Here is a 144,179-nt window from a genome sequence, read left to right on the forward strand (position 1 = left end):
CTTTCTCACTGGACCTGTTTGCGTCCCGCTTGGACCATCAGCTTCCGAGGTTCTTCAGTTGGAGACCGGACCCGCTGGCAGAAGCCACGGACGCGTTTCTCCAGGACTGGAGCAAGGAGAAGTCCTTTGCGTTTCCACCTTTTTCGATGGTGATGCGAACGGCGGCGCAGGTTCGCCGGCAGGGAGTGGAGCTGGTGTTGGTGACGCCGCTCTGGAGGTACCAAGTCTGGTTTCCAGTTCTTCTGGAACTTTCCTGGGATTCTCCAATCCTACTCCCCCGGTTTCCTCACCTAATCCTCAACCCGGATCTGGATCCGCATCCTCTCATCGTTCAGGGCTCTCTCCACCTCATGGCATGGAGGCTTTCAGGAGACGTTGGTCGCTCCCGGGCCTTTCGAGATCAGCTGAGGGTCTGTTATCCAAGGCCTGGGCTGTCAGTACGTCGAAGCGCTACAAATCCGCTTGGTCTAAGTGGGTGCGTTGGTGTCTTCGACGGAGTTTGGATCCCTTGGTCGCGGGACTCGTACCCGTGTTGAATTATTTGGCGGAATTGGCCGTGGGTGGCTTTGCCTACCGCACGATTAATGCTGTGCGTTCGGCTATTTCTGCGGCACACCACCCAGTTGACGGTGCTCCGATCGGAGTACACCCTTTTGTTTGCCGACTTTTGCGGGGCGTCCGGTTGGCGTTACCACCAGAGCCCCGGTACTCAGTCCTTTGGGACGTCAATTTGGTTTTGAACCTTTTCCTGTCCTGGCAGCCAAACAGGTACCTATCGGTCAAGGAACTCTCGGCGAAGCTAGCAATGCTTCTATGCTTGGTGTCCTGCCGGAGAGTGTCGGATGTGCGTGCTCTGGATGTTTCGGCACGCGTATTTTCACCAGATGGTGTCACCTTCACGATTGGTCGCCGCACTAAGTCGGCATCTAGGACGATCTCGTATCCGGCTTTTGTGGATGTCCCGAAACTGTGTGTTGTGCAGTGTCTGAAAGCTTATGAGGAAATGACTTGGGACGTTCGCCCTCCGGGCGAGAGACAATTGTTAATTGCCTTGCGAAAACCACACCATGCGGTCTCTTCCCCTACCATAGCCAGGTGGGTGCGTTGGGTCATGCAAGAGGCAGGCATTGATACCAAACGTTTCGGAGCTCACTCTGCCAGAGGGGCCATAGCCTCTAAGGCTTTTTCTGCGGGAGCTCGTCTAGAGGATTTGATGCGGGCCGCGGATTGGTCCTCCGATTCCACCTTTAAGAGGTTTTACTTTAAGCCGGTGGTGGATATTGCAAGTTTGGTGGTAAGTAAGCTTTGAACTAGCATAATCTGAGCCTCCGGTCCTGCCATAGAATCGAAATTTGCCTAGCATTTGTAACGGTAAGTTTCAATTCTATTAAGGACACGGAGGCGAGGATTATCCCACCCGGTATGTCGTCGAGCGACACCCCCCCGTATGGCAGTAAGTAATCAGGTTTTGAAATTTTCCTCATGTTTGTATATGAACCTTGAATAGTTAATCCAATTGTAAGATCCTGTGTTTTCCGTTACGGCGCTGACGCAGTTCTATTTCTTCTATTAGGAAATGATGGTTCCAAACCAGACCAATGAACTGATGGCGTAATTTGCGCGAAGAAAGAGGAGGAATATGGAGGAAGGACTGCCTATCTATGGATTGTGGACATAGAGGAAGGACTCCGTTTCAGACTGTTGTTTATCGTGATGGGAGTTGTAGTCCCAGAGACATTGTTTTTCATGAGTTATGTGTCTAAAATGCTTTATGGTTGTTTTTAAGCATTTTTCTGCGTTATGGGCTTTTCTAAGGCTGCTGTGTTTTTTCAATTATAATAAATGCGAAGAAAGAAAAGCATAATCCTCGCCTCCGTGTCCTTAATAGAATTGAAACTTACCGTTACAAATGCTAGGCAAATTTCGATTCATGCCCTAATGTTACGGTTTAGGAACAGTGATATATAGTGGGTGATGTTAACCTTTACTACTGCATTTTGGTTTCATGCCCTAGTGTTTTCCGGATATGGGCACTTTATAGGTATTTGCTTTTTTGTCCTAACGGGATGTTAGGCCTAATATTTTATTATGATGTTTCCTTTATATGCAACTAGAGGTATTTGGGTTGTTGCCCCAACCGTGAGGTTGGGCATAATGTGTTTGTATGACCTGGGCATTATATAGGTCGGTATGTTATTGCCCTAACTGTGATATTATGAGATGTGCAAGTTATGAGTATTTACCTCAGTGCACTAAATGTGATGATATGACGATGGCCTTATTGTAGAGTGATTTATGATCTAAGTGATGTCATGACAATCCCCTCGTTGGCCAAGTGATTGTGATTTGTGGTCTTATGTGTTTTATGTATAAATACAAAGAATATTTTTATATAACCTTCTGTGGATTATCTTTTTGTGGTGTGCCTGGTGTGTCACTGGTGTGTGTGTTGCGCAAACACTTTACACATTGCCTCTGGGATAAGCCTGACTGCTCTGCCAAGCTATCAAGGGGATGCGCAGGGGTTATTTTGTGTGTGTAACACCCTTAGCCTGATTAGAGGGGTGGGTTATGCCTGGTTTAGGTGTACACTCTAGCCAACCAGAAACTCTAGTTCTAACAATAGCCTCTCACTTTAGGGAGACTGACTGACATGCACACATCATGTCTGGTTCCACAGCAGCTCTTTGAGTACTTTCCTGGTACTTTGGAGTACTTTGCTTGGTCTCTTTTTCCTGGTCAAGAACCTGGGGCAGAAACAAAGTGGGGTGCTTAAAATCCAATTTCTGTACACTTCTCACTTAGAACAACAAATACTTCATCCCCTTCTTCAACCCCACCATCTACCAAATAGCATTGCTCAGTAAGAATTAATCAGCTGACCGTTAGTAACTAGACCCTCATGGCATTTTTAAGGTTAGCCCTGTCGTTATCCTCCTCCCTGTTGTGGCTGGGGCCCCACCCTCCAGCCTCAGGAATGCATGCAAACAACTTCGGCCTGAAGCAAGAACTGTTAATTAAGTTGTGCATTTCAACCCCATGGGGCTGAACAGTGAATTAATCTTCACTTGTGAATAATTCATGCATCAGTTACACAATATGGGGGACTGTAACTTCTAGGGTTATATAAATTATTAAAAAATATTAAAGCATAAGGGTACAGCACACTGAGCAGGCAAACTGTATTGTCTAACCTAAATGCATGGTGTAGGATTTAGTAGATAAATTATTGTACATGTTGGTTATTTGTTAAATTTAATCCCTCGACCCCTACACTACCTCCTTGAGAACCCTTGGATTGCTTGTCCTCACTACCCTTGGTCGAGCGCAGAAAAGGTTGCATTTTGGCTGCGTTTACAGAGCTATATTAGGATGGAGCCCAGGACAACAGTGGCAAAGGAACGTAACCAGTGTGGTTGAGGCCCAGTAGCCCTTGTAGGCCCTGAGACCCTCGAGCATATTAAGCTATGGAGTCACAGGGCATATGTATTAAGGTTATAGAACCAGACTTTTCCCCCAGTCTGGCCTTTGTCTTGACCACATCTTGGTGGGGCAACTGGATAGTGCAGGTGAGGATGCGGTGAGGTGAGAACTTGCTTTGTAATCAGTGGTGCTGGATCAATATTCAGAGTTGGTGAGGGGGTTGCTGCCATCGTTGTTAAATCACTGAAGTCAAAGAGATTGTGAAAAATATGATGTTTTCACAAATACCAAGTATAGCAATGAGCCACGCTTGTTCAGCAAGAGAGTGATATATGTGCGGTATGTAGCCAGTAGCGTATTTTGGAGCACACTGTTACACATATATTACTAAAACATGTGTCGTTTACAGACCGCACCTCTTAAACTGAAATGGCACCAAAATTTGCACTGACATGCGATTTTATTGATACAAATATATAGCACATATACTATTATGTGTGGAAACCATATTAAGGGAAGAGGGGGCGCCAAGTATGTGTGAAAAAGGCTTCTTTATTGAAACAGGTGCAAATTACAACGTAACCTGGGCATTTGCCTTAAAAAATTATAACCTCACTATACTTATATACTTAAGAGAACCTACTCCGACCCGTGAAATATCCCTCCCCTCACACAACCTAAATGGTCAATAGAATACTTGCACCAGAGCTGGTCAACTGTAACGGGGACCTTTAAAATCTGTTCCCTTTTTTTCTCTCTCTATTAATCTTTGAACTCTGCTAAATATAAGATAGCTACAAAGCAAGGTCTGGGTACCCTTGCAAAGCTTTTCTTTTTTTGTAGTATAGTATTGTTTAATTAGTGTGCCTTGCCTACTGGATCTGGCAATTATTTGGAAGTCAGATGAAGACAGATGAGCATAGATTAGTGCCAAGCATTAGGGCTTGTGTTTATTAGTTGCACAATCTATTTTATCTTTGTATTCTATGCAGCAGTTGTCCTGCATTCTCTTTTATGGAGCATTTTCCATCTTGTGCCGAAAGAACAAGTTGAACTAGTTATTTTGTCTAGATGCACCACAGTAGCATGCATAAAGCAGTCAGCTAAAGCTAGATGAGGTGAGTTTTGCTTCCAAAATTACAGAGATGGGAAGTTGGAAGTAGGTCCTGGAAGTCTAGGGGACAGCGTAAACTCCGAGGAGGACATGCGGGGAGCATCCTTCATAGAAGCATGCCTAGAGACAGGGCTACATTTATACTGCTTTGACAGCACAGTGCACCGAAGTAGTATAAGTTTAGCAAAATTCATTGTTTTTCAGTTTACTTAGAAAAGCAAATATCTGCTTCAGTGGTGTTTTATTGGTTATAAACAGTTTTAACCGAAAACTATGAATCCTAACTCCGGAAAATAGTCACCTTATCCGTCCTGACCTCTCTGAACTGTTCAGGTGGCTCAGCCCCATGCACCTACTCGGTTCTCATTTGACTATTTCATTTATCTGATTCTTAGATGTCTATAAGGTTTGTTGTTAAACACTTTTGTGTTCATGTACATCATGTTGACATTGCCCCCAGTGTATGTAAACCTGTATGAATACAATATTTAGACCTTTTTAAATGATTAACTATATGGATCTGAAATGCTTTGTAACAGAGGAGGTTACTGTAACTAGTCAAGGTCAGGAGTGCTCAGGCCAACCACAGATTACGGGTCCCAATTGTGTCAACTGCGGTCTTTTGTCCTGTGCCCCTCCCCCTTTCTGCCGTCACACACCCGAGCCAATTAGGCACATATAGTCCCAGAGGTTATGCATGCATGTATGCCCACAATTTGCTGTGTTACGGGGAGTTGCACTATGTTATAATCTTATATAACATGCAGCAGTTGTTTTTAATTCAAGTATATTTTCATTTGAGTTCGCAAAGTCAGCACGGTTGTAGAGAATACAATGTTTAGCAAACATTAGTAATGGGATGTAATGAAGTGCCAATGTTTGTTTGCTGCTGGTATGCTCTGCACTTTGCAAAGTGTCGGATTCAAATCGGAAAACCTGGGAAGTGGCCCCGATGCGATTAGCTGTCATGAACTGAGCAGCTCTGGTTTGTGTTTGTAGGTTTGGCAGTGTTGGAGAGTAAAGCTGAATATACATAATTATACTGCTTGTTGCACTCGCCATATTCCTGTGCTATTATTATTTGATGAGTAGTTTGCTTCTTGTTGGAATACTTTCTTTAGAATTCATAAATAAATAATCATAAAAATCACAGTGGGGCTGGACATTTTGTGCTGTGTTCAAGAGCAGGGAAATGACTGACTGGGCAATGCAATGTATCTTTTTTATTCTTCAAATCTTGAAGTAACACCGGTACGTTAAAAAAAACTGATGCTTGTCAGCTTGACTGATACTAACAGCTAGACCTGTATGGCAAGAACATGTTTGGAATAATAGACATTCTCTTTATACGAACAGACAGGCACATGCATCAATGTTGGCTTTTGCGATTCCTTAATTGCGAATTTTAAGGAATCGTGGTTAAGGAATCGCAAAAGCCTATGCATGTAGAAATCGCTTAAAAAATTGCGATTTCTAAACATTCCTTAATTGCGACTCGCAAATTGCGAATTGCAATTGAGGAATACCTCCCAATTCATTCCTATGGGCCTAGAGGCCCATAGGAATGAATGGGAAGACATTCTCAATTTGCGATTCTCAATTAGAGAATCGCAAATTGCTCATGCAATTTCAAGGGTGCCAGGGTGTCAAAAGGACACTCTGTTGCACCCCTGAAATTGATCTGAGCACATATGTTGCGCACACACATGCCCAAAGGACATGTGTGTGCGCAACATGAAACTTTGAAAAATGTACAAAAGCGCATTTTTCAAAGTTTTTGCAAATTACCATGAAGTTCAACTTCATGGTAATTTGCTACTCCTATTAGCGATATCGCAATTTTTTTTACTTTGATGCATTGCATTTAAGGAATCTCAATTTGGGATTCCTTAATGCAATCGCAATTTAAGGAATCTCAATGTAGAGATTCCTTAAATTGCGATTTTTGCATTTGGAATGATGCATCCCAAATGCAAAAATACTGGTCGCAAAGGGGCAGATTCTGAGAATCTGCCCGTTAGCAACCGGTTTTTAGCTTGATGTATGTGGCTGAGAATCAATAGACCATGTTGTGTATATGAAGTGAGGTTGGTGCAGCTATGAGCCAATAGTGTTGTGATCTGCATTCTTGCACCACGACCTGTTTAGATAATGTTCTGTGTTAACCACAACATGAGCGTCTATGAGTGTTGACATTATTAGTTCACCTTTGTTTAGCCTGTTGCATCTACTTGCTTGAACGTCAGTTCACCAGCGGAAGTGGAATTGACGTCACACGGCATTTGACCTTTACATTCACACATACATGCTTACACATACACAATCACACATACACACATTCTCACATAAACACACTCACCTGCACGCTTGCACACAATATACATTTTAAAGCATTTTTTACTTACCTCTGCTGCCAGGGAGGTGAATAGTCCAGCTAATGGTACTCCATCCATTTTTATTACACTAATAGTGAATAATATATCGTAATTCACTATCAGTGTCATTTTAAAAATGCCAAAAAACAAGGAGATTGGAGCCCTAACTGATGTCCATAAGGAGAAGCTGCCCTTGTGTACCGACCACTGATTTTGCTACCTCTGAGGCCTCGGGTCGAAAATGCAAAGCCAGTGGTCGCAACTGCCGACCCCTAAGTGATGTCATTGTCTAATTGCATTGCCTCGTGGCTCGCAACCTTGCCAGGTTTGTTACAGGCGGGGGCAGCATCTGTGGTTGGAAGAGTGAATGGGCGCATGAGGGCCTTTGAGGAAAGTGTTTAGCATCATGCGTGAGTATTTGAGCGTGTCACGGAATCTTGCACCGTCACGCTGCGCTCGGGCGCGTATATGTGCTTGAATGATTGCTCGGGAACAGTAGTTCATTCATAGAGACCTTAATCCAGATTTAATGGTCTGCTTCCACATAATCTTTATCAGTTTATAAAAAATGTTTTAGGCTCTCCCAAAAAGTATGGTGGTGAGTCGGGTGCATCTGGTTTGCTTGGTGGACTTTGTTTCAAAGATATAAGGATGACATAGACGTACAAAAGCAAAATGTTAGGAACACGTGTTTAATGTCAGCAGTCGAACAGTTCGAGTATTGCTGGACGGACGTGTCCTCGGAAGTTGTAGCCCAAGAGGTTTCAAAACTCGAGGGTCTGGGCATTGCATTTTCTAATGCTGACCGTAACATTACTTCAATTGTTTTTCTCTTATTTTCTGACATGAGTACACAATAATTTTAAATATTTTTAATACACATCTTTTGTCTAGATTTGATAGTATCTGGCCTCTGTCCAGCTGGGCACGGCATGTACCCAACCCTACTGGGCTCTGGGTGCAGAGAATACTACTGCCCTCAGAACCCACTTCAGGGTGGATGGGCCCTGTGGGCAATGGTTGCAAGGCATTGCTTTTGCCTACCTTCATTGCCCAGCGCCCCTGCCCCCAGTGGTCGCAGGGCATAGTCCTTGAATGAATGAATGAATGAATGATTTGTAAAGCGCATGGCTGCCCATGGGCTTCCCAGCGCTGCGCAACCAGATACTGAAATTAGACAGTAGAACCTAAGGGTATGCATGTTTTTATCTTTTTTCGGAATTGTAGCTCCTTGGGCATTCCCAGCAGGCTGCAGTAATTCCAAGCACTGGCAACCCGTCTCTTGCATGGTTTAAAATCTGTTGCAGAGATGCAGTACCACTTCCCAGATGTAAATGGCCTCGCTCTCGATACACTATCAGCAAAGAAGTGGATTAGAGCAGGGCTTTGTATTCGTTCCTCGGGGCAGCCCCAGCAGAGCTTGGTCTGTTGTCCTAGGGTGATCTGAGCATGGAGCAGAATAGGCCAGAGGACATCATGGGGGTATAACACTGATCCATGGCAGGCTACTGGATATTCGATGAGCGGCATGTGCCCACTCATCAAGGGCTCGGCAGTTCATTATGTATCGGTGTGATGCCTGTGGCAGGCTGGACGTGTGCTAACCTGACCTCCCGATGTCAGTAAGAGACTCCTAGACTTGGGATATTACAGGAAGCCTCCAGATGATCTGTGGGGCCTCCTCAACATCTCCAATCTATGTGCCCAGGTCCCATTGCACCAAAGGTTTCAAGGAATGGCATCCAGCAGTGCCCACATGACAGTGGGCACAGAGCATGCTCTTTGGGCCCTCTCTGCCTTCACTCCTCCCCCTGCCAGAACGAGTTGGAATGAAGCCAGTATCAAGAACAGATGTGAGACAGAGCAGTCCTTTCAGCACCAGTTATGTCCTTGCTGATGAACCGTCAATAGTGCTGAATTTGATGGTGTTATTTATCATGTCTGTCATCTTTGAATAGAGATGCTACAATTGTGCAACATAAAGAAATCTTAATGTTAAAAAAAGTATATTGGTGCAGTTTTCTGAAAAACAAACGTTTGGCAAATAGACTCCTTTCATTTACATTCTCTGGCAGATTATGATGCAATTAACACTTGGAAACACACAAAAAGATAACTCGTTGAAAGCATAAGACAGCGTCGAGGTCTGTTTTGTTTGTGTAGTAAGAGTGCATCATAAGCTGTTTCACTGGAATACTAAGAGAGAGGGGAGCCTGGGAGAAGCACAGACAGCACCATTAGATCCTGGGGCTGATGAAAAAAGGCTGCTCTTTGATGTCCCCGGGGTTATCCATCATCAGGGGTTACTGAAGTCTGCCTCGTGGCCCTATTGTACCGCGGTTCAGATACAGGCTGCCTCGGAGGACTCTGAGGGGGTTGCATCACGGGCACTTGGACAGGCATGAACTCCTGCCGCCCGGGTCCGTCTGTAGGAGTACAGCATGTTCCTTGTCTGTAGATCATAGTGGCTTAACTACTCATTTATTGTACAGCAAGTGTATATCCATGTTTGGGATCCGTGAAAGCAGAGGTTAGGCACAGGAAACTAGATTGTGGGTGACATGCGCATGAAGTTCTTGGGTGTGCGCATGAGAGACACTTTATGGACTGCACAGTTCCTCTCTTTTTGTTAACTTGAAAATTAAAGTTACAGATTAATGATTACCCTTAAGGATGACTATCACCTGTAGACTCGGCTTGATTATCTATTACACTTTTTTATTTTCATTTATGCTTCTGCATTTTGAAAGATTAAACTGTTTTTTGGCTTTCTTTACATGCGTTTTAGTGCATTATTGCTTAAATTTACGTTTGAACAAGGGCTGTATTACAGTAAGCGCCCGGCAAGTGCAACGGGCGTGTGGTTCCTTTATGCAGCCTCAGGGCACTTTGGTATTACAGAATGAGCCTAAGATGCCTGCGCCACCCCTTTCTGAAATACAAATCACACCAATACTGCATGTACACCAGTGTGATCTCAAGGGGCATAAACTCTTTGGCATGGGGTATTTCATGCAATTTCCATGTAATTGAGGAAAAACTATCCCCTGTGCCACATAACATTACAGATTTTGCACAAAGGCAAAGGACCTTTCAGGGGGTTCACTTACTGTCTGCCGCAAACTGGCGGCACACAGTGTCCATCTGGAGGGCTCCTGTTAAAATGGTGGCACTAGAGTCCTGTGGACCAACCAGACATCATTCTGCATGCGGGTGAAGTCCCTCACTGCGTTGTTGCTTGCAATGAAAGGCTGACCAGGAGCTTTAAGTAGCCAGCCAATTGCATGCACGCTCACTTGCAAGAAGTATTGTTTAGAAAGAAGGGCTTGGAGCCCCCCCATTGTTTACCTTTCATTGGCATCATTGTTACTTTTCTTTGTGTGTCATAATTCACCAGTGCATGCTAAGCTTCACTTCCTTTCTGTGGAAAATTTAGTTTTTGGTTGATGAGGGGGAAGACCCTTCTCAAGCATCCACCACATTACCTATCAGGGTGAACTACAAAAGTCACTAAATCAACCTGTGCATAACTCTCTGGTAGCTTTGCACGAAAACAGTCAGGCTGTACTTAGAGGCATTGTGCAAATTATTTGTGCAACACACAAACAGTAATTAAGTGAAAACAAAACACAAGAAAAATCCCATACCATTTTACAAAAATAGAGTAAAATGTAATAATAATTCGAGAGCAAAACAACACAAATCTAATCAGTAGAACCGTAGATATTCAGGTTAAAAGATTTAGGTAAGTAGAACGATTAAAACACAAGCATCACTCCTAGTCATCTGGTCCTGCTAGACTGGGGGAAAGTCACAAGTTCAGGCTCACCACAATGGAGCACAGTCTGGGTACAGGGACTAGATTAATCCTGCTGAAAAAGTTAACTTCTCAAAGTCCGGAACAAAAAGGTCAGTTCGTAGTGGAGGAGCTTGTGAGGAGCGAGGAAAGTGTCATGGATGGTCATCGCGGTAGCGCGAAGATCCTCTTTGTGGTTTCGGATGGTCGTTACTGGAGCTTTGCACTTGCTGTCATCTTTGTAGCGCGGAGTGCTGCTCTCGCATTTCAGGCTGTCGCTGGCGGTCACTGTAGCATGAGTAGTCTGGCTCACCGGGCCTATACGTTGGCAGTCGTTTAAGATGGCAAGATTTCAGTGTGAACATTCCTGTTCACAAAGAGCCCAAAACTTCTGGATGAATTCTCCCTTTTCCTTAGAGAAGTACACTTTGATGCCAGCAAGACTCAAGGACCTTGAGAGGCACCTCTATGGAATCAGGTTCTCCCTCTTATCAGAGGTCAGCAGGGCTCAGGTAGCTCCAGTTGCAAGTCCAGAAAGGTCCAGCTGCAGCAGGTCAGCTGGGCAGTGGCAGGGAAGCCTCTGGAGCTTGTTGTGTTCCTGTAGCTCAAAACAGTAGGTCAGCCGACTGACATTGGAGTCACTCAGGTTAGCCTGGGATGAAGGAAGGAGGTCCGGTCTTCCTTCTGAGAGAGCAAGGCAGGCTTCAAGCAGCGGGGCAGTCCAGGAGTGTACTAAATAGTTGGTCTGAGGGTGTAATATTTATACTCTGTGCCAGCTTTGAAGTGGGAGAAATTGCCAGATTCCCCCCCCCCCCAACATCTGGTTCTAGAATTATCTTCCCTACCTTGCTCAGCCCCCAAGGGGTTTTTAGTGACAATGGCTGGTGTCAAGTTCATTGTGAGTGTGCTGGAGGCAGCCATTTTGAAATGTAATTGAGGCACCCCTTTCTTCATCTCAGTATGCCCATCCTGCCAACACCTGGTCCCCCTTTGTCTCACTGTCTAGGAAGAATACACAAAGGCCACCTGTCAACTACACCCAGTCATGTGACACAGGATACAGGCTGACAGCACCAAATGGCTAGGACAAGAAAATGCCAACTTTCTAAAAGTGGTACTATCAGAATTGTGACTTAAAATCTGACTTTACTGTTAAAACAAGTTTTACATTATTATTAATTTGTGTAAACATGACATTCCTACCTGCTTCCAATCAAAAGTTATTACTTATTAAATGGAATAAGGTAACCCAATGTTATCCTACGGAAGAGGTAGGCCTCATAGTATTAAAAAAATAATTTAAGAGTTTTTCAATATCAGGACATGTAAAACTCAAAATGACATGTCTAACATTTTAAATACAGTGCACCCTGCCCTATAGACTGTTTATGGCTTAAATTAGGGGTGACTCATAGGGATTAAAAAGGGGGATTTAAATCTCACAAAAGTTTTTTTTTTTGCCAGGTCGAAATGGCATTTTAAAATTGCCCTACAGGCTGCCATGGCAGGCCTGAGACATGTTTTAAAGGGCTAGTTAGGTGGATGGCACAATACCTGCTGCAAGCCGACCAGTAAGATTTAATTTATAGGCCCTTGGTACATGTTGTACCACTTTACCTGAGACTTATAGTTACAATTAAATGAAATGTGCTTATCTGTTGTAGAACAATTTCTCCATGCTTTAAGAAGTGAGCACAAGCACCTTAGTACTGGTTAGCAGTGGTAAAGTGCACTGAGCCTGAAAGCCAAAATTAACCAATTTCTGCAACAGGAGGTGAGTAGGCAAAAGGTTTGGGGGAAGACCACCCTAAGGGCTGTCAGGTCTAACGCTTCACTTTCTGGGGAGCATTGAACAAGCACAGATTAATTCATCTTAGTCAATTTCCATCCGCTGCTCGCTATACTAGGTCTACTTTTCCCCACTCCCTCGTGTGTAGTGCTTCTTTCCCCTCCTAAACAGCTCTTCTCCCTGTTGCTGCCCCCGTCTGGTACTCCCTCCCTCCCCCCGCATCTTCCTTGTTTTGCTGTCCTCACACCCCTCCTCCTGCTGTCCGTTATTGCTGCTCCCTCCCCTGTAACTTTCTTGTGTTGCTTTCACTCCTCATGTTGTTGCTGCTCCCACCCTCCTCTCCTGTGACTTCCTCTTGTTGCTTCCCCACCTGCTGTCCATTGTTACTGCTCCCTCCCTCCTCCTCTGCATCGCCTTTGAGTATCTTGCCCCACCCCTTTGCGATTTTTAAAATGTTGGACAGCAGCAGCTGCTGTGCAACATGGCTAAAAAAAAGTACTTTGACGCACTCAACACTGGCTGCATCATAGCGCTTTTTTTCTTGACTTTAGCCATGCTGCTGAGCAAAATGTCTAAAAAAAACATTGACAAAGTCACTACATCTCCTATAGGCGAAGTATATTGTCTTTGCCACTGATTGTTCACTCATGCAATGTTCTCAGTACCAGAATGAGTTCTCCCCTGCACTGTGAACAATGCATTTCTTGTGATATAGAGAACTCTCTCACTCTGCACCTGGCATACACCGTTAATCATGCGTTGCAGTGCATAGTGGGACAGTCAGCTGTATCCATGATGCAGCCCCAGATGTTTAAGTCATTCAAGTAAGCCTTGGAAATGCTCTTATTTTGCTGATTCTCCCAAGCCATCGTGAGCGCTTATGTGCCTTTATGGGATTAAGGCACTTTTTGAATAACGATGATGACTGGCAAATCCGGTGCTAGTTGAACAAAAGCTAGTGCAGACTTGTAGTTCCTTCCAGGGGTTTAAATATCTGTCACCAGGCAGACTTGCTTCTGTGTTGTTATAGGTGCTTCGCAATCATAAAGTGCAGCTCTTTCAACTACAGAAATTACTAATGTATGCAAAGTCTTTCGGGCCATATGCTCTCTGAAGGCTTCCTTTTTACAGGTTTAGAAAACTAACATCTGTTATTTGTGGTACCATTTGCCATCTGGTACCAGGACCCAGAGTGTGTAATCCCTTCTCCAGCAAATGTATTCATGTACTCGGTTGCTAATTTTCTGAGCAGTCAGAGCCTTGTTGCCTTTCACTATTGATCAGTCTTTTGGCTTTTGGAATAGATGGGTTTTTTCTGGAGAGCTGAAGTAGTCAAATTAAATTTTGGGATAACTGATGAGCTGTTCTTGGGGATCCAGACCTGCTCTTGGTTTATCTTTTTGGGAATTTAAGCGTGAGTTTGCTTAAGATAATTTGAAACTACTTTGAGCCTGTAAATTCCAAAGATTTAAAAGGGGATAATAAATAATGTGTTTCTTCTTTATATAAGATTTGCCGGACGAGGTCAGTATTCCTTCACACGAGTGTGGCCATCATTATGAGTATATCAGTGGAGTGGGAATTATGTAATGCATTAGATAAAATCTCACACCCTGGGGACCAGAATTTATCAGTTGCTATCAATGGCACCATTTCCAGATTTTTGGGGAAAAAGATGAGGATTTTGGTGCTTACTGAAACAAAATGTCCAGATTACCGCAAGTACCATATTATGTTCCCCTGTTAAAATGCAGTAAGTTTGACCTGCTGAAATTTAACAAAGGTTGACTTGAGGCATATAATCAACCCGTGTGGTAAAAGACACACAATTTAGATGTAAATCACACACTTGGAATTCCGACCCTAGCAAACAGGGTTTGCACTGTGATCAGAAAACACAAATACATGCTTAATCATGGCCTATGATTCAACTCTTAACGATCTCCAAAGCAGTAGAAAATGTTGAAATTCTCAAGAAAATATATTTGAAAGTTACATTTTGAACATTAATTTCTGACACTACTCACGAACTCCACCAAATACTCTCCAGATTTCAAAACTATACTTGTCTTAACTGGAAGCAATAATTATTTAGTATATGATTACAATGGAGGACTATGCCACTGCCTGAAAATATCTTGAAATAAAATGTTAGGTTTGTTTGGATGCTCTCCCATTCACTCTGAGCTTCTTCTCACAGATATTTTCTCATTATTTGACACAAGCCAGAGGTACTAGGCAAAGGAAAACAAGGATTTCAGAGAAGAGCAAGTTAGTAGGCCGTACATTGCAGGTATCACTAAACCTATTAAGAAAGTCATGTACACAATCGATCTTTGCATAGCTGCGGTATTGGTTCCAACAGCCCTATCAGTCCAGGAAAAGAGAAATGTAGTCGGTGACTGCGATAAGGGCGGTCTCAGTGCTGTGGTTGGCTCGAAATCCGGACTGTGATGGGTCGAGGGATCCATTGGCCTCGAGCAATGCGGTCAGCTGTTTGTTGACTATCTTCTCGATAACTTTTGCAGGGATGGGAAAAAGAGAGATGGGGCAGAAGTTTTTGAGGTCTTTAAGGTCTGCTGTGGGTTTCTTCAGTAGGGCTTTGATCTCTGCGTGCTTCCAGCTCTCTGGGAAGGTGGCGGACGTGAGGGAGTTGTTTATTGTTTATGATGTTCCGTAGGTGGGGAGCAATGATGGTGTCGGCTTTGTTGAAGATGTGGTGAGGGCATGGGTCGGAGGGAGAGCCGGAGTGGATGGTGTTCTTAGCGTTGGCGGTGTCATTTGGTGCTGATGGGAGTCCAAGTGCTGAGGGTGGTTGTAGGGGGCGTTGGTTCGGTGGCAGGGGGTGGAGACTGGGCGCCGAAGCTGTTGTGGATGTCGGCGATCTTGTGGTGAAAGAACGTGGCGAGGGAGTTGCAGATGTCTTGCGATGGTGTGATGTCGTTGCTGCTGGCGCTGGGATTGGAGAGCTCTTTTACGATGCTGAAGAGTTCTTTGCTGTTGTGTGTGTTGTTGTCCAGCCGTTCTTTGAATTATGTCTTTATGGTGGTGCGGATCAGCTGGTGGTGTTTGCGGGTGGCGTTCTTGAGGGCTGTCATGTTTTCTGTCGTCTGTAAGCGGCACCAGGTTTTCTCGAGGATTCCGCAGGATTTCTTCGATTCTTTGAGGTAGTCGGTGAACCATGTTGTTTTCCTGTTGCCGGGCTTGCCTGGAGGGTTCATCAGTGGTGCAAGGGCGTCGGCGCAGTTGACGATCCACTGTGTGAGGTCGTGGGCTGCGTCGTTGGTGTCAGTAGTGTTGATTGGTATTAAGGGCACAAGATGGTGGCAAAGAAAAACCACAACAGTAACAAAAAGTAAATCAAAAACAGAGGAGAGCAGTACAGGTCGGACTCAGGCAGCGATCCTGGTCACAGCGGGTGGTGACAGCGGGACAGCAGCACAGGAGGACCGTGTGACGGCTGAGGGGGGCGACCTACCTGGTGACAGGGCTGGAATATAGAGCAATTATCCTACACTGCAGCCGATTTCAAGCTGTGCCACAAATAATTGAGTGAGCAACCCAAGTGAAAAGTTCTGAAGCGATTCAGATTTATAACTCTTGCACCTACAGCCGTGTATGGGTTCAGTATTAAGGGCTCACAAGATCTCACAAGACACTCCACAGCCATCTACCGGCACAGACCGTATGTCATTCAGCTTGCACTAACCTGTAGGCAGGGTGAAGCCAAAACATGAATTTTACGAAACTGCTCCCCCTGAACCCTGCATGGCAGCCTGTGATGCCAAGCGTACATTTCCCCTCCCTCGCACCAATGAGTTTTCTGTTGCAGCGAAAACCACATGACTGGAATTCTTGGAGGAGGTGCAGCATGAGCCCTGCCTTTCTGGTGCCCCTCTGGCAGCTGTTATCTGGCTAGAGTGCATAGGCACGAATGAAGGCAGGTATATAGCAGGCAGCCACCCACCCTGGACAAACCCTACACTTACCCACTCGGAAATCAATGACACTGAAAAAAATACAAACTCAGCTGTTGTTAGCAAAGATTGCTGTGTTGCTGCTAAGCTGCGCTTTGCGTGCTTGGAAGCGGGTGGCGGCAGCTGGACAGTGGCACAGGAGGACCGTGTGGCGGCTGAGGGGGGCGGCCTACCTGGTGACAGGGTCATGGGTCGCCACTCCCTCACCTTCCTTTTAGGACCCTCCATGTGCGGTCCAACTGAGTTCTAAGCTTGGCTTGTTTACATACAGGAGGTGGTGGGGGCAGACAGTGTTTTTTAATAGGCTTGGGGTGGGTCTGGGGGGAGACGGAGGGCCTCACATGTTAAGAAGGAAGGACAAGGAGTAATGCCATTATCAGTAAGTAATGGACGCATATGACCCCTTTCCATTCATTAGATCAATCCCTATTTGACTTAAGGTATCTCCACAGACTTAACACCTTCGGTGCTCATGACAGCTCCCGGCCGTAATGAGTCACAGTAGACGTGTGCTCGTGGCGGCCGGAAGCTGTCAGAACGTTGCCACTCCGCCCACGTGCCGTTAATTCCCTGCCTATGCTGGAGAATTTATCAGTGGGTGGGCTTCTGTCGGCTCCCGGCCGTCATGTGCACACACCCACCGTGATTCATGATGGCCGGGAGGCGTCATAAGTACTTGAGTGCCACGCCCAACCCCACCCCCCCCTCGCACCATAGCGAAATTCGCGCCGCGACAAAGGTATTAACACAGAGCAGCAGACACCTATGTATTCTATATCTCTTTGCCTCACTTGCAAATTTCAGTAGTTGTCAGGGCCTGGGACAACAGCCTGTAGAAGTGGGCGGTCTTGCGGGTAGGCATGAGCTGCCAGAACTCTACCGTATTCTTCACCAAAAATGTAAACTTTGTGTGGAAAGAAAGTGTTTCTGCCAACCATCACTGGAGCATGCCATTTGCTATTCTCGGAATGATGTGTGACCTCGAACATGTTTTATTGATGAAAAAATAAAACTATGCAAATAAGTGGGCTCACATCCTCCAAACAGGAATATATTGAGATATGGGTCCAATTTATTTGAAGCAAATGAGCATCTTACAAAAAAAAACACTGTAACACATTTTTATGGATTGCACTTTTCTTGGTTTGAACATGTTAAAAATGTATGTGGCTTTTTTTTATCAGCATAGGCCTCTTTGTGTAGAGCATTGTGATCACAGGGAAGGTTTATGTGATGCAAAAACGAAATTGGTGCACTGACAGTAGTAAAATCGGCCTCAAATTGGTTTGTGGAATTTTTATTGGCAGTGGAAGCCATCACTGGGATGTATCCCTTTATATTAGCTCAGAATGTAAAAAAAAAAAAACCTTTAGGCAAATATTTTGTCACAACAAAAAAAAAGTGCAAATTACATTTTTGTCACTTCCTAAAGTATTCTGGTAGCACCTGGCCACGGGCTATTCTATAAATCCCGCCTGGGAGCAGCCGAAATACTGCATGTATGTACTGGGGAATGGGAGAGAGGGGCTCCTGTCAGAATCCGCTGATTGCCGCAGCTTGCCCAGAGCGAAACTCATTGTAATAAAAACTCCTCGGCTGGAACCTGGTGCCGTTTATGCCGCTCGCCTCCCGAGTTGTTTTTGTAGTATATAAAACCCAGAGCAAACAGCTGTCAGTTTGAAACCCTCTGAAGAGCCCTGTCGCCAGGCATTGCTGAGCTGCAGCGCCTCAATTCTTTGAAGAACATGTCAGCCGGGCCCTGGCAACTAGCAGTGAACGCGTTGGATTAGAACGGCTTACATCTTTTGACTTTGTACCGGATCATTGGCCAGAAATCACTTTGATACTTGCTTTTTTCGGGATTTTCTGTTTGTGTTGGTCCATAGAATTATATCCCACATTTCCTCTCGTTAAGTGTAGTTTTTTTCACCCTGTAGGTGATTTCTAAAAGGTTATTAATGCGTGTAACCTGCATTTAAGATGTGGGTGTTAATTAAAAGACGGGGTGGGTGCGACGTGCAACCACAGTGTCCTTTTAGAAATAAAGCTAAGGGGTAGCAGGGAAGGGTAGGGAATCAAAAGCTGTCCTGGGAGATGTGGTAATTCCAGCCACATATTGCACCAAGCCAGTGTAGTGACCGATTATCCCGATTGGTTGTTGGCAGTAGGGATTCCTTTCGGAGGCCAATTACTTAAAAAACAATGTAGGATGTAGCCTATCGGCTAGGGCAGTCGACTTCAAATCTGGGGAACCAGGTTCGAGTCTCGGCATTGACGCTCAACATCCTGTGATTCTGAGCAAATCACTTAATCTTCCCCTGCCTCACAAAAAATGAGTGTGTCCTCATGTAACGCAACTGGTGCTCATGAAAAGCGCTCTGATACCCGATTTCGAGCCAAGTTTGCGCTGTATAAAACTTCAGGGGAAAGAAATCCTTGGTAAGCCAAGGTTGGATTCTAATCTTTTGGATTGGATAATGCCTGGTTTTGTTTTGTGGGGGATTTTCAAATCTTGATTGTTGGGGAAGCTTTTGGGCCCTCATCAAGCTTAAAAAAATAACTACACAGGCTAAAAGCAAAAAAAAATTGTTTCAGTATTAAAAGCATACATTGCATAATAAATCCTGGTACTTAAGAAAACTAGTTGGTGTGTAAGAGCAGAATGCCGTCACACACACATTGAAGTTAACCTATAGCTGGGGGGCGCTAGAGGGCGCACAAGCGGAATGGCTGCTTAGTCTCGCAGCTCCCGCTCCTTGGGACATTATCCTTCTAATATCCTCTGCCAAAGGGATCCATATCGGCCTGAATTCCCGACGAGTTGTAGCACGACACCTGTCCCTACACTCGGTCCAAGTCTGGTGACGCTGGGAGACTCCGGGCCGGAGCGGTGCCGCTTTGAACTTTTGCCGACAGCTGCCACGGTGCGGAGGAGTGCGTGAGTCCGGCCGCGCAGGGCTACTTCAGGCCGGGGATTGCCACGAGGGACTGGGCCTCTCCCCTGGGCGACTGGCGGACCCCTGGACGGATCTTCACCGGCGTACCCGCGGTTGAGGTGAGAGGCGGCCTGCTCGGCGGCGCAGGGACCCCCCCGCCCCTTCCCACTGCTCTCGCCGCCCCCGCTGGTGGAACTGCCACTGCCCTCTGTGATACGGGCTGCCAAGAAGCGGACGTCGAACGGCCTGCCCGATCCCCGGAGAGTGCCGGACCCGCTCGGTATGAGACGGCACGGATCAGTGCACTACCCGGCGGGAGGGCTGACCGTTGGACCTGGGCCCTCCAGCTTGCTGCCGCTCCTGCTTCGGGCCTTGGCCGGCCCTGACCATCTGCATTGTGCCTGGAATAGGGATGCTGTCCCCTCGCTGCTGAGAGACTGCACCTTCCACGCGGGGGGGCTGGGACCCACCTCGCTCCCCATTCATCTGCCTGGCATTCCTCCTCCATACTACTAACTGTACTGTACGGGGCGGCCTCGTTGTGGCTTACCCAGATTGACCACCACACCTGCATGGCACACCCCCGCTGAGGTCCAGCTGCCCTGCCTCCCACGCACGCCTGGGCCTGTCGTGCCGCCACCCTACACAGCGGCGTTGGTGGGCTGGGCCCCCCCACCATTGCCATTAGGGCTTCGCCGCCCCCCTCCCAGCCGCCGGGCCGCGCAGGGCCTGCACGATCTCACCAGGTCCCCGTGCTTTCACCGCCTGGATCCTTGTTGCACTTTTAAGATGTTGCCCTGCCTCACTCTCGCTGTGGCCCTGCATGCTGGAGATAATATCCTAGCCGGACAGCCCGTAGTGCCACTGCTCCTCACGCTCCTGGGGTGTCGTACCCCGGCGCCATCATGGTGCGTCCAGAGAACCGCCAGACCAAGCTCAGCTTTGATACTGCGAGGAAAGGCGCGAAGTCGACGCAGCTGGACCCGGACCCTGGCACGTCGTCCCCGAAGGCCACCGTCCCCTCAGCTAAGGACACCGACCTGTCCAGCCTGATACAAGAGATGCGACAGGGCTTCGCCACTGTTGTAGAGAAAGTCGATGGGGTCACCGCACGGCTGGACGCACTGGTGCACAAGGTGGACCGTCACGAGGAACGCATTACGGCTGCGGAGCAACGTATCTCTGATACCTCGGATGTGGCCACATCTCACACCATTCAACTGTCCAGGATGGACAACCTCCTCCGGATCATAGCGGCAAAAAATGAGGATTTGGAAGCCCGTAGTCGCCGAAACATCATACGGGTCACCAATGTGCCGGAATCCACAGATACGGGCAGAATGGAGCTGTACGTTGAGAAACTGCTCAAGGGGGCCATCGGTGAGGACTCTTTCTCGCCTCAGTTTATCGTCGAGAGGGCGCACTGCTCCTTGGCGCCTATGCCCAAACCTGGCCTTCCACCGCGCCCCATCATTGCTCGGCTGCTAAACTACCGCGACCGGGACACTGCCCTCCGAGCCGCCCGGTCTCAAAGATCGCTACAGTATAATGGAGTCACCTTCTCCATCTACCCAGACTTCACGCCAATGGTGCAGGAGGAGCGGCGCAAGTTCCTCCCGGTGAAGAAAAAGCTACGCGAGGCTCAGATCGACTATGGGCTTCTATACCCTGCAAAGCTGCGAATCACCCACCAGGGCAAGCAACGGTTCTTCACCAATCCACAGAAGGTGGAAGACTTTCTCAAATCGCTCCGGAGAGCACGTAGAGAGGACCGGGATGCGGAGGAGGATCGTGACGATGCAGACTTGCCCCCGGCGCCACACGAAGACTGACTATTGCTCTTTGCTACGTTGCACACCCTGCCTGCGTCGGCTTGTGATCATCCCGAACATTGACGCACAGACACAAGAGACCGTATGGTCAGGGACGCTGCATGGACTCTTCATCCCTGTGGTAATGTAACCCAAGGACCACTTTCCTGGCCCTAGTCTCCACCGAGGGCGGCACAGTTACGGAGCTGGGGTCTAGGAGGTGGCTGTACGTACTCTGTGTCTTACCCCCACTGGGAGATCCCCTTTGGCTTGCTGGAGTTCCAGCTGTTCTTGTTGCTTGAGTTGGGGAAGGGGGGAGGGGGGTGGGTTGCTGGGTGGGAGTACTTGGCTGCTGGCATGATTGGGATGCTGGGGTGGGTGGTGGGGAGGGGTGTTCCTTTCTTTTTTTTCTCTTCGAGGCAATCATTTCTTGGACTGTATGCTTGGACTTTATCTTGGTGTGGGCACCGATGCTGTGGTGCGGAGGTGGTTTATCCGTGCTGCCTATGCCGGCGATGTTATGGTTCTTGTTGTGCTATCCATGGCCACTCCAGCAGTTAACACGCAATTAACTTGTTTATCCTGGAACATAAGAGGGTTGAATAATGCCAGAAAGTGCCGTGATGTCATAGCCTATCTTGATAGAAGTCACGTACAAGTCGCTATGTTACAGGAAACGCATCTGTCACCACAGGGCGGGACATCATTCGCGAGTAGGTGGGCCGGAGAACGTGTTTTCTCCTCCTATTCCACCTATTCGAGGGGAGTCGCTATCCTCATTGCCCGCAGGGTACCCTTTCAGAAGTATGGAGACTTACTCGACGGGGAGGGCAGATATGCGCTATTATGGGGCAGGATAGGCCAAGACACCTTCACATTTGTAACCATGTACGCGCCTAATGTTGACACACCAGCTTTTTTCACTACTCTCTGGGGCAAGATCCTCTCCATTGCATCAAGACACGTAGTTTGGGGAGGGGACTTTAATCTGGCGATGCAACCACAGTAGGATAGAGCGGATGGGGTCTGCACCTACAAGCCCAGAGCACGGGAGGCACTAGAGGGTATCGTTGAGGAGGGTGGACTGTTGGACGCCTGGCGGCACTTGCACCCCCTGGGGCGGGAGGGCACACACTTTACATCATATACCGGGACCTGGGCACGACTAGACTATTTCCTCATCACGAGGGATGTCGCTGTCGAACTGGTGGGGGTTCGTCACCTGCCGAGGACGTACTCTGATCACAGCCCTGTCTTGCTCCACTTTTGTACACCAGGCTGGGACAGCCCTCGACCGCAATGGAGACTTCGCCCTGATATCCTCCTTGATAACCTGTTCCACACTGAACTAGGGGAAGAGATCGCAGATTTCTTCACTAGGAATAAGGGATCAGTAGACTCTGTTGAGCATATATGGGAGGCATTCAAGGTCCCAATCAGGGGGTATTGTATTTCCAAAGGCCATGGTGTACTACGTGCTATCCTCGCATCCCTTAGCACATTGGAGAAAGAGCTGCGGGATCTAAAACTAAGAATGGTGTCCGACCCCAGCCCTGACCTGCAGGCCACTTTTAGGGAGACACTGTCATGATATGAGGAGGAGGCTGCGCGGGAAGCAAAGTTTAGGGGAAAACACTGGCAGGCCCGTAAATATTGCGAAGGGGACAGACCCGGAAAGGCACTAGCTGTGATTACACAACCACCACGAGCTCGTAACACCATATTAGAGCTCACCGACACCTCTGGCACTGCTATTAGGGACTCAGATGCGATCCTCGATACCTTTGTGGCGCATTACCAGTCACTCTACACCTCCACGGTGGGGCCCGATGTATCCTATGCTGACTACCTCAGCGACGTCGCACTGTGTTGGCTTAGCGACGGCGATAGAGAGTTCCTCGCTGCTCCGTTCGAGCAAGAAGAGATACGCGAGGCCATTATGTCCCTCAAGAATGGCAAAGCCCCAGGGCTCGATGGCATACCAGCCGAATTCTACAAAGCTTACATTGACATCATGGCCCCGGTACTCAGCGAGGTCTTCTCGGAATCCTTATGTGATGGAGTACTCCCCTGTTCCATGCGCGAGGTGGTGATTACCTCCCTCCTGAAACCCGATAAGGACCCCAAATCCTGTAACTCCTATCGTCCGCTCTCCCTCCTAAATTGCGACGTCAAAGTACTTGCTAAGGTCTTGGCCACCCGGCTGTCGCTGTTAATGACCAGACTCGTGCTGCCCGACCAATCAGGATTTGTGGCGGGTAGGTCTACCTCCCACAACCTCCGCACGCTCTTCTCCCTGCTCCGCACAGTGCACCCTGGCACACCCGTGGCGGCCATTTTCCTAGACGCAACCAAGGCGTTCGACTCTGTCGAATGGCCGTACCTGTTCTCTGTGCTGGCTAATATGGGATTTCCTAAATTATTTATATCCTGGGTCCACCTGCTGTATACTCGCCCTATGGCAAGAGTACTGATCAACGGTCATCTATCTCAGCCCATCGCACTAACCAGGGGTACGAGACAGGGGTGCCCTCTCTCTCTGCTGCGCGCTCACCTCTCGCATCTCTGCCAGCAGCAGATTAAAGATCATTCATTATAAATACTTGCAGCGAGTATACTACACGCCGGTGAGGAAGCGGCGATTCGGCCTGGCGGATGATGACCGCTGTGAACGCTGCCATGTCGCTGGTGCCGACTTTCTTCACTTGGCGTGGGCGTGCCCTTAGGTGGCGGTCTTCTGGCACCAAGTGTTGAATGCTCTTGCGGAGATGGTTGAGGAACCCATGCCCTCTGACCCACTGGTGGCCCTACTTGGGGACTCTGTACGTTTTCCTAGATCCTGCTGGAAATTTGTTGACACTGAGCTCCTGCTGGCCAAGAGACGCGTGGCGTGCCGATGGGGACGGGGCAGAGCGCCCAAATTTAAGGATTTATTTATTTATTTATTTTAAACATTTATAAAGCGCAACATATACCCGTGGGTGTCTTGGCGCTGTGACTTAAGCTAGCGGTCTCTGGTTAATCACGGTATCTACCTTAGGGAAAGTTTGTGCTGGACGGTTATTGGTCAAATAGCCACGTTTTTACAAGTTTTCTGAATTGAAGTAATGAGGGTGCCGATTTTAGTTCCATTGGAAGCATGTTCCAAAGTTTGGCTGCGGAGTTAATGAAGCATCGGTCGCCCCATTTAACAGTCCTAGTTCGTGGCACAACCAGAAGAAGTCTCTGTTCCGATCGAAGAGATCTTTTCGGGAGGTAGTGGCATAGTTTCTGTTTAAGAAACGCTGGGCCCTGACCCTTGAGAGCTTTAAAGGTGAGACACAAGGTCTTGAATCTGATGCGATTTCTCACCGTTAACCAGTGGAAGTTTCTTATTGCTTGTTTGGTGGACTGAAATCTGGGGATGCCTGCTAGCAGCCTTGCAGCAGCATTTTGAATAAGCTGCAGTTTGGCCACCACCCTTGCCTGCGCGTTTACAAAGAGTCCATTACAATAATCAAGAGATGAGAGTACTAAGGAGCTCACCACTGTTTTCCTTGTACTTTCGGGTAAATATGGCAGGATTTTTCTAATGATCTTGAGCTTGTAGAAGGCAGAAGACGCGACCTGGTTGGCATGGTTAGCGAAACTGAGATTGTCGTCAAAGACAATTCCCAGATTCCTAACTTTATGCACCGGTTCTGGGGGGGCTCCAAGCGAAGTTGGCCACCATGTTTTGGACCATTGTGGGGATAATTTTCCGAAGATCATTACCTCCGTTTTATCTGAATTGAGGCGCAAGCAGTTCTCAGCCATCCAATCCTTAATAGCCACCATACCTTCCTGGAAACTGGCAGCTACTTCTTCACCGTCGTTCTTAATCGCGATCACCAATTGGGTGGGCGATTTAACTTACTGCCAAGATCCACATGCAACATTTGCTGAACGGTTGCCCATTTCGAGTTGCCCCTGCGACAGTTGGGACCCACTGGTGCATATCTAATCGCACGCTCAGATGATGCGAACTCGGCGGGTGATCAACCCATCATAGATTAGCACACTGCTCCAATACTGGACCTGACTGGGGATCCTGTTTCTACGCGCATGCCTCCTCCTTGTACTATCCAAGTGGGGTCCCCCCCTAGATTCGACCACTGCACACTTGTCGGCTCCCCCCCCCCCCCCCCCCCCCCAGACTCCATGCTCCGCCCGCACCATGGCTCTACTCCCTTGGCTTACCACCACTCTCCCTTACTCTCACGCAGTCTCATCTGTGCCCTGCCGGCAATATGTCGCGACACCCACTGATGGCTGACTCTCTAGGGCTCCGCACCTGACCTAGCCTCTGGCTACTAGAGGCCGTCTTGCTGGATCGCTTGTGACTTGCACACACTTATGCACACCTCCGCTCACATAGTATGCCACACTTACTCACTGCTGCTTAACTTACCATGATGCATGATTTGCCTCATAGTTACCACACTGTTGGGTTATGTTGTTAAGTTGTTTTTTTAAACACCATAAACGGAGAGGGAAGAGCTTTCTTTTTTCTCCAATAGAAAACGCTGTTCTGCTGCTGCTCATCCTCTTTTACTATGCCACATCCGTGGAGCACCCCCACTTCATTCCTCCCATGTGATGCCGCCGGGCCTCTGGGATGCCGGCAACAAGGCTGTGTACATTTCCTTTTCTTATTGCTGCCAGCCTCCGGGTTGTAGGCATGACAAGCTGTGTGACATGTCTCCAAATACACAATAAAGCAGAGTTGAACTCCAAAAAAATAAATAAGTTAACCTATAGCTGAAGTTGGTTGACCCACCGCCCTATACAGTATGCTGAAGTGGGTGGAAGAAAAATGTGAATGACACAACAACAGACCAATGGATGAAGAGGGGTGGTTGAATGCCCCTAAAAGTAATAATATTTTACACATAATTTTAGTAAAATCAAAAGGTCTTTGCTAAAGCAACTGGATAAAAAAAAAAGCCAAAACTCTGAAATGTTACTCCAGTGACTGCCACAATTCTGTTGATGATCATTCTGCTATAGTAGCAAAACCAGCCCACATTATAGCAACTCAACACCTTCTCATGTGTGGTCTGACTCTAAGGGGTAGAGAAGAAAGCAGGTGGGTGATCTTTGTCTTCAGTCATGAATCATTTTCATGAAGCATATTTTAAATCAAAATCGTAATTAAACAAAGAGTTGTAACCTGAATATTTCTAAATGTAGGATTAGAATTCTTAATAGCTTGGTAAAGTGGTATTGGATCTGTTCCACCTCCGGTATCCAGGCCCTCTCCTCTAACAGGAAGTGCGTTACCCAATCACGCTTGATGAAGACGTCAGCTATAAATCACCCAGAAAAATGTAGGAGATGATGGGGAAAATTTTAATTAGGTGATCAATTTAATTAATTGCTAAGAATGTGAGCAGTTTCCGCAAACCCGATGCCCGTGGGATTTCATGACAGCATTGTGCACAGTTTTCTGCTTGCATATTTTTTCAGCTGTCACTGGGACAGTGGTTTGATGAGTTTTGCTTATTTAGAATAATTGCACATATAATTAACCAAGGAATGTAGTATATTGTTGGGCCTGTTATTTTCCGACTTAAGCGCAATAAGCATTTTTGTGTTATCTGTATCATTATAAGAGTGACTGCTGCAAGACTACAGGTATGCTGTGGCTGTTCATTTGAATTCTGCAACTAGCACCGGCTATGGCATTTGCTTTAGTATTGGCTGACAGTCTTTTGCGTTTGTCAATATTTTGTAATTTTTTGTAAAATTATGTTGTTGGGGGAGCTGCTGGGTCTTTTCCAACAAAAAATAAAAACATTGGCTAAAAGTAAAAAAAATGTGTCCAAGAAAGCACACATTGCCATAGTAGTTCTTTGCGCTGCTCTTTGTGAAAAAACAAAAATCCATCACTCACAGTGAAGTTAGCCAATGGCTGAAGTGGGCTGATCCACTACCACATGCTGTAGTTGGTGGAAAAGAACATTAAATAACAAAAAAGTGGATGAAGAAATTAAGAAGACTGTCAGAAAGCCCCTATATGTAAGTATAGTATATGTAGAATTTTAGTAGAATCAAAAGGTCTTGGCTAGCACCAGACCCAAAATGAATGAAATGGTGGAATTTGATTCTGTTAATTCTCAGCAAAGAGTCCCAACTTGTTTGGAATAGTTCGCCTTCATACTAGGGCTCGTCTTTCTATCCACTTTGAAAAGTGTGTCCTAGGTGGGTGCAGGATTCGTTGTCCGTCACACGACACACCTGCATGCCGCTGTTAAAAGTCCCTATATTTTAGTAAGGATTCATGTCCTCTTTCTGGACGCACAATGAAGACCTGGAACTAACCACACTAACATAAAGTGCCCAATAGTTACCAACAACTTAGTCTTTCCAGAATAGTCTTGCAGTTTTAGTTCCTTATTTGAGTTTATTTTTTACAAAACCAACACAGATCGAAGTAATTCGGTGACGTTTTTTTTATCCACAAACCCCACAAATATACGTCGATATAATAAAAATGCTAGCGTTGACAATGCAGAATGGAGAGATTCTGGAAAATCACTGTAATCTACATTTGCAGCACAATACACATTGTATAAGAAACACATTCTGTAAATGTTTGGCATTGATCAGTAGTACAGAATCCTAGATGGGACAGATAGTGCTCTGAGACTTTCCCTACTGTAATACAGCACTTTGCAAATATGTTAAATAAAATAGTGCAACCGGGCTAAAAGAACGGTAAGACACAGCTTGCTATAGATAAACCAGTCCTATTTGGCAAGGTTTAATGAAAAAGTTAATTTGTGATGCTTTGGCAGCAAGTGATGCAATAATGGAAAGATGTAATATGATGAAATATTGCCAAAATGTGATCTCTCAGGATTTAAAGATACTGGTATCGCTGAGCAATTGTTCTCCATTCTGTGGATAGATGGTTGCTAAATGAGTATTGAACGTCAGAGTTAAAAGCACTGGATGCTTGGATTATCCATCTGAGGCTCTGATTATTTGCAAGAGAGAGATGTGCGCACACCATCCTCATGGGTCTCATTGCTGTATTTATAGTAAAAGGAGCTGCTCTGCACTGTGCCACTCCCCTGAAGTGACACTTGATCATAGGTGGATGCAATGGGCTGAGATATGATTGCAATGCGTCTCAAATAAGGGTCACTTCAAGTGGATGCATGCTTGTGTTACAATACTAACACAAAATGGCTGAACATCTCTGCCCACAAATTCATTTACCACCGAGTGACTTTTTCAGGTAAGTTCAAGTAGGCAAAGCAGATCCTGGGCCACACCGGCACTGCTCCTCTAGACCCTGATGCTTGGCATTACTCATGCCCCTATGAATGTATGCTGTTCACTTCTAAAAATAGATTATGTGAAAAACGTTTCCATTATGGTTACTTAAGGTATTACGGACTGTAAAATTACTATTCTGGAATTTGTGCCTGCATACTCCAAAGTTTAGGATTACTAGTTATATACCAATATTACATTATTTGTAGAATGTAGCCTGCGAGTGTATGGCAGAATAGGGAATAAACATGTTTGACAGTTGTGCTCTGCTATTAAGTGTAAGAGATTGTGTGATAGAAATCTGGATAGAAGAAAAAGACTATGATGTCCAACATTATGAATAAAGTCCGATATATGGTAGAGTTACTAATAATTCAAAAACATTGGGTGGCTATATAACATGCGAGCTCAACGTATATATACTAGAAGGCTGAATCCATGCCGTATTTTCAGGATAAGCCCCTGTTATGTAAAGATCTTCATTTAAATTCATAGGGCCCTACTCACGGACGTAAATTCAGGTGTAAACGTACGTTTATGACATAATCACATTTTCGCACCTGTCAGATACCCAAAATGGGTACTCCTCATGGGTTTAAATGCATTTACTACCACAAACTTCTCTGCCAAGTTTGCGGAAAAATCTGCTGCAGTGAATCCCACTCCAGAGGTAGGAAATGTGTGTTAAAAAGTGTGGTTTGCTTGGACATTTGAGGACGTTTGTGGGTAATTCCAAAGTTCTGCCCGTCCCCTTTCCACCCTGGAAGTGGTCGGGGAGCTACTACAGCCAAGGCTTGGAGTAACTTCCTTTTCTGGACGGAGAGGAGGAAACTTGCTGGTGGTGTAGTGGAAGGACTTTCTCCACAGAGAAAACCATTTTGCCCACAAAGAACAAAGTGCATTTGTGTGGATGCACAATTAATTCTATGCAGTTTTTACTGCTTTGGAGAACTTCGCACAGATCGAATAAAAGCCTTTGGGAAAGGTCACACCGCATTCGCAAAAGTACACATGGAAACCTTATTGCATCTTCCGCAGCTCTCTAGGCGATCTCCTGGGAATGTTAGAGAATCCCCCAAAAAACAAAAGTATGTTCGAACTGAGTTCTAAATCTAAACCTGTACTTTTACCTTTCTAGGTCGAGCCTGGGCAGTGCATGCGCTGCTCTGCCAGGCATGCTGTGTTCAGGTAGGGACTTGAAGTTTCTCCCTTGTACTTATTTTCATTGGCTTGCGTCATTGTCCACTATAAACTGTGGCTGTTCATTGGTCAATAGGCTTAGCAGTCCCTCCTTAGTACTGCCTTGTATAATTTTGTACCGTCCCGTGGCGACACCCCATTATGTGTGTTGTTACTTGGTAGTCTTTAATTACAGCCTTCAAGCACTATTTTCTCAAATAGTTTTGTCCTGCCTGTTGCAAGGCAGGACGTGCTCTCTCCTAGCGCTTTTTTTTAATAGCACAAATGCATTTGCAATGCATTAGGTCTCGCATTTATATTGGCAAATGACAATGACTTTTATTTATCTGTTTTAAACACAGCACAGAAATAAAAGGCATTGTCATTTACAATGCCAATAGCTCAAACTCTCGTGAATGCGAGATCTATTGCATTGCAAATGCTTGTTATGTTAGTTGATCAGACCAACTGTATGTACAGATCTCTGAAGCTGATATGTTAAATACCTGGCATGGATGAGGCCCCCTCGGTCAATTTAGGACACCAGAATTCTGAATTGTTGAGGGATTAAAGAGGTAAATAGGTGGAGGTGAGATTCTTTAAAGTGTAGTGTTCAGTATGTTTTCATTTAACGGTCCTTGGTACAGACCTTGGGAGCAGCTGTAGTTATATATCGGACCAGACTAAATAAACTATCGGGAAAAAATGATAGTGTTTTACTAAATCAGATTGTTTAAAAACGATTTGCTTTGTGCTGGCCTTTAGGCATTAAAGCTTGAAAATAATTTTCTTTCTGCTCAGATTTTGATAGAGTTTCTCTTTGAGGCTACAGCAGGCTAATTGTTTGCATTCTCCTGGTTGATTGTGTTCGCTGCATGTTCGAGTGAAGTACCAGAACTAATTTACACTTACCAGCTATGTTTATTTTCGAAATGTGGGATTTTGACAACTAAAGGAAGAAAATGCAAGACAGTGATAAACATATTCATGTATACAGTTTGAATCATAGTAATTGAAGATGCTTTGACACTGCATACAAAAACAGTCTGCATCTACTTTAAAGGCACATTTCTGAAATATTTTATAATAGATGTAATTGTATTTTTGTACGTGAGCTATTACTTTTTTGACGTGCAGGTGTGTGGCATTGAATTGTGCTCTATGCACCTTTCTACAAAAACTACTTTATAAAGAAACGATCTACTTAAACATTTTATTGTGATTAAAGTTAGAGCTCTCATCCTTGACCTTCAATCTCTAAAACCGACTTGCACTGAGCAAAACACTAAAATGGGCATCTTTGTTTCAGATAGTTTCGTTTACAAGAAATGTGACTGCTAACAAAACTGATATCCTGGAACTCTAAAGAAATATTATTTTTTACAATAATGAAAGGACTTGTTTTTGTATAGCGCTTAATATCACAGTTCTGCTGTAATTCTGCACTGGCTGGAGGGTTTTTAGATTGATGCAATCAAGTTGGGCTCTATATTTTGTGTAATATTCTGTTTAATTACATCAAAATTAAGTATTCTTACAACTAAAAATAGAAAAAATAGTGCCTCAAACTTCGTCAACAAAAAAAATTTGCCCTTTAATGATTTCAAGCCAAGCATAACTGAACTGATTACCAAACCTTATATGGCTTTACAAGTTACCACGTATGTTAAATACACATATCTCATTGCACCAAGTGTAGTTACTTGCTTGTCACCACCCGCCCTCCCGGTTTCCGCGTTCCTTGTTCCCACCCGCCCTCCCGGTTTCCGCGTTCCTTGTTCCCACCCGCCCTCCCGTTTCTGAGTTGCTTATTCCCACCCGCCCTCCCGGTTTCCGAGTTGCTTATTCCCACCCGCCCTCCCGGTTTCCGAGTTGCTTATTCCCACCCGCCCTCCCGGTTTCCGAGTTGCTTATTCCCACCCGCCCTCCCGGTTTCCGAGTTGCTTATTCCCACCCGCCCTCCCGGTTTCCGAGTTGCTTATTCCCACCCGCCCTCCCGGTTTCCGAGTTGCTTATTCCCACCCGCCCTCCCGGTTTCCGAGTTGCTTATTCCCACCCGCCCTCCCGGTTTCCGAGTTGCTTATTCCCACCCGCCCTCCCGGTTTCCGAGTTGCTTATTCCCACCCGCCCTCCCGGTTTCCGAGTTGCTTGTTCCCATCCGCCCTCCCGGTTTCCGAGTTGCTTGTTCCCACCCGCCCTCCCGGTTTCCGAGTTGCTTGTTCCCACCCGCCCTCCCGGTTTCCGAGTTGCTTGTTCCCACCCGCCCTCCCGGTTTCCAAATTGCTTGTTCCCACCCGCCCTCCCGGTTTCCGAGTTGCTTGTTCCCACCCGCCCTCCCGGTTTCCGAGTTGCTTGTTTCCATCCGCCCTCCTGGTTTCCGCGTTGCTTGTTCGCACCCGCCCTCCGGTATCCGCTTTGCTTGTTGTGTGTCCCTGTTGCTAGTTGTGTGTTCCTGTTGCTTGTTGTGTGTCCTGTTGCTTGTTGGGTGTTACTGTTGCTTGTTGGGTGTCACTGTTGCTTGCTGGGTGTCACCGTTGCTTCTAGGATAGCCCCATTGCTTCTCTGGTGTCCCTGTTGCCTTTTTCCTCCTGTCCTCGCGTTGTCTACGTTGCTTATGACCTGGTTACTTATTCCCTCCCCTTGTCTGGACTGCTTGTTCCCTCCCATTATCTAGGTTGCTTGTTCCCTCCCCTTGTCCAGTTGTATTGTTCCCTCCCATTGTCTTGATTGCTTGGAATCTCCCGCCCTCCCGTTGTTTGAGTTGCTTGTTAGTTTTTTGCATTGCTTGTTCCTCCGGCTTCTTGTCCTGGTTGCTTGTTAGGCGTCCAGGTTGCTTGTCCACTCCTGCCCAACCCTTGTCCTGGTTGCTTGTTAGTTGCCCGTGTTGCCTGTATGTTGTCCGCGTTGCCTGTTCCCTCCCGTTGTTCGTGTTCCCTGTTCCCTCCCTCCCACCCGTTGTTCGTGTTGCCCGTTCCCTCCCTCCCACCCTTTGTTCATGTTGCCTGTTCCCTCCCTCCCACCCTTTGTTCATGTTGCCTGTTCCCACCCTCCCACCCGTTGTCTGTGTTGCCTGTTCCCACCCGTTGTCTGTGTTGCCTGTTCCCACCCTCCCACCCGTTGTCTGTGTTGCCTGTTCCCACCCTCCCACCCGTTGTCTGTGTTGCCTGTTCCCACCCTCCCACCCGTTGTCTGTGTTGCCTGTTCCCACCCTCCCACCCGTTGTCTGTGTTGCCTGTTCCCACCCGTTGTCCGTGGTGCCTGACCCCACCCTCCCACCTTTGTCCGTGGTGCCTGTTTGTCCGTGTTGCCCGTTCCCACCCTCCCCCCTGTTGTCCGTGTTGCCTGTTCCCACCCTCCCATCCGTAGTCTGTGTTGCCTGTTCCCACCCTCCCACTTGTTGTCCGTGTTGCCTGTTCCCACCTGTTGTCTGTGTTGCCCGTTCCCACCCTCCCACCCGTTGTCCGTGTTGCCTGTTCCCACCCTCCCACCCGTTGTCCGTGTTGCCTGTTCCCACCCTCCCACCCGTTGTCCGTGTTGCCTGTTCCCACCCGTTGTCCGTGTTGCCTGTTCCCACCCGTTGTCCGTGTTGCCTGTTCCCACCCGTTGTCTGTGTTGCCTGTTCCTACCCTCCCACCCGTTATCTGTGTTGCCTGTTCCCACCCTCCCACCCGTTGTCTGTGTTGCCTGTTCCCACCCGTTGTCTGTGTTGCCTGTTCCCACCCTCCCACCCGTTGTCTGTGTTGCCTGTTCCCACCCTCCCACCCGTTGTCTGTGTTGCCTGTTCCCTCTCTACCACCTGTTTTCCGTGTTGCCTGTTCCCACCCGCTGTCCGTGGTGCCTGTTCCCACCCTCCCACCTTTGTCCGTGGTGCCTGTTTGTCCGTGTTGCTTGTTCCCACCCTCCCACCTGTTGTCAGTGTTGCCTTTTCCCACCCTCCCACCTGTTGTCTGTGTTGTCTGTTACCCCCCCTCCCACCCGTTGTCCGTGTTGCCTGACCCCACCCTCCCACCTTTGTCCGTGGTGCCTGTTTGTCCGTGTTGCCTGTTCCCACCCTCCCATCCGTAGTGTGTGTTGCCTGTTCCCACCCTCCCACTCGTCCGTGTTGTCTGTTGCCTGTTCCCACCCGTTGTCTGTTGCCTGTTCCCACTCGTTGTCTGTTGCCTGTTCCCACCCGTTGTCTGTGTTGCCTGTTCCCACCCTCCCACCCGTTGTCTGTGTTGCCTGTTCCCACCCTCCCACCCGTTGTCTGTGTTGCCTGTTCCCACCCTCCCACCCGTTGTCTGTGTTGCCTGTTCCCACCCTCCCACCCGTTGTCTGTGTTGCCTGTTCCCACCCTCCCACCCGTTGTCTGTGTTGCCTGTTCTTACCCTCCCACCCCGTTGTCTGTGTTGCCTGTTCTTACCCTCCCACCCGTTGTCTGTGTTGCCTGTTCCCACCCTCCCACCCGTTGTCTGTGTTTCCTCCTCCCACCCGTTGTCTGTTCCCACCCTCCCACCCATTGTCTGTGTTGCCTGTTCCCACCCATTGTCTGTGTTGCCTGTTCCCACCCTCCCACCTATTGTCTGTGTTGCCTGTTCCCACCCTCACACCCATTGTCTGTGTTGCCTGTTCCCACCCTCCCACCCGTTGTCTGTGTTGCCTGTTCCCACCCTCCCACCCGTTGTCTGTGTTGCCTGTTCCCACCCTCCCACCTGTTGTCTGTGTTGCCTGTTCCCACCCTCCCACCGGTTGTCTGTTCCCACCCGTTGTCGTTGTCTGTTGCCTGTTCCCACCCTCCCACCCGTTGTCTGTTCCCACCCTCCCACCCCGTTGTCTGTTCCCACCCTCCCACCCCGTTGTCTGTTCCCACCCTCCCACCCCGTTGTCTGTTCCCACCCTCCCACCCCGTTGTCTGTGTTGCCTGTTCTTACCCTCCCACCCGTTGTCTGTGTTGCCTGTTCCCACCCTCCCACCCGTTGTCTGTGTTGCCTCCTCCCACCCGTTGTCTGTTCCCACCCTCCCACCCATTGTCTGTGTTGCCTGTTCCCACCCTCCCACCCATTGTCTGTGTTGCCTGTTCCCACCCTCCCACCTATTGTCTGTGTTGCCTGTTCCCACCCTCACACCCATTGTCTGTGTTGCCTGTTCCCACCCTCCCACCCGTTGTCTGTGTTGCCTGTTCCCACCCTCCCACCCGTTGTCTGTGTTGCCTGTTCCCACCCTCCCACCCGTTGTCTGTGTTGCCTGTTCCCACCCTCCCACCCGTTGTCTGTGTTGCCTGTTCCCACCCTCCCACCCGTTGTCTGTTCCCACCCTCCCACCCGTTGTCGTTGTCTGTTGCCTGTTCCCACCCTCCCACCCGTTGTCGTTGTCTGTTGCCTGTTCCCACCCTCCCACCCGTTGTCGTTGTCTGTTGCCTGTTCCCACCCTCCCACCCGTTGTCTGTTCCCACCCTCCCACCCCGTTGTCTGTGTTGCCTGTTCTTACCCTCCCACCCGTTGTCTGTGTTGCCTGTTCCCACCCTCCCACCCGTTGTCTGTGTTGCCTCCTTCCACCCTCCCACCCGTTGTCTGTGTTGCCTCCTACCACCCTCCCACGCGTTGTCTGTGTTGCCTCCTCCCACCCGTTGTCTGTTTGTCTGTGTTGCCTGTTACCACCCTCCCACCCATTGTCTGTGTTGCCTGTTCCCACCCTCCCACCTATTGTCTGTGTTGCCTGTTCCCACCCTCACACCCGTTGTCTGTGTTGCCTGTTTACACCCTCCCACCCGTTGTCTGTGTTGCCTGTTCCCACCCTCCCACCCGTTGTCTGTGTTGCCTGTTCCCACTTTCCCACCCGTTGTCTGTGTTGCCTGTTCCCACCCTCCCACCCGTTGTCTGTTCCCACCCTCCCACCCGTTGTCGTTGTCTGTTGCCTGTTCCCACCCTCCCACCCGTTGTCTGTTCCCACCCTCCCACCTGTTGTCTGTGTTGCCTGTTCCCACCCTCCCACCCGTTGTCTGTGTTGCCTGTTCCCACCCTCCCACCCGTTGTCTGTGTTGCCTGTTCCCACCCTCCCACCCGTTGTCTGTGTTGCCTGTTCCCACCCTCCCACCCGTTGTCTGTGGTGCCTGTTCCCACCCTCCCACCTTTGTCCGTGGTGCCTGTTTGTCCGTGTTGCCTGTTCCCACCCTCCCACCCGTTGTCTGTGTTGCCTGTTCCCACCCTCCCACCCGTTGTCTGTGTTGCCTGTTCCCACCCTCCCACCCGTTGTCTGTGTTGCCTGTTCCCACCCTCCCACCCGTTGTCTGTGTTGCCTGTTCCTACCCTCCCACCCGTTGTCTGTGTTGCCTGTTCCCACCCTCCCACCCGTTGTCTGTGTTGCCTGTTCCCACCCTCCCACCCGTTGTCTGTGTTGCCTGTTCCCACCCTCCCACCCGTTGTCTGTTGCCTGTTCCCACCCTCCCACCCGTTGTCTGTGTTACCTGTTCCCACCCTCCCACCCATTGTCTGTGTTGCCTGTTCCCACCCTCCCACCCATTGTCTGTGTTGCCTGTTCCCACCCTCCCACCCATTGTCTGTGTTGCCTGTTCCCACCCTCCCACCCATTCTGTGTTGCCTGTTCCCACCCTCGTCCGTGTTGCCTGTTCCCACCCGTTGTCCGTGTTGCCTGTTCCCACCCGTTGTCCGTGTTGCCTGTTCCCACCCGTTGTCCGTGTTGCCTGTTCCCACCCGTTGTCTGTGTTGCCTGTTCCCACCCTCCCACCCGTTGTCTGTGTTGCCTGTTCCCACCCTCCCACCCGTTGTCTGTGTTGCCTGTTCCCACCCTCCCACCCGTTGTCTGTGTTGCCTGTTCCCACCCTCCCACCCGTTGTCTGTGTTGCCTGTTCCCTCTCTACCACCTGTTTTCCGTGTTGCCTGTTCCCACCCGCTGTCCGTGGTGCCTGTTCCCACCCTCCCACCTTTGGCGGTGGTGCCTGTTTGTCCGTGTTGCTTGTTCCCACCCTCCCACCTGTTGTCAGTGTTGCCTTTTCCCACCTGTTGTCTGTGTTGCCTGTTCCCCCCCCCTCCCACCCGTTGTCTGTGTTGCCTGACCCCACCCTCCCACCTTTGTCCGTGGTGCCTGTTTGTCCGTGTTGCCTGTTCCCACCCTCCCATCCGTAGTCCGTGTTGCCTGTTCCCACCCTCCCACTCGTCCGTGTTGCCTGTTCCCACCCGTTGTCTGTTGCCTGTTCCCACCCGTTGTCTGTGTTGCCTGTTCCCACCCTCCCACCCGTTGTCTGTGTTGCCTGTTCCCACCCTCCCACCCGTTGTCTGTGTTGCCTGTTCCCACCCTCCCACCCGTTGTCTGTGTTGCCTGTTCCCACCCTCCCACCCGTTGTCTGTGTTGCCTGTTCCCACCCTCCCACCCGTTGTCTGTGTTGCCTGTTCCCACCCTCCCACCCGTTGTCTGTGTTGCCTGTTATTACCCTCCCACCCGTTGTCTGTGTTGCCTTTTCCCACCCTCCCACCCGTTGTCTGTGTTGCCTGTTCCCACCCTCCCACCCATTGTCTGTGTTGCCTGTTCCCACCCTCCCACCCATTGTCTGTGTTGCCTGTTCCCACCCTCCCACCCATTGTCTGTGTTGCCTGTTCCCACCCTCCCACCCATTGTCTGTGTTGCCTGTTCCCACCCTCCCACCCATTGTCTGTGTTGCCTGTTCCCACCCTCCCACCCATTGTCTGTGTGGCCTGTTACCACCCTCCCACCCATTGTCTGTGTGGCCTGTTCCCACCCTCCCACCCATTGTCTGTGTTGCCTGTTCCCACCCTCCCACCCATTGTCTGTGTTGCCTGTTCCCACCCTCCCACCCATTGTCTGTGTTGCCTGTTCCCACCCTCCCACCCATTGTCTGTGTTGCCTGTTCCCACCCTCCCACCTTTGTCCGTGGTGCCTGTTTGTACGTGTTGCCTGTTCCCACCCTCCCACCTGTTGTCTGTGTTGCATGTTCCCACCCTCCCACCCTTGTCCGTGTTGCATGTTCCCACCCTCCCACCCTTGTCCGTGTTGCATGTTCCCACCCTCCCACCCTTGTCCGTGTTGCCTGTTCCCACCCTCCCACCCTTGTCCGTGTTGCATGTTCCCACCCTCCCACCCTTGTCCGTGTTGCATGTTCCCACCCTCCCACCCTTGTCCGTGTTGCCTGTTCCCACCCTCCCACCCTTGTCCGTGTTGCCTGTTACCACCCTCCCACCCTTGTCCGTGTTGCATGTTCCCACCCTCCCACCCTTGTCCGTGTTGCATGTTCCCACCCTCCCACCCTTGTCCGTGTTGCATGTTTCCACCCTCCCACCCTTGTCCGTGTTGCCTGTTCCCACCCTCCCACCCTTGTCCGTGTTGCCTGTTACCACCCTCCCACCCTTGTCCGTGTTGCCTGTTATTGTCCGTCTTGCCTGTTCCCGCCCTCCCACCCTTGTCCGTCTTGCCTGTTCCCGCCCTCCCACCCTTGTCCGTCTTGCCTGTTCCCGCCCTCCCACCCTTGTCCGTCTTGCCTGTTCCCGCCCTCCCACCCTTGTCCGTCTTGCCTGTTCCCACCCTCCCACCCTTGTCCGTCTTGCCTGTTCCCACCCTCCCACCCTTGTCCGTTCCCGCCCTCCCACCCTTGTCCGTCTTGCCTGTTCCCGCCCTCCCACCCTTGTCCGTCTTGCCTGTTCCCGCCCTCCCACCCTTGTCCGTCTTGCCTGTTCCCGCCCTCCCACCCTTGTCCGTCTTGCCTGTTCCCACCCTCCCACCCTTGTCCGTCTTGCCTGTTCCCACCCTCCCACCCTTGTCCGTCTTGCCTGTTCCCGCCCTCCCACCCTTGTCCGTCTTGCCTGTTCCCGCCCTCCCACCCTTGTCCGTCTTGCCTGTTCCCGCCCTCCCACCCTTGTCCGTCTTGCCTGTTCCCGCCCTCCCACCCTTGTCCGTCTTGCCTGTTCCCGCCCTCCCACCCTTGTCCGTCTTGCCTGTTCGCGCCCTCACACCCTTGTCCGTGTTGCCTGTTCGCGCCCTCCCACCCTTGTCCGTGTTGCCTGTTCGCACCCTCCCACCTTTGTCCGTGTTGCCTGTTCCCCCCTCCCATTCGTCCGTATTGACTGCTAACGCCCTCCCATTGTCCAAGTTGACTGTTATCACCCTCCCACCCGTTGTCTGTGTTGCTTGTTTCCACCCTTCCACCCGTTGTCCGTGGTGCCTGATCCCACCCGTTGTCCGTATTGCCTGTTCCGACCCTCCCACCCTTGGTCCGTATTGCCTTTTACCACCCTCCCACCCTTGGTCCGTATTGCCTTTTACCACCCTCCCACCCTTGGTCCGTATTGCCTTTTACCACCCTCGGTCCGTATTGCCTGTTACCACCCTCCAACCTGTTGTCCGTGTTGCCTGTTCCGACCCTTCCACTCGTCCGTATTGCCTGTTAGCTGATTTTGTTCTGTGTTTTACCCATCCCTTCGTGCTCCTCACCTGTGAAATTATTAATTATGTGTTAGACCGTATTTTATTTAGGCAGCCATTTTTCTGTAATATAGCCCAGGCAGTGCTTTATTAAGTACAGTTTACTTAGGTTTTCTAGAGCAAGTTGATTTCTACTTTGATGAACCAGTTCTTGTTGGTAAATGGAAACAAGTATTGTATTTGATAGTGTGACACAGTATGATATGCTTACAGATATGTTTCCGTCATCACATCCTAAGAGGCGCGATTTGCGTTGCTACCAGTATATAGAGGAGCGAGCATCGTGGACAATAAATAGTTTGTATCCTCTCTTATTGTGCTGCAGCGAAAAAAAGACTACTTTTCACCCACTGGTAATGGAATGTTTGGAGAGTGGTAATCTCTAAAGTGCAGTGGTGGGCTTGTACATACTAAAGCAAGTGTGAACTTAAGTTCCAGGCGGAGTTGGAGTGATTGATCCGAACCCTTAACGCTGGAACCCTGAGTCTTCCCTTGATAAATGTTTGTGGGAAACTGAGCCAAATGGGGACTTCTATGCAGTTTCTAAAGAATGTAGCTTAAACCCCATAGGTTTTTCAGGCAGTTACAAAGAGGCACTAGTGAAATATCCCAATACTTAATTAACCGTATGCCAAGGGAGTCAACTCTCTGCAGTCTTCCCCTAAGAAAAGAGATCAACAGTGCTCTTCACACAGCGATCGATTAAGAGCCAAGTTGAACGATTCTAATTGTTTGGCATGGTCTCCCAGTATTACTAACTGTAGGAAGCTTCTATGTTCACTGCCACACCTTCTTCTAACATATCCTGTCCTGTGCATGCAAAAAAGGAGAGGTGTGACAGTGAAATATTGCAAAGCTCCCGCAGTCTTAGACCCTAGGCGGCAGAGCTATTTCTTAGTTTAGTCACATTTTACATGATTACACAGGGCAGCTACTTGTGCTTGTCTTATAGGGCCAGTTCTCAGGCAGAACAAAGTGTCATGAGATGCCTCCACATGAGTTATACAATGAATGAGATAGGAAAATGGCCCCTCAGAATACAAATATAATGCCTTAGCATCAGCAGCAAATGTTCTCAAATTACTAAGAAGTAACAATACTTCGGTATCAGCTGTAAATATTGTGTAAATGTACTGACTTACTTCCCAAACGACTGCTTCTTTTTTTTCTTAAACATATTGTCCTCCAAATGCTAGTTAGCTTTTTTATTCTTAGTTATGAAACTAATTCTTTCGATATAAATCAGCTTTTCATTTTCAGTGACAAAACTCATGTGTTACCAGATATCAGCTTGTTATTGTGCCAGTCAAAGCTATCATGTTTTGAACTTAATTAATAAATGTGTATCTAAAAATAAAGCTATGGTTTAAAAAGCAAAAAAAAAGCTATCATGTTTGCAGTGACCCCACAGTATGGCAGTTCTTGTCGTCTTAGGCTTATGTCATTTATCACAAATGCTCAAATGCTTGCCAGTCCAAAGATGCTTGCTGTCCCAAACCAGCTCTTATGAGACCATCAGCCGGGCTTCTGAAATGTACAGGCATTCCTTCGATCCTCTCAGCTGGTCCTTGGCGAGTCTCAGCTGGCCCGTAGACCGCACGGTCCACTCTCAGGAGACCGCCAGCCAGTTCCAGGACACAGTCAGCTGTCCCTAAATGTTGTAGGTCATCCCTCACACTTCATCAACTGGGCATCAGTCTGTTCTCAGCTAGCCCCGAGACCTCTAATTTGCCTCTTGGGACTCCACCAGCTGGACCGCAGACACACTCACCTGGCTCTAAAACCCTCAGACGGGCATGACATTCACTCAGCTGGTTCTCAGAGAAGCTATGCTGGACCTCCGACAGTTTCCAACTGTACACTCCCAGGTTGCCCTCAGACACACTCTTTGGTCCACGGAGAGTACACGTACCATTTTAGGTAGCCCAAAGGCACCCTAAATAGAGTCTCAACCGTATCAGAGACCAGTCAGAGCACCCCATTTGACACAAAGACGTACTCCCTTCCTATTTGGAGAAAAATTAGTGCAACTCCCAGACAAACCCACACACTGCAAAGAAGCTACTCTGAACGTCATTATTACTGAAGCCAAGCACATGCTAGTTGAGGAACTTATTACAATTGACAAGTAGAATCAATACTTAATCTCCTTCAAAACTGACATACCAATAATCACCATAAAACGTAAGTGAAACCAAAACGTGTATTGGTATGGGACACAAAAGACATCTCCTTAAAAAACTAAACTAATTGATCAGTGCAGTTGCCACCCCAAATGCTGAACAATGTAAAAAATGCACCCCCAGTGTTTTTTTGCTCACCATGCCATTCCAGTTTGGACCCAGCCATACGCAAATCAGCCTCAACCCTGCTCCCCATGGGAACAGTCCAGCCTGAAATGCCAGGCCAGGTCCTCCCTGGACCGGAAACAAGCATGCTGGGACTGGTTTTGGGGTATCACTCCTCATTAGCCAGGCTAGCTTGACATCAAGTGGCATACTTAGGGCAACAAATGCAAAAAGAACACTTGATGGATAGAATGCTGAACACTCTCAAACATTCAACCCCAGTACAGATATCTGGGCCTAAATCCATTGTTTTTTTGCTCACCATGCCACTCCAGTTTGAACCCATCAATATGCAAATCAGTCTCGACCCTGCTCCCCATGGGAACAGTCCAGCCCGAACTGCCAGCCCAGGTCCTCCCTAGACCAGAAACAAGCATCCTAGGACCGGTTTCGGCGTATAACTCCTCATCAGACAGGCTAGCTTGACCCAGTGGCATGTAGAGCACAGGATCCACGTCTGGTCATACCCATCCCACTTAGGGCAACAAATGCTACAATAACAAATCCCAATCTAGCATATGTACCCGCCCTAGTGGAACATTTTATCATTGGTGGAAAAGTCTTGGAGAAGTGCACAACCAAACAGGGCAATAAAGTCATCCAAGATAAAAAAAAAAATAATCTTTTAATCAAATATCAATCGGGTATTCAGCCAGGGTATAGTACAGAAATAGCTACAAAAATATCTTTGAAAATGCTTACCCAATGCTGGACCGAAGAAAAACTTGTTTACTCGTCTAACATGACTTGAGAATGGCATTCTATATTGTTCACAACAACATTCTACTGAACACCCTCTCCTCTTGTTTTGCATGTATCATGGGCAAAGAGTAGCTTGAGGGACCCAAATCCACCAAAACTGTATTCGATGTTTGGATATGGGTACCTAAGGAGAAAACTTTGTTTTTCTTTTTAAATACCCGAGTGGGGAAACCTTCAGTTGGTCACCATAGTATTTATAAAATGCGCTCTAAACAACTTAGATAGTTTTGGCACTAGGAGCAGTTTGGCTATGGGAGATAACACAGCCAGCTGGATAAGCACCTCAATACTGACCGCAACACATACCACAAAGCCAATGTAGTGCCAGTCCTGAACAGCAATACTCATTGTCATCCCAACTCTTATCCTAATGCAGCTCTTCCAGTGCATCTAAAATTTGATCTACAAAACTCCCTACTACTACAGTAATGAAGTCCACTCCCAGCTCTGCCTCCGTGTTCCTAAAGATCAGACAGCTACACACAGCTTTGCACCCAGATGCAATTCAGTTCACAGGTGTCCTATAAATTTTCTCTCTCACTCCATTAGAGACCTCCTGAACTGAAGAACCCCTGTTATTCCTGCGGACATTACACACGGCTCTAGCGCTGCACTTTGATCCTCGCCTTCAGCACTATGCCGTTACATACAGGTCTGCCCATACACCTCAACGCAGTAACCCGAACTGTTCCATAACTGGTTGGGGTGCAACACACGGCTTGTCCAGGGCGCCCCATTTAAAGAATACGGTAAGCAGTATTTAAAGTTTGATGTCTAGCCTGCGCATATGAAGCTTGCTTGACTTACCCCCAAAACAGGGTTGCCAGCAAGCTATTATACAAAAATTGCATTAACAAATGCATTAACGCCATACCCTCATACCCTATACATCTCCGCTCCAGTTATTTGGGGGGGCGAAGACAGAAACTCCTGGTAAGGGGTCTTTAATGTTCCAGCATAAGTTCCTGCTACCACCCTTGGACTGGTTAGATCAACAGACTATCACCAAGATTTGTCATCTTGCGTTAGGTTTAAGCTGAGGGGGGAGTACAGTCTATTATAGCACTGATGGTTCCTCCCAAGGAAAGGAACAATGAGCATTGTTATCTTTGAATGTATTTCATGATGGTGCATGAGCGGTCACATGTTACATTCCTCCCTCTCCCCATCACCAGGACAGGGGCATTCTGGCTACCCATCAAACGCATGCTGAAATGTAAAGATAATGCAAACAGCTACTGCCTTCATCCATTTGGGCTATGAAAGGAAACAAAATACCACTGGTGGTCAGTGATCCTGGAAGTGCTGTCAAGGCAGGGCCTTGACTTCCACCACTTTCCCTGATTCAGGTTCGTGTCTCTCCAGATCCCGGTCTTCCTCTCAGAGATTCTTCTCCTCCCTCCTGGCTTGTAACCAATGTTGTGTTGGTGTTTATTGTAGTTACCAGGGCTACTGATACCAACCCACTGGTAGTTTTTAGCTGCAGTTCAAGCCCGGCTGATTCACATGTGAAAAGCGGGGGTTCACACATGCACAATTGAACACGGACAAAATGCTTTTGCAATCTAAGCAGATCAGCAGCACTGGGATGGTTCAGAATTTCCTCATGGGCCTCACTGACTGAATGGGTTCAATAAGGGATCTCCCAGGTACTCTGGGAAGTTGGTGAAAGCGAGTAGATTTGATGGGCTGCCCTCTGGACACTTATTCAGTTTTTGCCAGGTGCCAAAAGCTTTCCTTTCTGGGTATTAAAAAACACATATGCTCCAGGGAAAGAAACATCTGGACTTCTGTAACCATCTAAAGGTATGGCTATGTAAGCTGCCTCTATCTTTATGAAGATGGCATGCTTGCTTTAATGTAAACATCTACAACTAGTGTTTACTGAAACACCATGGGCCTGGGGCATAATTCCTCCATTGGCCCACTTGTGACAAACCCAGTACTGCGTCTCAACGCCCATAACAGGCCAGCCACCATTTTACAATAGTAAGACGATGCTCTCAGAAATAGTTGGACCCCTGTGCATTTTAAGAAAATCGTTCGCCCCATTCATACCAGTAAATATATGTATTAGAATATTCATAGGACAGTATAAAAATGCAGGTGCACCACAGTTGATGATAGATGCAATAATAAAATTAATATTAGAGTAGAAAGAACAAATATATTAAAAAGCATTAGCTAACGTAACCTATGAAGTTCACAGTGAGCAGCAAAACAACATAGGAAGAGTCAATATTACAACACTAAACTACAGTCATCAGTTGAGATAAAGCAAATGATTACAGTAAGCACCACATCAAGGCCTCTATGAATGGACTCCACTAGAAGTCACAGAATTAAAAACAGTTGTACTAGTAAGTGAGGGCCTATAGAAAGGTCTGCATAGGAGGTGGGAATAAACGAAGCATACACCACCACAATATACCGAGGTAATACGGCGGGCATTAGCAGAAAAAACTAAAACCACAATGAAGTAAAATAGTAACAAGTTACCAGTATGTTTTTCTAGAAATGCTCAGAATGTGTTATTCTCCTAAGGAAGGATTTCATGCGTGCAATTTAAAGCTCTTCTGGGTCCAGGGTGTGTATATGTCATATAGCCAGTTCCGTTTATCAAAAAGGGATCTAATAGACCGAAATAGTCGAATTCTTCAGTCAACTTGTTCCTGCGCAGATACATGGCCTGCAGCAAAATAGGCCCCCTTATTACAGAGTGATTGCACAGCTATACGCAATTGACAGAGTTAAGAGATTAAAGAATCCACACAGCAATGCACTGAAATGTGTTAAAGTCTTTGAAGAACCCTTAGGAAAAGTTAAGTAAATCGGGTGCTTCCTCTGTAAAATATTAAGTGCCAGGGCTCTGACCAGGAGGCTACGGCAGCTTGCACCACACATTGCCCTTGTCATTACTGCCAAAACAACTAGTAATCATCTCTCTTGCATGTAAATTTGAAAGTTCAGATTATTCCAGGTCCCCAAAGCTAAAGGAATGGCTGGGGAGGCAGGTCTTTGCAATTTTAATGTAAATGGTATTCCTAAACAACCATTGTTCTGCTCATCTCTAAATTAGATGAGCAGCGCCACCTTGTGGTAGACTGTTATAGTATATGCTGTTGACAATGGTGTTGACAATTAGGTACTGGTGCCGAGCATCAGAAACCAATTAAATGCCTGTACTGAGCACTGGAAAGCACCGGCTCAAATTAAGCACTGGGTAAATCAAAGCCTGTGTGGGATTTAAAAAAAAGAGGAGGACACTCGTTGGTCAGGAGGAGGACAAGTATTTCGATTTGCTGACTGGGACATTATTATATTGGTCGATAACCAGCGTAGGGATTGTGTGTCTGAAGAAAAAAGTATGATACAGTCAGATGTTGGACTGAACGTCTTTGGGCAAACCGGTACCAGTTTACATGCAGGGAAGATGTGTCTGTATCTGATGGCATGCAAGAATACATATATTTTTAACTGAGTTATGTGTAGCTAGTTATTAAAAAACACCGCATAACATTTCCAGTACAATATGCTAGTCATTAAATAAGGGCAACGAACAGGCCAGCTCTAGTGCTGATGGCGCCCATAGCGACACTCTGTCTTAGCGCCCCTCCCCCCAAAACCTCCTTTTCCAAAAATTCCCTCACTACCACCCTCCACCAATGCCCCCGTCTCTCCATAGCCTCTCTCAGATGCATTTCACTTGTTTTATAACGCTTCTCAGACCAGTGTAGGGTGTCGGAGCACGTTACATCACACACATTATACAGAGCCAATTAAACATACGTGTGTAAATCAGTCCATGGGAAATGTTACATAGGACAATAAGCTTTACAAGGTGTAGGAGTCACATGTCACTGATATTAGTTGGCAGAATATTTTAAGAGTATTTTGTCTGGAGACGCACAGACTCAGGATTTATAATGTGCCACAGTGATTGAATTTACTAATAAGAAAATGTTTCTGCCAAAATGAACACCTTTTAGCAACATTAGGATAATGAAAGACTGTTGGGGGTTAGGGGGGATATAACGTTCTAACCTATGCCATGCAGCTCTTTGATGACGCTTCATAGCTCAATGTGCTATATCACAGTTGTAGCTTACGAACTGTAAGGAACAAAAGGATCTCGGTGACAAAAGCAGTATTAACCTACCGAGTGATCCACATAAAATACAGTACGGTGATTTGCAAGGAACACGTCCTTAGCAACCGGCATATTAACCCTCTGCGCTACTTTATGAGTCAGAACTCGATCTTTCTCAAGCAGGAACATATGTTGGCGCCAGGGGCAACTGCATCAGTCGCACTACCCTAGAGCCGGCCCTAGCCACACAATAGGCAGGGAATGGTGGACATTTATCCGCATGTCCAAGGCATGCTAGATGACATGTCAATTAACGGGTGACGTCATGAAAACCTTGGTGTTATCTAGTCGGTATCCTTAAATGTTCGGTTTTAAATCATGAAATATTTGAATAGTATAGTGTCTGACTTTGTGGGTATTTGCTATGAGCATCACCTTGCACGTTTAGACCCAGACAAGGGTAACCTCCCCTTGAAGATCCTTAACAGTACTTTGCCACAATTGCTGCAGAAATCTGGATCGACCGTAAAGCAACCAGGCGAAAGCAACTCCATAAAATGGCGGTCTTCTGACAAACCAAACACTAAATGTGCGAATCATCAAATGAAACTCCAGCACAACCATATCCATCTGTGATCGTGGCCGGAAAGACCATAGGGCATAGGCTATGGCATTTTTGCACTATGCTGGACCAATACAAGTTCTGCGATTTATTAATCATAATGGATGTGCACTTAAAAGTAGTCAACACAGGCCCACAGAGCTGGAAGGTGACACTGAACAAACACATTGTTATAGACCACACCACGCAGTTACAAATGGCAAAGCAGGACTAACAAGAAATATTTTAAAAAGAGCCTTCAGAATCTAAAGAAGCACTACCAATGCCAGTTGATCTGGGCTTAATGAGGCAACACATGCGAAATTAGCACATTGGAGCGAGATACCTTGAAGGGAGAGAGCAGAAGCAGACAGAGGGGCTGACACTTGTAAAATATTTCCTCATGCAGTTGAATGCAGGCCCTCGAGGCGGGAGACACGCAAACAGCCAATATCATTAGGTGAAAGATGAATACTGCCCAAGGATAAGCCAACAAGTGATTGACAAAATTCAGGTCAATTTCTGAAAGAGGATGGTCGAAGAAAGTTAGTGATTGAAAGTGACAGACCAAAAGCCCCCTCTATGTATACTGTAAGCAATAGGTCTGTTTGACCCAGACCTAAAAACAAAGGGAAACACAATAACTAGAACATTAATTAAATCTATACGAGTGGCCTACGTGATGCAACCGAAGAAGGTCCCAAATTGCTTTTTTTAAGGAATGTTTGAACATCACTTATGTCAAGTCACTAATTAAGAAGGTGCTCTAGGTGAAACCACAAGGAGAGGGCCTCAAAGACTGGACTAGGTATGAGAATACATGAACTAGAGAGAGAGGAGGGGCCAGATTTAAATATAAATGCCCCCAAGAGTACACTGACCAGATGTTAGCACTTGCCTATGAAAGGCAAATATAGGTTTCAGAGGTCTCTTAACAAAGGCCAGACAATCACTTCAAATGTACATAGCATTTGAGAGAAATGTATGCATGCCCATCACGAACACAATATCAAACATATGGTTAGCACACAATACAGAGGAATGTTCAGTGTGAGAGCAATGCATTAGATAATGCAATTTCAGAAATATATATAGTACTCGAATGCTGTGGTAAGGCATTACATTTCTTGACCTGTTGTTCATAAAGCTACCACATAATGTTGTGTTTGACACCTTTAAGTTCTCCCGGCTTTTTAGTAAACACACTTGCTTTGTGGGAATTGTAGTCTGTTGTTAAAATTATAACAAAGGGATTTAAGATTTTAGCTTGCAAAGTGCTGTTGGCTAAAATGCTAGGGCTGGTCTAAGGTACAACAACTGACACAGGGAAGTTATTATGTCTGAATGTTCACCTTATCATAAACAGCAAACCAGCATAAACATCTTGTGCAGTAGTGACCCTAATTTAGTATTGCTCATGCCCAGTAGGCAGTCACCACAGTAAAGCATGGCAGGGGTTACCTTCTGAACAGTTCTTATGGATGCTTATAGAAAGTTCAGCCACACTGAAAGAACACTAGTTGAAAGAGTGTGTCCTTTACAGTGGGAAGATAAATGCAGTGGTAAATTTAAGTAGATGCTACACAAATTAAGAAGTTGGTCTCAACATGAAGGTCTGTCTCATTCCCTAGGGATCTGTCTCCTCATGCTTTACTACCGTGCTGTGTATTTTTGTGTTGGAGATCACATCTAGGTGGCAAAAACAAATTCATAATGGGTTGTCTATGCTCTTAAGTGTTGCCCTTCATCAGATAGGTACTCAAGATGCAGATAATTTCAGGTTCGCCCAACCAGCACAATATATTCATGTTTAGTACTTGCTTGATACATTAATCGACAATAGGCTAGAATGGCCAGCGGGCACTTATGTTTATTGGCGATACAGGCCATTATTGACTTCCCTTTTGTAAATGTACAAAAACAGGAAGCAAAGAGACCTTATTTCTTTAAAGACGATGTGGGCCAGACCTATAGATTGGAGGTAACTGAAAATGTTCCAATTTCTAGAGGAAACCTGCCAACTGAATTTCCTCTACAATACTCTCCCTATTGTGAAGGATACATTTTGCAATGGAATTGTGGTTTTATCTTACTGGAACAAATGTTTTTTATTATTAGAATCAAAAAACTATTAAAGTATTTTTATATTTTAGAGAGCAATGCAAAGCAAGCTTGGTCTAACCCTGCTCACCTTCACGCTGCAATGCTTCACGCCATCCACACTTGGAGTTATTGTCCTTCAGTAAATCATGTAGGCAAGAAGAGGTCCTATTATGTACTGAGTCACATCTAACTCATTTCATGGCAGTGAACTACATGTTCCTCACTCGCAGCCGAGTCTTTAAGGCTTTTGAAAAAAAGCAAATCCCTGCAAGACATTTCCGTGTTTACATTTCACATGTGAACTTCACAACCTACAATGCAAGCCAGCAACCCGGCATCTTTATACTTGAACTTCTCAGTAACTGATGTGTATGCTATTTTGGCTAAACAACACGGAACCCAGACTCCAGAATGTCATCAAATTAGCCGAAACGAGCATACTGGTGTTGTCTAACTTGGAAAAGTAACATGCTGGATCAAGCTGGGGAAATGGCTGCTTATACCGCTTCACTTGTAAAGTTTGACGTGTCGTATGCGAAGGTATTTGAGACAGATTTGTGTTTTCATTTCGGTTCTTTGCAGTCTGAGAAAGGGCAGTAGCAATCACATTACCTTCTAGGTTTAACTCTGCCTATTTGTTGAGGACAGCCCTGAACGATTTAAAGGTTTGTCATGTTTTCAATCATACCTATGTTGGAAATCAGCAGCAGGTGGCTGCTTCTTTCATGCACAACCACAGATTTTCTGTATCTTTTTTGATTCTGTCTTTGGAAGTACACATCTTTGTTAAACTACGAAGCATATTGTACAAAATCTACAGTTCTGGCATGGCCAGCTGTGCGTTTCATGTTTTCCGGTGCTGGGAAGCAATTCCAAAATTGAATGGGGCCGACTGTTTTATCAGGTTGGCCCATTCTAGATGAATCAATGATTTCTATAACTGTTGTGCCAAAGTAAAGTTGACTACTTGTCCCCTGTACCAAGGTTGTTGGTATACACAAACAACAAGCTCAATTTTACATCAATGATAAATCTTTCAATTGCATCAAAGGAATTATATCATTATCAGTTACTTTTCGATTAACAGAATTATATTTTGGATTTTAGATTGGATTGGATTGGAATGTTATTTTAAGGATACACACACGGAAAATCTGTTCCTACTTAAAAAATCTTCAAAATTCTTGTGTATCTCAAATGACAAGGATATGTTTATATCATGCTAGCTAGCTGCCTGGTGCTACAAATTCTGAATGGCACCCCGCAATAACAGTCAGAGCAGGACTGGGCAAAAACAAAATATCAGTAATATGCAATTTAAAAGTATTACATTCACGGGGAGACTTTTGCAAGCAATGATACTTTTCCAAGAACATATGCAGGCAGCAACAACAAATGTTGAATTCATTCACTTTTAGGTTTTATTCAGCATTAAGACCGATATTTTTCAATTGTGTATGAAAAAATTGTCACAGATTTGAAAAGCTGAATACAAGTAGCGTTGGATAAAGGCACATACAAGACTGGCCAAAGGGCGAACGCTGCACTTTGGTTTTCAGTTGGAGGGATTGGGAGGAAATTATGGCAACACAGTTGTGGCCCATGTATTTGACTATAAAACAGCTCACAAGAAATAAAGTGAAAAGCATGGTGCACTGATGTTGTTTTGAACAATGTGCGGGCTGCCACGAGATTAATGGGTAGGAGTGAAATTTACCAATAGAGCTTGTTTCCAGCTCTATGAAATTAGGGCACATGATTCACATTTAATACTTTTCAGAATATCAAATAGCTTTTTTTAACATTTGATGATAACTTTTTCTTTGGCTACAATGATTCATGGGCTAGTAAATCTTGTAAATTGAGAGCTTATGTTCGTGTATCTCTTCAGTAAGTGAAGAGCATCTTTCTGTGTTAGACTAGATTTTTTTTAGAATAACTTCCAAGCTAAGCCAAGCAGTTGTTTCAGGCAACTATGAACTGTTGGACCAATGAGAGCATTCGTGGGGAGGGGAGAAATACTAACAAAACTATGAATAATTTACAAACGTTTCTGCCCATTACTTTACAGAATTTGTTCATTGAGCAAAAGTTGATGTACAGATTTAATGGACCCAAAACATTTCCTGTGTGAATTCTTGCCACTGTATTTTGCTTCCAGTCCTTGTGGAATAACACTGTTTAATACCAAAGTGAAAAATAGCCTGTGCTTATACTACAAGGGTCTCCAATGAATGCCAAGTCCTGATTGTTCAACACAGCAAGAAAATTCACTTTCACAGTCAACAAGTCATCTTACTCAGTAGAACACAAAAAGTTAAATGATCCGTAACTTCAATATTAGCAAGGAAAATACAGTACAAATTACTAAAAAATACTAAAATATAGAATTGTGGTCAGGTCTCTCCGCTACTTCAACCGCAGCAGTACCCTGAAATTTGAAACTTTTAATAAAAAGTTCTTAAATATAAATTATATGGCAAATGTACAATACATTGCTTTCTCAGTCTTTTCCAGTGTTTTGCTGTAAAACAGTGTTCTTAAGTCACTTTTTTGTTAAATCTTACAAAAAGTCTCAGTTTTCAGTATCATGAATGTGAATGGTCTGAATCTGGGATGCCACTGTCTCTGTAGCTTCTGTTGCTACTGCTTTCACTGTGATTGTTTTTATAAAGACTGATCCCATTTGGCGGGAAGATTGTATGTATCACAAAGTCCTCTTTTGTGATTGGGTCATTGTTTATTGGTATCATCTGAAAAGAAGTCTCTCTGATTTCCAGAATGGAGTTATCTTTTTTTGTACCAGCTTCTGCATAGTCGTCTTTTCTCCGACGGCCTTTGCTGTACGCACAGTTCCTTGAAAACAGAGAGCCATTTCTGTGAACATACCAGCACACTAGAGCCAGCAGTGCAATCGCTACGAGTGCCACGGCTCCCCCAATGATGGCAGCCAGAGGCAAACTGGAGTTTTTGTAAGGTTCTTTCTCCTGCTCTCGGTTTAGGGTTGTGGTAGGATTGTACATTTTAAGAGGCACTGTTTCAGTCTCAATGCACACTGGGGTTTCATCTGATAAATAGATGTTAGTGGTTTCCATGGGAACCATACAAATTCGGTACGGGGATTCCGGCTCAAGAGCGGTTAGTAGGTACTCAGTCCGGTCGCCTGTAACAATTGTTTCAGTTATAGATCCAAAGGCGGGGCTGTGACCCATCTTAAGCCAACTCAGTCTTAGCGCGGTCATTGGTAGTGCAACTTTCCAAGAAATGTGAACAGTGTCAGTTGTTACAGATTTCACATTAATTGTGATGGTTTTTCGTATTGGAGTAGCAGTGGTTCGGAAGATTTTATTCAGGTCAGGATTCCTGATCTCTGGCTGTTTGGTTGCTGAATCTGGCCACTGAGCTTGCGCTGGATACAATGTGTTGGACATTGCTGTGGTGATTTGAATGGTCTCAGTAAAATCAGTGTCTTTACATTCAAAGAGTTCTGTGTTGAGATCCTTTATGGTCATTCCTCGCACACGTTCTGGTGCTTGGCACATTAGCCCACGTACATTGACTTTGGAAGGCAGTGACTGCAGCCAGTCTCGCACCCATTTCATCTTGCATCCGCAATACCAAGGGTTGTTCCGAAGAAACAACTGGGTTAAATTATCCAAATCATCAAAGATACCTTGAGGCAACACTGTGATGTTATTGTTTGACATATCAAGTCTGTATAGTTGTCTCAAGTCAGCAAAGGCATTTGCTGGGACTCTGTTCATGTGATTATCTTGAAGAAAAAGCTTTCTCAGACTTGTGCCTGGCAAATTCACAGGTGGCGATGAAAGAGAGTTTCGGATCAAAGAGAGCTCTGTCAAATTAATAAGATTGATGAATACGTTTTCACCCAGTCCTTGGTTGTTCAACAGATTTCCGTCTAAAACTAGAAGCTGCAGGCTTGTTAGGTCTTGGAGGGAAGGCTCGGAAATTATGGAAATACGGTTATCATCCAAGCGTAGCTCTTCAATAGTCTTGGGCAAGCCCCATGGAATAGTGCTCAGGTGATTTCGAGAGAGGAAGAGACGTCGAAGAAAGATATTATCCCGGAAAGCTCCTTCTTCGATGCTTACTGCTGAAACCGAATTATCATCCAGATGAAGTTCGTCTAGCCATGGAATCTGAGAAAGTGAATCATATGTGATGGTCCTGATATTGTTCTCCTGCAAATGTAGTTCTTTGAGGTGCCTTGGAAGATTGATGGGGAATTCATCTAAACTGTTTCGGTACAAGAAAATTCGCTCCACCTTTTCTAGCCTTTTGAGATCTGAAGGAATCCCAGCATTGTTAATATGATTGTTTTGAAGGTAAAGGGTGGTAGCATCATCTGGAATTCCCACTGGAATGGATGTTAATTCTCGATCATTGCAATAAATAAACCCTGCATCACATCGGCACACTGAGGGGCAAGGTTTGGCACTGGCAAACTGAGATGCCATCTCAAGGAAGAACCATATCTTTGTCCATGTTAGCAAAAAGCTCCACGTTGCACCAATCATGGTCTCTGGTGATGAGGTTTCTTTGTATGGAAGATGCTTTGCTGGACTCTTGAGGTCTAAAAGAAATTGGAGAAAAACATCTATTATGGGTGGCATTTTAAAGGTTGTTGAAAGACAAAACTGTCAGCATTTGAACAAAGGTGCAGTAGAAAATGAGAAAGCATACTGAAGAGGAAAGGTACCTAATTTGGATACTCATCTGTATAAGTGCATCATATTATTGGGAAGACAAAACTAATAAAAAAAAATCATTGGCAAAGGGTTTACACATGAGGTTCCTTTAATGTGTCCCCAAGCTACAGCACTAAAAAGATTGACCCCCTTACATCATGCTGTATGACTCTCTTTACAGTCCAGTGCTTTCCTCTTAAATATATATACCATCAGGCACTTTAGTACAACTGATTCAACTGAAATCCGGGAATGCATGAGGCATTCAAACGAAAGCCTGGAACTGAAATAATGGTGCCCCGGAGACCTGCAGTAAGGTTAACCTTATGAATAAGGTGCAAAAGTGAAATAATGTGATTAAATGTAGTTGTGGAATTCCAGGATGCACACAAACGTAGGCTCACTGGAGTCACTTGTGAGTTAGTTGGATTGAAGTTTCATTTACGAACTGCAAAAATGTACATGTTTTAATAACTAACCTTAGCTACTCAAAAAAAAGTGGTAGTGGGTGTTGCAGTTGACTTTATGCATCATTTCAAGCATAACTGAATATTTGAATATTTACTATACCAAGCAAAATGCTGATAACAGGCTGAATGTTCTTCCGCATGACTACTTCCTGTACGTACACAAGAAGCAGAACAGAACGATGTGGTCCCTTTTCGTCTGTATGCAAATACCCAGCTGGTGTAATTAAGATTACTTAAAAGTGTGACAACAACACATTTCAGTTCCCATTTTAATTGCTATAACGACATTTTAAACGCCAATTAGGCACTGCCACTCTGACCTTTCCTTTCACAGGCCTGATTACGAATCACACTTTACTTTCTCAGGCATGAGCAGAGACAAATACATCAATATTCGGCCTACCTGATGATAAGGCGGTGGGTAAGCGGCTGCGTGCTGGCAGTCTGTCCCCAATGCACATAGATGGGTGCTGCGCAGAGCTTGACCTGAGGGGCTCCAGCGATGTACCTCAGTCCATGTAGCATTCGCTGCTCCCCCTGGTGTGGTAGTAGTAGTACTCCTGCGGCCTTGGTCTGCGTCACGCACCTCAAGCCTACTCCCAGGTACTCCCGTCTGCATTCCACCAAAGGTGTCTCATGGTCGACGAGCACACCAGGCAGCCCCGTGGAAAATAAATCACCCTGCTTCCTGGTAGCACACAAGAGCTCCTTTTCTTCAGGCCCGACTCCCTTTGTGCGGTTCAAGGGCCTCAACAGAAATGGCCGACGAGCAATTATTCCAGGCCGGAGCGCGTGGCGTGGCGTGACGCAGCGTGCGTGGTGCGAGCGAGGGCCAGCTGCTCCACCTCAGGGACACCAGTCATGGCGTGGAGGCTCCCAACGAGGAAGGCCCCTCTAGGAGTCTCTCGAATAGAAGGATTCTGCGGCCACGGGTAGATGTTTTGAGCTGTGTTACATCCTGATAATAACTGGGGGCCTGCTGGAAAGCATCATTAGTTTGGCACTTCTCGTGCACCTGCACAAAATGACGGCATCAAAGTTGAAGAGGCCTCCTCGCGGCGGAAGCGAACTGCAGGGCAGGAGGCGGATGCTCTCTTCTGGGAAGAGGAAGCACGTTTCTCTCTCTCTCGGATATCTCTTCAGTCACCTTTAGGCTTTTCAGTTCCTGCGAAAAGAAAAGTGTTTCATGAACAAATAGCAAGAGCAAGCACTGACGTGTTGTGAGGAAATGCCACACTATCTAACCGTGATTGATGGCTTTACATTACTGTTTACAGCCTTGGCAGGAATTCAGCTTACACCTTTCATGTTTTGCACACTGCACTGGCGTCCTACTCATGGGAAACTTTCTCTTTTTACTAAATCATGGTATCAGTGTGACTGTGCCAGAGGTCACTGCCTGATGACAGGCAGAATACCCAGTATGTGTAAATGTTATTGTGTCTCATGACATGATTAGTGCAATGCAAGTTTTATTAACGTAACACAGACTATATTGCTTTTCCAGTCTGACTCATGCATATGTCTGGTTCATACTGGCATTTGCCATATGTGGGCTGATATACACTATATGTGCATCAGAGGCCTGTGCTGATGTGGTCGAATTATATGTGGTATCTCATTCCTCCTTTTGCCCAATAGAAACATTTCCAGGAGTCCCTGTGGCTCGCATCCCCATGAGCCCCCCTGTTCCCATACCCAGAGCCCCTCGACTAGTCCTAGTATCTAGTCATTCTGCCATCCTTGTCCCCTGCAGTGTACTCCCCCTGGTTTTCTGCTTCTTGTGCAACACCACCACAAGGCAGTGGATGAAATTTCGGTGAGGCCCATTGACTGTCTATCATACGCTCCTAGAGCATGCCTCCCAATCGCTCGTAATTGGCAGCAATAATGTGATGGGATGCGCATTGTTTAATGTATTAGTAGTATCTTTTTTTCTTAAAGTCTGTAGTGTTATTTCAACATTTTAAATGAATTTCTGTAAGGCTGTCCTAACCGTATACAGAGGACTTTATGATCCCCCACCCTACTTTGGTGAGACATAATGAAAAGTTAATGCTGAGCTAGCTGGTTAAACCTGACGGCATTCAATTTACGCCAATTTTAGGTAAAATGTACTACAGTGGGTAGACGTTGTAGCCACTGGATGGGTGTCATATGAAAAGTTGCTGCCATGCCTATTACTTTAGGTTGGACTAACTTTCTGCATGGGACAGTGTATTTGTGTAAAGCTATTCTTTACTTCATTTTGCAGGAGTACTCATAAATGCATGCACTTGAGTGCTCAATGGCTTTTCAAGCCCCGGACTTCTGTTTCAGATAATGGTATTCATCCGAGTCAACTTTAAAGGATATGCATAACTTGCAAAGTGTTTATTGAAAGATGGTCCACGTTGCGTCTAGATAGTCGCAAACCTTAGCATTCTGTTGTGTTCTGCCCGCCATATCCTTCCTGTACTCGTCATAGTGCAGGTAACAACTTTTTCCTGCCTTCAAGGATGTCCCTGCAAGCCTCCTTGGACTACTGACCCCTCCACTGTCAAACCAACTCCGCTAGCAGACTACAGCCTAGTCCCCTCCACCAACCAAACCAACTCTGCTAGCAGAACGCAGCTAACCCCCACCACCAGCCAAACAGACCCATCTAGCAGAAATCCGGCCTAATTCCCTCCACTGAGCAAACCTACTCTGCTAGAATACAATTTACCCCTCCATCACCAAACCAACTCTGCTAGCAGACTACAGGCTAGCCCCCTCCACCAACCAAAGCAACTCTGCTAGCAGAACGCAGCTGACCCCCACCACCAGCCGAACAGACCCATCTAGCAGAAATCCGGCCTAATTCCCTCCACTGAGCAAACCTACTCTGCGAGAAGAATACAATTTTCCCCTCCACCAACCAAACCAACTCTGCTAGCAGACTACAGCCTACTCCCTCCAGCAACCAAACCACCTCTGCTAGCAGAACACAGCTGACCCCCACCACCAACCAAACATACTCCTATAACAGACATGCGGCCTAATCCACTCCACTGAGCAAACTAATTCTGCTAGCAGAATACAACCTACCCCCTCCACCAACCAAACACTCATCTAGCAGAAATGCGGCCTAATCCCCTCCACTGAGCAACCCTACTCTGTTAGCAGATTTACAGGCCAACCCAAGGCTATTTTCGACACATGCTCGGCCTCCGGAATGTCGAAGGAAACATGTTCGCTCATTTACACAGGTCTGTCTCCAGAGGTAGTCTTAGAATAAAACATGTTGTCACGTTTACGCTGCCCTCTCCGCGCAGATAATCTCGAGTTATTTCTTAGACGTCTCGCTGCCAGACGGCATGTTGTGTCTGGGGCCGGAGGTCACCTGGTCACGTGCTCGCCAGTCACACGGTGCCAGTGTCTGACTGAAATGGAAGCCTTTGACCCTGAAATTAACGGAATGCACAAGCTACAGTTTGCAGCTCTCTCCGTAATTACACAGCATCCAGCGGGCCGAGCATCTGTTTCACAAATCAAATGTTTTAAGGGCCCAGAATGGTAAATAATAAATGCTTTCGAGTTTTTGGCTGAAGCCCAAGATATGCAACTTCGGCGAGGCTACCAGTAAATATCTGGGTTTCCTGCTCGTTGCTTTTTTAACAGCGGGCTGCTCCGGAAGAAGTGGAAATTAAAGCACTTGGCTGCCCCCTTTTCTGAGGAATGCCTTGTCTCGCTGTACTTTATGGGGAGAGCCGGGAGTAATGAATGGGCAGTTCTCCTTGAGAGCATGGGGGACATTTGAAACGGCGCTGTATTTATCTTAAGTGGCACTGTGTTTTTAAACGGCAGTGGTGTTTCCATCGACGACAGCCTCAGCTTGTTTGATTCAATAAAAGGGTGGGAGCCGCTCACAATGGTCGTTAAAGGAGGTGGTCTTGCAACGAGATGTGATTATTTGGATAATCACTATCTTTGTTGGTCCGAAAGAAGTAGCCGCTGAAGATTTCGGAGTTAAACTCGAGGACTTTACCCCATCCTGGCCATCCATCCATCCTCTGGAGCTCTGGTGGGGCCCTGAGCTCCGGCACGCCCTGACCTCCACACTAGGGAATAGCAAATAAAAGCCCCACCCGGGCCCTTCGAACTCTTGGGTGGCTAAGGGACAGTAATTGTGCCTAATCTGTGAAAACAAAAAGTGCATGGGCCCAATTTCTTTAGTTTTATTACTAGAGCTGCCTAGTCTTAATGTAACCTCTTGCGTCTTCGAGCACCACCCACACGATCTGTCTTTTATATCACTTTTAAATGTTTTATTTGTTGTAATCCTTCCTTTGTGTTTCTATGGTGCTATCTTGCTTCCTCTTGCTTTGGGTCAAAGTCTGATGATGAAAAATAAGGGCCGATCCCAGCCCTCCACCCCCCCCCCCCCCCCACCCCCCCCCCCCCAACCCCAACCCAACCCAACCACGAATTAACACTGCCAAACCTGAAGACAGACACACACCTGACAAGGGGCGGGGGTAATGGACTTAAACGGGAATTATTGTAAATTGGTAAAATTCTAACGTATTTAAACAAACCCTAGTCCCAAATAGCTTAAAAGCTTACAGTAAAATAATATCTCTAAAAAGTCGGAGGAGAGAAACATCTGTGAAAAGGGGGGTCAATCCGCGCAGTAATGTGTTTTTGGCCGTTTCATCTGTGTGAAAATCAAACGGGTACAGATTAAGAAAAGGGACAACATTGGTAAGGTGTATTCCGCCCTCTATCCCTCTGGCTTCGCACTGCCGTCCATGTCGTTATGTTCCATCGGTTCCTTCAGATCTGCTGGTAGCAGCGTGTGTTGTGCCCTGCCTTTTATCTGCGGGGTCAGGGGTCACAATGTGTTTCTACATTCGAAAGCGCGCAGTGATCCTGCTGACACAGAAAAGGGGCGATTCCCGCTGCTTGGTCCAGACAGGCTCCCCTTCGCTCAGCCCTGTTGTCGGGTCACTGCTGCTGACCTTGCAGGATGTAAGGCCAGGGGCCCAGTGGAAGACCCCGAGACCAGGCCCCCGTGCCATCAAACACCCGCTCTGCGGCCTTCTGCTCCCGGTGGACCCTGCCTTTGTACGCAACAAGAACGGGCGCGCCTCACGTGTTCTAAATTGTCAACACTGTTGTGGTTCTGTTGCACAGCAGCAAGAAGTGTGATTGCTGGTAGCGTTTAGTTTGAATTGATGCACAAGAACATCAAACAAGAATCAGAAAAAAACAAATACAGGACGTTGTGGTGGTCTTCCAACATGACATTTGCTGTTGTATATCTGGAACCGAGTGAGCGAAATATTGCAACTTTTTGCTGGTCAGTTGATGAAACGTGGTTATAGGTGGACAGCTGTGGCGTTATTTTGGGAATATGTGATGTGCTATCAGGGTGCATGGTACTGCCTCGATATGCGAGTTGAGGTGCTTTCCTTTGCTCTTTAAGGCCTCTCTCTCATGGGCAGGTAGGTGGGATTAGCACTGAAAGTCTGCTGTGCGTTTTGTTTTCTGATAATTTTGCATGTGTTGTGGGGTGCTTTTTAGGACTGGAGCAGCCTAAATTTACCAGGTGGGCGACTTGGTAATGTATTTAAACACAGACCGCTGAGGAAGTGGTTTTGGCATTAATATTTTTTTGTCACTTTGATTGTGTAGTAGCCACTGTTAAATTAGTTCAAAACAAGACAGTTGTTTTAGGAATTCTATTGTTTGTGATTGGTTACCATCATATAAGAACCTACTCTTAAAAATCCAGCCAATCCACGCTCACTCTTATGCCTGCTAAACATGGTCAGTGTAAATTGGGACACATAAACAGCTTGACACCTTATGCTGGCCTTTGTTATAGTCCGTATGGTGCCTGGAACTAATCTTGATGATATAGCCATGCCTTGGCACCTTCAGCTAGTCTTGGTTTTATAGAAATGCCTGCCACCTTCACCTAGTTTTGATTTTATAGCCATGCCTGGCACCTTCAGCTAGTCTTGGTTTTATAGAAATGCCTGCCACCTTCACCTAGTTTTGATTTTATAGCCATGCCTGACACCTTCAGCTAGTCTTGGTTTTATAGAAATGCCTGCCACCTTCACCTAGTTTTGATTTTATAGCCATGCCTGACACCTTCAGCTAGTCTTGGTTTTATGGCTAACAGCACTTAAAATTGTAGGACGTGTATGACAGCTCTATTACATTTTGCTAACTGAACCACATCTCATCGGGAGCTAAAAGTCACCCCTGGTGCCCTAAAGCAACATAGAAAGTAACTAATTGTAAGCACCATCATAACAATAATGTAAGTGCATTCCCCTTTTAGTTCGTAGTTGTCAGGGATGAGTGAACTTTCTCAAACAGCATGGTTGCTTTTTCCAAGAACTAAACGTGTGAATGAGTTAAAGATTGGAATAGCACCGAGAGGCCCTTCTTGCTTGAAATACATCAAGGCCCTTGTTGCTGGTAAACAGCATGCTTCAATGTTAAGCTGGTAATAACAGAAGCACACATTAAATTGCTCAAAATCACACAGTGCTGGTCAAATGCTGAATTCGGGATTAGAAACCAAAAGGTTTTTAATTAATAACCGCATCAAAGACTGGTAGAATGATCCTAGTGGCATCTGCAGTCAGGTGCAGTATGCCCATACAGAAATGGGCTTCTTAGCTGGAGTGATAGATAGCTTGTGGCTTTACAGTTGTGGATTGAGAACCACGTGGCTCAAATACCGACGCTGAACATCATTAGACGCTCTAAGTCACCTGTTCCTTTACAGGGAAGCCAACATAGAATTTGGCACCACTTCACTCCCTTTTACTTGCTAAGTTGAAGCATCCTTAAAACAAACAGTCGAAGAAAGTAGGTCTTTGAAAAGCGTTACTTCTATTTCCCTTGAACCCACTGCATCTGGCTGCTGAGATTGCTTTCAGTGCGAGGAAAGGAACTGCGTCCCCAGTCCAAAGCAAAAACTGAATGAAAGATAATTGCAAACCTAAGGCTTAGGAACCCTTGGATGCTTTCATGCCTCAACCCGTTGTTTAACTCACAAGGAAAGGCATTGCATTAAATGTAGAGGCGACGGAGGCTTCAAGAACGAATCTGTATTTTCACCAAATATGCCACCCTCTTCCCCGCCTCCATTCTCCGTGCTCGCTGATTTGAGACCTGGGGGAGCTGCCTGGAGTTGCCGGGGTGACTGCACAGAGCGCCATTGTGTGCCCACCCCGTGCGGGCCGCCTGCCTCCAGGACAGGCAGCAGTGACCACAAAGGCCTCGGTGCCTTCCTGACACTTCCGGCCACCTCCGCTCGCTCAGTCTGTGGCCGCAGCACCTGGGTGGCAGGTGACCGCCACGGTATGACGCCTACCGTGCGGTAATGACATGGACAGCCTACACGTTCCCTGGGCCTGACCCACCATCTGCAGGCGGCTGAGGACTGGGGACCTCGTGTGCGCCCAGGCCGTCCGTTATGGTACCTTCTCTAGCAGTCTGTAACGCAAGTCCCCGGAGGAGCAGCACATATCTGCGCCCCGCATCCGGCTGAGGCCTCGGCTCTCGCGTGAGGCCCAGGCCGTCCTCTCTGTGCCGCTGCAGGCCCCAGGAGAGGACGCACGTTCCCGAGTCCTGACCCCTGCCCTAAACCTGGCTGAGGCCTAAGCCTCCCGAGGGAGCGCCCAGGCCTTGAGTGCGCCCCCTTGCACCCTGAGTGGTTGTATCACCTGAGGCCAGGGCCCAGGCGCATTCCTGACACTTCACCTCAGGCCAGCACACTAAACATTTCTAACTCTGCCCCTCGTGGTTAATCCTCGCCGGGCCCTCGTGTTCAGTAACTGCTACCAAGGGATTAAGAGCCTCTCAAGTCACCTCCGGTGGAACGCTGGGGGCTGCAATGTCTGCTTTTAATACCAGCACTGAAGGGTGTTTACCTTTCCACACAACAGCCATGGACAAGGGAACACTGCCCTGGAAACTATTTCATATTTTTAACTGCTTAGCTATTTTACAGTGTCCTCACTGTAAAAGAATCCCCAATTGTTCGGTGCGAAAAACTCGGTAAATTCCCTAAAATGTATTGGCAGTTTCAAGCCTAGCTCCTCAGATAAAGCATGCACTATTGTTGAAGGAAAAGTGTGTTAAACTTTGGAATTACTGCTTTCACTGAGCTTGTAACCCTTTAGTATTCTACACTTAGTATCATTATATTAGCACAACACTACATTTCAAAATCTAACGCTCTTTTAAACAACACTGCGGTAGCAATACCTATGTACAAAAGTCCCTATTGTTAATCTGGGCACAATTCACAAAAAAATCCTAACCGGTGTCAAGTTGACCTGGTCTTTCCAGTCTGAGGTGTTTCTTTAGAAAGCACCAGACATAATTAGCTTTAGAAGCACCTTCATTTGATGGAAAGACTGTCGTTTTATATTTGTATAACTTGTTACTTACGATTCTCGGACGAGCTGCTGAACAGGGACCCCTGTTTGGGGTTTAAAAATGGATCCTTTCATATGGCAGCTGTGACTTTTTTACTGCAGTCCCTCTGCCCGCCGGGGGGTAACGCTCTCTGCAAGCAGCCCGCCTCCTGGAGCCAGCAGTCAGATGTGTGCTGCTCGGCCTTCACTCTTTTAATTACAACAGAGCCTCCCGCGGAGATCTGTGGAGGCCACGGGAGAAAAACATAAGTTCCCTTCTTGACTGATTGTGTCAGACCTCGCCCGTCGAGCTGATTTCATTAACCGTGCCATTCATTAGGCCGTCGCCACCGACCAAGCCACGGATACACACAATGGTCTGGCCTGACAAATCGACAAACATTAAATGCATGTTGCAGACCCACGCGCTTAGTAGAGTCAGGGATACGTCACCTAATTAATATTTATGAGCACTTTCAATGCATGAGCCACTTTCACCATCGAAAACTTTTCTTTCATTTCCTCTTCATCGAGTTGTGACGTATCTACACATTTCTTTACGGCGAAGAATGCTACTTTTTGTTTCCCGTATGGGTACATAATTATTTGTAACAAAACATGAACACTTTTTGCTTGATTGGTACATTCTAGCAAATTTCTAGAACGTTTTTTTTTTAACAAAAACTACGTTCATTTAAAACTGTGCCAAAAGACGTCACAAGTTAAGGAGGGGGGGCTGTGTATGTAGCGCACTGGATGCATATTCGATACATCTAAGTGCTCCCCGTTTAGAGCTGGCTGGTTGTGACATGGGCATGTGCAGTCTACCCAAGACCACACACCGGTCAAGCGGGGCGCCGGGATTCTAAACCAGGCCTTCCGGTGTACAGGTCCGCAGTCTAGTCATTAAACGACATCTGCTTTAACGGGATGTGACACATTAATTCTCCTGTACCTGTCCATTTCACATTGAGCCATTTTTCATTCTCGCACTAAACTAATAATTGTCGAGCCTGTCCCGGGGGACAGAGATGTTCATTTGTGACGCGCGCCCCCGGGCAATGGATGCGGAGAATAATTGGACTTTGTGTCTGGTCGGCCGCTGAGATACAGCGTGGAGCGGGGCCGGGCCAGTGATAATGAATAGCCCGTTAAGGGGCTGACAGCGCCGTGATTACAACCAAACGCGCCTCTCGCGCTCTCTCTGGTCGCAGAGATCAGCGATGACAAAGTGTCTCTCAAATACAGCGCAGCAAATGGGGGCTCGGGGCTTTGACTTCATATTGGAGTGTTGGGCGGGGTTATCCAGGAAACTAAACGGGTGCATTTTGGAGGACGACGAATTGTTTAACTTTAACTTAAAAAGTGAAAATGCTTTTCTCTCCTTTGTATACCCCAAACCCGGGTGCCCCAAAGTGCCACGGGCGTAAACACAAGGCATTTTTCATATCACCAACAGTTTTCTTTCGATCACACCTCAACATAATGGTTGTCCTCTGCAGTCCGCGAGTCGCAGACGGTGGAAGGGATCGCATGAAATCCAGTTAGAGCACATTTGTTTCCATCTGCCCGCAAATGCGCGTCTTACACGTCTGTGCATTAATAGGCTTAGGGTCAGTAATGCGAGCTGCGGCCGGGGCGCCGGGCTGCGCTAATCTGCTCTGCTGGAGCCTGGAAGCCGGGCAGCCCCGGGGTGTGAGGGCACTGGGGAGACGCTGGTGCGCGTGGGCACCGAGGTTGCGGAAGTACATGGGGCACCAAGGCAACATAGTGTATGCTTTGAGGCAACGCTAGGGCACAAGGGCAAGTTCACGGGGGGCACCGGGGGAGCCTCAGTGTATAAGGGCTCCGAGGCAGCGCAGGCACACGGGCTCCGATGATGCATCGGGGTATGTGGGCAGAGCACGATGGTGTCGAGGGCACCGAGGCCAGTCTCAGAACGTAAGTCATAGAGCATAAGGGCGCCGAGATAGCCCCACTACGCGAAGTCTCCGAGACAGCGCGGTGCCAGGGGCGGAACGCATTCTACTGCAGCCCCTGGAAGGGTGGGGGGGGGGGGGGGGCGCAACATGTCAAGGGGCCCCCATTCAGCCCAGGGCCAGTGAATACAAGTGAGAGATGTGGGGTTCCGGGGCCCATTTTATGTGGGGGATGGGGTGGGGGCAATCATTAGGCACGAGTCAATGACCAGTGCAGGGGGACATGGGGCACCCCATCCAAGCATGTGGGCACTGAAAGGGCCCCAGTGTACTATAAGAACGAAAACACGGAGTGATGCAGGGGGTGGCTCAAGGCACCCCCTCCTATTCCAGAATTGTGGTTACCGGGCCCCTGATGTGTGGGGCTCGCTGCTACTCCACAAGAGGGATTTACTGAAAGAAGAAACTGCTATGGTAGGAAATGGGGTGGGGGCCACATACCCACAAGGAGTTGTGGAAAGACTCTGCAGGTCCAAGCGTGTCATATGGGTTACTTCACACAATTATGCATTACTAGCCAGTTCCCGGAAGGCAATGAAGTCCACAAAAGTGCCTTGGGTGCACATAATTAGCAGCAGAAAAGCCATCGGCTAGAACCGGGTCCACTAGAACCCATATCTACCCGGAGCCCGTGCCCGCCGTCAGAGGGTCACTGTCCGTGCACTTTCCATTCAAGTGCACTCGTCTGGCTGCACATTCCGCGGGGTCACACCCTCCACAAAGCGGCCCCTTCAGAGCTGCGCCGCGCCACTTGGACAGCGGAACAAAATGGAGTCCTCCTCAACTCTGGAATCAAAGATCAAGGGCCGCCCAAGGTCTGCGCCGTGGAAATCTGCAGCTGCCTGACAGTTTAGATGCCGCCTGGGCTCTGGCGGCACCCAGGGCTCGGGGCAGCCTTGCACTGGTGGCGAAAGCCCCCTTGGAAAGGAAACATACGGGCTAATACACTGTCTCACAAATGCAACAGGGCTGGGCATGCTCCTTTGCCTTGGAATCGGGACAATTCTAACATATCTGTTTGTGGCCAGAAATGATAGACAGGCCTGTCTGCAGGGCTGCTGCCCCTGGCCTTTTACCGCACAGAGAGACAGAATGCAGTGCTGGGATACTCTGTTTTCCTCAGATAGAGTGACAGTGCAGTGCAGTGCTGGGCTGTTCAGTGTTTCGGGTTTGCCTCATAGAGACACTGAGTACAGTGCTGGGCTGCTCTGTGTTTACCTCTCATAGAGAGACAGTGAGGTGCTGGGCTGCTTTGTGTTTAGCTCAGATAGACAGAGTACAGTGCTGGGCTGTAAAGTGTTTCAGGTTTTACCTCACTGAGAGAGGCAGAGTGCAGAGAGGCTCTGTTTACCTCGCATATAGAGACAGAGTGCAGTGGGGGCTGTTCAGCGTTTGCTTCAAATAGACACGACTGCAGTGCTGGGCTGTTTAGTGTTTCAGAGTTTCCCGCAGTGAGTGCAGTGCTGTGCGCCTTGCGTTCCTGCTGCCTCATACTATTAGAGATGCAGTGCGCGCAGCGCTGGGCCGTGTTCCTTCCACCTCCTTGTTTCTTCTGGCAGACACAGTGCGTGCAGTGCGGACTGCTCTACCCTCCTGCTGCCTCCAGGTCCTACCTCGAACAGCCCTAGTGAGTGCAGTGGTGTGTCTGGTGTTCGCTCACAGGGAGGCACATGAAGTGCAGTACTGCACTGACGACCAGCGCATCTCGGTGCAAACCGTGCTGCACGAGGCAATGCTGCCGACACCGGCCCCCCTATGCCCGGGCAAGCATGCAGCGCTGGTGCTGTGCAGCCATACATATCAGTGGCAGTGCACTGGAACACTGGGATTCCTCGAGCAGCCAGCGCCTCCCACTGCACACCGTGCTGCCTGAGGCAGTCCTGCTCACACGAGCCCATCCAGCTCTGGTACCTCCGGGATGTGGGCATGAAGACCAGGGGCAGTGCACCGGGGCAGCCGCACACTTGCCCCGTGCAGCACTGGCGCCAGGCAGGGTCCCCCTCTCCTGAGAGGGCGGCTGGCTCAGCGGGGTCATTGATTTCCCGTCACAGCTGCAGAAACAACTCTCGCAGCGTGCGTGCCACACATTCAGCGCAGCCCAAGTTTAGACCAGGCGGGCAGGGGCTTCCCTCTATACCCGGCCCCTGCTCGCCCACAATATTCTGCCACGTCCAGGGCTGAGCTTCCAAGACATCCAGTCCGTCCTGCAACACTTACTTGGAAAAAAAACCTCTGCTTGTGCACTTCCACTCAGCAGTTCGGAAAAAATAAATCACAAATGAGAGGTTCTGAGGAAATCATGTGTTTTTAAAATGGAAACACTTACCTGGCGAGTACAAAGAGGCAAAGAAGTCCCGCTATAAAGCAGCCAGAGCAATAATCCAATGTGGAGAGCGCCTCGGTGCACAGATCCAAATGAACCCAAAAACACAAGAAACCAGGAGGTACAAAAGCCGAGGGAAGCTCCGGTGCGCGCGCGTGCAGTGTCCGAGCCTGCAGTGAGCGCGAGGGGAGCGGGGGCGCATTCCAGCTCCTCGCGCAGCCCACTTCAAAGGCAGGGGCTGGAGCCTCACTTCGCAGTGGTGGGAGAGGGGCTGATGTCACGGGTGGGCGGGGCCAGCGCCGGCTCTCCATCATTCCTTGTCGAGGAGCGGGCACCGGTGGCACTAGAGGGCGCCAGAGGTGCGAAGCTGCCAGGCGCGCGCCGCGCAGATTGCAGGATAGGTATATGAGCACAATCCGAATTTCATAGTTATGACTCAGTTATGAGCTTTACTGCCTTTTTGGCTGCGCGGTGTTGTGGGAGGACAACACCTGAGGAAATCTCAATTTCTATACTGCGTTTTTATTAGTCATAGGTTTTTTTCCCGGAAATACTGTTTATAATTGTTGGTCTTTTGCTGTTCAGTCCTCGTATATCGCCACATGACAACGCTTTTAAAATAATGCAGTCCTTCCTTCCTACCAGGAAAGCAGGTAATGCAATTAAAAATAGAAAATGCACGAGGGACGGTCGACAGTCAGCAGTTAGACAGCTGGAGCTAGCTTCAAGAGACAGTGACATACGAACAGTCACCCGGACGAAAGGCACGTTTTACACCCAAGACGATATTCTAGGTGCGCCAGCTCATTCTGTACTGCGAACTAAATAGATCCAGACATCGATTTTCATTTTTCATATCAGTGCATCCTGGGGACTGTAGTCTTTGCTGACTGTTATCAAAGCAACCGAACTAAATGACTTAATGATAGTCGTTTTGTGAAGTGACAGCCAGGTCTGGGTACAAGAAGGTATTTAGCCTCAGTGAAACCATCTCACCGGCACTTCCACCAGCCATGCCAATTTACACTTCCATCAGCTATACCAATTTACGATTTCTTCTAAAAGGTGTGTTTTTTCACGTTACGGGAATTGCCCATTTATTTACTTTTACAACTTGGAGTTTGAAGATAACAGTGCGCCGAAAAACCTCTTGGGAACATTTTTGAAGCTCGCTTTGTCATTTCGATGCCACGTCTGCTTGCGCGAGAATACGTTTGCTTTCCAAATTTTGTGTTTTCTTATAGCTAAAAAAAATGTCCATACTATCCAAATCTTAGTAATGTGCACCATTGTTTGGTGATTTTAAAACCCCGTTTGGAACATGCACTGTTGTGCACTTTAAGGGCACCATATCACTAAGTAAATTGTGTCTTAGGTAAAGTAACTCGAAGCACAACTTAAAAGTGTAGGCCGACTCGCTGAATCAGCTCCAGACTGCAGTCCCCTATTGTCGATTATCAAAGAGGGCGTTGAATGGACGGCCGCCTCTTTGTCACGCGTTTCTCAGCAGACGTCTTTGAAGGAACGTGTACACAGTCACAGTGTCCAAGATAGGATACAGGTGGTCTACAAAGTGGATGCACCCCGCCTCCTCACCCCCTGGGGTGTGTGTGTGTGCGTGGTGGGGGGTTCTCTCTTTAGTAGAAGAGCTTTGTTTAGACTCTTCCCGGAGGTTGCTTTGGTTGTTCTGGACATGCAGAAGTTTGATTGACAGAGTAATCTGCTTTCATCAACTGTCTGGAGGCCGAGGTGTCTTTTTATTACAACACAGTTCACACCTGTAGCAGGGATGTCATTTAACAGTAGTCAGAGATCAGCTGCTGCTTCCGGCTTGCCCTTGGTACCACTGGCACTGCTGTTTTCCCCTCACTCAGGAGCCAAGGAAGAAGCGCTCGGAATCCCAAGTTACGACGACTCCAAGACAGGGGGGCTTCCTTAAGTGCCACTTCAGGCAACTGCTATACTGTGCCACATTCAAATGACCAGCAGAGGGTGCTAAAGCGCAGTACAATATTTCAAAGAAGGTTTTGTTGCTTCGGACAAGGGAGCTCCCAAACAGCAATATGTCATTTTGCATTGAGGTTAGACAATCCTTTCTCAGGAGCTGGAGGGAGGTTTCTGTGGTTTCTGCTTCTTGTCCGCTCTTGAGCTTCAGTGCTTAAAACAGGAGCCTGTTGAGGAGTGAAATGAGGGACAGGGGCTATTCCCGTGATTGCTAGTGGGAGGCAGGGTGTCAAGGGTTGCCTTATGTCACTTCAGTCAAATCTGGCATTTTGGTGGATTTCCATCGACGACCATTAGCCCACAGCGACTCCCTTCATTGTAATTTTAATGACAATTTATTCTTTCCGCAAGCTGTGATGCAATTTGAAATTTTTGGGTAAACATTCATCACTGGCGGCCTGGTTACCATGTTGTAACACCATAGCGATGGTCCAGATTAATTTAAAATGTTCATTAGTGATACCATTAACGCGGATGGGGTCATCAGGCAGTATGGGCGAGGAGCCCACCTCTTCCAGGGCACGCGGAGGGATCTGCAGCAGGTCGATATCAATCTGTAAGGATACCTCTCAACGATGCCAGGAACCTGTTCTCTCTCACCATGGCCCGTGCAGATGACGTCATCGTGCAGAACTTCTCTGTGAATTACTACTCCAACAAGGGAGCGTGACTGCACCCCCAGGGCCAAACTAACATCAACAGAACAAAGTGTCTGCCCTTTGAAGCAAAGGCGAAGAAAAGTTTGATGGAAGCTGGAAGACTCCCAGATTGAGCTGAATGAGGAGTATCCCTACATGAGGCTTTCACTCTCGGAGGGTTTTATGACACTACAACGCGAGCTATTACCACGGGTGCCATTACACGCTGTTTTTACAACGCAAGCCGTTACAACCACTTGCGCTGTAAGCGCTGTTTAGTGGAATAGTTTAATTTTCTATTCCAACTCCAGACCACGTTACAGTAGGGAAGGTGTTGGAATAGAAAATTAAACTATTCCCTATCCAACAGCGCCCTCCAGCGCAAGTCGTTGTAACGACTTGCATTGTAAAAGCAGCGTAGTAATGGCAGCGCGTGGTAATGCCCGCGTTGTAAAGGCTGCTCACCCTCTCGACGAGTGAGTTCCACCAAGTAATGATCTCATTCTGTGGGGCGAGGATAGAGTTAATACTAGATCATTTTGTTTCATGTCATTACCTATTGGGAGAAATTCGCAGTAAGGTTCAGCATTGTTATTGTGGGCCTGTGGAACTAGTACCATACACATTTGATGGGCGTCCTTGGTGTACCTAGTAGCGCTGCACCACTGTCCCTGAAGATAGACACACTGAGAATCTCACATTATATACAGGGCTCTGGCCTAAGAGTAGAGGGGGACAAACACAGGCTGATGAAAGAGAGAGCAAGGCATATAGTGTGTTTGCTGAAATTGAAGGTAACCACATGCTAAATTGATTAGCTTCTGATAAAAATTGTTTTTCATCAGGACTGTACAGGAGACCCCAGGTTCTGTGTTTGGGGAGCTAGAAAAGACAATATAAGGGTCCCCCAATGTTTTTTTTTTTCTGCAGAGTTTTATATAGCGCGAACTTGACCCGAACCGACTCGGGTATCTGAGCACTTTACATAGCACCAGTTACTTTACATGAGGACACACATTCATTTTTGTTAGGCACGAGGAGATTAAGTGATTTGCCCAGGATCACAGGATGTTTGGCGTCGTTACCGAGACTAGAACCCAGATCCTCAGCTCCGAGGTTGAGTGCCCTACACCTGACTCTCAGTTGTGTCTGCATTAAAAAGTTGCATATAAAGCCTCTGTCCGCCACTCTGAAATAAAGCACCTGAATTGAATCGGCATGTCACATGTCACGCAACTCAGAATTCCTATCCCTTCAATCAAATCTTAATGCAAACGGTGTTCAAGCAGGCCTCTTGGGGGTGGCGGGTAGATTTGTGGAACCCAGCTTATCCTCACCTTAAGTAATGACTTCTCTCGAGTACTGTCAGTGGCGGCTCCTCAGCTAAGGCAGAGGAGCCCTGCCACCCTGCTTTTAAGCAGTATAAATAAAGGAATAATAAAATGATGACAACTCTAAGTTATTATCGTTTTATTTTTTTCCTTGTTGCAGTAGCTTTGCGGGCAGGGCGAGGCTGCTCTGCTGACAGAGCACGGGAAGGAGAGGAGTGGTATGCACTCCCTAAGTGAGCATAAATGTTTGGCCGGACGTCTAAGGCCGGCCAACAGCATGCACACTTTGGTAGTTCTCCACAGCAGGCTGCATCACATGACCAGGCCCCCAAACCCCTTCTGAGCGCTGAACCACGGCGCTCAGAACAATCACAATGATGCATTGCAGAGTTGTGATAGGCTCAGGGGAGCCAGGGTGCTCTGTTCCTGTTTTGGAGACAATGGTGGAGAGAGCGGCGAGATACATTTTTCTTCTTTATCCCTCTCACCCACCCACCGGCCCTCCGATCTGTGCCAGCCGCCACTGAGTACTGTAGTGATTTACACAAACTCTCAAATTATTTGTCTTATTATGCCAGGGGGATGCCACGGACTCCTCACCTGTAGTTAAGGACGTGTCTTGCTTTTGAGACTTTTTCAACTTTTTAGGCATTATATTTCTCACTTACAGTCAGGGGCCTATGAAGGAGTTTGGTCTTAGATCCTGTCTCCCCAGGCTTGTATGCTTTTGCCAATGCTAGAAGCATGTTGTAATTCCTTTTCTTTGAGGCAGTGGCTGTACACTGCTTACATTTTGCTGCTTGTTGACATGGTCCTTAAGAACCAAGATTGCAAGTTTGTCAGAAGCCTGCTATTGTCTGGCCTTCAGTTTCTGGAGAAGATTTATGAGAGTCCGTCCTTCATTTACAAATTTGCACAGAAATAAATATTCTCTGTATAGTCCCATGTTTGTGTTCATGGCCTGGAATGGAGGCTACCCTGGTTTATTCTGTTATGTTTAGTTTATTTGACTAGCACACAACCCACGCAGGAGGTTGTCCTGGCATTGGAGATCTCCTTCTGGTCGTAGAGAACGGTGTGCTTTTCAACCCTCATTGCGTCGCACCCATCCTAGCCTAAACTTCAATAGAATTGATTTGTTGAACTACAGCAAACCCTTAGGTCTTTCACTGTGTGCGAGAAATCGCTCTTGAATAGATCTAATTTCTGCAGCTCAGGACTTGGCAGGTGTCCATCGACCTTTGTGTTTTGTTTTATGAGCCTGTTACTTGTGGGATAGATTGGTGTTCTCCGCCCCTTCTGGGCAGTGTGTGCACATGAGGCAGTGGGGATTTATCACCCTGACACCTGACTGTGTGCGTGTTGCAGGCAGTCATAGTTTGTCTTCAGTGTGGATTCCCAGCAGGTTTCTCAACTTGATCTCTCTAGGTTTCCAGATCAAGGAAGGATAACTCGCTGAGGTGCAATCTGGACTGAATGTGGATGTGGAGAGGCGTTAAGCAAGTGGCAAACTCTGTGGGTGTCCCTTAATTCTTTGGATCTGTGAGACACAATGCCTCAGAATTGGGCAAAATTACTCTGATGTAAAAGTATTGTACTGTAATTGCATTTATATAGCGCTTGCTACTCCTGGTGGGGTGTTGGGGCGTTTTTTCGGTGAGTAGCACGCTAGTCTGGAATCTCTAAAGGCTTAGTGGTGAATTAGTATAGCAAAATATGAAAGTAATTTGAGTGGTGGATAGGTTAGTCAGTTATTTGAATTCAGAAGGATAGTGGAGGGATAGAAGAGGGGAAAAAGGTTTGCATTTAAATAGCGCTTGCTACCCCTGATGAGGTGTTGAAGCACTTTTTTGGCGAGTGGCACGCTACTCAGGAAACCATAGAGGATTACTGGTGAATTAGTATAGTGAAATATGAAATTAATTTGAGAGGTGGACGCGTTAGTCTGTTATTTGGATTGAAAATGATAGTGGAGGGAGGAAAGATGAAAGGATTTAGACTTCTTTTTTTTTTTGGGAGGTCACAGCAGTAGGAGGAGGCTTGGAATGAGTAAATGGGATGTGGAGGCGGAAGAGTCAGAGGGAAGGGTTTAGAAAGGTTTGCTTTGGGGGATCGGAATAGTAAAAAAAGTATGAGATGATGCAAGGATGGGTAGAGTAGGGAAGAGTCTAAAAAGGGTTATTAGTAAAAATAGTGATGCTTATGATAACAACAGTAATAATACTAATAAAATGCCTTCCTATATTTCCCTAGATAATTGTTCCTATGCCTTAGCAACACGGTAAAGAATAGGTTTTATCATTACTAAGCCCAATGACATTTTACCAAACTTAGACAGAGTTCAGAGATGGACCTGTCCTGAGGGATTCCAACCAGTGATCAGGTGTAAACAGCAGTTAAGAGTGGCCTCTTTGACCTCTAAGTGGTCAGGGTGTTCCTCCTGGTTTAGTTTATCCCGGATCGATATTGGTTTAGGTATAACTCACATCACCTTGCTCTTTTTCACGACCTTGGCTCTGATGAGGAGGTTCCAGCCTGAAGTAGCCTCATTATACACCAGTGAGAGGCGCTCTGCGGGCGTATCGAATACAATTTTCCATGTAGATAAGTCATATTAGAAAGTGCAACCACACAGAGGCTCTAAAACCCACTGTCTAATCTGTGAATTTGAAACATGAATTGGTACACTATTGCTCCAGCTCGTTTTAGGAAACATTTCTGCAAAATATCTCGATGGCAAAATGCAAAAAACAACTAAACCACCTTGCAGCAAAACACACTGGTTATACAAACCAGGGAATCCCGCAATTCGCCAAGTCACAGCAGAAGCAGATGGAACATTTTGCCTGTTTTAATGACAAACTTTATTAGCATTTTACTCTCTATAAAAATCTCAGTCACTATATATTTGCAGCTCCCACCTTCACCCCTCCATCCAATTTCCTTTAATTTATGGGCGTCTTTAAGCCAATATAATACAAACAGCAATGAAAGTGTACCTTATTTCATCTTAATTAGGGCAAATGAAAACGTTCTCTCCAAACCCCCTACTGTTTTACATATTTCTCTGGGCGTCCCCTGGCTTGGTAGATTGAACACTCCATCATTAAACCTTGCTCACGCCCTGTACATTGCTTCAGATTCTTGTGTTGGAAAAGTCTGAGGTCAATACTGTACTGCCCTAGAATTTCCAAGACTTTAGTGTCGCGCATTAATATCTGTCAGTGCAGTAAGTCGTCTCTACAAATGAGTAAATTCTCTAGCTCTGAAGCAAGTTCTCTTTTATGTTCTAAGTAAGTGGAACGTTTCGTGCTTAAAAGCACATGCGTGCTGTGTGCAAGGGCCGAGCTTCATCAAGAGTCTGGAAAGATGTCTGCTCGACTGTGTTTACATTTTTATGTGAAGTTATTATGCCCGAGCACTTCCAGAGTATCCCTGGAAACTTATTTTCACTTTACTCCCCACATACTAAATTCAAGGACACATTCCCGATCTGCCACAACAGGCGCTTTGCACCTGCCCGTGAGAGCTCACTTTTAAATGGGCGGTCCAAAGAATGCCACCACAATACATCTCAAAACCCAAGCCGCCGTCATCAAATAAAGCAACATTCTAAAATAAACAATATTATGGTTGATTGCTAGTGATGCTGTATGAGTATTTATTTATTTATTTATAGAGGATTTATAATGCGCATGGCTGCCTCAGCGACGAGGCGTCCCAACGCAACCAAAATCCCAAGGAAAAAGATAGAGAAACCCAGAAGCGGCTAAACCTCAAACAATAGGGAACAGCCAGGTTTTTACAGACTTGCGAAATGGCAAAAGATGAGGGATGTCACAAATGTGTGCTGGGAGGGAGTCCACAATTTGGCAGTCTAGAGGCCGAACGAACGGCCCCCCGCCCTCGCTCTCCAGACTCGGGGGACGCAAACAAGCCCACGATTGGCAGATTTCAAAGCACGCCTGGGCATATAGTGCGTCAATAGACCAGAAAGCTCTGTAGGTGCTTGGTGTATCAAGATTTTATGAGAGATGCATAGCACCTTAAACTGAATGCGTTCTTCAATGGGCAGCCAGTGTAGCCTGGGAAGCACATGTGCCACAGACTGAGATCTTGGTAGAGCCACTAACATACGTGCAGCCGCATTCAGGACCCTCTGCAGGCGTTTAATACAGGCTTTGTTGGCGCCCAGATATAAAGAATTGCTATAATCAAGCCTAGCAAGAATGGAGGCCTGCACAATGGTTTGGCGCACACTGGGAGGAAAAAAACCAAGCAAGGGCCTCAATCCTCTAAAGAGCCCAAAGCAGGTAGCGGCGACAACTCGTGTCGGTTTCTCGAAAGTCAGTCCAGTATCCAACCAAACACCCAAGTTCTTTACAGCCTCCTTGGGTGACGGGGCGGGTCTAAGATGGTCAGGCCACCATTGTTCGGACCAGAGCTCCTGGTGCTTGCCAAACAATAGGATCTCAGACTTGCTGGCGTTTAATTGAAGACAGTTAGCCTTCATCCAGTTCGAGATGACCGACAGATCCTCCTTAAACTTCTCCAGATTGGTACAACAGTTTTTGGAGAAGGCGATCACCAGCTGGGTGTCGTCTGCATACGACACCAAGGACAACCCTCTGCCTCTAGCCACCTCGCCAAGGGACTCGCATAAAGGTTGAATAACAATGGTCTCAGACTCGAGCCCTGAGGCACCCCATGGCGCAGGGCATGGTCCTGAGAATGGAAAGGTGGCATTGAGACTTGGAAGGATCGTCCTACCAAGAAGGAACTTACCCAGTCCAAAGCATCGCCCCTGATTCCAGCCGCCCTAGGCAGTCAAGGAGGATCGCATGGGACACCGTATCAAAAGCGGCGCTTAGGTCCAGTAGGACCAAGGCCGCAGAATCTCCCTTATCCAGCCTGCTCCGGATGGACTCCGTTACAACCAGAAGGGCCGACTCAATGCTATGACGAGGGCGAAACCCATGTTGGTAAAGAGGACTGTTCCACTGGAATCCTCTGTGCAACATGATAACATGCATGGTATTGTGAGCTTGGCCACAATAGCTGTGGTAGCCTCTCTGAGGCCTGGCCTGATGAAGTTATGATTACGGAAATCGGACCAAAATGTTGCAAGCACATTTTTACACATACCACTGAGTGATTGTTGGAAACCTCAAGTGGTCAGACATGCACTCTTCTTCGGCCCATTTATGATCTGAGTGCGCTCCATTATGTGACTTTAATGGGTATTAAAGGTGTAGATCTGTATAAGGCAACAACACCAAAGGTCAGAAATCAGTTTTGTGCAACCACAGAAACACTGGACACTCGTCTCTGCAGTTGTGTATGACTGTTGACTCTGGTTGGTCATATCCTGTTTCTGCACGTTTTTGAACCGACTTTTCTAAAAGGTGCATTTTCAACAGAAATCATTAGAGACTCTTGGCTATTTTAATTGAATCAGTAAACGTTAGTAAACAACATTTTCATAATAAACTCTTATTAGTGCAACTCGTTTATGTGTATTGGTATTGCCTTTTATGCAAGTTCTCTTCTTAGTGTTTTAAATCACATTTTTTCGGTGCTTCTCTACACTTGTCTAATTTTAACGTGTGCAAATTGTATTTTCAGCTCTTCCTGTCTTAAATTAGTAAATGTGTCATGTTTTGAGATTTTTCAAAATAGTGCTACATCAACATCAATGAGAATCTGCAGTAGAGTTGGCGACCTCAAAGCAAAATTCTGTCTGAAAGTTTTCCGTCTATTAAATGTGGAGCTCTTTTAGGCCACTTCGGGCATCTTGCACTGTGTCTGGAACCACAAAAGAATTGCACAGATTAAGCAGGGTAGGTATATTGGGTTCATTCGACTAAATGTTGGGATCTAAACCCAACATCGATTTCTTACACATCCTATAAAGCGATTGGTTAGGTAACCAAAATCATACCTGCAGCCCAGAGGCTGTGTCAGGACGTAGGGCTGGAAATACTGCTTACCTTTTAGTGATCCTTGAGTGCATAGAGAGGGTTGGCCAAACTCACTCAAACTAAGTTCTTTTCAACGAATGATGGGTTGGAGTTTTCACTGAGTGATGGTGCTGGCTGGCCAGCAGCTGTGCATGTGTGGTGCATGCTGACAATAAACTATGATTTCCAAACGACATCCGCTCTCACATATTCCAGAGAGGTGATGGGCATTTTTGGGTTTTTAGGTATAATTTCCTTCATGTTTAATGGCACCAGGACGTCCCTGCATGGATTTCAGATCAAACTATATTGTATATGTGTGAATGTCCAAACTCAAGTTTTACAGACGTCAAAAGTTACTAAAAATACGACTCTGTGAAAGGGCCTTTGCAAAGGTTGACTGGCTGCCTTTCTGTTCTGTATTGCTGTATTTGAGTGTTAAACTGTTATTGAGGTGAAGACTGTACCCTGGCAATGGTTAACCTGTGTAAAAATGACACACAGTGAAGTAATACTGTCACAAAATATGCTGCATAATGCTCCAAAATGTTCCTTTACTTGCCACATAATTTAGTCAACTCCGCTACATAATTAGGTTCTCCCCTGACGCATAATTTCAGTGGCACTGATTACAGCTCAAGCTTAATAAGCTGTCTTGGTGCACAAAGAGAAAAGGACAGGCCAGACAGAGGCCGCCATCTTCTTAACGGCAAAATCTATCATTCTTATTCAAAATGACTTTCAAAGCATACCGACCTAAGATCAGCCCAGACCACGAGTTTGTGTAGTTGGTGGTGTAACAAAAGCCCCCGCAGTGCAGAGGGGAGCTGAGCTCCAGAGGGCCCCATCAACACAGTAACCTGGCCTGAGAGCTCTTAAATTAGCTGGGATGGGGTTCTCCGTGTACTTTGCAGGGGGCCCCCTCAAGTTCCGTTACGCCACTGTGTCTAGTCCATAAGATGTGGCACAAACATAGGATGGGCGGCATATCATTTAGCGCTTTGGGATTACCTGGTACAGTAGGAATTTTAGAAGAAATGCCATTCCTTTCCTTAGACTTGCCTATGCTGAAGAAAAAGACACCTTATCCTCTGGGCAGAAAGGATACATGTCCATTTTAAATCCCTCTACCATGGGAAAAAAGTTTTAAAGGTTCTGTCCCCAAACCTCCCTCCTTGAGGTATCAAGAAAATCTATTCTTCTCCACCCTTACTGTGGCAATTTCACATGGGTAGAGAGATGTACCACCGTGGGGAAGTCCGGCATATTGTACATTCATCCTACATTATGCAAATTTGCACCTTACTTTAATTGCGGTTCTATTTTGCATCTGTTACTGCCTTAGAAGTAGTTGCCACATCATCCTCACAAAACTTTTAAAAACAGGGTCGTTTTTCGTAAACTATTATTTCAACGGAAATTAATATATGTCGGGTGTGTAAATGGAGGAGATTTTACATGGGTAAAGTGGGTTTAAGGAACTGCAAGGGGTACCTAATCTCAAAACAACACTTTTTAAAAGATTGTTATTGAATAGTAAACTTATTTTTAAAGCGGACGCTGATGTGGCTTCATGAGATGTACTGGGTCTTGTTTGTGCAAAGAAAGATCGACACGATCCAGTCAGATCCAAGGACGAGATTTCGCACCCTGTTTGGGAAATGCAAGCCATTCATTCCAACTACGCTTTTTTGGCTGCACAGCGGAATCGTAGTCTCGACTCCAGCCTGTTACTTTTGCATGAATTGTTAGGAGTCCAGTTTTCACTTAAGTAATAAGAGGGATGGACCTGCTGAGAAATACGGCCAATGACAGTTTTACACCAGGGAATCCATTTTTCAGATTACCGGGCGGTGGTGTTTTTTTGACTCCACACTTCGCCTGGTTTTTCCTGGCGGAATGTCCCCCAGAAAAACAATCCGGAGAGCAGAGTACCCGCAAACCTTGTACTGCACATTCGGCCCAAGAAGCAATATTAAACTGAAATTACATATCTTTGTGTATCTATAGCTGTTTCACTTTTCTTGCTTTTGCTGTAGTTGCTACACATCACAATTTTTGAGTTACTGTGGGTGTTGCTTTTTGTGATGTTTATAAGTCAATAGCAATTCCATCTGGCATCTGTTTTAAGGCCTTGGGCGCAATGTCAACATTTAGTATTAAATCTTTTTATTGAAAGAAAAGGCATCTCAAAAGGTGCAGCGGCTCGCGCTAGAAGTGGCACGTGCCCGCCAGTGGTAATACAAGCATGTAGGCAGGTCTATGATGAGCTCCGTTCATTTTGCATGATACACAGCAAGTCGCCTACAACCCAACCGGGCCGGCCGCGTTGTAAAGGTTCAGGAGCCACCATTGAATGCATTATGCTATAAAGCAAAAGAACAACAACCCCAACAAGTCCCCCCACCAACCCCACCCCCAATGTCAACATTTACATGATATGTTAATGAAGCACTTCCAAATCACTGGGTAGACGTTTTTTGCTCATAAAAAGTAGAAGTGAACTTTAATGAGGACAAAAGCATTATGAACTTGATCTACGTGGCCTGCAAACAGGCGCTCAGAAGGCGCTTCCATGCCTCGCTCCTAAGGGACCCTAGGTATGATCTAAATCAGCCCCCCTCTTCTGCTGTCCTCCCCTGTTTGATTGAGGGCTCCAGTTGCGTGCTGGTGTCAACTTTGGCCATCCAGACAAATTATCATTTTGGGACAGGGTTAAAGGTCACTTCATCCATTTTACTTAGAACTTCATCAGCAATGTGAACTTTGATCTCCTGAAACAAAATCTGCATGTGCCTCCCCTGGAGTAGAATTTCTGAAAAGATGCCTGAAATTCAATGCCATGCTGCAAGGAGCAAGCCTACTGTACGTCACGGTGCTACTGCAGTCGTTTGTGTTTTTACGTTGAGAATTAGTTGTTGTTTTGTTACATAGTTCATGTTGGACCTGGCCCTCTCTGCAGGTCACTCCCAAACTTTTTTGCCATCAATCTTCTATTTTTCTGAAGCCGTTGTTGTTGGCTTTTCAGGACTTTGTGTACTTTACCACTACTAACCAGTGCTAAGGTGCTTGTGCACTCTCCTTAATACATGGTAACACTGGCTTCCACCCAATTGGTACATTTAATTTTCTTTTACGACCCTGATAAAGTAGTGCCACCTGTTTCCAGGGCCTGTAAATCAAAATGCTACGATTGGACCTGAAGCACAAATTGTGCCACTAACATAAGTAGCCTTTTAAACATGTCTAAAGCCTGCCACTGCAGCCTGTGTGCAATTTTAAACTGTCATTTCGACCTGGCAAAATAAATGTTTTGCCAGACCCAAACATTCCTTTTTAATACTTTTATATAAGTCACACCTAGGGTAGGCTCTAAACAGGCCCTAGATCAGGGTGCACTGTATTTAAAAAGTTGGGCATGTACTTTTAACGTTTACATGTCCTGGCAGTGAATAACTCTTAATTTTTTTTTCCGCTACTGTAAGGCCTATCTTTCCCATAGGATAACATTGGTTTACCTTATTACTTTTAATAAGTGATCACTTTCAATTGGGAACAGGTAGGAATATTGAGTTTTGGTGTCTAAATACTTGTAATTTAAAACCATCTTTAATGGTAAAGTCGGATTTTAAATCACAATTCTGAAAAAGGCTCATTTAGGAAGTTGCATTTTCTTGTCCCATCTATTTGGTGCCTGCAGTCTATATTTATCCTGGGTCACATGACTAAGTGTAGCTGGCAGTTGGTCCTTGTGTGTTGCACCCGGACAATAAGGCAAAGGAGGAATAGGTTTTGGCAGGATGGGCCATCCCTGACTTGTTAGGGGGGTTGAGCTGTTACCTACCACACATGCAGTCTTTTGTGTCCTCAAACAAGCTGGGGGTCAACACAGTGATGAAGAAAATCCTAAACATCTCTGTGGGAGGAACCCTCCAGAAACCTCTCCTACTTCAAAGCTGTCACTAAGGATAAATAGTGGACCTTAGATCCAACTCTTAAGTACACCTCTGGACCTATAGAAGCATAAAAAGGTTTGCTGTGCTGCTCTGTTGCAAGAAAGACTGCTACTCTTCTTCCCTGCTGGATGAAAAGGAAAACTAGACCTGCTCCCTTCATTCCAGGCTCAAATGACTGACCTGCTTTTCCGAGTAAAAGGGTCATAACAAGCTCACTCCCTGCAATCTTACCTGCTGCCTAGAGCTGCAACTGGAACTGCCTGAGCCATTCTGGCACCTGCTGGAGTGAGTTCCCTATACCCAAGAGGTGTCCCTTGGGTCCTGGAACCTTGGCATGGCATAAGTTGAGCCCCATCCCTTCATGAAAAGGAGAAATTATTACGTTTAGAGCTAATTGCAACCAGTAACAGGCCTGTTCGTGCCAAGATCCTGCCGCCCAAGCTGATCACAAACGCGAAGCTCAGGTGAACCCAACTATGTGCACATCAGCAACCACCAGCAACGACCGGCAACGCAAGATGTGCACTTTGTGCTACAGCACAGCACATGATAATTGCCAATGCAAATCTCTAGCAATTACTGTCTGCGACGCCCAGCCTGCTGTTTGCGCAAGATTGACAACCCTCCATGATGCCCTCCCTGTTCCTCACGGCCCCTCCGCTGCGAACGGAACTCTGTGCTCAATTTTAGAAGGGAACTCTTTCCGCGGGTGTATCCTAGACACTGGATCCGGCCAGCTCTCCTCCATGGTAAGCCTGAATTTGTGACTTGCATCTGGTCTTGCACAACCAGATAACCGCGTGTGGCACTTTGAACTTTAAGGCGCTATGCTAATCTGAACGGTTTAAAATTGCATTCCTCTATTTCTACTGTTTGAATTTTTGTCCTTTTGGCCTCAAATCATTTATCACATTTCACTCTATTTTTCTAAATTTTTGTAGGATTTTTCTTGTGTTTTCACTTTATTACTGTTTGAAGTGCTGCATAAATACTTTACACATTGCCTCTAAGTTAAGCCTGACTGCTTTGTGACAAGCTACCAGAGGGGTGAGCGCTGGTTAATTTGGGGTTTGCTTGCGTTTCACTCTGAAAAGAATTTTGGTTGCTGCTCAAGTAGGGTTTCTCCCCCCTCAACCAGTAACACAATTTCCTACAGTTCATATACATGCAGTGACCTACCACAGTCACCCGCTTTCAGAATATTTACAAAGCTCAAGTCCTCATCTCTAGGTCTGCAACTAATGATTGTGACCCCAAACAATATTCTTTATTGGTGGTATGCTGCTGTTCAATGCTTTTACAATTCAGTAAATGGGTAAAAGGAGGAAGGTATTTTGAACCTGATGGCTGCCAGTGGAAAATAAGATATCATAAAAGAACGTGGTGTCAAGTCTGTTGGTGCAAGTGTTACACTCCAGTATTTCAGGTCATCTTATTATCGCCTGTTTTCAGGACTAAATGGCGGTGACCCACTCTTGAGCTCTCACCTACAGACAGCTTTTAGCTGTGGGGTTTGACTCCGCCTGTTGCTTGCCATTGGTTCTTGCCAGTCTCATGTGTCTTGTTCAATGGCTTTCCTTCCTCCTCTGGTGTTTGCCCTTTCCACCTCCGAGCACCAGGGGAGGGATAGCAACAGACAAGTATATAAGCCGATTCAGTGCTGTGCATCCCTGACAGTAAATTGAGTCTGTTGTTCTGTCACATAAGGAATCCTCTAATGATGGCTGCATGTCATGGAATCATAACTTGCAATGCCAGGTTACGTGGCAATGCCATAGAACCTGTCCAGTAAGAGCAGAGGTGGTCTTCAACATTCTGCCCTTATTTGATCAGATGCGTGAGTGATCATGATGTTGAGTGGAGCAGTTGGTGTAGAGCGGCAGACCCTGATGCAGAGGTCTAGCCCGGGACCAGGGTTCAATTCCCCGCCTCGGCGGGTCGTGGGCTCAAAAATTCCACGGACCTGATAATTCTCGCCTCGGTGCCTATTCTAATCATAGAGTCCCAATCTGCAACTCTGGGCAATAGCTTGCTTAATCTCCACAACGGCCCCCACAACACTAAGGATGCCTGGCCTCCACCTTGGGGTGCCCAGGAGTGGACGCCTCACAGGGAAAGCCAGGACGGGTTCCACAGCGGTATTCGTACAAGCGTCTTGAGACCCTTGCGGGTGAGTAGTGCGCTATACAAGTATCAATTTACATTTACATTTACATTTATGGTTTAGATTTGATGGGCTGCAGCCTCAGTAGAAAAGATGAAATACTAGTAAATTGCAGGCTTTTCGAATATCCTTCTCAAGAATGAACTCGCTTTATCTTGACAACATATTTTTTCATTTTTTTTCCTGTAACATTAAATATGCATTCATCGGAACAAATATTCAAGCTGGATACTTAGTTTGCAATTCTGGCTTGTCTCCATCAGACCCGATTAGTAGCATGTAATATATGGTTATTATATTACAGAATGCTGTTGCTACAGGAGTAGCGTTCATCATCTTGACTCCAGCAGCCAAGGCCACCAAGGGACTCTATGTTAACATTGATTGAATTCCCTCATTTCTGTATCCAGTACAAGCCCCCTAGATAGAACAAGCAGCCCTAAAATGTATAAGATTTTCTAGTTAAAAAAAAAAGTTGCTTGCACAGTTGTAGACGTGTTTAAGAAAAGCGGCTCAGGTTCTATATATATCTTTTTCCAAGATATATATAAGGTTTCAGGATACCAGCTTCCCTCCCCTTCATCCTCTCTGCAGGAACTAGTTATTGGTTGAGGATCAACCTGGAATGGTTGTCATAAAGTTTCAAAAGGAAGGAAGAATACACCTGAGGACAGAGCTTTGCATTACAGGAAGCCCCATGATTCAGGCAGTGGGATGCCGATGGACCCTGCCAGACCACCTGTCTAATTTTGTTAAGTGCTTCTGGACCCAATCCCAGAATTGCAGGCCGCTGAAAAAAACTAAGAAATAATGGATGGAATGATAATTACTCTGCACCTCATCTCAGTCTATTTTTTAAAACTCACTTTGCCACTTAATAAAGGGACCAACTGTATACAAATCAGCATTCAGTGAAAAGGAACAGACTAGCTTGAGCTGATAGATAGTGTGTCCTCAGAAGTGTCTTCGGAACAAGAACACAAGCAACCACAGCAGTCTCTCTTGAGTATTTTGCTGTTAAAGGGCATGGAGGCTTTGACACAGACTACTCAGACTTTCTTTGCCTTGTTTGTTGCACAGATGGTTCTGGACACGCATGCGTTTTTTGTTTTACATGTTGACTGGGGGAGGCATGCTAGCCACTGCATGGACACAATCAGTCAGTGGAACCAGGAAAACAGACCGAAGGTGGTGTCAGGCCCTCTGTCTATAAGAGTGCATCACAGAATGAAAAATTTCCTAGCTATCGTAACAGAAAGTTTTAAATTCTATTAAGGACTCGGGGCGAGGATTATGCCTTCTCTCCTCACTTTTATGAACAGCAGCCAATTTTAAACAAGACTGCAATTCCCATGAACACTAGGGAAATCTGTAGTCAAAGAAAAGTGTCCAATTAGGAACAGTTCTGGATCCTTCAATCAGGTCACTGCAGCATCCACATAAGCTGCCCTCACTGGCCCTTCATCCCCTTTCGTCGCGCAAATTCAGCCGTTAGATCACACTCATGCGTCGAATTATCTGCATCCAAACCTATGAGGACAAAGGTACATTGACATTCAATGAACAGGTATACGTTAAGCCTGTAAACCAAAACAGTGAGGCAGATTTTTACAAAAATTACAACAAATCAATACCCTCAACAGTTTAGTCAAACTGAGCTACTTACTCCAATACGGGGTGGAAAATCTTCATCCAAAACCCTAGGGCAGGATAATACTCGCCTCCGAGTCCTTAATAGAATAGAAACTTTCCGTTACGATACCGAGGAAATTTTTCATTCTATGTCAGGACTGGAGGCGAGGATTATGCTAGTTTAAAGCTTGCTCACCATGAGGTGAGCCATGTCCAGCACTGGCTTGAAGTAAAACCTTTTAAAGGTAGAGGCCGAAGACCATTTCGCCACGTTGAGGATATCCTCTAAACAGGCACCTAAGCCAAATGCTTTCAAGGCCAATGCCCCTCGAGCTGAGTGAGCTCCGAAGTCATTGAGACTTATACCTGCCTCTTGCATAACCCACTTAAACCATCTGGCTATGATGGGAGAGGACACTGCCTTAAATGGTTTGCGTAGAGCAGTAAGGAGTTGGCGTTCTCCTGGCGGTTGTAACTCTTCCGTCATTTCTTCATAGGCCTTCAGGCAGCGAACCACGCGCAACTTAGGTGAATCTGGGAACTCCTGATATGAGATTACTCTTGTGTGACACTCAGTCCTTCTATGCAAAGTAAAAGTCACTACATTCGGAGTAAAAATCCTGGATGTGACATCCAGAGCTCTCACACCAGACACACTCCTACAAGAAATAAGGCAGAGCAGCAAAGTCAGCTTTGCCGACAGCTCTTTCCTCCTGATCTGCGCCGTCACTCTTGTGATTATTGCGAAAGGGGGAAAGGCGTACCCCTTCTCCTGACTCCAGTCTTGGAGGAAGGCCTCCGTGGACACTGCCAGCAGATCCAGTCTACAGCTAAAAATCCTTGGGAGTTGGTGATCGAGCCTCGAGGCAAACAGATCTATCGAAATGAGCCCCCAAAGGTCGTTCAACCTCCGAAAAACGCCCGGGTCCAGCTACCACAGACTGGAATCCCTGAAGTTGCGGGATTGAAAATCCGCCACCAAGTTCTCCAACCCGGGAAGCTACTCCTCCATGACCGACACGTGATGATCCAGACAGAACTGCCCAAAACTGGCGGCCAGGTTGGCGAGGGCTTTGACCCTCATGCCCCCTAAATGGTTGATATAACAGACCGCAGACATGTTGTCCATTTTTAGAAGAACAGATGACTCAATGGACTCTCTCGTCCAACAGCGAATGGCGAAGGAGCCTGCCAGGAGTTCTAGACAGTTGATATGTAAGCTCCGTTTTTCTTGAGACCACAACCCTCCTGTAGAAAATTTGCCTCACCTGGCTCCCCAGCCTATTGTGCTGGCGTCAGACTCTATTACTAAATCTGGAGCGGATCCAAAGATTTCTCAGCCGTTCCAGGCCTCCATGTGTTATAACCACCATTGGATCTCTTCCCGGGCTTCCTCAGAAAGGATCACCTTGTGGTAGTAGGGACACCGTCTGCGCAAATACACCGCTTTGAAGCGTTGCAATGCGGGGCCCTGGGAAGATGGCCAGGAGGGAAGCTGAGAGTAGACCTACTATTTGAACGAGATCCCTGAGAGACACCTGACGCTTGGTGAGGACCCGTCTTAATTCGTGACGAATCTTGGAGGCCGTGAAGACTATCACGATGCCAAGAAATGTAAGAGATTGCGAGGGGGTGAGAACCGACTTCGCCTCATTGACAACAAAGCCCAGGCTCTGTAGAAGATCCACCGCCATCTGGAGATGCCATAGAAGTTGTAGAGGACACGCATTCATTAGGAGCAGATCGTCCAGGTAGACAATCATTTGTATGCCCCAAGCTCTTAAACACTCCACCACTTGCTTGAGGACTTTGGAGAAACAGCAAGGGGCTGAAGATAGGCAGAACGGGAGGGATGCAAACTCGTACGTCGGTCCTTGCCAGATGAAATGGAGGAATCGTCGGTGGGGAGGAAAGACCGGAATAACCAGGTAGGCGTCTTTTTGGTCCAGCCGCACCATCCAGTCTGAGGGACGCAAAATGTCTCTGAGGAGATGGATTCCTTCTATCTTAAAGTGGCGGTAGCCCAGCCACTCGTTGAACCCGCTGAGATTGATGACTGGTCGCTTGCCCCAATCTGTTTTGTCCACCAAAAAGTTGTTGCTGACGAATCCCCTGGGATGAGGAGTAGAGGGAATGATAGCCCCTTTGGCCAGGAGGAATTCGACCTCTGCATCTACTAAGGAAGCTTCCTGTTGGGAGAATTGGATGGGATGGGGTCTGTCCTGTTGGACGGGTTCGCCCATGTAATCTATATGGAAACCCCGAACCGTTTGCAATACCCTTGGGTCCCCTGTGACAGAAGTCCAGGCCTAGAAAAAATCCCCCAGCCTCCCCCCTACTTTTAACCGGGTAGAAGGGAGAACACTCGCCGGCATTGGATAAGGCTACAGCTCCTCGATATCCACTGCCCTTGCCACGTCGGCCTCTTGTAGGGTAGAAGTTGCCAAAACGGGACTGGTCCTGGTACAGGCCCTGTTTGGAGCCTTGCCCTCTTGGCTGTTGGTTGGAAGCGCGGCCCCTACCTCGACCAGCCCCTCGGAAAACCCGGGGAAAAACCTTTTTAATGGTGGATTGCGCCTTGTCAAGGGAGGTAAAAGTATTAACAAATTTACCCAACTCCTTGACGAAAGGTTCCTTGTGCAACTGCCCCAGCTTCTGAATCCGCAAGAATCCCAAGCTTGGGGCCAACTTAATAAGCAAAGAGCAACAGTGCTCTGTGGACAGGGCACAATTAGTGTTGCCCAAAAACACATTAGCTCTCTGTGCCCACCCAGAAAGGGACCCAGTGGAGATAAGGGAGCCTGACATTTTGGCCTCCTCTGCCATGTCCTAGATCTGAGTGAGGGGCACTAAAATGTCAAGGAGTTTGTCCAAGCACTCACGCCAGGACCTATCAATCCCTTTCTTGGGATCCATTATAAACTTCTGCAAAGATGTTACCATGCGGGCATCAATCTCTGGGGTGAGGGCGACTTTACCTTCTAGGGAAAGTCGAGGGCATTCTGCCCGAAGGCAGTTACCTGCCTCTTTCTCTAAAGGCTTCCTAATGCGCATTGCCACGTAGCTGGCAACTTTTTCAGCTGGGGCCCAGTCTGTGGAGCGGGGGTTAATAATTTCATCAGGGCCGAACATGTCAGAGGCATCCTGAGTTCGGGACGGGAGCAAGGGTCTGGAAGGGCCAGGCTCACCTTTTTTCCTGAGCTGTCTTTAGGGTTGGACACATCGTCCCCTGCCTGTGGCAAATTTGGTTGTGTGGCTAGGAAAGCTTGTCTAAGAATGTCAAAGGCACTGAGATCTATCCCCGGGTTGCATGCGCATTTGGTGGGGGGGAGCAGGGTCTGACGTCAGGGGAGTCACTGGATGCCCAATTTGAGGAACAGAAGCCATAGGGAGGCTAGCCAGTCGTGCTAGCACCTGATCAATTTTGCAAGTAAACCCCTCTTCAAGGGATGACATTGTTTCGCCCCCACTTTATAGATAGTAGTATCCACATATTCTGAGAACTTGTCATCCCAAGAGAGGTCAGCCAGGGTGTTTTACCTTCCCTGGGAGTCTTCCTCATAGTCAGTTTCCATTTTATTTAGGACACAATGAGGGGAAAAACTTCGCTGATGAGTCTTATCTGTGGTGTCTGGGGGACGGACGTGACAGCCTTAAACTGCTAGGCATTGTCTCAGGGAGGCTGGGTGTCAGCCTGGAATCCAGGGCGAGTAAACTCGCTGACATTTTAAAGGGCCAAGCCCTGGGCACAAGTATCTGGTGCAAGGAAAATATACATATGACAGTAGTAGGCCTGGGAAAGTGCCCAACACGCCTGAGATACAGACCCACAGGGGGCGTAGAGACAAAACAGCACTGACTCTACTGCTTAGTGCCTGAAAACAGCAGAGCGTGACAGAAACACGGATCGGCCTTTATTCAAATCGACTGGCACGCCCATACACCTCCATGAGGCGTCCTCCTCAGACCGGTGCTCGCTTCATCTACAGCGCGCCGTTTAAACCCCTCAGGATTTGAACGCGTCCGCTGTTTTTCTCTGCTTCCCACGCCCCCTGGCGGCGGGAGGTCTGCGAGCACACCAGAAGAGCAGCGTATGAGCGGAAACGCTCCTGTGGCTCGGTTCAGCAGGGATGTGGCACTCCGAGCGTCTGAGATAAACAGTATTGGGGAAATAGCAATGCGTGCAAAGGCGGTGGTGAAGCCCTAATTGTATAAGATAAAGGGCAATCTCGTCACTGCTGCCTCAGCATGCACAGCTGTGAGCGTATTATGGCAGTAAATACTTTCACAACAGAAACCATTAAACAATAATTAAACAGCAACAATAGGAAGCCGCATTAGCACACATCGAACAACGCGTGTGGGACAACCAATTAAAACACTTCACGAGAAAAGAAAGGACACAGTAAGCAAAGTGAGAATCCCACAGAGTAGGAGAAAAACATTTATCTCGGCTGCGCAGCAGCGAAGAAAGAGGATGTAGGGCCAATGAGGACAGACTATGTGGATGTTGAAATGACCCAATTGGAGGATCCAGGACTGTTCCTAATTGGACACTCTTCTTTGGCTACAGATTTCCCTAGGGTTCATGGGACATGTTGTCTTGTTGTTTAAAATTGGCTGATGTTTATAAAAGTGAAGAGAGAAGGCATAATAATCGCCTCCGGTCCTGACATAGAATTCTGATGTCAACACCACTCTGTCCCTCTCTTTATCATCTGTCAGCTTAATGAGTAAAAAAAACCTGTGGGTGGTTATTTAGGGAAAAAGAGAAGGATAAGAGAGGAAAGAGAAGGGATAAGAGAGGACATGGCTTGGCTCTGTGCATCAGCTCTGGTCTGCATTTTTCATCAATGTACTGGACCAACTGGTCCGATGGATGGGAGCACTGTAGCTAGTACTAGAAACAGTCACCGGCTAAGGAATGCAATTTGTAAATTCCAACAGGTCCTCAAGGAGCAGCGGTAAGGAGGCAAAGACAAACCAGGAAAGCCAGTGGTGGAATAGCTAACCATCTAGGAACCAGAAAAGAAACAAAATATAAAAGGTGCACAGACATGAACTGTGCAACTATGGAGTGTTACAGTGGCCCTCTAGCCACCATTGTCAGGAGGTATTCTATATTGTGTTCTATCTTATACTTCTGCTGCCTATGTTCCTCACAAATGCTGATGCCCCCTGGTCTCTCATTGAGTTGCATTTTGGGGGTGTCTCTTCTTCTTACGGCTCTGCCATGCCTGACTTGCCAACCCACCCTCCACAGCAGCAAGAACCACCAGTGAGGCCGCCATATATGAGGGCCCAGAATGTCGTCAAACTGTTCTCACAGGTGAATGCTTAGGACTGTGATGTGAGTCAGTGTTGCTGATCCAGATAGCTTGCACTGGCAACTTGTTGAGTGTCCGAAGTCATACCACATGCTGTGGCTGCTCCATGCACTCATCCGCGGTGGCTCCTACTTGTAGTTGAGCCAGCCATTTGGCATAAGGTGTGACTCTGCTGCTCTGGGCTTGAAGATATTTGACATCATGGTCTTATTGAATGGTTCTATTTCAGCTATGTAGGAAAGCTTATGTATGTATGTGCGTGTCATACTTGGAGAAAGTGGCGTGATTGAAAGCATTGAGGTCTTTTGTTTTCCTTTAATGCCCTTGTTTCTCATATTAGCCACCATTCTACGTTAAACCTACTCAATAATTTGAAAGAGCAGTTCAGACTCAATGCAAATTTTATTATGGTTCTCTGTAGATACTCTCAGCCGAGACGCTAATGTTGGGTTAATTTAGTGTTTCTGGATTTCCCCCCATTATACTATAGGTGAGGCACAGCTACTTGATGTCTACAGCACAAACTGTACAGCAACACCATGCTGTGCCTCAATCTGTCATGGAAGCTGCAGTTCTTTTTCACAGCAAAATATCTTGTTTTTCATATCACCCTTAACACAAGTAGCCGACAGAGTGAGTTATATCAAAGAGGACATCAACAAGGGACCATACCTAATTATATGATTCAGAAAAGGGGGTGGTGATGGACAGAGTATCTGAATTAAGCAGAATACTACTACCCAGTCAACAGATCAGAGCTTGATCCATCACCGTTTTTTAGCTCACTGCACCATCCCAACTCAGAACCTGGCTACATGCAAATTAGTCTGTCCGGGCCGAAGACGGCTGTAATGCCAGGAACCGGTCCCCGGAATCTTGTTTCCTTTCCAGTAAAAAAATTGGCTTGGTAGTTTGGTCTGCCCTTTTTCCATGATGCACTGGGCCAGGGACAGACTACTTTGCATGTAGCCAGGTTCTGAGCTGGGATGGTGCAGTGAGCTAAAAAATGGTGATGGATCAAGCCCTGATCTGTTGACTGGGTAGGAGTGTTCTGCTTAATTCAGATACTCTGTCCATCACCACCCCCTTTTCTGAATCGTTTTGTCCACCATAAGCGTGGAAGGGTATGCTCAGACATGAGTCCCTTGCTCACTGCACCATCAGGATTCAAGCAAGCCGAGCCGAAGACGGCTGTAATGCCAGAAACCGGTCCCCGGAAGCTTGTTTCCTTTCCAGTAAAACAATTTGCTTGGTAGTTTGTTCTGCCCTGTTCCCATGATGCACTGGGCCAGGGACAGACTAATTTGCATGTAGCCAGGTTCTGAGCTGGGATGGTGCAGTGAGCTAAAAAACGGTGATGGATCAAGCCCTGATCTGTTGACTGGGTAGGAGTGTTCTGCTTAATTCAGATACTCTGTCCATCACCACCCCCTTTTCTGAATCGTTTTGTCCACCATAAGCGTGGAAGGGTATGCTCAGACATGAGTCCCTTGCTCACTGCACCATCAGGATTCAAGCAAGCCGGGCCGAAGACGGCTGTAATGCCAGAAACCGTTCCCCGGAAGCTTGTTTCCTTTCCAGTAAAAGAATGGCTTGGTAGTTTGGTCTGCCCTGTTCCCATGATGCACTGGGCCAGGGACAGACTAATTTGCATGTAGCCAGGTTCTGAGCTGGGATGGTGCAGTGAGCTAAAAAACGGTGATTGATCAAGCCCTGATCTGTTGACTGGGTAGGAGTGTTCTGCTTAATTCAGATACTCTGTCCATCACCACCCCCTTTTCTGAATTGTTTTGTCCACCATAAGCGTGGAAGGGTATGCTCAGACATGAGTCCCTTGCTCACTGCACCATCAGGATTCAAGCAAGCCGGGCCGAAGACGGCTGTAATGCCAGAAACCGGTCCCCGGAAGCTTGTTTCCTTTCCAGTAAAAGAATGGCTTGGTAGTTTGGTCTGCCCTGTTCCCATGATGCACTGGGCCAGGGACAGACTACTTTGCATGTAGCCAGGTTCTGAGCTGGGATGGTGCAGTGAGCTAAAAAATGGTGATGGATCAAGCCCTGATCTGTTGACTGGGTAGGAGTGTTCTGCTTAATTCAGATACTCTGTCCATCACCACCCCCTTTTCTGAATCGTTTTGTCCACCATAAGCGTGGAAGGGTATGCTCAGACATGAGTCCCTTGCTCACTGCACCATCAGGATTCAAGCAAGCCGAGCCGAAGACGGCTGTAATGCCAGAAACCGGTCCCCGGAAGCTTGTTTCCTTTCCAGTAAAACAATTGGCTTGGTAGTTTGTTCTGCCCTGTTCCCATGATGCACTGGGCCAGGGACAGACTAATTTGCATGTAGCCAGGTTCTGAGCTGGGATGGTGCAGTGAGCTAAAAAACGGTGATGGATCAAGCCCTGATCTGTTGACTGGGTAGGAGTGTTCTGCTTAATTCAGATACTCTGTCCATCACCACCCCCTTTTCTGAATCGTTTTGTCCACCATAAGCGTGGAAGGGTATGCTCAGACATGAGTCCCTTGCTCACTGCACCATCAGGATTCAAGCAAGCCGGGCCGAAGACGGCTGTAATGCCAGAAACCGTTCCCCGGAAGCTTGTTTCCTTTCCAGTAAAAGAATGGCTTGGTAGTTTGGTCTGCCCTGTTCCCATGATGCACTGGGCCAGGGACAGACTAATTTGCATGTAGCCAGGTTCTGAGCTGGGATGGTGCAGTGAGCTAAAAAACGGTGATTGATCAAGCCCTGATCTGTTGACTGGGTAGGAGTGTTCTGCTTAATTCAGATACTCTGTCCATCACCACCCCCTTTTCTGAATTGTTTTGTCCACCATAAGCGTGGAAGGGTATGCTCAGACATGAGTCCCTTGCTCACTGCACCATCAGGATTCAAGCAAGCCGGGCCGAAGACGGCTGTAATGCCAGAAACCGGTCCCCGGAAGCTTGTTTCCTTTCCAGTAAAAGAATTGGCTTGGTAGTTTGGTCTGCCCTGTTCCCATGATGCACTGGGCCAGGGACAGACTAATTTGCATGTAGCCAGGTTCTGAGCTGGGATGGTGAAGTGAGCTAAAAAACGGTGATGGATCAAGCCCTAATCTGTTGACTGGGTAGGAGTATTCTGCTTAATTCAGATACTCTGTCCATCACCACCCCCTTTTCTGAATCATACCTAATTGTATAGCACATATTTTTGGGGTTTGCCAAAAATGAGCCTTGGCTCTCCTGGAATGGGAAGGTCAGTGGAGTGAGTATGAGGGTTGGCTGGGTTGATAAACCAGTTAGTACCTCACCCTGTGGTATAGTTGTCACAATTGCGTCATGGTTTTGTCTGCAGTATGAGTACGTAGGTGCTGGTCATTTCATAAGGTTGTGAGTACAGAGTTCATGAGGGCCACAGGGCTGTGTTTGGAGACCAGGTTGCCTCAGACATTCACCTTGTGGCCTGAAGGGCGTGGCTGCTTACGCATGATTTTTGCTACCCATGGCGATTCCGGGTGCGAGAGCTATGGAAATGTAATTTCTTTTAGAATTTTAATGATTAGGTATAGTACCTGCAACTGGTGAGATGTGTGGACTTTAAATGAAAATGTATCTATAGCCTCTCTCTATTGTAATATTTATTTGGTCTCGAAGTTTTTCTTGTCATAAGTAGGGGTTGTGCTACCTGCTCTGCCTTTCAATTACTTGTTGAGATCAACAGAGATCCATTCAAATTCTGCCTCTATTACATTAAAAAATGATATTACTCCGCCTGCTTGAAAATAGCTACAGAGCTGTGACGGCCATTTCAGTTGTTGACAGTCAGGTAGTTTCACTCTATACATTTTCTTTTATCCTTGCTGTCGTTTTCTTTCACGGGGTTCTACATAGCGCAAACGTGACCCTAAGAAGTCAGGTATCTGAGCGCTTTACATAAGCACCAGTTGCAAGGACACATTCATTTTTGTTAGGCACGGAGAGATTAAGTGATGCTGAATCACAGGATGTTGAGCGTCCACCCTAGCCGTTAGGCCACATTCTCTCCCCAAGCAAGAAGCATCATTTTCTTGGCTGTGCCTTGCTTTTTTATTGCTATCAAATACATTGTTTACTTTTACAAGTTCCATTGACTCCTCATTTGAATGTTCATAATCTAGTCTCTGTTTAGCATCTACATGTCCTGTGTGAGTTAGTATATAAGGCCAGTTGTGATCCGGTGTTTTATTTATATAAGGAACCTCTTTGGACCTTCTCCACTCCACCCCTAGCTTCAGCAGCCACCTGTTAAGTTCCACTTGAACGAGGCTTCGGAGACTGATTAGTTGAGGTAAGAGATGTATTAAGTTGAAGACAGCAGAGACCACAGCCAGCCACAGCAACACCAGCTGATAACTAAACTGGAACCCTGAGCAAACGGAATCACATCCTAGCGACTAGCAATGCAGAAACACAGGGATGTTATAAAGGCTCAGAGATGAAAGGTAAATACAGAATACCACAATCTCACCTCACTATGCTAGCAAGCACAATAACTTAAACCCACTGTAACACAACACAAAACATAGCTAAAATATAAAAAGGAACATTAGACCTACGAAAGGGAAAAATGTACTTGCACCTCAATTTTTAAACATAGTATTTGAGGCGTAAGGGAGCCCTTTTGTTGCGTTGCGGTCTCACTTCTGAATAGTCCTTCAACTGCATATTGCCCAACCCCGCACCACTAGGGCCTGTGGTCGCTGAGTCATTTTCCACAGGGTGAAATTTGGCCACCCTGTTAAGATTTCAGATTTTATGATCACTTGTTCTGACAGAATTTTTGAACACCTTGATTATCTATCCTAAAAGGATGACTGAACTTAGAAACTCCATTTCCCTTCATAGGGGATTTAATTTTTACCCAATCACCAACCTGGACAGCAGCATCCTTCATCATACGGGCACTTCCTCCTCATAATTTTCTCCATCTCTCTTTCACACCAGCCTTCTACCATGTACATCTACCACCATCCTCTTTTCATTTGCCCGTAACGGAATTGCTTCATTAGAAAATCCAGAAATCCTGTCCCTGAATAGCTGAAACAGAGTGATCCCTGTTGAGGAGTGCGGGGTTAAACGGTACTCACGTACTTTTTTCCTATGTTCACACTCCCAGTTCATACCATTCATAACTAACAATGGCGTTACATTTGGGATGATAGAGTGCAGCATTCTTATGTTTTGCACCCTGTACCTTAAGAAACTCTTCCACCACACTCAATGTGAATGCACTCCATTTTTATTGTCTGTCACAAAAGTGGCCTCCCTCTCAAACAACTCTTCTAAAAAATTGTATGATTACACCAGACTCAATCAAATTCACAATTTTTATCTCTGGCCAGCGTGAAAACATGTCAATACAGATAACAACACATCTGTCACACGTTTTGATCTTTACAGGTCCCAAATTGTCGACTGCTATGTCTACCCAAGGACGGTAGCTTGTTCTTTTACAACAATAGGTTGTGTTCTGCATTTCAACACTTTATCACTACGTATACACTCTACATCATTTCTGACTTTCCTTTTATTCATCACATCCATTGCTGGCCATCAGTAGCGTGTTCTTACTCTTTCCTTGGACTTAGCTGTCTCCATGTGACTGGCATGAGCATTCACAACCATCCTTTCCCTTAATATGTAGGAGGTTACCAGTTTGCTTACCCTCATCAACAAGCCACTAACCACAGACAATTCTTCTTTAATCTCCCAATACCCTTTAATATTATCATCACACTTGCTATTGTCACACCAAGAGTCTGCATGACTGCCTGAAGAACAGAATCATCCCACAGTTCCTTTCTCGACTCCTCTTCCTGTGTGATCCCATATGTATTGAGACACAGATTTACTTACTCATCAAATTCTTCGCCGCCAAAGAAATGATTAGATTACGAGATCCCTTCTGGATCTTTAGAACTTACCTCGACATTGTCACCTAACCTAGAGAAACGATCTGCCAAAAAGTTGCTGGCGCTATGTATGTCATGTCAAACTCAAACTCTTGGAGAGCTACCACCCATTTACGTATTCTATGAGAATTTAAATCTACCCTTTTAAAAAATATACTTTCTTGGGGGTTTTGTGATCCGTTCTGATTACAAACTTTTGCCCCCATAGAAACTATCTCAGCATCCTACCAGCCCAGAAAACGGTCAACGCTTTTTAATCAATAATAGAGTAATTGAGTTCCGCTTCTCTCAAACCTCTAGAGATGAACGATATTGTCCTGTCTTCCCCTTTTGATTTCTGCATCAAAACTGCACCAATCATGCCACTTTATCCAGATTCACTTTAATACCTTCAAACTCTCTTTCCCAGACTTCATTCACACCATCTAAACTCCTTTCCCTTCTAGGTAGGCTGCGTATTCGTTTCAGCAAATTGCAGGAACAATTTGTTATATAACTAAGCCATGCCCAAAAACGTCAGCTACTACTCTTTCTTTGGTGAGTGCAGATTCTTGATAGTCTCCACTAAATCTTTTTTTGGTTTAATGGCAGTACCAGTTATCATGTAGCCTAACTATTCATGTTCAGAGACATTGAATTTAAACTTTTTTAATTTCAGCTTGAGGACACTTTTTTTGTAGTCTTGTCAATACCACGAGCAACCTGACGCCATGGTCATCCAGATTAGGACCATGAATTAAAATATCATCCTGGTATATTTTTATTCCATCAATACTCTCTAAAACCTTCTCCTTTGCCCTTTGGAATCCGCAGCAGCGAAGATTAACCCAAAAGACATCCTTAAAAATGTAAAGGTGCCAAAGGGCATAATGAAAGTTGTAAGCTCTTTGGATGAGGGATGGAGTTTTACCTGATGATAGGATAGGATAAAATTGTGGGGTCACGCCGTGGCAAAGAAGAATAATTTTCTTAGGAGGATTTTCTGGTAACCAAAATCAACATCCTTGAATTTAAGGATCTTAGAATTAGGGGTGAACCATGCAAGTACAGAGGCTGGTTATATGTGGGCCTGTTTTGGATTTGGCTGTGGTCGAATCTATCTACGAAAGTGTTCCAGCAAAGTCTCAAAGAGCTTTTGCCGTGTGAACAAGCTCTTCGCCTGCCATGGTTGGTGCACATATGTAATACTTTCCTCAATCTTGGTATGAACAACATATGGGCAGATTTGCATGCTGTTCTACATAGCACATTGTGTTTGCTGAAGGACAGATTGGAACTCACACTGTGAGAGATCATTAATGCCCTCAGTAGATCTCCACTTGGTACAGGTTATCTGAATTGTAACACGTTGCCTGGGCCATATCTAGACTGGATGGCTCTGGCTCATCAACTTGTCTTAGTTTTAAAATTCAGGTTTGGAATTTTGCCTTTGTGAGTGTTTTTATTGCTGAGTGGTGTCTAAGGGCAGTAGGGCTCATTGTCTGTCCACAGAGGTCAGAGCAAAACGTACATTTCTTTTCTTTTTATTGTACTGCCCTTTTACTAAAAACACATACGTTATTTGTTGAAACCACTATGCACATGATAAAATAGTCATTAATATATATAAGGGCACATTAAAACTAGGTGAAGGTCCTGAATGTGAAGCCACACAATTTGCTACAGCTAGGTTTATAAGCAGTGCTTAGAACATTCAGACAAGGAAGTTCCTCAAAGTATACATGTTCGAATAACTTACTTTGTTAACATTTACTATAGTCATTAATTTAAAGTCTGACCTGTTTGTTTTGGGGAGGTGTTTTAGATCTTTTGTACGAGTAGAATAGATCGTAGGCTTTTATATTAAAATAATAAAGTGGCCATATGTAGTATTACATGGACTTTATATGGTTATAATTGTATATATTATGCAGTGAAGAATGCGAAATCTTTTACAAATGCACAAACTTTTAATGTTTAAATTCTGTAATGTATTTATGTATTTTATACGGCATGTATTTTTATGCAATATTATAAAAAATAAACTATAAAATATAGTGTATATCGAAATACAGTTGTTGCTTTCATTCCACTACAAATTAATGTGTTATCATTGCCATACTTATGTAGTGCATACCTAGCCAAAAGGCAGTGGTGCGCTGTACCATTGTGGTTGCTATACATCACTATGTTCCGCAGCTTTATGTAATCTTCCTAATTTAGCATAGACACTCTCTAATGCAATATCAACACAGATAAGTCCGATAACATCTGCATATTTCCATCTAAATTATTTCCACTAATGTGTAAGTATACCCTTGCTCACTGCAATATATTTGTGCTTGTACCATAAAAGCTTGGCTTTCACGAGGAGTTCAGGTCACCGCTCACTTTTTCTGAAAGAAATTGTTCGCTGACCTACCAGCACAATGACCAACTACACATATTTACACCACCTTTCCTATTTACACTGATTCTGTGGTTGTGTAAATAAACAAGCCAATCAGTCTAATTTGGTAGAGCTCCTTACACTATCGTCACAAATGTGCAGACTTGTACTTTGAGATAAGTACTTAGGCCCAGGTTTACTAACATTTTGTGTTGTGGTTGCGTCACTTTTTAGACACAGTCCTAATGAAAAATGTATTTCGGGATTCACTAAGCCATGCAAAGCCAACACTGAGTGGCTTTGCATGGCTTAGTTAACAAAAGAAGTAATACAGTGCATAGCAATGCCTTGCGTTACTTGGCATCGATGGTGGGGGGGCACTGGTGTGGCAGTTGGACATTCCTGTGCATCCATCCATGGATTTTGATGCAAACCCGGATTTACTAAAGTCAGTAATTCTGGGCTTGTGCCTAAATGATGCGCCTATCTGAGGCTGGCATAACAAGGAGAAATATCTTAAGTTCTCTTAATTTCTTGCTCTTTGCATGTGTGCTGTATTTTGTAGCCTACATAGAAAGAGACAACCCAGGCACCCCTGCACCATGGCACAAGTCTGTCTGTGTTGGCACTAGGCACCCTCTAGTGAACCACACCATATCCTTTTAAATATTTTGTGTAGGAAACTGGGCTATTGGTTGGGGGTGGAAACTCCACTCACATAACAACCACAATCCTTGTCAGAATGAATCACAAAAGTCACTAAATAAGCCTGTGCTTAATCTGCTGGTAACTCAGCACACAAGCAGTCAGGCTTAATTTAGAGGCAATGTATATAGTATTTATGCAGCACGCAAACAGTAATAAAGTGAAAACACAACACAAGAAAAATCCCAAACTAATTTGGAATAATAGAGTACGTTTTAATACAATTATACCAGAACAACAGAAGTCCAAGCAGTAGAACCAGGGATACGCAATTTCAAAGTTTTAGTGAAAATAGCACCTAAAACCACAAAGCGCCACTCAGTCATCTAATTGCACTAGACCAGAGGAAAGCTGCAAGATTAGGCCGACTATGATGGGTCAGGTTGGATACAGGGACCAGGTTTGTACAGCTGAAAAGTTTTTTTAACGTTCGGACCAAAGAGTTCCGTTCATGTTGGAGAAGGCAGAGCATCCTGGATGGTTGTCGCTATGGAGAGAAGAGCACATTGGACGTCACAGACAGTCATTGCTGTCGCGCAAAAAAACAGTTAAGCGTTCTTGGAAGGTCATTGCTATAGCTTTGCGTTTTTGGTTGTTGTGTGCTGTCGTTTCTGTAGTGCGATGTGCGGGTCTTGTGTTGCCAGTCCTAGCTGGAGGTCGAAGTCGACTTGAAGAGCAAATCTCACTGGAGCTTCGTGTTAGCAGTCGTCGCGGGCAGCAGAGTTCTTGGTGTGTATGAGTTTAATACCAGCCAAGGGTCCAAGACCTGGGAAGGCACTTCTTTAGGATCAGGGACTCACTGTGCCAGATGCCATCAGGGCTCAGGCAGGTCCAGTTGCAACAGATCAGCTGGCAGTTGCAAGCAGGCCTCTGCAGCTTGTGTTGTCCCTGTAGCTCACACAGGAGGTCAGCTACCTACCCCTTGGAGTCACTCTGGTTAGCCTGGGATGAAAGCAAGCAGGTCAAGTCCTCCTCCTCAGAAAGCAAGGCAGTCCTTCAAATAGCGGTGCATGCCTCTGGCAGCAGCCCTTCTGTAACTTCTGTAGGTCCAGGAGTGTTCTCATGAGTGGCTCTGGAGGTCCACTTTTTATAACTGGTGCCAACCTTTGTGTGGGTCCTGTCTGCCCTGCCCCCAAACCTGGTTCTGGAACGTCTTCCCCTTACCCTGTCAAGACTCTAAACTGTCTGGGGCTGACAAGAGGCAGGGCAGGCCTGGTATCAAGTTCCTTTGTGTGTGATGTAGGCAAAGGCCTTTGAAGTGCAATGTGGACTGGATACAGTCTCTCCAGTCATCCTAGATGGCCGATCCTTCCACATTTATTGCCCCTTTGTGTTACTGTGTGGAAGCAATTCACAAACCCCAATAGCAGAACCATTCGCAGTCATGTGACCTGGGACGCTGGCAGGAGACACAAATAGGACAAGAAAAAGCCAACTTTCTAAAAGTGGCATTTTCAGAATTCTAAATTAAATCCGGCTTTGCCATTGAAGGGGATTTAAAAAGTACAATTCTGTTGAGTGTAAACAATATCTCTACCAGCTCCCAATTTAAAGTTAACATTTATTAAATGTAGTAAGGTAACCCCGTTGAAAGAGAAAGGCCTTACTGCAGTGAAAAATGACTTTAGGAGTTTTTCACTACCAGAACATGTAGAATTTAAGTATACATGTCCCACTTTTTAAATCCTATGCACCCTGCCCCAGTGCCTTTAGGGTCTACCTTAGAAATTACTTAATAATAATGAAGTTTAGGCCTGGCAAAATGTTTATTTTGCTAGGTCGAAATGGCCGTTAAAAACTGCAGTACGTGAACCAGTGGCAGGTCGGAGATATGTTTTAAAAGTGAACTTTAGTGGATGCACAAGGAGTGCTGTAGGCCACTAGAGAAAATTACAAAAAAACAATTTGATGGACAGAATGTAGATCAATGTCTTACATTCACCCCAGTACAAGGATCTGGGCCTAAATCCATAGTTTTTTGCACTCCACACCACCCTGGGTCAGATAATGGCTTTATGCAAATCAGCTCTGACCCTGTGCCCCATGGGAACAGTCCAGTCCGAACTACAACAGCCATATCTTTCCCAGACCGGAATCAAGCATCCGAGGACCGGACCGGCCACTAGAAGCATTTAATTTACAGGCCTGGGTATACAGTACCATACTTAAAAGTAAATTAGGCATTCCAATCAGGTAGATGACAATTGTACCATGTTTTAGCAAGAGGTCGCACAGACCGTACCAATGGTTAGCAGGGAAAAAGAGCACAGAGCCCTAATGCCAACAAAAGCTGGTTCAGTAACAGAAGGCAAAAACCTGGGGTTGACCCTACAAAAAAGAGCTACGCCCCACAAAGTGCAGTGTAGCTCTCTCCCCTTTCTACAGCACAGTGCAGCAACTTGCCTTCCTGCGTTGCATTAAAGTTAGTAAATCTGCTCTTTAATTTGTGCACATGGTTGCCGAAGGGCACCATCCACACTTGTTTCAGGGGTCGAGTACTCTTTTTTTTTTTTTTACCTTCCTCACAGTCCTGGTCTGCAGCAGCTTTAATCAATTTCCAGCAGCAGGAAACAACAGATCAGTCACACTTTTATGTTCACTAAGGTCATTGAAACAAAATGTGGACTGCTAATATGGTTATCCTTGACCATGCAATATACTGTCACCCCTTGTTCTATTAAGAAAGATTGTCGTTTGCTCTCCCAGACGGTGTACATGCTTCTGCGCTTCCAGACTAATAGTAAAGTGAACCGGCGTGACATAGAAGTGGTTGACGGAAGATAAGGCCTGCATCCTCAGCATTCACCCTCTCAAGAAATTTGTGGCCCAACTATTTATTTATTACAAATTAACCACTGATGATCCTACACAATAAAAACATAGCAATAGAATATTTACTTTTAATGATGCAGACTGAAGACGGGGAGAAAGGCTTTACGGTTGACAGGACGGTTATATCAAACACAACAAGATAATGGACGGAGTGCTGAAACTTTTCAACCACTCACCCCCAGTCAAGAGATCTGGGTTTAATCCATCCTTCTTTTGCTCACTATGCCACCCGTTGGGACCCAGCCACACGCAAATCAGTCTTGACCCTGCTCCTCATGAGAACTTCATAGGCAAAGGATGATTTTGTAGAGATCAGCATGTTGCCTATTGACTGTCATTGTTAATGCTAATGGCAACTGCTTAGTATTTAGAATTAAATTTTTGCTGTTCCAAGTCTTTTTACCACACACAATCCCTCTTACTCTGCTTCATCTTGCGTCAACATGTATTGTTTCTATTCCCATATTTCATTGCATGACACTGCAATTCTATCTCCTCTGTATTTTATAGTTCCATTTGTAAAGTGCTCCAACACCTTAGAGTATGGTTCACTCTGCATACTACTGCTAATCATTGTAAATAGAAACAGGCGAGTCAGCGGTGCTAGAAGTAGAAGTATGGAGCTGCTGCAGTACCCCCAGATATCCTTTATAAAGTTCAGATGGAGAATTTGCACTATAGAAGTCATTATTTATTCGTCTTGGAGCATTTACTGCGCCTTTAAGTCCAAACACTCACCGGGCACGCAACTTCGTTTCACAAAGTGCTGCCAATTCCTTTTTCATAGAGAGCTGTATTTACTGTTCCTTTCTCTAGCTGCAACTTTATTTGGTAATTTTAACATGTGGCACTTGCTGACTCAGAGACAAGAGAATGTCTCAACATTCCCGAGGTTTTCTAACACACATATATGTAAACCTGTGCTCACTTTTCAAAGGAAAGTTCGAATATCCCAGATCAGCGTAATTGAAAGTACAAATGAGGCACTTCTGTCCATAACCAGCACCTCCACTCGTCAAAAGTGTTCCACCACCACTGAGGCGCCTCAGGTAACCATAGACACTGGGTCAGAAAAATCGTATTCGCTTGCCAAATATTCTATGAAGTTGTGTAGCACAATCTGGCTAAAACGTGACAAGAACTACATCTTGTTAATGCACCAGATCACACAGTCTGGTGGGGTGACCTGCTTAATAAACTTCCAGCCCATCGAATACAATGATTGTATCACTAGCGCTCCCTTTTGAGGGTTTGTTTGTTGTTGTGGATAGCCCTCTCCCCCGCCCTCTCTCTTCCTTACCTTTTCCGAGTTTCTGTGCACTTCTACAGACAGTGGGCTCCCGCCCTAGACAGGTGTTTGGTCACGGTCTCCTTACTAACTTAATTTAGTTTATCTTGTCGGCGAGTCTGTTAGATAACTTACTGGCCTCCGTGCGCCTCATTGGTAGCTGGCGACACTATCAGAGTTGGGAGGCTTTCCTGATAAGCGCTTTATTGACATCAATTGTTCACTGATTGAACCTTTGTTAGCCCCATGGTCTAGTGTCATCGGGCGTAATTAAGATCCGGAAGTACCTACATTTCTCTGACTAGAGAAGTTCTTACATTTTAAAGGTATTATTTTAATCACGATGGTACATCAGCAATTAACGCATCTAATTGATGTGCAAATTATGTGTAAGTTTAAAATCGCATAAACAACTAAAACCACTAATTTGCAGGTTTCTTAGGAAGAATCTTGTAACATGCCAGTAAACATGATAGCTGAAACATTTTTGTTTAATTTGTTTTGCTATTTGAACAGCAGTCCTTATTGTCAAATCTCTATATTTTCTAAGTGTAGCAAACCTAATAGGTCCCCACGCCAATAGGCAATGTGAGCAATAATCTTTTAAAATAAATCTTTTAAACCTGAAACATTTACCTTATTTTGCAGGAAACTACCAGTCATTTGTACATATGTAGGTTATGCTGCCCATACGCCAGATCCTAAGTGGACATGTGCAGCTGTAATCCTTCCCAATTTGGTAGAGGTTTGTGAGCTGGGCAACAGAACGGCAAACCAATGTAAAGAAATTCAAACGTGTGCTAAACAAGAATCTGGATTGTTTCTACAAATGTGTTGTTGTCAGTAAGAAAACTTGAGCAGAATAGAATTGCGTTTTTCGCTAGTTTCTGTGATTTTCAGGAACATTTGATCAACAGTCCGAGTCCAGTGTAGGAGTATCGTTTGCTAGATGCCAACCCTCAGATGACCTTCCTTAGATGCTTTGGTTCCTTCACTGTTATCTTCTACCAAGGCCTGTATTGGAAGACATTGCTCATGGTACTGTTAGGGATATATGCTGAAGAAGTGTCCCATATGTATCGAATTCAATTTATAAGACACATTTCTCAGAGGTTCCGTAACTCAACAGTTATATATCTCAAAGTGTGGTCACATTCTCCAAAGACTTTTCAATAGGTTTGAGGGGCCAGTTATCTTTGCAAGAGAGGTCAGCAATGTCAGCAGAATAGACTCAATCAACGCCAATCTTCTAACAAGCATCTGCAATGCAATAGGTCTCGCATTTACAAGAGTTTGAGTTATTGGCATTGTAAATGACAATGCCATTTATTTATGTTTTGGTTTTTAAAACCTAAATGAAAGGCTTTGTCATTTACATTGTCATTGACCGGAAGACAGGAGCCCAGGAACTGGCTTGCGCCGCCCTTGGCCAGCACACTACTGGTTCGCGGGGGGCCCTGACCACGGAGGCCCCTAGTCTTAAGGGTCGCACCCTTCCCCCCCATGCAGGGGGGCGCACTGTCCATTATTAACCAATATACTATGAAAATTGCTTTTCCCAGAACGGGACTGTAAAACTAGTATGAAGGCCTTCTATATAATATTTAAGAATAATAAGTAAATGGAGCCATGGTGACTTAGTATACTTCCGAATCTCACTTGCACAAGTGGCACTTTAGGAAAGAACGTTATGAAAGCGTTATTGTCTAGAGAAATTGGATTACTAGGGCTTTTGCTTTCTCTATTGCTTTGAATTGTGGTCATGCAAAAGAAGTCCTTTCTAGCTGTATTTAACGCCCTCCTTATTTAGTTCATATTAGGATTGTTTTTTTGTTTCAATTTGCAGTGACACGTCATTCATGAAAACACATTGGGAAAAATTACTGTGGGTATAAAATCATTAAATGCGTATCATCCATAAAGAAGCAGAAAAAGAATAAATAATTATTTTGGTGAAAGGCAAACTAGTATTTATTTTTGCCATCAACATCTGTTACTACCCTGAAGATCTGTTGTCCTTAATATTCAATTTCATTGTTTAAAAAAAGCCTTAGATGTTAGCATTGCATTACTCAACATTAAAATAAAATAGCATGGTGTGGGAATGAGGCTAGGAATGTATTACAAACCTTCAGAAAGGAAAGATTTTAAGTCAAGGCTTTATAAGAAAAGCAGGTGAGCTCACGTCACTGGAATGGATATAGCCAGGTATTGCTGAGTCTCCTCCCCTCCCCCCAAACACAGTTCCATTCCCATGGACCTAGTGGGTCCCCCGCCCTCTCCCTCCAGCCCCCTCCCCTCCACACACAAAAACATTGCATTTAACTTTTTTGGGTTAGGGGTCGTACAAACCAATAAAAACACACAAAAAGTTATTTTAAATACGCTGAAAACCCAATATAGCAATCCAGCATATTCATAAATCAATTGATATTGTACACAACATATTTACAAGTGTTTGTGGATGGCTAACCTTAACATAGATTCTAATACATAGCCATTCGTAAACTAAAACTCAAAATGTATACATTTGTTTTCTTGCATATCCCATTTGGGCCTACGGGCAAGGTCATGACTGGTCCAACTACATGCTAGCCCACCCCCCCCACGGGAGTGACCATGCGCAGACAGCCTGGTTGTCCAGAAGCTTACTTACCTCTGGCACCCCCTACACCCTCAAAATACCCCCCCCATGGGGTTGCGCTGTTATGCCATCTTGGCGCCCACACACCTGTGCGACGATTGGCTGCAAGGACCTACTTGGAAGCGTGCATTTCCCCCGTACCCTACAGCCAATCGGCCTTCAGCACCCCCTCGAGTTCCATGAGAGACCATTGTTCCACCAGGCATCCCCATTAACAATGGTTATGCCTACTAGGACCGTAAATGCTCTACCAATCATGACCTTACCACTACAGACCAGGATAGTTGACCAACTATCTGGCCTCCCCCTTCCAGGAGATGTCTCAAGGTCATGCCCTGTCTCATGCACTGACCAGCCACGCTAACAGTTTTATAGGAGAAGTTAATTGCCTATCTTTGACAGGTGCATGCCATCCTGCAGGAAAAAACCTCCCCCCCATCTGCACCAATGCAAAATGTTTGTAATTTTTGGGGACCTGAAATTACTTGTCGATCTCTTTGTTAATTATTTTAACCGAATGATTCAGGGTCCAGACTGACTCCCCCCTGCCATTGGAACCTGGGGATGATGTGGAACCAGTATAATACAGACTGTAGGCACCTCTCTGCCAACCATCCGATCTCTGTGATCAGTGCCTCAAACAACTCCCTTCCTGCCCACTTGCATATTGTCGTTGCCACCCAGATGTAATATTACCGCAGCAGGAGGCGTGTGTGCCTTAACCAGCAGAACCTCCAACAAGTCTCCGCAACTGCCCTAGGCACAAACCTCCTTGCCCATGCAGGGACACACTGAAACCTTCCTGATGGGCCCGCTCCGCATAGTTTCCTGTGACAAAGGGGTGTTTCAAGCTGTTCACGTAAGAGTGACCTACTCCCCATACTTCAACTTCGGCTGCCCCCCAGGCTGGGACATGGGACAAACGAGGCTCCAACGACCGGCAAACCACAGCGAGCTTCCTTCATCACAGGATATGAAAAAACTGCGGGAAATCGAAGAAAAACAGTCATTAGACACTTCATAACTCAAAGCATGTGTAACCGCACATATAGTTTGTAACAATCAGAGGAACATAGACCAATCCTTTACACTGCTTTCCCTGAGAGGCCTCTAGCTGTGGCTTCCGTGCCACCATGATGCACTGCCACCAACCCTTGAGTAGCCGCGATTCAAGCTTATCCCTCCATGGTGCTGAGCGTAGCCATCCTTGTTAATGGCCGATACATGGTAGCCTGCCTGGCAGGTTCTGAACCTCAAAGCCACCTGTGAGAAAAGACAATGCTGAACTCGAAGTACTTAAGGATGGCCTATTCCCCACCCTTCTGTCAACTCTAGCTACCTCGGCGTGCACCGAAGTTACACCAGAGTCTGGCAAAAGACTTGGCTTGCCATACACAGCTGTCAGCCTGTCCGCTTTTAGCTATGCAACGCAAACAGAAGCAAAATAAGAAACCAGTGCATACAAACGAGCAGCCCAATATCAACAGAACTGTAACATATCTTAACCCGTGTTGAAAGCAAGCAATGGCGTTCACATTGACAGGGAAATATTGCTAAGATCAAATTCATGGCAGAACATGCACGATCTCACAATAGCGCCTATAACTTCAAGGCTGTCACTAACCCTTGGGCTTGTGCATCTGAATGGTGGCGACCCTTACTCCATGACCTCCTAGAAATCCACACCAATCCACATGGTGCAGCATGGCTCGTCAAAACGGCCTGCAGGGATATGGCATTATTCACATTCTGAAGGAACTCAACTGGCTCTCCTTGCCAGCCTGCACTATCATCACAATTAGTTGTATCACTTATAAACTCGTTGTGACTGGCAACAGTTTTTTATGTGAACACACTCACCTTCGGTACATATGCAGTCAAGGCATGACATTGTCAGATAGCCCCTGCCCCTCTACTCGCCCAATGGCCATATCTTTGCCTCTGTACCTCGTTTTTGCTGCCTTTGGCTATGCATACACTAGGCAAATAACACATCATCATATTACATGCCAAGTAAACTATGCCAAGAATCGATCCTTGACTAGGAAGTCAGTGTGCACCTACCCCCTCAACTATTTTGCCAGTGCACAACACAGGGTATGGACTAGGGACCACAGACTTGGCTCCTAGCAGACCATATGCTCGCTCCACCATTTTTTCCTCTTTGGATTGCCTTTTTCATGAGAATATGGTGATACCTCTCACCCCCAGACAAACAGATTGGGGGCTTAAAATCTGTGGGGATACAAACAGATGTTTATTAAGGGAACCTCCTGTAAGATATATACTTGGGATATTTGCAAACACACAGCATTGTGGGAACTAGCTATCATAATTTGACTCAACTTGCAAATATGTGAAAACAGAAGAAGACATTTGTAGTGGGCGATTCTCAGTATCTTATAAGACTGTACCACTCCCTACCACATCCTAACAATTGTGTTCATGTCATAACTGGGCCCCAAGCACTGTACTGTTTCAGTTGCCTCTGAAAAAGCAGAAATGTTTGCTATATAGTACCGCACTGGTCCTTCAAGTGAAGGCCATGTTATATCATGCACCTAAAAAGACATACATACTATATTTTATTTGAGGTTCTGGGTAAAACCCTGAATGCCACAGTGAGGTAAGTAGCCTCAGAAAGCTTAGTAGATATCAAAAATGTGACTACATAAACACAATATTACTGAGGGAGGCTGAGTTTTAAATGAACAAGCCTAGAATTTACGCAAGTAGTATTCCTCGCCAATAAAGTTTTTATATTTTACAATGAATGAAATGTACACACCTGGGCTTTGAAAAAGTGTTTTAGAATTGGTTGCCAAACTGCATTGCAATGCAAAGTTTCAGCGCGATAATCAGGGAAATTAGTTCCACTCTATAGTAATTACCACTCTCTTTTTCACTAGTACTACATTGGAGGGTAGTCTCCTTTAGAGGAAAGTAGCAAAAGAATGGGCCAAAGTGAGACCCATTGTTTGCCCCTTGTTGGTTGGGATCCAACACTGTACTCTATTGTAATCTTTTGACATCTAGGCAACCCATGTCAGCCTCTTCTCATAGCTGCATGATGTCACGCTGAAGAGTGGTAACTAAGCGAGGGCTCGTCAAGGCTCAAGTGGGATGTGCAAAGAAGGCTGTCCATGATAAACCGTGTTCCCACACATGGCGCACTTCGAGAAGATGCAAGGCTGGGGACAAGCAAGAGTCACTCTGTGCCACAAAAAGAGGGACATGGGTCCACTTGGGTGGATCCACCCGTATTTCTCTCCTGCTACTATCCATGCATCTCTAGATTCAAAATTTGTAGAGACAGTGTTCCAAGCCAGGAACAACAACTCATCCATACATCCCCCAGCATCATTATCCACCTACTGTGGATCCCACCAAGCATCGCACTGTCCTCCCGAGCAGAGGGACAGAGACGCCCCCTGGCCATGGTATGCGCGCAATGTTGGATAGGAAGCGCAAACTTGGCTGGGAATCAACAGAGTGCCAAACAGCAGGTGAGAGCCTGTGGTAGAATTCAAGATGGTTAACCAGGAAAAAAGCAATTAACAAGTTCCCACTGTGTGCGTAGCAACGTGCACTGAAGAAATGTCTCCTCATGCTTCTAAATTGTACGTTTTTCAGAGCAGGTGTGGCAGGCCTATATCACAGCATACCACCTGCACATTGCGCAAGTCAAGCTACCAAATATTCATAGGCGGGACATAATTAGAACAGAGAGAAAACAATACCACTTATTGTGCACCATGAACCGGTAAACAACGTTTACCACAAATCTTTCTCCCCGCAGGGAATCACAACGCGGTCATTACAACAACTGCGTTATGATTCCGCATACCATTAGTCCGCAAGTCTGAACAACGACTTGCGGAAGGGGGGGGGGGGGTTGGATTTAAAATCCAACACCTTCCCTATTGTCCGCACAGACTGGAGTTGGAATAGTAAATTATACTATTCCAACATCCAGCGCACCCTCCGCAAGTCGTTGTTCCGACTTACGGAGTAGTAGTATGTGGAATCGCAACGCGGTCGTTGTAACGACCGCATTGATTCCCTGCGGGGAGAAAGAAAGCGGAATAATGTCATACCTTCCCATGAACCGCACTGAGCAAATAACCAACAGAATAGGTGTTTCAGCCAGCTGATCGGCCCCTAGCTGTCCCATGGACTCCGCAACTGCAACCAGCGCAATACGGCAACATGTTCGCTCACCGAGGTAAGAACTGTGGGGTCCCCGCTACCCACAGCCAAGTCGAGGAATCACAAAACAGCTGGACTGGATAAGGTCCAAGCCAACAGGAGCAACAGATGGTGGCCTCCCCCGACAAGGACAAGGCACCAGAACAAGGCTCGACCGCGCTGCAGCCTGCAGTTCTCTGGTGAGGCGCCTACCATTAAGGCATGCACCGGAGTGGCACGGCACACACCCTCTGATGGGCGGGGGGGGGGGGCAGCGCTTCGTGGTACAGAAATGCACAATCCAGCCAGAGTTGGTCGCTCCAAAGGTGCACCTCCATTAAACAGCAGCTTTGGAATCATACGGAGCACTATGCACCCCTGGAGAAGCTGGAACTGGGCAGGGAAACTCGAGAACCACAAAATGCTCACTCTGCCATCATCTAGCACCCAACCAGCCCGCAATGAAGCTCTGCAGCGGTCATCCAGCTGCGCCAGCCCGAGCGCCTCACGAAAACAGAAGTGAAACTGGAGTGACACAAACCCACTGCAATCAGATGGTGTTCCAAATTCCCTGGATTTCACGGATAATAACCCGCCCAGCCCCACACCACAACCCCGCCTAGCATGCTTGTTTTTAGTCGCATATTTTATGCCTATAACTACAGCACTTATGTTAACCTAAAGCAAGGGATTTGAAAGTGGTTCAAAACATACATTGAAATACCTAGACACCAACATATAGATACATTAGCAGGGCCAAGTTAAAACAAATGAGATTTACCTCTTTAAATAACCCTGGAACAACAACTTAGCAGCTCAACAACAGATACTGCAACACATAACAGATCGCGGGCTGTTTGACTGAACACATCCTCAAGACCAACCCAGAGCTAGCCCACTCGCCTCCACAGCCCAGCGTGCTAGCGGGCACACGAGTCACCAGGATGTAAACCCAAGTCAGGTGAGACCCATCTAAAGCCTGAGCGGCCCCCGAAGGCAATCACTGGGCTGTGGCTGCCGACCTGAATGCAAATGCCCCAGTGGAGATGGGAAACGGTCATTACATTGCATGCATAACAACACATGCGAATATAACACGCTTGTTACAACGTCTGCGTTGTTACATTGCAGTAATATTACAACGCAAGTCGTTACAACGACTTGCTGCAGGGGCACTCTAAGCTAAGGAATAGTATAATTTACTACTCCAACATCTTCCCTACTGTTGCACACACTGGAGTTGGAATAGTAAATTATACTATTCAACATCCAGCGCCCCCTATAGCAAATTGTTGTAATGACTTGCGTAGTAATGGTACTGCGGTGTAAGAACGCGGTCGTTGTAATGACCGTGTTGTAAACGCATGCGATGTAGAAGTATATATTCGTGGAGATGCGAAGCAGGAGCACAAAAAAAATTAGGTGCGCAGCTCCTTGCTGTGTCCGGGCAATGTTTAGTATTTGGGAGCGGCGAGGAAAGACAGTCTCGCCGCTTCCCATCCCTCTTTATAGGGGTGCGTTCCGGGGCAAGAAACCGGTAGGAACCAGCCAGATCTGCCCCTCTCGCCCCGGAAGCACTTGAGCGCTTCCGGGGCAAGCCATCAATTCCGCCGATCCCACACGAAGGTCGGGACTAGTGCCGGCTGCGTCATCATTGCCATCACCAGACCTGCCCCCCTTAGGCGGGCGGCGGCGATCGGCACAACTGCCATAGTCGCGGCGTGCCCGAGTCTCGGTTGTCACCTTGCTAACAGACTCTTTCTACAATTAATTTATAGGGACCTGCATGCACATGTAATTGATGTAGAGGCAGAAACTCTGGACAAGTTTCAGAAAACAGTCAAATATAAGTATTCATTATATATCAAGCTATACTTCTTTGGGCAATTCCTTTGGAACATTGTGCTCCGTATAGATGGTTGAAATTATTGAATATATACACGTCTCGTACATATATGCCATTTATGAAAAAGCTGCAGTTTTACCTCTCTCTGCACCTGCACCCACAGATAACTGATTTAAACCTAGCCTCTACCAATATTTCCATCAAATATCTGGGAATGCACTTCACTAGACAAAAGGACACTGCTATGGCTCTCAATCAGGTACTTATCCTAGAAAAACATTAAAGGGTCTTTCTTTGAAGTCGTACTTGGGACCTCGTTATCTTGCACCTCTCTCTATGATTCGTATCCGTTTTACTGCAGTATACTTTAAGGACATTAACAAAATCCTTTTGAAAAATGTCTACACTGAAAAACATTTACATATCTTCCTAAAAATAAATGTAACTTCTAAAACGTAAGATGTGGTGAATTACATCCTCTGGAAAAAAAGCTAGATAAAGTGTACTACTAGACAGCACGCACTGCTGGTGCCCCAAGGCTTCAAAGTACACAATATAAAGTAAAGAATGTTTCAAATAGTCAAGAAGTCTATACAATTCGTTCAAGAGAAACTCAAAACAATACTTTTTTCAATTCGACAAAATGATTTAATGGGTTTTGCTTGAAGCATAACGTCTTGTTTGCGGATGTTGCATCACACTTGCAGAAGACACAGAAATTGCATCCGCAATAGAAAAGACTATTCTTGGCTGTAACACGGAACCCAATGCATTTCGGGTGTGAATCACCCTCCATTAGGGGTAACTGTAATTAAAGAATCACTAATTACATATGAGGAAGAACTACAGGTTCAAACGCAGACAACACACATTAAGGAAGAAAAAAACCTGACATGCCAGCATCAGACAATGTGAACACTATTGTGTGAATACTCCGAGCAGTCTTCACATTGTCTGATGCTGGCATGTCAGTTTTTTTATTAATTTTTCATGCATTGGGTTATGTGTTCACAGGTCTGAGCAAGGCTCGCTCCAGCATTGCACGCTAAGTCTGTATTCATTTATTATAAATTTGTATGAACAGATTTAATTGGTATAATTGAGTGCAGTACTGTCATTGCTATACAGAAATATACCCACTGCCAGCTTTACCATAAAGAATTCAGTTTCATTGAGTCCCTTCTAAATAAACTCCTTCACCCCGGTTTAGCTTTCGAAAAACTATCAATGTAGCCATTTCCACTGGAAAAATGCTTATATAAACAAACTTAATCTGGCACCCTAGCCCCACCCAGATACCAAATGACCTGTGGTAAACTAAACAGGTTAAATGGGAGTCTTTGATTGCTGAAAATATCTTAACATAGAACCAAGAGAGACTCTTAATTTCTCAATGTCCTCGATATGTATATGACATAAAAGATTTCAAGTCATGCAATTTGTTGAAGCTTTCTAACGTCTTAAACATCTAAGAAAAAATACACCCACCACCATGGGCAATACCACTATTTTTGTTAAAAAGGTGGATGACATCTACAGGTCCTTTCTGACTGCACATAGTAACATGCAGGCGGCACGGTGCTGTCAAAAGGCTAATACCCTAGATACCTTTCCGCAAATCCCGGTTGATCAGTTGCTAGCACTGTGCAGTAGGATTAAGTCAGGATCTCTTGCAGATCCGCTTAAACCGGACAAATTCAGGAAAGTACTTCCTACAATCTTTGAGTCAGGTAATAAACGGATCCCTTGCCATGGCCACCATGCCCAAGGCATGGAAACAGGCTAAGGAAATTCCCCTTCTTAAAAAAACCTGCGCTCGATCTGGCCAAACCAGAGAACTACTGCTCTATTACTTTGCTGCCTTAGGTGGCAAAGATCACAGAGGAATATGTGAATTCCCTCCTGTCGGATTTTCTGACCATGAATAACACACTGGCCCCTCCCAGAATGGCCTTTGACCAGGTCACAGCACAAAGTCCAACATCTCTGGTCAGCACTGGATGAAGGGCGAATGTCGTCACTGATCCTGTTGGATCTCAGTGCCACGTTTGACACTGTGTCTAATGCCATATTACTGAGACGCCTGGAGGAAGTGGGAATTACTGGCTCGGCCCTGGAGTGGCTTACCTCATTTTTCCAAGAGAGGTCATACATGGTAACAGCCCCTCCGTTTGCCTCAGGCGGACACTCTATTAATTAAGGGGTGCCACAAGGTTCCTCCCTTAGCCCCCTTTATTTAATATCTATGTTCAACCCTTAGCTGCAGTACCCATGAGCAGGGGCCTGACCATGGTCTCCTACGCTGACGATACACAGTTGGTGGTGGCACTCTCAAATTACACTGAGCGGGACGCCCTTACGTTTCAGGGCGACCTTGAGGCGGTCGCCGGGTAGATGACCGCCAACTGTCTCCAGTTGAATTCTATATTTCAAAATAAAGACCCGATCCAATCTCGTGCTGCTATAATAGTGACAAACAGGGGGGTATTTATTGAAAACCTACTCCCCACTACACTCTTATAAACTTTATAAGGAGGTAATGCACTTAGCTCCGCTCAAATTAAAACACCTGTTCTCCCGGGCAACACCTCAGAACACCCACTCACAATGAGCCAACACAAGGTTGGTCACATACGTCCACCACAAATATTAGACGTTCCTCATAATAGAGAGAAAATATGTGCGAGAAGCAAATGATCCCTCACGGAAACACCACCATCGGGATAACTGGTATGAAATTTCCAGACAGGCCCCTGTCTCATCATCGGTGGTCACTTGCTTCTCAAAGAAAAGTGAGAGGAAAGAAAAGATGTGTCCAAAACAAATAACATATAAAGTGACAAATGGTGAAGTGCAGAAAAATCTGCTGGTGACAAACAAACACAAAGAACCGAGTGCTTAAAAACACACACAGCACACCAGTCCCTTAACCAATTTTATTCATAGGGCGGTGATCGTGTGCTCTTGAATGCTAAAAAGGCTGGTAGCTAATCATGCATACCATTACCTACTGCCAGTGCCCAGTTGAATTCTAACAATTTGGAGGTATTGTTAGTGGGAAATGACTATGGTCAGTGGAGTGAACTCTGGTGGCCAGCTAGCCTCGGCAGGGCCCCCTCCCCCAAGCATGTAGTGACAAATCTGAGGGTATGGTTGGACTCATCCCTCAACTTTTGAGTTCAGACCAAAAAGGTTGCAGGGACTGGTTTTGTACTTCTACAGGGGCTCAGACCCCTGCTGGGCTTCTTTGATGCACCTACGCGCCAGGTTATCATTCAGGCATCTGTATTGTCTAGACTTGATTATGCCTGCTCTTTATATCTGGGGCCCAATAAGATTGAAGTTCTGAGGCTACAATGGGTACAGAAAGTGGCAGCAAGAAGCCTTTTAGGCTTGCACAGGTCCTATCCAGTGTCCGAGGCCATTCACCGTCTTCTCTGGTTGCCTGTGGCCAGGCGAATTGAATTCAAAGCCTTATGTATCTCCTTCAAAGCCTTGAAACGGACCAACCCCACTATTTTGGCTAATCTCCTCTTGCCATATGTCCCTTCACGACATCTCCGCTCACAGGGTCAACACCTGGTGGTGGTCCCGCGGACACGAAGAGTTTGTGCTGGAGGCTGCTCTTTTCGCAGTAGAGCGGTCATCCCTTGGAACGCACTTCCTGCGCATATCCGTGGCCTTAGTAATATCTTAGAATTCAGGAAGGCCATGAAGACTCACCTTTTCCCTGCATCATAGTCCTTGTCCGGTCCATCTGCTTGTGTCAGTCTTTTCTTGGTATCAGCGCCGGGACGCCCCTTTGCTGGGGCAGCTGTAGCGCTTTATAAGTCTCAGTAACATAACATAACTGTGACCCCATAGCTAGGCTCACTGAATTCAACTTCATCCACACTTAATTAATACATCTGTTTTTTTTCATTCGTTTGGAACCCAACAAAAACCAGAGGACCATGGACCAGAGGGTAACGCTGCACACTGGAAAGAAACCATTTGTTGGGACCTTTCTCAAGAGGAATAGTTGATGCATGGTTTGGGCTGTCATCTTTAAATGCTCTTAATCTCCTTCTGTAACACATTTCCTTTATTCCCAATCTCCCAAAGCCACGTCGACCCCAGAACGAATAATGAGTTAGTGCTTATATATCTACTTCCTGTTGCTGGAATAAAATGAAGGCAGCCTTACCCATGAACACATTTTGTTCAGCTTCCAGCTACTTAGCCTCCTACTCAAAGCCCTACTGACATGTAACAAACTATTAACCCTCCACCCAGCAATGAGCCGTTAACCTTTAAATTCTCAGCAGAGAATTACATCATACTCTACAACAACCGGAAACACCCTTTGAATGCCTGTTGGTGGAATATGTTATGGATGGTTAAAGGATGGAAAAAAAACTCAAGCTACAAAAGTTGAAACTCTGAAAGAAGCTTGTGTAGTTGGGCTCTACATCTTTAAGAAAAAAATACTATGGACTCCTCAAGAGGTTCCTCATCTCAAGTAGTTCAGAAGCCTCTGTGACTTATTGTTACTTTGACCTCCCCAAAGCCATTTCCATAATTCCTGGCCTTGCTCCGGATTTGTCTCTGCTCATTTTGCACTATTTTATTTAATATTAAAGACCACACTACACTGATGCCGACACAGTTTATAAATGGAGGCAGAGCAATAGTGAGAGACTCCGGTGGTAAGTGGTAGCCAAATTTTGGAAACAGATTGTATCCACATCAGTGCTGTGCAATCCTTGTACAGTTTTTGAAAACAAGGACTCTACATAAGAAATAATGGGGTATTGCTTTCACTCTTTACTCTTGCACACAAGCATAAGTAAAATAGTGTTCAGGTCTCTCAAAGCATTAATATGTTTGATGAAGATAATTGTATTAGGAAAGAAATAGTAGTAAAATGATAGGATAGAGACTTTTGTAGGCTTCAGACTAATTTTCAGGACCAAGTTCCTCAGGGCACAAGTCCTAAAAAAAGAAGTGGGGGGACGCTGTCGCCGGAAGTGACGTCACAACAGGAAGTGGCGTCACGAAATGCGGCTTGCACCATCGGGCTCATTGCCTCCCCTCGCTCACCCCTTAGATGCGATTGCATCTGCGAAGCCAGCGCATGAGCAGCGTGCTGTGAGCACCGATCTCGTCCCAGAGAGGGCAAAGAGGGAAGTCCAGCTGTTTGGTAGGGGGGACGGCGTCCACCCGGTAAAATAAATGGGAGGATGCCATCCACTCGCGTGGTACCCCGACTCGAGCCCTGAAGTTCCTTCTCCAGACAAAGGCATGGAAATCAAGAGCACAGGCCTTCTGCATTTGCAAAAGCTTATCCTGCGGGCTACTAAACAAAAGTATGTTCTTTCTTGCTCTCTCCCTGGAACTAGAAATAGAGTTTTACTTCACCACTTGAACTATTTGGACTTGAGTGGAGTGGCTTTCAAAAGAGATGTAATTCTGGGAAAACGTCTTGTGAATTCCTTCTGTGAAACCGGTCTTTGTTTGCTTTTATCATTAAGCACATATGATATTGTTGCATGGTTACAACAGCTGACTACTCAAGCTTCAAGAGAGAAATGATATTTCTAGTGCAAAAAGTACGAAGTGAAATTTTATAAAGTATGGGATAATTGTTTAACTTTGACAAGGCAAAATTAGGAGTGTATGAATGAGAGGAGTATAATTGGGTCCTCTTTTCCACTATTTACTCCGTTTTCAATACAGTGATTTATTTTAAAGGTCTAGAGATAGTTAGCATGTTATTTTCATACTGTCTTTGGCTTGTATTTTTTTTTCTTGCTGTCCACTGTACTATGCTACTAATAACATGGTCAGTACTACTGGTCAATGACCCATATTATTGGAGACCACTGCCGAATTGCACTTTTGATTTTCTTCTGTTGTAAACTAAGTTGATATTTTTCAATTTATAGTTTGAGATACAATTTTAGTGAATGGTTATTTGATTTGTCTTTGTGGGGCAAAAATGCAATTTCTTTTGTTTAAATCTGTTTGAAATTTTTGCTTACTTAACAGATTCATCACCTTCAGACATATCTCGCATATGTTGTACATTTCCATTATATGCAACAGTATAAAACCGTTAATACAACGCATGTTCCTAGAGAGATACAAAGAGCTGTACGCACAAGTTAATGGCATCCCAGTGGGCTCTGGTGTGGCGTGTGCATCTTAAGTTAAGCATAACTTTACTCAAATCCCGTGTGGTCCCCGCTCGTGTTGCCATACAATCCTAAACTATGGAGGCGGGTAGTAACCTAATGAGGACAAAGTAAGATGAAGGAAGAGAGGGGACAACTAGTAAGTGAAATGCTGCTAGATCCTCCCCCATCCCATCAGGATGGCCCATCCATCTGCAACCTCATCTCTGTGGTGGCGAGGAGACCCCTGTCGGCCCATCAGATGTCATCAGGTCTGATAGAATAGTCTCTCATTCAGTGGTCAGTGGGAACCCTTCGGAGTCCCAACAGATCCTCACAGCGCAGGGCAACGTTCTCTGCCTTAGCCCAGTTAATTAAGGAGCGACGCCATGCCAGAGTCTTTGGGGCACAGATGCCTTCTAGTGTTGCCTTCTAGTGTTTAGTGATTAGGCTCTTGGCGAGGCCCAGACCTATGAAGCGTGAAGTGGCTCTGTGCTTCCTCCCCATCCCACGTACAGCCAGCAGAGTCGGACAGATCATACGACGCGTCCCTAGAGTGTATGACTGCGGCATCCTTGACTAAACCGAATGGACATGGCACGTCTCCAACTGGTGGGTGGAGCATAGGTGCCTCAAGAGATTTACCCTCACCATAGACCGCAACCTCCCAGTGCTGGTCTACGTTAAATAAAATTAATTGGATAGCGATTTCCACTGATCCCTCCAAGTCGAAGAAGACCCGCCTTTGACGCATAAAAAAATTGTGCTTTACTCCAGTGTCGAAACGACATTGTCACACTAGTCCATACGTTCTCCATGGCCCCAACCTAAAATCATATCTGGGTCATGTATTCATGTGTATTCATGTGTAAACTAATGGACGGAAAGAAATAAGCTCTTGAATCCACTACATATGTGTAACTCATGTTTATCTTATTTGTATAGCACTGTTAACTAAACTACACGTATCCCTACATGTCACTTATCCTGCACTACTGTCACTACTGTTTCGCCATAATTCAATGTTGCTTTGACAGCCATACTGATAATTATTTTGTGTAAATAAATTAGTAAATAATTCTACTTTTCACAAATTTATTTTACCTTGTGTGTGTTTCCTTCCTTTTCTCTTTGTGAAAAAATCATTTGTGGAATACTCGTAAGTGTAATTCCGAATTGTATTATATGCACAGATCAAAGAAACTGTAACTCCCCAACAGAACCACTTGTTTTATATATCCTCCCCATCACAAATAGATGAAGAATGAAGTCTCCCAGCTGAAAGGTATATCTCGCCCTGTGCAGTAGGAAATAGTATAGTCTACTTCACTCCCGTATGTAGCAAGTTTCGAGCACTGCCCGAGCATGTGTAAAATGTCTGCATCGGCTGAGTGACATCTGGGGCAGGCTGAGTCTGTGCAACAGAACTATTTATTAATGTTGGTCGGGGAAAAGTATGCCCAGTGGAGTATGAAGAACTGTATTTGACGGAAACGCTAGTTACAAGGTACACGGGAGGGGCCCTCCAGGATATCCATCCATTCTGGTTTGGTAAAGACAAAGGTCATCCTCCCAGTGTACCGGTGGAGGGCTTAGAGAGACTGCAGTTTGCTGGCGGAGTGATGCTGCAAACCATCTGACCAGATGGCCCCCGTCTCCCATGATGTGTAGATATTAAATTGCATAGTGTACAGGAGGCTCTGTGGCTACCGCACCCCACCTGGCAGATAGGGAAACTATAAGTGAGCGGTGTAGGAGGAAACTCCCTGCTTGAAGACCCTCCACTAGCTCGGCATGAGGGATCAGAGTTCCATTCCGAAACAGGTCCTCAGTGTCTTGAAGACCAACCGCTTCTCAGCCATGCAGTTCCGCAGCCGTAGTGACAATTAGGGCCCTGGGGATGCCTTGTTGGGGTACGGAGGGGGCATAGGGCTGTATAGCACGGATAATGAACAGACACCGGTGGAAACACTTATAAGCTACTGAAAGCAGCAGGTAGTCCATGCGTTTAGGGCGCTGCATGGGTGGAACAGGTACAGGAGGGTAGGGTGTGGTAAAAGAGGGAAAGTGGTAGCTGTATGCCCGAGATAGTGAGAGGCTAACCATTTGGCAATCCACTGCTCCTGCGCAGCTAAATAATAGTGCTCGAAATTAGGGGGCAGCAAGGCCGCACTGTCCAGTAGGTAGATGGAGCTTCTTAATGGAGACCCTACGTCTGGACGCCCCAGCAAATGAAATCTCAAACTATGTTTTCCAGCTTACTAAAAAATGCAGGAGATAGGTAAAGGGGCAGATTTGAGAAATAGTAAGGAAGCAGAGGCAAGATCACCATCTTAGCAAGCACAATTCTGCCTGAGCTGGATATCGGTAGAGTCTTTAAGAAGGAGATCTGAGACCGGATGGCAGTCACCGCCCTAGTTACGTTACCATCAAGCAGGTCTGCTTTATTGCAGTGTATGTGTACCCCTAGGTAGCGGAAAGTGCCAACACACCATGTTTCCAGTTCGCAATTTAGTGAGTAGCTTGGGTCTGGGGTGCTCACTGTAAAAGGGAACAGTATCGATTTTGAAGCATTGATGCGTAGGCCCAACACCGTAGCTGTGTTGATCTTGGCTGAGAGATCAGGTTGATGCAAATCTGTGGATCCTGCTGCTCCTGAGGATGCCCCCCCTTGCATCTCAGGAGGCTGCCCCCCCTATGGAGCAGCCGAGCGAAGGCGGCCAATGGCCAGCTGCTGCGCTCTTGGCATCTAGGGGAAGAGCGACTGAGTGATAGATTTCTCCAGTGGGGAGAAGGCTCTGGTGCCTCAGCACAAGGGTGGCCCCTGGTCCTGCCCCGCCGCCAACCCCCATACTATACAGCAGGCAGACTTTTGTGACTGTGTCCTTCAGTGTTTCCGACGCCTCTCATCAAGATGGGTGGGATTTGTCACTGTCTAGCAACCGGTCATCTGTAGGCGAACCTGTAAGTTCATGTAATCCTGTCTGCTAGAGTCAAAGGAGCACTCCATGCCCAGACCGGCCCACACGTCTCTATACTAGTAGTCCAGAAGCAGAAAGGCACATGCAGTAAAGGAGGCGGATAAAGTCGTGGCCTGGCGGCCCAGTGCAGCGCTCCCTCACTTCTCAATGACCACCAGAATCCTGTCTGTCCAGGTGGGCGACTGCGCTCCTTGTCAGTACAACCCCTCTCCCATATTCTTTTGCTATGTGAGTCTTTGTTGGGCCGACCTATGGAACTTAGCCCTAAAACCCCGCACCGGCAGGAATCGCAGGCTCCCAAGTGAGTGATCACTTGCAGTGGTCACATTTTAATTACTTATCTCTTCTTACGCTTAACCTTTCACTCAGGACATGTAAGGATACTATTATTGGAGAAAGGGTGGAAGACCACAAGATGCTTTGTGGCCTCTACAATACTGCTGCGGGCGAGAACGTGTTCATCTGCTGCATCAAAACGACATGGTTCAGTTTGAACCCACTGCTAATTTGACCTAGGCTGGGACTGGGTGCTCAATGACCACAGAATGTGCATGTGATTCTGAAATGGGTGCTGTCAGCAGCCCATAGAGTGCCTGACTTAAAAAAGGTATAAGTATTTACCTCACCACGCACCAGTGAGTTGTTTGCTTGTGTGAAACAGTATTGCATTAAGTAGTTGGTAGTGATTGAGGATATATATTATATATCCTTGGGTTAAATCCTGGCTGTACAGCATACACCCTCATCTGAGCACATTGGTCCACATGGGTACCAGGCATTGCCTCAGACAGCTCTACCTTGCTCTGGCGCACCGACAACAACTAACTCCCTATCTGTCGCTGCTCGTGGATTTCGAGAAAGCATTTGATTCCGTGGATTGGCAGTATCTGGAGGCGGTGTTGTCAGAGATGGGCTTTGGGCCCCCCTTTCGCAATTTGGTCAAGACCCTATACTACAAGCCGCAGGCCCAGGTGATGGTTAATGGAGCCCTCTCGCGCTCTTTCCAGATTGGGAGAGGCACGAGGCAAGGTTGCCCCCTCTCGCCCCTCCTTTTCGCGTTAGAGATGAAGTCCTTTGCTTCTCTCATCCGCGCTGACCGGCTACTCACGGGATGGCAATGGCCTGGTCTGGCGGAGGACAAGATTGCCCTCTACGCTGACAACGTCCTGAAGGACTGGGCTATTCTAAGGCCCAGCGGTGCCAGGGGACAACACCTGAAACCTTCGTGGGTTACCTGTTCCGGCGTACAAATCGCTGAGACACGGGACACTTCCTTCGGCGTCAAAGATCAACGTTTATTTACTGCAGGGATACAGAGATCGCAAGAAGTACAACGAAGTGTAGGTTCTGAGAGTCTGCTTCGAATTGCAAAAGTGGATCGCTCCTTTTATACACATTTTCGTCATTGCACAACATGGTGAACAAAAGGTTACAACTCAGTTCCCACAGTAAACTTCAAAAGGGTTGCATTCATGTCTTCAGTAGCCCGGAACATAATTACAGTAACATCGCCGGTTCCCAGCTGTAAAAATACGTTATCCCACCATTAGGCATTCCACTCTGGTTGTAAACGAGCTAAGAGAAGAAGCAGAAACAGGTGCAAGGAAGACAAAGACAGATAACAGATTGAAAAGAGTGTAGGGGCAATATCGGAAGCGTGATTGCAGGATCAAAGGATTCGAGCCTAATGCATGCACGGCTGAAACAATAGATCGGCACGGCAAGATGAGCCTTGAGCGGAGCCATCTGCCTTTGCCGTGTCATCCCCCTAGTCGTAAAGACACACTCAAAGGAACATGTGTCTTCCGCAGGGGGTTTGGGAATCCCAGGGTCACGAAGCGGACACTGTCCGTTCGCCGGCTACGTGAGGGCAAGAAACAAAATGGATGCCGTATCTAAAATGGAACCCGTGGGTTCAGATGGAGAAACCCACAAATAGGACGAACGCTGCAAAGTAGGGTAGCGAAAACACGTACACCCACTAAACTAGTCATTTGCGGTTCATAGATACCAAACTCGTCCATATTCGAACAGGTCCAAAACGTCATTACGATTCTCACGGAACCTCAGACGCTCCTTTTGCCCTCATGTAGGCAAGCACTAGTCGATATCAGAATCGATTTCGATATTCATCAGATCGTTCAGTTGTTGCTGGAACATTATTCTATCCATCAATGTTTCTTTGGTAACAGATGGTCGTCTTATACACGTTGTAGCACAGAGGCCACATAAGGCAGGACCACACTGCACGCAAAGACAACACGTGAACAGGAACGTCACAACAACCCCTACGATCATCAGAATCTTCCAACCCCAAGTCGATATCAGGCCCCAAAACCATCCTAGTAGCGTCCAATCACCTATGTCCACGTGTATGGACTCGGAGATCTTATGCAACTTCGAGATGGCTTGATATACAGTTGGAGCGTTATCAGGAATGAAAATACAGCAGCTCGAATGGATCACCTTGCACACACCACCTCTATCTGCGAGTACAACGTCTAGAACCATCCGGTTCTGTAACGCCAGAAGTCTATCCGCCTGAAGCTCCGCTGTCAGATTACCAAGAGCACTTGCAGTTATGTTAGCAGTCGATTCTACCACACGAGTCAACTGTCTCAGGTTCCTACTATTAACCATAGGTCCCCAAAACGGCAGGAAACCCTTAAAGAAGTCTCCTGCTTCTTGACCGGCAGTGTCCTCTTTGCTAATAACGCCTCTCACAACTCTAGTCTTGTGATAGTCCGAGGCAACTGTGAAAGTCGGTGGCAAAAGATTTGCGATATAACAAGTGCCCGAGAAGTCACGGGGCAAACACGTGTAAGCGCGATCATAACACACAAAATAGGTACCCTTGGCAGTCAGAAAGACAGGGGAAGAGAGCATCGGTAAAACATACGTCTCAGTACAAGCACTCTTCCCAAGCTGAGCTCTCGGATTACGACCAAGACCTTGCAAGCAGAAATTACCGAGATGGGGTACGATCCAGATCGAAGACGAGCTCTTAAGCTGTCTATCACCCACTGACATACTATACTCAGCCTCACTCAGATCCTTGTATGCTCGCACCTCTTCCTCTGGAATAAGCGATGCATCAAAAATATCTCTATCTAAATCAGCGATCGCTATCGCCAAAGACTTGTGGTACGGGCCGGGACCAAGGTCTGTAGAGCGTGGCTCTCGACGGGGGTAGGAATCTAGTGCACTACGGAACATGGTTTGGAATGCTCGAGCTGACCCCTGGGAGCTGTAAGGAAGAACCAAATACGGAATACCCTTATCCATGGTATGTGGCATTAACCCGCACACCCAACAGTTAGTAGTATTCATCACCAACTGATGCTGATGTAGGAGTTGGACAAAGGAGTTGTTCATGAATTCCGCAGGTCTAACCTGTTCATGTTGGGGCAGAAGATGAAAGGAATGTGGAGAAACAGTGGGAACAGAATTCAGTTCATGAGAAGGAGAAGTAGGTGAAGTGGAAGGCAATAACGGCTGAATTCCAAAATACACTCCACCCACCAGTAGCATAGAAACAGTTAGGAACAGCAGGAATACCTGAAACAGAAAACATTTTGTTCGCAAAACCTTATGCAGTTTGGATCTTTGCGCCGACATCCTCTCTACTTCCGACAGCTTAGAGAACTCCATCCTCTAAAAACCGTCCGTAACGTTCTTGACACACTTCGTTCTGAGTAGCGATTATCAATTCCCGGGAGTTCCCAGAAATCGACAAAAGTAACCGACCTAGTGTCAGAAACCTGCTAAACAGAAGGAAGTACCCGCACGGCCCCACGGTCAACCCGGATGATAGGTTTTCTTAAACAAACATTCAATTTAATACAAGTCTCCTAGCTGTACAAAAGAGGAACACACGTGAAAAAGAACTCAAAAATCAATAAAAAATGCAATCGTTCATAATGTTCATAGCAACAGTAGGGGGGTAATATGAATTCAAAAACGAAAGGGAATTTTATTAGTCTTTGCCACGCGATCGAAGAAAATATTGACTTCTTCCAGGTCGAGATTGCTCTTCAAATAACGGTTCAGATTGCAAAACAGTGTTCGATCGTTCAGATGATAGTTCAGAACTTGAATTCTCCAATGCTGATGATTCAACTGGTGTATCTGGCTGAGCTGAATTGTTTTCTACAGGTTGAGCATCACTGAATGGCATATAACGTGGAGGGGTCTCGGTCTCCGTTGGGGCAACTCCAGTTTTTACCCAGTTATCTGCTGGCAAGGGAAGTGGAACCTTCTTCGTATGGGTGGCGTGCACCCAGTTCTTCCTGCCTTCCAACCGAACTGCAGTCCTTGTTGCCAGCAAAACCTGATAAGGTCCCACAAATCTTGGCTCGAGATTACGTTTTCTCCCAAAGTTCCGGGTGACTACCCAGTCACCTGGTTGGAGCCGATGTCCAGGACCCTCTGTTTGTGCCGGTAGAGCTTCAAAGACCTGTTGATGAATTAAACTCAATTTTGCAGTCAGATCATAAAGATAGTCAATCAACATTGGATATTCAAGACTGTCGAAATGCCTAGGCCTCGGGACTCCCCAAATGTTCGCAGGACGGCCGAACACAATCTCATATGGGCTAAGCCCTACTCGAGAGTGCACAGTCGCCCTGGTCGATAAGAGTACTAGGAGGAAGGGGTCCCAGTGTGGACAGGGAACATATAATGCAATTCATAAGAATTAATCCAAAACAATAATTTTGATCCGCAAAGTTTTATTCACTGCGGGATCCAGTGTAATGAATACACAAAGCATAGCAAACAGTCAACTGTATTTGAGGTCATACAGTGCCCCGGGAGGGAAAGGGGAAGTGATAGTGGAGAGGTAGGGAAGTGAAGGGATTATGTGACAGTAAAATCAACAAATCAGAACACTTTTCAGGCTATAATTCGTATAGCAACAGCTGCCATAAAAAATGGCGACATTATTTATAGAAGGGCATACAACACAAAGTACAGTGTATATACAAATTTTGGCGTGTGTGGTTGCCGCAATTGGAAAGACCGTCGACGTTTCGACCCTCTGAAACTGCAGGAAGAGTTAACCTTGCTGCGGGGTCTTCATCAGGACCAGGGGGAGGGGCAGGGAACCTAATGAAACGGGTATAATAGACTTAAGTTAGAGGGTTGCTACTTCGGCCTCTAATTATCACATAGGTAGTTATGAGCGTTAGACACCATCCTAATTTGAGATGATAGCTGTAGGAATTTAGTACCACTCAAGAGTAAATTAGAGAAAAACGAGGTTTGATCGTGTCCAGAACCTGGAGTAGGGTCTGAGCCTAGGTTGATACAAAGGTCCAAGCACTTGAGTGGGGAAACCGGCACGGTACAAGACGGCCAACCACTCACACAGTAAGGAATACAATGGAGAATACCAATAGGGGAAAGCATAGACTAAATTTACAAAAGGGGACATGAAGGAGCCTGATTGCAAGTTCGATTACGACTAACATTTAAAACAGCGTGCGTCCAAGATTTACAAAGAAGGACATACCACAGGGTCAGAAGTCCTCCGTGTGGTCTTGGGGTTAATTAAGGCAGTGACGGTAGTGAGTCTGCACCTAAGGTAACGAGCATGGACTAATTAGGGGAACACTCACAAGAGAGTAAAAGCGTTAACCGGTTGGGTAAAGAGAGGTGATGCTTACCGATAGCGGCGTCATGCACTCAATCAGTATTCGGTCGATTCAGATATCATAGGGAATTGATCCAAAGTTCGTCTGGTGAGGCAAAACAATGGGGTCATGAGACAACAATTCGCTAAGCGAATGATTCAAAGCGGAGGGTGGAACAGGAGGGGAATAGTACTCACTCGATAATCGTTAATCTGGGAACTCCGTACGAGGGCAGCCGATGAGTGCTGCGTTTCCTGGTTTGGTGAAGTAGCCATGGTAACAGATCACATGGTGATCGTGAGAATCGTGGAACGGGAAGAAAGACTATAGGTCTCGTCAAAGATGATAAGTGGAACTGAGACGCGCTAAGGTGGATTTGGGGAGTTAGGCATGACAACCGTCCACACAAATATAATATGTGAATAAAATGCGAGATAGTATTCAGAGCATAATGGTGGAAAGCGATATCATTTCAAAACAAACAATTAGTATATTCAGGGCGTACCTCTTCAACACGAGGGTAAGGCCCGTCCAGTAGTCAATCAACTCATACAATCCCAGACCGTGTAATACACAACAATTGAACAGTAGCGTACGTCTCCAACATGAGGGTAGGGCCACCATATTGAAACATGAGAACAGTTAGATTGGATGTTGCTGGGAGAGGGAACCCTCCTTGGGAAGATAACAAGAGGATTCATTGATGAGGGATTAGGAGTTAATGTAAGCAGACAGACCCATCATGGTAGTGTTGCCAATTGGGAAAATGAGCTGTCAAGGTCATTGAGGCCAGTTTCAATTGAGTTAAAAAAGTAGATCCATTTCAATTTTCCGGTGTTTAGAATATCAGTAATATTAGTACCTCGTGGTCCCAACGTTGTTTTCTCAATGACCAACCATTGTAGACTTTCAGGGGGATGGGAATTCAACTTGAAATGTTCTACAAGTGGTGCGCCGGGGACATCACAACGGATTCGACTCATATGTTGTAGGATGCGTGCTTTAATTTTTTGCTGAGTCTGCCCAATGTAGATTTTTTGACATGGGCATACGATAGCATAGATGATGTTATTGGAGTTACAGTTACTGAAGGATTTCAGTTTAACAGATAAATGAAGATGTACAAATTCTTTAGTCTGAATAGCAGAATCGCAAGCCTTACAATGGCCACATTTGAAATGACCAATACCTGGTGGTAAGTTCCACATAGTGTTAATCGTGGGTTGGTTGTCTGGGGATAAAAAGGAGCACACAACATAGTCCTTAACGCTCTTGGCCTTCTTAAACGCATGAAGTGGTGTCTCAGGTTGTTTGATATCATCAGATACCAAATACCAGTGCTTGTTAATGATCCGTTTAATGCTGTTGCTTTTCGTATTGAAAGTAGTGACACAGACAATACGGCTCTCTTCACAGTTGGTTCTATCTTTGGGAGTTAAAAGTTCTTCACGGGGATAGAACCATGCGCGTTTACGCGCTTTTTTTTATCAGACGTCTCGGGTCTCTGTGATTCAGAGAAATAGTGGTCTTTATCTGAGCAATTCCTTCGTATCCTCAGAAATTGCCCGAAGGGCAGGTTATCCCCAATCTCAACATGTCAAGTTTACAATCCAATCGGATAGCAACACCATTGATTTTTTGGATGTCACTATTTACCATCACTCTGGAAGACTATGTACAAAACTATACCGCAAACCATCTGAGAGAAATTCTTTACTGGCCTACAATAGTCATCATCCACGAGCTCTCCGGGATAACCTGCCCTTCGGGCAATTTCTGAGGATACGAAGGAATTGCTCAGATAAAGACGACTATTTCTCTGAATCACAGGATCTTTCAAACCGCCTGCTAAACCGGGGATACCCGAGACGTCTGATAAAAAAAGCGCGTAAACGCGCATGGTTCTATCCCCGTGAAGAACTTTTAACTCCCAAAGATAGAACCAACTGTGAAGAGAGCCGTATTGTCTGTGTCCCTACTTTCAATACGAAAAGCAACAGCATTAAACGGATCATTAATAAGCACTGGCATTTGGTATCTGATGATATCAAACAACCTGAGACACCACTTCATGTGTTTAAGAAGGCCAAGAGCGTTAAGGACTATGTTGTGTGCTCCTTCTTATCCCCAGACAACCAACCCATGATTAAAACTATGTGGAACTTACCACCAGTTATTGGTCATTTCAAATGTGGCCATTGTAAGGCTTGCGATTCTGCTATTCAGACTAAAGAATTTGTACATCTTCATTTAACTGTTAAACTGAAATCCTTCAGTAACTGTAACTCCAATAACATCATCTATGCTCTCGTATGCCCATGTCAAAAAATCTACATTGGGCAGACTCAGCAAAAAATTAAAGCACGCATCCTACAACATATGAGTCGGATCCGTTGTCATGTCCCCGGCGCACCACTTGTAGAACATTTCAAGTTGAATTCCCATCCCCCTGAAAGTCTACAATGGTTGGTCATTGAGAAAACAACGTTGGGACCACGAGGTGGTAATATTTCTGATATTCTAAACACGTGAGAATTGAAATTGATCTACTCTTTTTAACTCAATTGAAACTGGCCTCAATGAACTTGACAGCTCATTTTCCCAATTGGCAACACTACCATGATGGGTCTGTCTGCTAACATTAACTCCTAATCCCTCATCAATGAATCCTCTTGTTATCTTCCTAAGGAGGGTTCCCTCTCCCAGCAACATCCAATCTAACTGTTCTCATGTTTCAATATGGTGGCCCTACCCTCATGTTGGAGAGGTACGCCACTGTTCAATTGTTGTGTATTACACGGTCTGGGATTGTATGAGTTGATTGACTACTGGACGGGCCTTACCCTCGTGTTGAAGAGGTACGCCCTGAATATACTAATTGTTTGTTTTGAAATGATATCGCTTTCTACCATTATGCTCTGAATACTATCTCGCATTTTATTCACATATTATATTTGTGTGGACGGTTGTCATGCCTAACTCCCCAAATCCACCTTAGCGAGTCTCAGTTCCACTTATCATCTTTGACGAGACCTATAGTCTTTCTTCCCGTTCCACGATTCTCACGATCACCATGTGATCTGTTACCATGGCTACTTCACCAAACAAGGAAACGCAGCACTCATCGGCTGCCCTCGTACGAGCTCCCAGATTAACGATTATCGAGTGAGTACTATTCCCCTCCTGTTCCACCCTCCGCTTTGAATCATTCGCTTAGCGAATTGTTGTCTCATGACCCCATTGTTTTGCCTCACCAGACGAACTTTGGATCAATTCCCTATGATATCTGAATCAACCGAATACTGATTGAGTGCATGACGCCGCTATCGGTAAGCATCACCTCTCTTTACCCAACCGGTTAACGCTTTTACTCTCTTGTGAGTGTTCCCCTAATTAGTCCATGCTCGTTACCTTAGGTGCAGACTCACTACCGTCATTGCCTTAATTAACCATAAGACCACACGGAGGACTTCTGACCCTGTGGTATGTCCTTCTTTGTAAATCTTGGACGCACGCTGTTTTAAAGGTTAGTCGTAATCGAACTTGCATTCAGGCTCCTTCATGTCCCCTTTTGTAAATTTTGTCTATGCTTTCCCCTAATGGTATTCTCCATTGTATGCCTTACTGTGTGAGTGGTTGGCCGTCTTGTACCGTGCCGGTTTCCCCACTCAAGTGCTTGGACCTTTGTATCAAACTAGGCTCAGACCCTACTCCAGGTTCTGGACACGATCAAACCTCGGTTTTCTCTAATTTACTCTTGATTTGTACTAAATTCCTACTGCTATCATCTCAAATTAGGATGGTGTCTAACGCTCATAACTACCTATGTGATAATTAGAGGCCGAAGTAGCAACCCTCTAACTTAAGTCTATTATACCCGTTTCATTAGGTTCCCTGCCCCTCCCCCTGGTCCTGATGAAGACCCCGCAGCAAGGTTAACTCTTCCTGCAGTTTCAGAGGGTCGAAACGTCGACGGTCTTTCCAATTGCGGCAACCACACACGCCTAAATTTGTATATACACTGTACTTTGTGTTGTATGCCCTTCTATAAATAATGTCGCCATTTTTTATGGCAGCTGTTGCTATACGAATTATAGCCCGAAAAGTGTTCTGAATTGTTGATTTTACTGTCACATAATCCCTTCACTTCCCTACCTCTCCACTATCACTTCCCCTTTCCCTCCCGGGGCACTGTATGACCTCAAATACAGTTGACTGTTTGCTATGCTTTGTGTATTCATTACACTGGATCCCGCAGTGAATAAAACTTTGAGGATCAAAATTATTGATTTGGATTAATTCTTATGAATTGCATTATATGTTCCCTGTCCACACTGGGACCCCTTCCTCCTAGTACTTACTGAACCCAGGTCCCAGTGACTTCAATTGGGTAACCCCTTCGTATACAATCTGGTCGATAAGAGAGCTAGGGGCAGTGCATCAGGCCATGACAGACCAGTCGTCGCTTGAATTTTGGCAAGTTTTAGTTTCAGAGTGCCATTGTACCCTTCCACTAAACCTGCTGATTGAGGATGATTGGCGCTATGGAATTTCTGACGTATTCCAAGGCCCTTACACACACTCTTCATTACACTCCCCACAAACTCACTTCCATTAACCGACCATACGATCTGTGGCATTCCATACCGAGGAAAATATTCCTTCAGTAGGACTTTCGCTGTGGACAGGGCAGTATTATCCTTAAGAGGATAGGCCTCAATCCATCTGGAGAATGCGCAAACCACAACCAAAACATATTTCAGGTTATTGCATCTCTCCATATGGATGAAGTCCAATTGGATAACTTCAAAGGGACAAGTAGGAGGAGCAAAATGACCAGGTGGAGTGGGGGTGCCCTTGCCAGGATTATACATCAAGCATACCATACAATTCTTAACCACCCTCTCAGCACACTTAGCAATCCCATCATTCTTCCATACAGGAGACAACAACTTACATATACCTTTCGCGCTAATATGTGACAAGCCGTGAGCCATAGTAACAACGGCGAGCACATATGCATCCGGTAACATCCACCTCTGACATTCTGACAAATCAACCCAACATCCATGCACGTCTAACTTTCCCGTGCTTTCTTTCCACTTAGTCTTTTCAATCTCGGTAGCCTCATTCTGAATCGCTTTCACGCTCTCAACAGTGTCCTCACACATACCAGTCTCCGTCGGCCATCTCACTGAACTCATAATGTACATTCGAGTTGTCAGATTCTTAGCCGTTTCCTTAGCAATCTCGTCCGCAAACGCGTTACCACGACCAACATCATCCGTAACCTTTCGATGCGCGCTGCATTTAATGATTGCCACCTGCTTAGGCAATGTAAGTGCATCCAAAAGATCGTTCACGAGCTGTCCGTGTTGGATCTTCGTGCCATGCGACGTCATAAATCCTCTTTCTCTCCACAATCGACCAAAGCTATGAGCTACGCCAAATGCATACTGACTGTCAATAAACACATTCACTCGCTTTCCTTTAGACAAAACACATGCTCTCGTTAACGCAATCAACTCTGCCGCTTGCGCTGAATTCTGACTCAATCTCGCAGTTTCCACAACAGTACTCAACGTCACTACAGCATACGCGGTCGTCACATCACCATTCGGCAACTTGAAATATGAACCATCAACATACAAAGTACCATCGGGATCTACCAATGGAGTGTTTTTCAGGTCAATACGACCCTTCGTCTCTTCTTCAGTTATTAGATAACAGTCATGTGGTGCTACATCACCTTATTCCACATTAATCGGCAACAATGTCGCCGGATTCAGCACATTACAACGCTTGATCTGTATATGACTTGCCAAAAGTGTCAACTCATAACCGTACAACCTTGCGCTCGTCAAGTGTTGAGTTTTCGTTCGATTCAAGAGAGTGTCAACTGCATGCGGAACTATCACCGTAAGCATATTATCCATGACCATGCCTGCGGATTGTCGAATGGACACCGCAGCTGCCGCTGTTGCTCTTAGACAACTCGGCAATGCTCTAGCTACTGGGTCTAAGGTCGAGGAAAAATATGCACATGGACGCTGCTTACCGCCAAATTGTTGCGTCAAGACACTCAACGCACAACCTTCCCTCTCGTGAACGTATAGTGTAAACGGCTTACTGTAATCAGGAGTACCTAACACAGGAGCCGAACACAACGCATCACGCAGTTCAGAAAAACTTTTCTGACATTCTTCGGTCCATGGCAAAGGAGTCGGAACATCCTTGCACGTGAGAGCTAACAATGGCTTCGCTAACAATGAAAAGTTTGGAATCCATTGTCTGCAGTATGACGTGATACCTAAAAAGGCACGTACATCTCTCTGAGTTGTTGGCACAGTCATTCGAGCAATTGCTGCAATTCTTTCTGGGGTCAACCTTCTTCCCTCCTTTGACAATAAGTGACCTAAATAGGTTACTTCTTGACAACAATACTGTAGCTTAGAAGGTGACACCTTGTGATGTAAGTCACATAGATGCTGTAACAGCGATACTGAAGCAGTTTTACAAATTTGCTCAGTGTCAGCAGCCACTAACAAGTCATCAACGTACTGAATCCAGGCCGCACTAGCCGGTAACACAAACGCATCAAGTTGACTCTTAAGAGCTTGGCTGTAGATCGATGGACTCTCACAGTAGCCCTGAGGAGCGCGTTTAAACCTGAAGCTGCGACCACCTAATGAGAAGCCGAATAGATCTCTGCTTTCCTCAGCAATCGGAATGCTAAAGAAAGCATTCTTCAGATCAATCACCGAGAACCAAGAGGCAGAGGCTGGAATCAGGGTCAGCAAAGCTGTAATGTCAGGCACCACGGGAAACTGTGGGATCACAATTTTATTTACTTCTCTCAAATCGATGACAAAACGGTACACAGGAGGCTTGGATGGGTCAGTTTGTTTCAAAATAGGCAACACCGGACTGTTGCACACATTTCCCCGAGTTTCCTTAATAACATCCTTCTTGATCAAGTCATAAATGATCGCTAATAGCGCTCGTTCGCCATCAAGAGAGATACGATACTGGGGGATACGTGGTAATCGCACATTTGATTTCAATTGGACAACATAAGGTGATATGTATAGCAGGCCCACATCATTGGGACCTGTTGCCCACAAAGACTCAGGAAGAGAACTCAATTCCGGTGGGAGCTTATCAGTTGACAAGTACATAGGAGAGATCACTCTCTGTCCTAATGTAAGCTCCACTCCCGTAGGAGAGCAGTACAAAGTCGCATATAACCGCTTCAACAAATCCAGGCCCAAAAGATTCTCACCACAACCAGTAGTCAAAATCAAAGGAGCTTCTAGCTCACGCGGCCCAATTGTAAGGGGCAAAGGGCTAGAAACTGGATTGCTAACCGGGGCGCCAGAGAATCCAACGGAAACATTCGTTAAGCCAGACAAAGGTGCGCCAGGGAGTTTCGAGTGCATGATGGAACTTTTCGCTGCACCAGTGTCCAACCGAAAAGGCTCAACTACGCCCGATGTGGCAACTGCGACGTAAGGCCCTCTCTGATCAACCGGAACTGATACTACTCCCTCTCTTTGTCTATGGCTATCCTAGTAATTACCATCAGCATCAATGTCATGCTCGACGTAATAGTCATCCACATGATACTGTGCAGATCTACCAGACGATGAATTGCGCTGATCAAAGCAATTGTTCGAGTCCGATGAAGTAGTAGAACGCTCATTCTGATTTTGAGAGGTACCACGACCTCTACCTCGAGATGCCTGTTGAGGACCACTACGACCACCTCGGGCCGAAACACCATTATTTCGGTCACGTAAAACCGGACAATTAAACTTTAAATGGCCCTCACCCCTACAATATGCACATTGATTGTACCCAAGCATAGATCTGGATGCAGAAGAGTCAGTACGCGACTGCGTCCTAGAAGACTGTGCCAGTGGTCGATATTGCTGTTGTGAGTCATTTTGATTCGAGAGCGGAGGATATGCTTGCTGCAATAAAACCTTAGTTTTAAGCTCCTTCGTTTTCTTGTCTGCACGATCATTTTCTTCTTTCTCCCTATTCTCATAATATTGAGCTGTTGCTAGTATTTGAGCAGAGGTAGAAACAGCCCACGAACTTTCGGAATTTTTCAATTTGTTGCATAATTCAGGCAACAAATTTAACACAAATTTATCGACAAACAGTCGCTGGCCTCCCTCAGTGCTCATATCCTGACCACTATGATCGATAAATGCCTCCTCAAATCTAGTAAAGAAATCGGAGACACTCTCGTCTTTCTTTTGTTTGCAAGCAGACAATTTATCCCAGTTCACCCTCATCGCTGGCATAAGTGTTTTCATGAGTTTAATGATCCTTTGGGGCAGAGCCGTAATTAACTGTTCAGGCTTAGCCCCACCAACTTGTAGTCCATTAGCCGCTACAATAGCAGCCCAATCACCGCCTAACTCAGCTGCGTGATTCTCTTGACGGATTTTCGCCCAAATTGGTTGCGGTACTACGTTAATATCGGCGAGGTTCATAATAGTAGCATCCACAAGTTGGGATAACTCCTTATAATAACCCGCCGGATTTTTCCGGGGGTCAGGCAAAGATTGTTTCACCTGCAAAACTTCTGATTGCTTCCAGGGGAGGTGTATCCAAACTCTCTGGAAGTGTGGCAAAATGAGTGGAACTTGAGCAGCATCACCGGGCATCCATACTGGGGGAACTTCTCGCATAGGATACTGACCAAGTTGTGCTTTCCAATCATCGGAGTCGTTGTCAAACGACACTCGAGGAGGCACTGTAGTCCTAAAGGCTAACAGACGCTCTAAAGCACGTCGTACATTACCGCCTACAATCATGCCGCTCGAGAACTGATTCTGTAGTTCAGTCATATCGGGCGGTACATTATCTAACATCATTATCCCACTCCTCTCTCAAGGATTTACACATTTCCTCGAACACGAATCTTTGTGTGGGCTCATTAAATTGAGAGAACGTATCGTAAACTATGCGCAGAGTATACTTAGCAGGATGTCTAATCCACCTACGCGCCATAGTTACTAACGTCTCACTCTCCCTGCCACCAGGAATTTGACTCCGTCTTTGAGAGACGTCAGAGACATCGGACCCAAGTATAAGTCCGAAAAGTGGAGAGTAAAGATTAGCAACAGTACTAGGTATACGACTACGAACAGAAGGAGAAGGAGAGAGAAGTACAGGAGCAACGACATGAGGACTGAACGTAGGAGCAGTAGGAGTAGCCAAGATAGCAGGAGTAGCAGGAGCAATAGACTGAGAAGGTATAGGCAAAGGAGCAGTAGGAAGAAGGGCAGGTAAGGGAGCAGAGACAACTTGAGGAACAAGAGGATTTGGAGGAACAGGACCAACGACAGGCTGACCAGCAGCTGCCGGAACAACAGGTTGAGGGACAGGAGGAACAACAGGGGCTGCAATACCCTGCACATAAGGAGGTGGCGATTTTAATAAATAGGATAACAAAGGATCCTCTGGCGATTCCTCTCCCTTCTTATCGGAACTTGACGGTAAAAGCGGATAACATTTATCCACCGCCATACGATGCAGTCTAGTAAAAATTCCTTTTCCTTCTCGTCTTTGTCTCGCTGATACTGTTCTGCATTTTGCATCACCGTAATGATACCTTCTCTCTTATTTTTCTTAATCTGTTTGATTTCTTTCTGCTTGGCCTCTTTGCGCCATAACCGAAAGGAATCAAACATTGCCGGCCTAGCTTTCTTTTTAAACAATTTTGCTTCGAGATTATCTAAAATCTCAGTTTCAAAACTACCATGGGGTGGCCAACTAAGGACAGCATCGTTTTTAGTATAACGGATCCAATATTCATTATATACGATAGGGCCCACACCGTATCGACTATAGAGCTCATAAATCGGAGTTCCAACTGGAGGTATCGGACATGAGTCCTCCAACCGGGAATCCGTGCCGCAACATTTAAGGAAACCAAACCAAGTACTACGGCCAGGCATCGTGCACACTAACCGAGCTTACAAACTTCAAGGGTTATCGAATTACGATATCCTCGCAAAAATGCGAGACCCTCGGTTTTTGGCAATTGCAATCGTCAAATAAAAACCCAACAACTAAGAACCAACAACTAAGAACCACAAATGCAATGGAACCATGCAAACAACCAAGTTTCAACAACAACAACCAAGGTTTCTGGGAGCGACCCACAAATACTTAACTGAGAGAGCAATGGCGTCACCAGGAAGGCCCGTCTATCGTCTCGCCGTACAAAGGACTACGCCAGGCGCCAAAACAGGTCGACAGTCAGGGCATCAGTCCGTCGCAGCCGTCAGGAGGCAGGAATCTTCGCGGGAAAAGTCTTCAGACCACTTATTTCGACAACAGGATCGATGAAGCGGGGTGCACCTTCCCTCGGAGATTTCACACGAAGTTCCTCACTATCGTCGGGCTTTGGACCGGTACCGCTGATGTCGCCCCACGTTGGGCGCCAACTGAAGGACTGGGCTATTCTAAGGCCCAGCGGTGCCAGGGGACAACACCTGAAACCTTCGTGGGTTACCTGTTCCGGTGTACAAATCACAGAGACACGGGACACTTCCTTCGGCGTCAAAGATCAATGTTTATTTACTGCAGGGATACAGAGATCGCAAGAAGTACAACGAAGTGTAGGTTCTGAGAGTCTGCTTCGAATTGCAAAAGTGGATCACTCCTTTTATACACATTTTCATCATTGCTCAACATGGTGAACAAAAGGTTATTTATTTATTTATTTATTTGCGGGTTTGTATCGCGCTAGGATCATCTCCCGGAGGAGTATCTCCGCGCCTTTGAGAACCTTTTCAGCTTGTAACAATAGGTAGGCAGATGTCATTAATTAATTAATTAGGAAATAAGAAGGTTTTTAACTGTTTCCTAAATGGGAGATACTCCTGACAAAGTCTCAAGGAGAGAGGAAGGCTGTTCCACAATCTCGGTCCGGCAATGGACAGAGCTCTTCCACCTTGTCTGGTCTTTCTGGCTCTTGGAACTTGTAAAAGACCTTGTTCACTGGATCTCAAGGATCGAGCAGGCCTATAGAGAGAGAATCTATTGTTTAGATACTCTGGGCCTTTGTTCTGGAGACTTCTATGTATAGTGCACCCTATCTTGTATTTCACCCTTTGTTTGATAGGTAGCCAATGTAGGGTGTTCAGAAGAGGCTTCGATGGTGTGCGGGGAGGCTGATTTAGGACAAGACGGGCCGCCGTGTTCTGGACTACCTGCAATCTCGCGATAACTCCCTCGTTTACTGATAGGAGCATCCCGTTGCAGTAGTCCAATCGACTCAGTATAAGGGCCTGCACTAACGTTCTCCTAGTTGTATCAGGGAGCAAGGGGAAGACTTTCCTCAGCATAGCGATCACTTGAAAACATGAGCCCACTACTTGATTGCTGTTTTGTTTTAAAGAGAGCTCCTGGTCCAGACGCACACCGAGATTTTTTACCACCTGCTTTGGCTCTGGGACTGGGCCAAGATCTTGCGGCCACCAGTCTGGGGACCATAGGAGCTTTGCCTCACCGAACAGCATCACCTCCGTTTTTGCCACATTGCATTGCAGGAAGTTTGATGCCATCCAGTGAGCTACTGCCTTCATCCCCAAGGAGAAAGAGTTCCTGACCGTATCCGTAAGATGTTTAAACGGGAAGAGGAGTTGGGTGTCATCCGCGTTGCATTCATGTCTTCAGTAGCCCGGAACATAATTACAGTAACATCGCCGGTTCCCAGCTGTAAAAATACGTTACCCCATATTAGGCATTCCACTCTGGTTGTAAACGAGTTAAGAGAAGAAGCAGAAACAGGTGCAAGGAAGACAAAGACAGATAACAAATTGAAGAGTGTAGGGGCAATAACGGAAGCGTGATTGCAGGATCAAAGGATTCGAGCCTAATGCATGCACGGCTGAAACAATAGATCAGCACGGCAAGATGAGCCTTGAGCGGAGCCATCTGCCTTTGCCGTGTCATCCCCCTAGTCGTAAAGACACACTCAAAGGAACATGTGTCTTCCGCAAGGGTTTGGGAATCCCAGGGTCACGAAGCGGACACTGTCCGTTTGCCGGCTACGTGAGGGCAAGAAACAAAATGGATGCCGTATCTAAAATGGAACCCGTGGGTTCAGATGGAGAAACCCACGAATAGGACGAACGCTGCAAAGTAGGGTAGCGAAAACGCGTACACCCACTAAACTCGTCATTTGCGGTTCATAGATACCAAACTCGTCCATATTCGAACAGGTCCAAAACATCATTACGATTCTCACGGAACCTCAGTCCTGATCTTTTTGTCGGACCAAGCATGCTCAGGGCCTCGATGTTTCCGAGCTCTACACCTCTTTGAGCGTGTCTCTGGTCTCAAATTGAACGCGGCCAAGTCAGTCCTGGTCCCCCTTCATTTGTCGAGAGTGTTTTGATCGGCAATCCTCGATCCCTCTCCGGCAGCTGTCATTCAAGTTCTTGGGGATCTGGGTGATGCTCCTTCCTGATCTCGCCTGGTCTATCAACATCAGCACTCTGGTGAAGTGTGTTTGCGCGGATCTCCTTCAATGGCAGATGTAGCTACTGAACATTATGGGCAGGATCGCTCTTTTCAAGATGATGGTCCTGCCTCATTTCCTCTATATGCTCTAAAACATGCCCCTCGACTTCTCGCGGTCCTGGTTCCCGAGAGATGGATGGCTTGGCCATTAAATTCCTGTGGGGGTTTCTGAGGCCGAGATTGGCCCTCAATCAATGCAGGATTCCACCCTTTGATGGGGGGTTAGGAATGAAGAACCTACATCTCTATTATCTGGTGACCAGGCTTCTTACCGTACAATGGCAGTTGGGCGGATCAGGCCTAGCCCCTGGAACTGCATTCGTTCGGTTTCTCTAGTATTCAAGGGATGCTCCACGGAACTGCCATCCCACCACTCTGCCGGAAGTTACTCGTGGGGTGTTTTTGGCCTGGCGAGCCGCCTGCGCCACACCCGCTGGTCAGGCAGGTTAACCCAATATACCCCCTTGTGGTACGAAACACAGCTCAAAGATGTTGCCACTCTCTCTGGGTTTAGAGCCTGGGACCTCATTGGAATTTCCCAGCTGGGGGATGTCTGGCGCGGTAGCCACATTCGCGAATTCTCAGAACTACTAACCATTAATCTCTCCCGATTTCTCTCAGTTCTTCCGCTATCTTCAGTTGCGCATATGCACTTATATATGCACATCTCACAAGGGACCTCCTTGTCCGGTTCTAGCCCCCCTGAAGCACAGGTTATGACTGGTAATTTGGGGAAGGGGGATTTCCCGCATTTACCGTTCCCTCACAAATAACACCCCCAATTCCCTTTCCTCTCTCCGGGATAAATGGGAGGGTTGGATTGGTCCATTAGATGATGCTGATTGTAGGGATGCGCTGATGGCCCCTAAAATAGTCACAGCTTCTGCGCAACTCCGATTGGTTCAAGCATACTATCTACACACGGCCTATCTCAAGCCATTGCGCCTTCATCGCTCTGGGCTCCGGCCTGATGCTTCTGTCCGCGCTGTCACTGCCCCCAAGCAGATTTTTATCACATGGTATGGCTCTGTCCTGATATTTAGCATTACTGGGATCTAGTGACCGCTGATCTTACTGAGGTCCTGGGCTGGGAGGTCCCATTGAACCCGATGAACATACTCTTGGGAGTTACTGATGGTTTGGACGGGAACAGGGCAGAGAAGCCTTGTCTCACCACGGCCCTGATGGTAGCTAAACGAGATATTGCAGCCCTTTGGCTGGACCAGTTGGCCCCTTCCATGGCCTGGCTGTACAGATTGCTGTGAAAGGCAACCGCTTCACAATTTGAAAGCCACAATGTAGAGCTCCATGCACTGTACTGTTGTGGAATATCGGTTTTGTTTAATGTGTTGTCATGTAATTCTATGCATGCTAGTACTTTAACTTTAGCCAAAGAGGTGCTGCAGACCTCCATACACTATGGTATTGTAGTTTCGGTACATTCTGATATTGTGGTGTTCAGTACTGGTTGATATTTGGGTGACTGCCTTCACTAGATAGGTAAGACAATATATTTGCCACTGCAAGGAAAATTAATGTTCCACTCAAGGGCCATTTTTGTGGTGATGTAAACTACTTTTGACATGACTTCAATCTTGATTGCCGTGGGAGGCAGTCATGTTATGTTATGTTATGTTATGTTAAATAGGGTTTTATTGAGCGTTCAGCTACTCGGACCGAGTAACCCGGCGCTATCAGACCCAGCACAATACAACCAACATGACAGAGGGGGATCAGTTACAGAACAGCCACGTCTTAAGCTCCTTCCTAAAAGACAGTAAGGTCACACATTTTCTTAATGGCAATGGCAGTGCATTCCAGGCTTGGGTGCAAGATGGCCAAAAGAGCGACCCCCGATGCGAGCACGCCTCGCTGCTGGGATCGTAGCCAGTGAAAGGGACGCCGAGCGAAGTGCTCTAGATGGGACGTGAAAACCCAGCCGCTCCCTTAGGTAGCCTGCGCCAATGCCATGGAGAGCCTTAAAAGCCAAGGTCAGCGACTTGAACTCGATACGTTTCCGTATCGGAAGCCAATGAAGGGATTTCAGCAGGCCGGCAGCATGAGCCCTTCGACCGAGGCCGAAGATAGCTCGGGCGGCCGAATTCTGCACCACCTGCAGCCGTGAAAGGAGATAATCGGGGAGGCCAAGGTAGAGCACATTGGCATAGTCGAGCCTAGAACCTACCAAGGCTTGCACTATACTTTTTCTTTGGGCAATGGACAGGAGAGGGAGGAATTTCCTGAGCATTCTCAGTATCATGAAACATTGACCCACCAGACCCGAGAATCTGTGGTTTAAGGGACAGGGTGGTGTCCATCTAGACTCCCAGATTCTTTGCCTAGTTTAACTGTTCCCTTGGACCAGCCCTCTCCATACAGAGTACTATTGTGTTTCCCTATTAAATCACGTGATGAGCATGCCCCTCCGGCAGCATTTCGCCAAAATGTCCGGGCTAGCGGAGATTTCCTTACTCTCCTTGTGACTGCTGGTATCGCGGCATTGACCCATAGGACCTATCCCATTTGCTTATGAGAAAATATGGGGATGTCCAGGAATGGAAACTACAGAAAGGGTCTTAATTGTCTGTTTACTTTATTCTTGACACTATTATCATGAGCCCTAATACTAAGGGTATCAAGGGCAGTGCTGAATTTATTTGACGTAAGCCGGAGATAGCAGCTATTACCTCTGGCTACCCCGAGTTAAAGCCCATGGTCCCCCAGCAGGGTCCAATGATGTTTGAAGGCAAAGATCAGATAGGAAGTAGAAAGGTCAACAAAAGGATGAAAAATACAATTTGATCTGATTGCATTTAATCAACAATAATGTGTTGCTCTCAAGTGACTACGAGGCTAATGAGACATTTGAGAATGCAATTAACACACATTAAGAGTAGCAGAATGTTTAAATTGCATTTATATAGCGCTTACGACCCTTGACGCAGTGTTGAATGTTGGCAACAATATTGTCTTACCCAAATTTCACACAAAAGAGACCGAAAAACATGTCCTTAAAAAAACAGAAAATCGCAAGCTTTCGGTTTGTGCCGTTCAGTGGGCTAAAGGGCACCTTCTGTGTACGGGAGACTTGATTTTTGTTTCCTTCTATACCAACAGAAATTCTAATGCGTCCCAAGGAAGCCTCGATAGATTATTGCACAACACATAAAAGAAAAGGGGATTTTTTTTAAAGTAGGATTACATCAAGCGACTAAACTTTAAGCCTTAAATTGGCAGCCATTTGCTTGAGCAGTTAAAGCAGACAGCCAAAGTCAGTACAGTTTTGTAAAGAGCATCTTAGATAAAGTTTATTTTTGCATAAAGATTTCATCCATTGTTTCCCAATTTGCGTATGTATATGAAAGTTGAGGGTAATTGTAGCCATTCCATTGAGAGGGCAGGTAATTAATAATAACTTGTTTGCGTATAGTTTCATACCACAGTTCTTGGCATGGGAAAGGCTTCTTATAGTTGTATACATTTCGAGGACACATACGTTTGCAATCCACATTAGGGACATGGAGGGTTAATTGGGGAGAACTGCTCGAGGTCTTGAGACTTGAGCTTTCTCTGTCCCGGAAGTGCATGTGCAGTGGACCAGTGGCCTCCTCTAAGATGGGGGCGGGGGGTTAGAGAGATGCCCTGCAGGGATAGGAAGAGGTGAGAGACTGATGGAGGAGGTCAAGTGACTCCGAGGTCGCGTGGGTCACACCTGGGAGCCCAAGGCTGATGGATATGGGTTCTCATGGCCCAAGGCTCCACCGAGTGACCTGTTTTGGCATTTGATGGATTTGTTCGTGCATGCTCCAGGTACAACAACCACAATACAAATGAACAGACAGTGCGGGCTGCAACATTCCATGAAGGTGCACGTGGGAAATTGCTCACCCTTTCATTTGAAATAGGAATAGATTTTTTTCCTAGTGATTTGGTCGTTTTTTTCAAGTGTTCAAGCCATTTTGTGAAAGAGAATGTTTTGTGTAAGTTGCCCTTTCAACAAGCTACGTTAGAGCCACAGATAGTTTTAATATGAAAAGAAGTTTTGATGCATTTATAGGTCTGCCAGGGCAGTATAGCACCACGATCTGGTAAAGGGTGTGTCATGTACATGAGCACTATTAGTCAGGCGCCCAGCAAGGAGTGCGGAATTCAAGTTTGGTTGCCTAGCACTTGGCCCTTCACTTAAACAGTTTAAAATTAGATAGGCGCCCCCCTTCCTCAAGCGCCAAGAAATCAACTAGTGAACGAGCGTTGAATAAATAAGTATTAACATTATCAGCTGGCCAACCCTGATTAAAAGACACATATGTGAGTGAGAGACTGACACCAATTATGCAGAAAATTAGAAATAATTTGAAGAGCACTGAAAAAGCTTAAAGGTTTTCCAGAAAAAATGAAATATGTTGTGCTTGTATGGCTTTCATGTATTTTATAGGAAAAGAAAATTAATTTCTATGGTTTTTGAAGTTCAAAAATTTGAAAGGTTTGCGGAATACTGTATGTTGGTGTGAAGGGGCTCTAAACACTTCCTGATTGTATCACTGTACAGCCTGTTTCCTCTTTGCCTCATTCCTTCGCCTGTCTAATCTCCCCTTCTCTCTTGCCTTCTCGCCAATCGCCCTCTGGGCTTTTCTCTATCTCCAGTTACTAATCCAGGTCAGAGTGGTACTAACGCTGGGAGGGATCACCCAGCACATGCCATCTCTGAAGCTGCCTCTCGCCTCCTGGCACACTGCTCCTCTGACAGCAGGAGGGCGCAAGTAAGCTGTCTCTATTTCAGTAACGGTGGAATCAGTAGTGTAGCCAGGGCCCTACAGCAAGGAAGTAAATGACCTTCCTCGCCGCAGTTTGAATTCCGAATTACAGCAAAAAACAGGGTTATGGGGGGGGTTCCCATGACCTGGTCCTGGTGCCACAAACCTGCTGCAACAATGGAAACTAGGCCCCCGTGTGGTATATCTCTATACAAATTGATCTTGGTCCCGGGTTACTGTGAAAATTCCTCCTGACAGTAATAGGAGGAATGTAGGCAGCCGAAACAGTATGCAAAGGGAATTGAGAGCTGTAACACTAGTTGCAAAGAAGAATACCACCCCTTGGCCTGATGTATGAAAGGTATTTATA

The 144,179-nt window shown here is 46.2% G+C and overlaps 1 protein-coding gene across 1 annotated transcript; it reads right to left on the minus strand.

Annotated features, from left to right (window-relative positions):
- Positions 1 to 50,433: 50,433 nt before the first annotated feature.
- FLRT3 (fibronectin leucine rich transmembrane protein 3) lies at positions 50,434 to 67,151 on the minus strand. Its single transcript, XM_086927728.1, has 3 exons — positions 66,928 to 67,151; positions 54,618 to 55,379; positions 50,434 to 53,629 (listed from the first exon to the last, which is right to left on the minus strand). The coding sequence occupies exons 2-3, from the start codon at positions 54,673 to 54,675 to the stop codon at positions 51,624 to 51,626; spliced, it is 2,064 nt and encodes a 687-aa protein (XP_086783854.1). The 5' UTR covers positions 54,676 to 55,379; positions 66,928 to 67,151; the 3' UTR covers positions 50,434 to 51,623.
- Positions 67,152 to 144,179: the final 77,028 nt, after the last annotated feature.

Source organism: Lissotriton vulgaris, chromosome 6 (assembly GCF_964263255.1).
Source record: "Lissotriton vulgaris chromosome 6, aLisVul1.2, whole genome shotgun sequence".
NCBI lineage: Eukaryota > Metazoa > Chordata > Amphibia > Caudata > Salamandridae > Lissotriton > Lissotriton vulgaris.

Excerpts from the sequence above, each read along its gene's own strand:
- FLRT3 (XM_086927728.1), bottom strand. The coding sequence starts at position 54,675 with ATGTGCATTGGGGACAGACTGCCAGCACGCAGCCGCTTACCCACCGCC. Across the intron at positions 53,630-54,617 it reads ACCCACCGCCTTATCATCAG|ACCTCAAGAGTCCAGCAAAG; the intron begins GTAGGCCGAATA and ends AATTTCTTTTAG.